This window comes from Macaca nemestrina, unplaced genomic scaffold (assembly GCF_043159975.1).
Source record: "Macaca nemestrina isolate mMacNem1 unplaced genomic scaffold, mMacNem.hap1 Scaffold_141, whole genome shotgun sequence".
Lineage (NCBI taxonomy): Eukaryota > Metazoa > Chordata > Mammalia > Primates > Cercopithecidae > Macaca > Macaca nemestrina.
This window is the reverse complement of record NW_027257624.1, coordinates 1-127,431: the sequence shown is the minus strand read 5'-3', so window position 1 is coordinate 127,431 and position 127,431 is coordinate 1. Positions and strand designations below refer to the sequence as shown.

Genomic DNA, 127,431 nt, shown 5'->3' with positions numbered 1-127,431 from the left:
CTAATGCATTGTATCTGTTCTTCACCTCCAAACCTTTGAAAAGTAACCCTGTTGTATTGGCCTTTTGTGTGCCCTAAATTCTAATGAGATGGTTTGTAGGAAATAATGGACACAAACGATGGCAGAACAAAAAGTTGGACAGAAGCAGTGTCTTCTGTGGTTCTGTAGTTTGGGTCTGGGAAGTTAGATTTCGGTCAGAGTGTGTGGTCTTGTTCAGCGTATACCTGGAGTACTTGTTCAGAGCTCCTGGGGGAGTGGTCTTTAACACTGCTAGGATTAAAACTCCAAGCACATCAGGGCCAGAGTTCCTGAGTCAGTGTTAGGCGACCTTTGAATAAGAGTTGGCATGTAGAGTCTGCCCACTTTACTAGTATGAAGAAGCAAAATCTTTTTTTTATTTTTATTTTTTGAGATGGAGTCTCGTTCTATCACCCAGACTGGAGTACAGTGGCGAGGCCTCGGCTCACTGCAAACTCCGCCGCCTGTGCTCAAGTGAGTCTCCTGCTTCAGCCTCCAAATTGCATGATTTATTTTCCTGTTTTATATACTTAGTATGTGAAAACTCTGCAAACTGTATTAATACAAATGACATGCCAGAACTTAGGAGAATCTGGTATTTTCCCATGCAAATTAGTAGTGATGTGGAATTCCTGGGCTGATTTGGTTTTATAAGACATGGGGCAGATTCTTTGCCTTATTTCTGTGGAACTAACAATTGTTAATCACCCAGCACTCTTACCTCCCCCAACAGCTCAGGTGAGGGGGGTGTTACCCCCACTGTCGTGATGAGAGGCAGGAGACTGAGGCTTAGATGAGCAGGTGACACATTACTGTCCAGCCCCACCCACCCTGTAGTTTCCTGCCATGGCTCAGCTGTCTTCCTGCAAGAAAGGACAGACACCCTGGTGCTGGGTAGAATTCCTTGTGAACCCCTTTCCATCCTCCAGGGAGTTCTTGCTTTACAGTGGTGGCTCATGGGGAGTCCTCTGGCCCACTGAGAAAGTGACTCATGTTGTGACATTACTGTCTCTGTCCGGCTGCTGTCGATTGGGTGATTTGTAAAGAGACATTTACTGCTCACAGCTCTGGAAGCTGGAAAGTCCAAGGTCAAGGCAGTCCAAGGTCAAGGCACCTGCACATCTGGTGCCCCAGGGCCTGTGGCTCACAGACGGCAGCATCTCGCCGGGTCTTGCGTGGCAGCGGTCATCTCGTCAGAACTCACGTGGTGGAGGAGCAGGAGGGCTCCTCTAGGCCTCCCAAGAAGGACACCAACCCTAGTCCTGAGAGCAGGACCTCCCAAAGGCCACACCTCTTAATGTATCCCTTCGGAGATGGTTTCAGCATGAGGTTTTGGGGACATTCAGGCCAGAGCCATTGCTCTGCTGGGGTGTTAGGGCTGCATGGCATCATTACTGCAGCAGAGCCACAGCTTCTTATCTGCATTTGCTGCAGGAGAAGGACGCAGGTGCCTGTGCAAGTTGGGGTTCGGTGCAAGAAGTGGAGACCCTCTGGGAATCTTAGCAGGAGGAACTTAAGGACTTTGAGAACTGACACCTTAGGACTGTAGTTTTCTTCAGACTGTAAAAACCTTGGTGTGTGATAATACTGAACATTGCCTGAGCCCTGTGATCCTTCAAAACAGTGATGGTTAAGACATTCCCCTTCCCCACAACTGCGCCCCCACTTTTACTTCAAGAAGCCCGTTCCCATGTGGCTTAGGCTGGCTGGTGGGATGACCATTTACCGAGGACAAGACCAGGTACAGGCCTTCAAACCCCCCTTCTCTGCCTTATAAGTGATTAGCTAAACTGCCTGTTCCCACTGATCAATCACTTCCCACCTTGAAATGGTTCTTCGTGGTGCATTTGCGCCTAGGGGGATGGACTTGTCTTTGACTGTCGCCTTCCACAGAGGACAGTTAGGGTGGGCAGGAAAGAATTCTCTGCTACAGGTCTGCATTCCTGGCTGTTTCCAGAAGTGGGAATTCTGGTGCCCTGGAGTGTGGGAATGGATTTCTAGTGTCCCAGCTTCAGGTGGAGTTGAAATTGAGTGAGGCAACCCACCACACCCATCTGGAGCCAGGGACTAGAGCCATTTTTAAAGTGGCAGTTTCTCCATAAGATTACCCAAAAAATGCGCTCAGCACGTTTCTTTCTTTCTCATATGCATTTGGCCATCTAAAATGGGAATGGTGGTTTTTTGAAGCATGGATGTAGTTTTAAATTTTGAGTATTGTAAACCTTAATGTAGCTTCTTAAAATGTTTGCCTGATTATCTGGAGATTTACTAAACCTTTGGAGTGGTAATAATGAATTGATCTATATGACTTTGCTTTCTATGATGCAATGATGGGTCAGCACGCGATTGGCCAAAACAAATTCTGCTTTTTGGGTTTCTTTAATCAAACAAGGGAGTAGAGTGTAGGCTGAAGTGGCAAATTCATTTCAGAGCACGCCAGAGCCCTCGTGACACCACAGAGCCACACCTAGGAAGATGTGGTTTCTGTAACAAGCTTTGGAAAACCAAAGTTCAACTTAATTATCCAACTTTGTTACAGAAAAAGCTTAGACCAGATGGCCAAAGACCTGATTGTTTCATGGTTGAGACATGGTTATAAAATTGCCCTTACTTGGTGCCAATCAGTGTTGGTCCACAGTGATACTCCTCCAACCTCACTGAATAGTTTGGAGACTGATATGAGACTGTGAAAATCTCCTCAAGGTGAAAAGGTCTCTGGAGCACCTGGGAATATCTGCAGACCCGTGGCCATTCCCCTATAAGATGGAAAGGACGGCTGGGTCACGCGGGAGCATCCGCACACCAGTGGCCGTCCTCTTTAAGACGGAAAGGGCTGCTGGGGTGCCCCGCAATGTCTGCACACCCGCGGCCATTGTGGCTGTCCCCCTTTCTGCTCAGTCACCTCTGTGTTCCCGCATTCAGGCTTTGGGACACTCATGAACAGCTCGTACCCTGGGCTGGTGAGGAAAGAGTGGGAGGTTGTTCTGAGGCTCTGTCACTGTCTGCCCTGTCACGAGCTGGGCAAGGCAGTGGCAGTGACCCTGGAGGAGTCTGGTCAGTGAGGGCTCCGGCAGGAAGTGCTGAGGCTTGAGGTGGCTCTGCCAGTCGTCACCAAATGTCTTCCCTCTTATTTCCATGATTCCTTCTAGTTCTGCACCTTGCACTGCAGAGTCTCTGTGTGTCTATAAATACACATGAGTTACGATACAGGTGTCTCTTTCCCCTCTTTCAGGGGCTGGGCCCAGGGAGTGAAGTGCAAGACTCCCTTACTGCTGGATGCCCACCAGCACGAGGCACTGCCTGCCCTGCTGACGAATGCCTACAGCGAGTCCTGGAAGCCTCCTTCTGAGCACCTGGCCTGTTGACGGTGTATACGGGAGACAACGGAGCTCCCCTTGCCCCACCCTGAGCAGAGACTGGGGAGGCGGGGGCAGCACTGCCCCCATGGTGCATCCTTGGTGCATGGAGGAAAGTCTGTTTAGCCGGGCGAGGTGGCGGGCGCCTGTAGTCCCAGCTACTCGGGAGGCTGAGGCAGGAGAATGGCGTAAGCCCGGGAGGCGGAGCTTGCAGTGAGCTGAGATCCGGCCACTGCACTCCAGCCTGGGCGACAGAGTGAGACTCTGTCTCAAAAAAAAAAAAGAAAAAAAAAAACACAGCCCATCCTCTCAAAAGCAGGGTGACAACCACATTTACTTCTGGAATCTTAAGAAAGGGCCTGTCTCTTTGAGAGAAGAATGTGGCATGAATGTGTGTACCTCCTTTGTTTTTTTTGAGACAGTTTCCCTCTGTCACCCAGGCTGGAGTGCGGTGGTGCAATCTCAGCTCACTGCAAGCTCTGCCTCCCGGGTTCATGCAATTCTCCAGCCTCAGCCTCCCAAGTAGCTGGGACTACAGGCACCCGCCACCACGCCTGGCTAATTGTTTGTATTTTTAGTAGAGACGGGGTTTCACCGTGTTAGCCAGGATGGTCTCGGTTTCCTGATCTCTTGATCTGTCCACTTCGGCCTCCCAAAGTGCTGGGATCATAGGTGTGAGCCACCGCGCTGGGCCGTATGTGTGTACCTCTTTACAAGTCTTGCCCGATCTTTGCATTGAAAAATTATTGAAAACCTTAAGGATGTAACTGACAAGAACTTTATAGATTTCTCCAAGTAAAAATTTGGAAAAGTGAAGTGAACCCATAATGTGTTTTATTTCTATGAGTCCCACACTTGGATTTTTAAATGTGGGCAAAACATCTGTATGTTCTTCAGCCTGATTTCCGTGGAATCGTGAATGAAACGTGCTGAAGTTGCCGTGCGGATTTTGTTATGTGGCGGTGACAAGTGGGGCTGGTCATTAAACAACTGGAGGGATCCCTATCCTTTCTGTGCTCTTGTTGGACACTAGGCACGTGCTTGGGTGTTTTCTGTGTGTGTGGACAAGATGAGGACAGAATTTCCAGATTCACACGGTGGTATCTTCTCCCTTTTCTGTTAAAACGTGTCTTCTGCTGCTTCTACATAGACCAAGTGTTTCTTTCTCTTGCCTGTCTACAGAAACGCTGTTTAACAAAAACTGCATTGTAAGCATGTGAAGCTGAATTCCACATGATAAAGCAGATAGAGATGACTGAGTATACTGTTTTGTGGAAGGAAGGTTTAAAATGATTTTTAGCTTTTTCCCTGAAATAGGGAATACTTTTAACTTTTTCCCTGAGATAGGGAATAATGAAATGGGAAAATAATTAAATTTTCCCATATAATTGTTAGATTATATTTAATTATTAGATTATTCATGTATTGCAAGGGAAAAAGGAACTAGATCACCCCATGTACCCAAATGAAAATTTAAAGGGTATGGGCGAGTTCATTTGAACTCCTTTAATTTGTTTTTGTTTGTTTGTTTTTGACAGTCTCACTCTGTTTCTCAGGCTGGGTGCAGTAGTACAATGACAGCTCTCTGCAACCCCAACCTTCTAGGCTCAAGTGATTCTCCTGCCTCAGCCTCCCCAACTGCTGGGATTTACAGGCGTTAACCACCACACACAGCTTATCACCTCTTGGAGACTAGCTATGAGTTTGGGCATTCACTGAACTTTATTTTGGTTAATTCTCAAAGTTTGTCACTGTTTATCTTTAATTTGCTAAAAATCTACATATATTGTAAAATGAGTTACATTTCCTTAGCATTCACGGATTCCCTGTTAGTGGGGCAGAGACGCAGAAGGGCAGAAGGCATTCGGACATCATCAGGTTTGCAGTTGAGTGCTTTCCCCGAACACACTGGAGCTCTGGGCTCTGTGGCCCCACGGGGGTCCTCTGTCCACTGAGGGGGCCAGGTTACCTGGGAGGTCCCTCCAGCCTCTGCAATTTTGCCCTTTTCAGGTTAACATCTCATCGTTGTCCTGGACAGCACTGCCTTTCGTTCACTGACCCATGAGTGAACAGCTGGTCAGTGGCCAGTGCTGCTTCCTTCAGCTGGGAGGTGGTGATGTGATAACACTTCCGTGGAAATTGGTTCTTGGTGTATTAAGGGTTCAGTTGTATGTTTATTTTTAATCTGCACCTCTGAATTGGTCTTTTGATTGCAAAGAGATTGCTTACTGGATTTGTTTCTGAATATTTGGTGGATAACAGGAGAACCTTGCTTATCTGTGTGTTCATTTAGTGTGTTTTTGCCAGGCATTTATATGGGTGTGTTAGCCCCTAGCACACTTTCTGTGTGTGGTGGAGTCATTGAAATCATTTATGTGAAGTCTCTCTTCTATCAAGGCTAGAGGACGTGGGGTGGTGTCTCCCTAAACTAGAGGGAAATGGCATTGTTCTGCACTCCTCCCTGGGAACGCTGGTGTTTCCAGGTCTCTGAACTTGGCTCCCACACTGGGAGAGTGGCTGTGGCTTCTGGAGCCCGTTTTGGGCGGGACTGACTCCTTCATTTGCTTTATTCCCCACCGTCTTTGCTGCTTTGTGACGCAGGGATGAGGGAGTTGGGCCCGGGGGCCTTGCCTGTGCCTGAAGGGCCCGATGCAGAAAACTCCTGGTGGGAAGGATGTTCCTTGAGGGCAGCTTTTGGAGTCTCTTCCTACTTTTAACTAAGAAGCAGCTATTCACATGGTTCTATTCTGCTGGTGTGTTTCAAAATAATTGGTGTAGAGTTGCGAAGATGTCCGAGACACCCATGATCCACTCCGGGCCAGTGCCGGGCATTGTGCTCAGATGCCTTCAGACCACATTCACATGCCAAAGATTCTTGCTTGGTTATTCTCAAACTTAAGAGAATCTAAAACGCGAGCCACGGTATGGATTTTCTCTTGAGCCCCCATGACTTTGCCTTGTATTTTGGGCATGAATGACTTCATCAAGGGGAAAGAATTTGAGGAAGGAGCCTCTGAGGCTAGGAGGGGGTGGGAAGGGGTTGGGGGGAAGAGGAGGGAAAAGGAGCTGTAGAGGGAGGAACCAGGCTGGGGCTGGGGCGTCTCCCCATGATGTTCCCCCACCCCTGGCGCGAGGCCCCAGGGACTGACTGATTTTCCCACAAGAAATGTGTATAATTGCGTGTCTGTTTTGTGGGCTGGCCATTTGGATTGAGGGAATGTCTGTGTTGTGATTCCTTATTGATTCGAAGGTTGGAAAGGTTTGTGCTCAATACAGAGGTCTCTTGGTGCTATGGGAAATGTGATCGAAGCTGCCTTCTGGGTGGGGAGAGCCCTCGAGGCCATCAGTGGTGGCCGGTGTCGGCCTTCGCTTCCCTGGGTGAGCTGCCCTCAGGGTGGGAAGGGAGGCCCTCGGTGGTGGCCGCTGTTGGCCTTCGCCTCCCTGGGTGAGGGCTGCTCCATCCCCGGCTCTCCGACTCCTTGCCTGGCACCTTCCTCGTTGGGGGCCGTGATCCATCAACTTTGTCCACGCGTGTCCTGCAGACTAGTGCTGACTGGAGGTTCAGGAGTGGTCAGAGGAGGCCAGAGGAGGCCCTCGTGATGCGAAGCTAAACGTTTAATGATGGCGCTGCTGAGTGCATGAGCCACGTCAGCCCAAGAGTCTGAGTAAGAGGAAACCGCGGGGTGGAGGGAAGACTGGACAGATGGGTGCTTTCCTCGGCCCCTGGGAGCACGGCCATGTCCACGCTCAGACCTCCTGGTTTCTCCCATATTTCCATAAATAGCAAGGGAAGGATATGGGGCACCCAGGGACCTCAGGGGTATAAGCTGTGTCCTCGCGTGGCCCCAGCTGTGGCCAGTGACGTTATTCTCTTTAACCTCAGGCTTATTTTCTATAAAAACACAAAGGGACAGAAGTAGTTCAAGGGCCTGTAAAGACTTACGTAATTGTTAATAGGCCTACTTTTATGCTTTCTTATGTATTAAGAGCAAATCATGAAACAAACTCATTTCTGTTTGAAGAAATCTTTACTGCTCTCATTTTTGTGGCAAGCAGCATTGATTCTTTGCTTAGTGAGCGTTAGTGCCCTCCTGCCCAGTGCTGCTGCCTGGCGTGTCCTCGCACACACCTCTGTCCATTGGTCTCCGTTCACCTTTCCGCCTAGAATTGTAGGAGGGGCGCTGGGATCTTAGGGCTAGAAAGAAACCCTGAAGACCACTTTTAGGGGCGACTTTTAGTCAGGGCTTCCAGAGAGACAGCCAGCCGGGTGTGCGTGTGTCTCCAGGGCGAGGCCTGCTGCAGGGGCTACAGAGTCCAAGAAGCCCCAGGACCCACAGCCTGCAAGCTATAGTCCTGAGAGGGTGTGGCTTGAAGACTTGAGAAGCGGAGGTTGCAGATCCGACCAGGGTCTGAGGAGCTGAGACCCAGGAGCACGGGCTGCAGAAGACAGATGTCACTGGCCCATCAGCCAGAGAGGTGGAGTGAACCCAGTTTTCCCCGCCTTGCTGTTTTACTCGGGCCCTGGGGGGATAGGGTGGTGCCCCCCACACCGGCGAGGATGGGTCTCCACTCAGTCCAGAGGCAAACATGCATCTCACACAGGAATAATGCAGAACCAGCCATCTGGGCACCCCGGGCATGCTCAGGTTGATGCACAAAACCAATGCCGCGCGTGGCCCTGACATCTGCGTGTTCGCATCACTCCACACACATTGCTCAGTCATCGCCTTGGTGAGTTTGTAAGCTCGTTGTGTGGTTCTGGGGCTCTTTGTCCCTGGTGATGAGAGGCTCCCCACTGTCCCAGCTCAGGTATGGAAGGTGATGGCACCAGCGGCTCCTTGTTTCTCAGACACCTGAGTGGGTGCTCTGTGCAGCCAGTTCAACCTGCAGCAGCATCTGTTTCCTATGCCGATTCCATTCGGAGTATGTGCCTCCCTTCTGTTGAGGGTGCAGCCTTCTTTCAGGGAAGAACTGTGTCCTGTTCGCCTATATCGCCTGTGGTGTATCTCATGGCTGAATAAGTAGCTATAGGATACCTCGGTGGCTGAATGATAGGTTCATTGGAAGGAAAACTTTATATTTTTTTTTCTTTTTGGGATGGAGTTTCACACTCAACGCCCAGGCTGACGTGCAATGGCACGATCTTGGCTCATTGCAAACTCTCCCTCCCGGGTTCAAGTGATTCTCCTCCCTCAGCCTCCCAAGTAACTGGGGCTACAGGCTTCCGCCACCATGCCTGGCTAATTTTCGTATTTTCGTTAGAGAAGGGGTTTCACCATGTTGGCCAGGCTGGTCTTAAACTCTTGACCTCAGGTGATGCGCCCACCTCGGCCACCCAAAGTGCTGGGATTACGGCCATGAGCCCCTGCACCCAGGAACTTAATACCGTTTTTTTTTTTCTTTTAAATCGTAATGGGCTTGTTAAATGCTTACGTTTTTTTTTGTTTTTTTTTTTTAATTTATTATTATACTTTAAGTTCTAGGGTACATGTGCATAACGTGCAGGTTTGTTACATATGTATACTTGTGCCTTGTTGGTGTGCTGCACCCATCAACTCGTCAGCACCCATCAACTCGTCATTTACATCGGGTATAACTCCCAATGCAATCCCTCCCCCCTCCCCCCTCCCCACGATAGGCCCCGGTGTGTGATGTTCCCCTTCCCGAGTCCAAGTGATCTCATTGTTCTGTTCCCACCTATGAGTGAGAACATGCGGTGTTTGGTTTTCTCTTCTTGTGATAGTTTGCTAAGAAGGATGGTTTCCAGCTGCATCCATGTCCCTACAAAGGACACAAACTCATCCTTTTTGATGGCTGCATAGTATTCCATGGTGCATATGTGCCACATTTTCTTAATCCAGTCTGTCACTGATGGACATTTGGGTTGATTCCAAGTCTTTGCTATTGTGAATAGTGCCGCAATAAACATACGTGTGCATGTGTCTTTATAGCAGCATAATTTATAATCCTTTGGGTATATACCCAGTAATGGGATGGCTGGGTCATATGGTACTTCTAGTTCTAGATCCTTGAGGAATCGCCATACTGTTTTCCATAATGGTTGAACTGGTTTACAATCCCACCAACAGTATAAAAGTGTTCCTATTTCTCCACATCCTCTCCAGCACCTGTTGTTTCCTGACTTTTTAATGATCGCCATTCTAACTGGTGTGAGATGGTATCTCATTGTGGTTTTGATTTGCATTTCTCTGATGGCCAGTGATGATGAGCATTTTTTCATGTGTCTGTTGGCTGTATGAATGTCTTCTTTTGAGAAATGTCTGTTCATATCCTTTGCCCACTTTTTGATGGGGTTGTTTGTTTTTTTCTTGTAAATTTGAGTTCTTTGTAGGTTCTGGATATTAGCCCTTTGTCAGATGAGTAGATTGCAAAAATTTTCTCCCATTCTGTAGGTTGCCTGTTCACTCTGATGGTAGTTTCTTTTGCTGTGCAGAAGCTCTTTAGTTTAATGAGATCCCATTTGTCAATTTTGGCTTTTGCTGCCGTTGCTTTTGGTGTTTTAGACATGAAATCTTTGCCCATGCCTATGTCCTGAATGGTACTACCTAGGTTTTCCTCTAGGATTTTTATGGTACTAGGTCTAACATTTAAGTCTCTAATCCATCTTGAATTAATTTTCGTATGAAAAAACTGCTTTAAAGTTCATATGGAACCAAAAAAGAGCCCGCATCTCCAAGACAATCCTAAGTCAAAAGAACAAAGCTGGAGGCATCACGCTACCTGACTTCAAACTCTACTACAAGGCTACAGTAACCAAAACAGCATGGTACTGGTACCAAAACAGAGATATAGACCAATGGAACAGAACAGAGTCCTCAGAAATAATACCACACATCTACAGCCATCTGATCTTTGACAAACCTGAGAGAAACAAGAAATGGGGAAAGGATTCCCTATTTAATAAATGGTGCTGGGAAAATTGGCTAGCCATAAGTAGAAAGCTGAAACTGGATCCTTTCCTTACTCCTTATACGAAAATTAAATGCTTACGTTAATGTTTATTTTTAAAAATGTTATCTGTGACCTTTCAGCTTTTCATAGCACTTCTCGTGTGAATATTTTAAAAAGGCCCTTTAGTCGTGGGGGAGAAGGAGGTTATCCCTTTCAGCAGAGGGAGATGGAAGAACAGGCCCTGGTGGGTCTGAGCACAGGCAGTCACCCCAGCCTTGGTGCTTGCTTAGGTCTGTTCTCCGTTCACCGTAGCCGCATCCACTCTCATTGTCAGCTTAAAAATAAGCTTTTTCCTCTTTCTAATCGGAACAGTTAGTTTGTTAACCGTCACATTAAGGTATCGAGAAAGATGGCTTTCAGGCCTCAGATATGACACAAGTAATAAATGCAGCTGACCCTGAACAACATGGGTTTTGAGCTTCGAAGGATCACTTATGTTAATTTTTTTTCCAACCAAACCCTTACTGAAAAAACCTGGCTTTGTGGAGGGCCGACGTTTCCTACATGTGGTTCCATAGGGTGGCCGTGGGTTCCTGTGGATACGTAGATTTGGGTAAACTCGGGGCGTGTTCTGGAATCCATGTCCCTGTGTATACAGAGGGACAATTGCAGCTTTTTAGAAGTTTGTGTCCTGCCTTGTCCTAAAAAGGTTCCAAGGTGGATGCAAAATTATTTCATTCCTTTGGTTTTCTTGGTGGGATATTGATGTTTATTCTTCAGTGTCTAATATCCTGAGTGAACAGAGTTACCGCTTCAGGAACAAAGCCAGTCTGGAAACACAAACACATATTGAGATATCCACCTTTTCTTCATGGTTTCACAAAAGGCCATGATCATATTTTATTCAGTTGAACTGTAGGAAACTGCCAATATTTGCTGTTTTTGGCCTACAAAATGGCAAGTTCGTACGATATTAAAAACAAAGGCTTCCTGGATGGGGAAAATAGGAATCGGTAAGAACCTGAAGTTCTCTGTCATGGCCTCTGAGTCATAGGTAAATAAACCTGCGTGAGGGGGAGTTGACTGTACAGTATTTTCCTTCTGTTTTGATACTGTCAGAAAAAGGTCAGTTCCAATGTGTTGGGTCCCTTTGCCTCAGCTTTGCTGCAGAAGGGACTTGCCATTATACCTCTTGTTCCCAGTGCCCAGGAGGCTGATGCCACATAGAAGACCTGCAGGTCGGTGGATGTGAAACAGGCATCGGACACGCTGTGCACCTTGGGACGCATCTGAGAAGTGTGTGCTTGCAGCAGATCTGAGGTGAGGGCGTGTTCCATCTCCTCTCCCTTCTCTGGCTTTGCAGGCCTTTGAAGTTGGTCCTGGAAGGTGAAATTAGTTAATGCTGATTTAAGCTCCAGGTCAAAGCCTGGGGGCCGAAGAGACCCGCCCTTCACTAGGGGTGTGAAGCATTGGGCCCTCCCATCAGGAGGCAGCAGGGACTCGAGAAAGCCCCACATGCCCTCCAGTTCCCTTATGTTGAAATTTTTTGTACTCGGCCATGCCGGGTCATTTTGGGAGGTGAGTAGGGGATTCACATGGGGGTGTGCAGTATTCTTAGGTGTCAGGTGCGAGAGTTGAATTTGTAGAAGCTGTGCAGATAGGAAAGGGCCTGGCAGGGAGTGCTGTTTACACGGAGCCGATTTAACGCGAGGTCTGTGCTCTACCTGGGTCCGTGTCTGACTGCTGTCTCCCAGTCTGCAACAGGACGTTGACGTGACTTGGCGCCATCGTCCCACTCTGTGTAGATGTCTGAGGATCTGTGCGCAGCTGCTCTGTGAGAATGCGTTGTGATAATGAACTGAGAAACAGTGAACAAACCCTGAATTGGTTAGCACTGGTTCCACGGCCACTTCTGCTGTGGTTGGAGTCATTCATAATAAAGTGTGCTGGACTGCTATGCAGAGCTCTGAATTTCAGAGGCCCTTTAACTTGGCAGCTAACCAGTCGCTTCCTTCAGAAGACATTTGAGTCCCCTTTACCTACCAGGGTGACCCTGGGAGTTTGAAGATGAGTGAGACAAGCCCTCTGTGTCTTGTGGATTTTACTGTCCAGAGGGGAGACAGATGTGGATGGTGAAGGAGGCCCTATCAGAGGTCAGTGCACGTCAGTTTTGTTTCTTCAGCACTTGTTGTGTTCAGGCGGTGCCCCGGGCCATGTGCAGAGCATCTGGGGACCCTGCCCATGGCATCCCAGGCACAGCTAGCATCTGCGCCATCTTCATACTTGGCCTGAGTTTTGGGGAAGTACCGAGGATGGCTTCTGCCTTTGCTGGAGAGAGTTGAAAGTCAGGGCAGCCCTCCACAAGGAGATGATCGCCAGCTGATTCCTCAAGAAAGAGAGGTGGTCCCCACATGCGTAGAGCAGGGCAGCATGTACAGACCTGGGTGTGGGTCTGGGGCATGTGCATCTGAGTGGGTTCTGCTGGGAGACAGCAGGGGTGAGGTGTGAAGGCAGTGGGAATTTACAGGATAAATTATCACTAAGGCGATGCCTGGAAAACATAAAATTGGGACTCTCTGGGGTAAACTTGGACTTAGGGTGACCCTGGGCGTGGGTGTTTTCAGGCTCTGAAGGCAGAGATTTAGGAAATTGGGGCAGAGCTGAGCCCCAGACGAGGATGAAGACCACCCTTGGGATGTTGAATGAGACAGGGGTGGAAACCCAGTGAATGTCCTGGGGGGTCAGTCCAGCAGGCAGGCAGCAGAGGAGACCGGTGTCCTCAAAGGCCCCTTGGGCCTGCCTCTCAAAGTGCTGGGATGACAGGCATGAGCCACTGCTCCCTGCTGATACTTTTAAAATTTCTAAGCTACTCTCTCTCATACCCACTCCCGTATTTTTTTAAAAAAACCAGGTTTATGGCTATATTTTTTCCAAGGGAACCAAACAGTTACCTGTTTGAAGTACAAATAACACCGTGTTTAAAAACCGAAAATGCCACTTTGCATAGAAGTTTCCAAATACCCAGTTGGTTTGAGCCTTGCATTGCAGTGTCACTACCTGCTCTTAAATTTCTACCCGATGTATAGATAGCGAGACAGGGACGGCTCGTACATCTTCAGGTTTCAGTTCTACTACCTTGGGCTATATTTTCATTTATTTTGGCACAACTGTGGGTGTGGCAAGCAATGCCAGGGTATTTATTTTGAAGCGTGTCCAATAACAGTTGGGAAGATTTTCACATTTTTAGAATTTTCGTAGTAATAGTTATAATTTACAAAGAATTTAAAATTGTGTAGTCATTATTTTGCTTTTTTCTAGATGTGCCCCGAAACAGGGTTGCTAACTATCATTCTACATCACAGGATTAATAACAGTACCCTTTTGGAGCAGATGCCTGTAATCAAGGAATTCTGCCTAGTCAGTTCACTTTAAGCGTGTTTAAAAGGTTGTCTTTATCCTAGTTGGCACCTGTGGCTATAGTTTGTTTTCACTGCTGAAGAATATTCCACGATGGAAGCCGTAATTCATCTGTTTTTCATATCGGTGGACATTTGGATTATTTTGGGTGGGTGTGTATGTCTATTCAGCCTTCATTTTTTCAGGATTTTTTGTAGAAGATAATGTAACAGTGTAACATCCTCTGCTAGGGAGCCAACACGAACCCTGATTACAGCCACACAGACTCTCACACAGACTCTCAGGCCTTGTTACCAACACACAGAACCATTTTCTTAAGTTGAAACACAGTAGCAGAACCTGAAGCCATGTGAACGGTTCCTCCGATCTTACACTTGGAATTCACTTTTTATTACTATGTCTGCTAATTAGGAAGCATATCAATTATACAGAAATCTGAGAATGTAAAATTATACGTTTATAACAGAAAAAACCTTATTTAATAGCCCAGAACACATGGCTATGTTTTTCCCTCATGCCCCACCACTGTTTTCTTTGCTTGAAATGGGAAATGACACTTGAATGCGGTTTTCTAGCGACTGTTAGCCTGGCATAGTTCTTCAGAGACAGAGGATGTAAAGCACATGGAGAATTTCTGTTTGTGGAATGTGATTTCCCGGTCGCCTCATTCAGGCTGCCGCCGCCTTCCCCTCTGGCCGCCTGCATCGTGGGACGTCTGAGAAGGTCCCTGTTTCATCCTCTGGAAATTCTGAAAAGGAAGGAGAGGAGGGTGTGCAGGGTGTGGTGCATTTGTGTTGGTCTTCCAGCTTTTATTTGGAATCTCCGCTACCTTGGTTCCTGCCTTTATGTCCCTAGCTCGTGGCTTCATCCTTGTGTCTAACTCACAGGCAGACAGATGGAAAGGGAAGTTGTATTCAGCCAACAGCTTGATCTTATTCTCAAGGCTTAAATCGACTGGGTATTTGGAGACTTCTGTGCAAATGGGCATTTTTGGTTTTTAAACACCGTGTCTTATTTGTACTTGAAATGGGGTAACTGGTTCTCTTGGAAAAAATATAGGCATAAAGCTGGTTCTTAAAAAAAAAAAAAAAAAAAAGGGAGTGGGTGTGAGAGAGTGGCTTAGAAATTACACCAGTAATGGTCGGGAGTGGTGGCTTATGCCTGTAATTCCAGCACTTTGAGAGAAGGAGGCAGGTGGATCCCCTGAGGTTAGGAGTTCGAGACCAGACTGGTGAACATGGTGAAACCCCGTCTGTACTGAAAAGATGAAAATTAGCCGGGCATGGTGGCAGGCACCTGTAATCCCAGCTACTTGGGAGGCTGAGGCAGGAGAATCACTTGTACCCGGGAGGCAGAGGTTGCAGGGAGCCAAGATCGCACCACTGCACTCCACCCTGGGCGACAGAGCAGAAACACCATCTCAAAATAGAAAAAAACCAAAAAACTAAACAAAACAAAAACCCAAGTAATGAAAACCTGATTGCATCATCTGTGATGGAGATGGCGGATTATTTCATTTTTAGTGACAGGATGAATTGGATATGTTTGCAGTATTGATTTGACAAGGGAAATGGTGAGAACCAAATGTGCCGCCCAGCTTGGGCCTCGCCGTTGGCAGAAGACCGTGGCGGGCAACAGACTGGAGACTCGGAGACCGAGGGGAGAATTCTCATGCCTTGACGCTGGTGCAGTGTGTGCTTCTGGACTCCTGCTGGAGGGAGCTGCCCCTTTGCCTTGCAGGCTTTCGTGCAGTGGAGACCTTAGGACCTGCCCCTCCTGGCACACCTGTGGGTGTGGCGAGCAGTGCCAGGGCTGAAGCACAGGTGCTGAGCCCGGAACGTGGGACGGGAGAGGCTGCACACGCCGGCAGGCGTCTTCTCCAGCAGCCGGGGGTTTCCGCAAGGGGGCGGGGCGTTGGTTTTCCTCCTTGAATTTGGGTGGAGAGGGTGTCCTGGGGTGCTGTCTGCACTTGTGTTGCTCTGAGGTCAAGTTGTGGCCCCGAGTCCCTGTCCCTCTGCAAAGTGAGGGTTTGCCCATTTTCAGGTCAGATTTCCCTTGGGTCCGGGTCTCTAGGAGTGGGGCGCATTCCAAGGGGGCGTGAGCACGGTGGACGCGTGTGGGCCTCTTCCTCTCCCCTCAGCTCCTGGGCTGTGTGTGAAGAGCTGCCCAGCGGAATCACCTGTGTGTGAAGAGCTGCCCAGCGGAATCACCCTCCTGCCTGGTGTTTCATTCACCAGAAATCGTTCTCACTGTGGACTCTTGAGTCAAATGTAATCCAGGAATGGAACGTGCTGTTGCTGGATGCCACACACAGCATCAGGAGCTTAGTTGGGGATTATATGATCTTACCCCACACCTTAAAAGTAAAGACTGTAGTTGTCAGGCGTCTGAGCCCAAGCCAAGCCATCGCGTCCCCTGTGACTTGCACGTATATACGCCCAGATGGCCTGAAGTAACTGAAGAATCACAAAAGTGCAAATGCCCTGCCTGGACTTAACTGATAACATTCTACCAGAAATAAGTGAAAATGGCCAGTCCTTGCCTTAAGCGATGGTTTTTTTTTGTGTGTGTGAAATTCTTTTTCCAGGCTCATCCTGGCTCAAAAAGCTCCCCCACTGAGCACCTTGTGACCCCCACTCCTGCCCGCCAGAGAACAACCCCCATTTGACTGTAATATTCCTTTACCTAACCAAATCCTATAAAACGGCCCCACACTTAGCTCCCTTCGCTGACTCTTTGGACTCAGCCCGCCTGCACCCAGGTTAAATAAACAGCCATGTTGCGCTCACAAAGCCTGTTTGGTGGTCTCTTCACATGGATGTGCATGACAATAGTTAAGGGGATATTGAAGTCTTTGGCAGCTCCAAGAGCTTTTTCAGTTTGTGTCGGGCCATTGTAGGCAGAAGGAAATACTTGCTTAGAGACTCTTACAGAAATGTTCGGTGCAGTGCCATTAACTCGTGGAATAAATGTGTAACTTTCCATGGCAGACCTCTGGAAAGAGATGCTCTTTGAGTGCACCCTGGCCTGCTCGCTACAAGAATCGGCCGTGTCACCCCGCTTTCCGTGGGTCTGCAGGTGTGCGTGGTCCATTGCCCTGCACTGTGGCCATGGAAGGGAAGATGATCTGGAATGCTGGCGACAGTTATCGGTGCGTGTTGATGTGTGCTGCTTTCTACAGGGGAGAACATTTCTGTTTAATAAACATCTCATCTCGATGATGACTGCAAGATATTTGAGTCTCATTCAATAGTGTTTCTGGGTTCCTTCTGTTTTTATCTGCTTTCTAGCACTAGGCAAGTGAAGACATGGAAAGTAAAAACCCATCGAACTTGTAGAGACATGGTGTTGTGTAGGAGCAGACTGTAGCCTCTGGCTCTGTTTAAAGATTGTAGTAAACCTCTTACCTGGCACGGTCAGGGTGTAAATTATCTTGTTTAATCGAAATGTGTATGAGTCCAAGCTGGCGCCTGCATTGTTGATGAAATACCAGATTTTAAGGGAACATGTCAATGTGCTCTAAGATACCAACAAAGTTCCTCACTGAGGTTCGGCGCGGGTTCGGAGCAGCTGGGCCTTAGGTCACCAGGGTCGTCTCTGGGAGCAGATGCTCAGTGTGGGCATTAGTCACTTAGCCTTTCCAGAGCCGAGGAGCAGCTCTCTGTGGTGGTTTTTGGAACCTGTATTTTGAGTCAGTTTGTCCCACTTGACTCGAAGTTGCCGCGCGATTTCAGACCTTTGCCTCCACCGTGCGCTCGTTTTCTTGTCCCCTGATAACTGCCTCGGTTGCCCCGGCCTGACATTTGAGCCTCGTCGTTCATGGACACAGGCTCCGTGGTGGGGCAAAGGCCGCGACTCCGGCTTGCACAGTTCTGTGACTCTCACCATGGTTTATCACATCACTCCCGGGATCTCCCATTTAGAGGAAGAGTGTCCCTTTCCTGCAGGCCCTGTGTGGTGTGGAAACCACCCCTACCTACCTTTCTCCTGTTTGAACTGTACCGTGAAGCTATTTCTGTTCTAGTCAACCGTCAGAATTTAAGGAACAGTGATTTATGTAACTTATCACACGCTTCTGAGCAATTCTTTATGAATTTCATTCTGTTGTGAAATTATTGCAGTTTTCATGGCTATGCTGGTCTCATGTTGTGGCCCTTGAAATGAATTCCCTTCCCCATTGTGTGTTAAGGTTGTGCCTGGGAGCTGTTGAGGCCTCACCTCTGCTTTAGGGCAGTGGCTTTGCTCTCCTGACAACAGGAAGAATCTTATTTAGAGCACTTCTAATGTAGTTTTTGCTTCCAGACAGAGTTACTTTTTTTCACAGAGACAGCCACTAAAGTCATAAATTATGCTGAGGATGCACACACACGGGTCAGCTGACAGAGTGGAGTCCAGAACAGATCCAAAGATGCAAAAGCAGTTCAGTGGAATTTGAGTCTTTTCAACAAATGGTGCTGGAATTATGGGACAGCCATATGCAAAAGAGTGAAAACAGGGAGAAATTTCTGTATGAAAATTAAGGTGGATCATAGCCCTGAATGTAAAATACCAAACTACAAAACCTGCAGAAGAAAGGGAAATTGTGGAGACCTAGGGTGAGAGCTCTTAGCCATACCATGATCCATAATCAAGGAAGAAAACAAGTAGGTAAGACTCATCAAAATTAAACTTCTAATATAAAAGACACCCCTAGGGAATTGAAGAGACACATTTTCGATAGATGGGGAGAAGATGTCTACGAACCATGCAGCCGGCAAAGGACTCGTATCCAGAATGCACAGGACTCCCACGGCTCATGACAGAGAACAAACCACCTGACTTAAAAGCGGAAGGGACCTGAACAGATGCTTCGCTGAGAAGGACGGGAGGATGGCCCGAAAGCATCTGAAATGACCTTCAGCGTGACTGGTTGCACCGAGATGTGCACCGAAGCCGCAGTGAATTTGTTCACACCCCTGCTGGAGCGCCTGACTAAGGTCTTCCGACAGCCCCAGGTGCTGGTGAGGACCGGCAGTCGGGACTCCTGTGCGATGCTGGGGTTCAGCACGGTGCAGACAGCTTGGCGGTTTCTTACAAAACTGAACTCACACAAACGTGGGGCCCGGTGACCCCAATCCTGGGTATTTACCCTAGAGAAACAGAATCTGATGTTTAAGAAAAACTGTGCCCAGATGTTAATAGCGCTGTCTATAGTTGTCCAAAACAGGTTACAATGTGCCACAGCCATATGTGGAATAATAAATACCCAGCAGTCCCGAGGCCTGGCTGTTGATCACAGGACACCCTGGGTGCACCTCCAAGCACGATGCCCAGGAAATTGTGATTTTGCGAGTGTTTTGCCACAACGCTCGCAAAAGATAGACCCGAGTCATGGGAGGACACGGAGGGGGTGGTTGCTGAGAATGGGAGGGTATGCTTATGAGGCCCCGTGAGTGGGTTTGGGGCTGTTGGACTGTTCTGCTTGTGTGATGATGATTATGGGAATATTTGTGCCGAAATTCACAGAACTGAACACTGTCCACTTTACAGTAATTTTTAAAAAGTGGTAATATGCTCATTTTCGGTACTGTTTTTAATGGAAGATGGAGTTTGCAGATGATTTGTCAGGGCAAGCCTGTCTCAAGAGTTTGTAGACGATTCGTTAGGGGCCTATCTCAGGGCCCTTGGGTTGGGTTGGGTTGGGTTGGGTTGGGTTGAGTTGGAAAAGCCTTCTCTGTTGTGGGCAGTAGTATGGGGCGTGGAAAGGATATTGCCAAGGAAACATGTAGAATCCTTTGAGGAAACGTGTATTTCTAACTTGCTATAAGATAGAATTGGAAATTGTAATGGTTTTGTTTTCTAGAGTCTTGGTAGAATAGGGAAGACAGTGTAATAAAAGCTAATTTTGAAATGAAGAATTTTAAAGATTTTCAACAGCAATTGCTCTAGGAAGTCACCCTGGAAATGTTTTTAAAGATGTTCAATAGCAATAGCTCTAGGAAGAGTCACCCTGGAGTTGCTTCTTGAGCATTGGTTTCCTGGCTGTATCTTCCGACTTTCATTTTTAAGTTTTGCTGTGAGTTGGGGATGTGTGGGAATAGCCATCCCAGCCCTGCAGGGGGGTGCATGTGCCCCGAGGCCTGAGGCACTGTTTCAACCTAGCTTGCAACATGGGGACTCTTGTCAGTGGCTGGAGTAAGAGTACCAGCCTGGCAGGCTGGGGGGAGCCCCAGGGTGGTCTGGGCACTGTCCTCCCTGCCTGCAGGATGGCAGCTGGAGGAGCTCGAAGGCTGCCTGCCTCGTGGCTGTCAGCGCAGCAACCCCTCCTGGCCCTGGAGCAATCTTTGGGTCCATGAGTCTCTGCACCGGGACTTGCCTCCTGGGACCTCCGCCACTGTCCTGAGGGCCCTGGTGCCACTTTCCCGGTGGGACCCAAGCCTCAGGCAGCTGCGACCCCAGATTCGGTTGCTTTCCCTGCCGTCTCATTGCAGCACGAGTGCTCATCTCACTCAATGTAGAACCTCAGGTTCCTTCAAGATCCCCAGAGATGGAATCTCCCAATTTAACAAGATAGTTGGTGACAAGATTTGAGCGGCACTGATTTAACTCAGCTTCCAGAGTTTAAGTTCCCAAGACACAGTCCTGCTCCTTCCCTGGCCTCATCCTGTGTGGCTGGTGTGGATGCGGGGTTTCCGGAGGGTGGGGCTGTGGCAGGTCAGCAGCCAGGGGGATGGCTCATTATTGATCGCTCAATGCCTTGAGGATAACTAGGATTAATGACCTTTATAGGGCTGTAGGTTTGGAGTATATATATATGTGTGTGTATATATATACATATTTAAACGAGGTGGACACGGTTATCACTGCATTTTTCTGACATGAAACTTGGAGAGCAGAGGGTTTAGGAAACTCCTGAAGCCACACTGTCAGCGGGACTCGGGCGGTCTGGCCTTAGACCCTGCACTGTTTGCCCCTCACCACGCTGTCAGCAGACCCGGGTGGTCTGGCCTTAGAACTCACGCTGGTCGCCCCTCCCTGCCACGTTGTGGGGATTTTCCTGCTTCTGGGCAGCATTTGATAGCTTGTGAAACAAGACCAAGACTTACTATGAGTGGATTTGCCATTATCTGAGATCCAGAACGTTTCCTGGACCTGGCGTTGCCGATGTCATGTAAGGGAAGGTAAAAACATTTTCATTGTGGTCACTGGGGCTCCGGAAATGGTATTTTTCCCAGTGAAAGTTTACTCATAAAAGTCTTTTAACTCAATACTATGTGAACAGGAAGAAATGTGTTGGGCTCTAGTTAAATGTCTCAGAGCCACAGAAGTAAATGAGGGCACCTTCCGAGCACAGCCTCCCGGAAGAGGCCAAGGACCTCTGGAGGGTTTGTCTGGAGGGTTTGCCATGAAGCAGGACTTGGGCAGGGCTGGTCTGCCTAGGGAGGCGTCTGCCATGATGTAGGTTAGTTGAAGTAGTTGACGGGTGGTGGCTTGAGGTCGGTGGTCCCCGAGGAAGCCCCTACCAAGGCCGGTTTCCGTGGGATGGAAAACTGCCGTTCAGTGGCTGTAATCTTGGCTTCACGGGTCTGACATACAATCCTGCCCTCGGATACTTGGATCCCAGCCAGGTCAGATGGCCCTGAAAGGACATTCGGACTGTGATGGCTGCACCCATTCTCAGCATCTGTAGGGTCTCCTATGTATGTGTGTGTTTCCATTTTCTTTCAGCACAATTTCTCCCAGTGAAGTCGTGAGAAATAGAAGGAAAGGTGGAATGAAGATGTGATTGAGGAAAGTGTGGTGTGGTCTTCGACCTTATTTTGCCTTGGTTGGTGCTCAAGAACTCCACCTGACCTCAGAGCTGAGCGTTTCTGCCAGGAAGTCCTGCCTTTTATCCTACCTCGAGGCCTGTTGAGACACTCCAAGAAGCTTCGTTAACAAATTGCCTTTTCCTTTTACAGCAGTTGGATATATTTGCAGCAAAACAAAGGAATAACCCCCCAATATGGTGATGAAATGCATTTAAGTATAGATAGCATTCAGTCTTGAAGGGCCTGGGATTTTAATCATCTTTGGGTCATGTAACAAGTGGTGTTGGTGATTAAAATCTCCTGACAGCTTTGTTCTGCCACGTTCCTCAGTTTTGAATGATGATCTTCCTGGTGTTGTACCTTGGGAGGGGCGTTTGTGTCAGTAGAGAGCAGAGTGGTGGTTCCCAGAGGCTGCGAAAGGACAGAGGTGAGGCCCCTGAAGGACACTGGTCTTCCTGGTTTAGGGGTTTGGGGCTCAGCCACCTTCCTGTGTCCGTGTAAATTATACCCAGGATCATTTTCACTCGCGCCACTTTAGTTGAGTATTGGAGCTTCAGGATATGTGTGCCCACGTCACCTGGGCCGTGATCCTGGAGTTGGGTGAGACTGATTCCCGGGTTTATAGAATTACTCTGGGATTATTGAAAACAGAAGCACTTGAGGCATTCATAATGCTATTTCCTGAACGTAATTTATGTTCAGTTCTTCAGAAACATTTATCTGAGGAAGCATCTATAATTTTTGTTTTCTGCCACTCAGTGCTAGAAAGAATTGTGCAACACTCAAGTGAGTGGCGTTATTCCTCTCCCTCCACCATGCAAGCAAGATTAAAGGTACCTCTGGCTCCCCTCAATCTTCTCATCTGCAGGGTGCCTGGCATGGCAGTGTGCTGCCTTCCGTCTTCTTTTTGGGGAGAATTAGTTGTGTTTGTGTGTACTGCTCAGCTCAGCCTCGTGCAGTTGTGTGGCTGAGGAGCTTGGATGCTAGGTGACCCTCCCAGGCCTGCCTCCCACCTCCCTAGGCCTTGTTCTAAACTGACAGATAAACAGTGTGTTTTGGAAGAGGACAGCAGCAGGGCAGGAGAGAGTTTGTTCAGACTTTCTCCTTGCACTGACGTTTGAGCCTTCATCCAGCCTGGGCACTTTTACAGAGCTGCGTTTGTGTGTTGCAAACCATTCCCTCCCAGTAACCGTGCTTTCAGAGGTTTGGAAATGTGACTTAACTCATCTTCAATTTAAAGCATACTATTAAATTTTAGTGTTGAAACTGATGTATTTTATGGCCTTTATTTGATTTCTCTTGATTTTTTTTCCCATATGAGACAGGGCATCTTAAGGGACACAGCCTGGTGTTGGCCGCCTTTCCTAAGGATGGAAGTGAATTCTGAAAGCCCTTTATGTAGGCAGCGAAGGCCTCTTTTATTTTGGCCTAGTCAGGTATAAAATTCTTTTTCTCTTTGGTTTTTTTGAGACAGGCAAAAAAACCTTTTTGTTGCCCAGGCAGTGGTGTGAGCACAGCTTACTACAGCCTCAACCTCCCAGGCTCAAGTGATCTTCCTGCCTCAGTCTCCTGAGTAGCCAGGACCCACAGGCACATGTTCCATGTGTCCCCATGCCTGACTTAGTTTTGTATTTTTTGTAGAGATGGAGTTTTGCAATGTTGCCCAGGCTGGACTTGAACTCCTGGACTTAAGCAGTCCAGCTGTCTCAGCCACCCAAAGTACTGAGATCACAGGCATGAGCCACCGTGCCTGGCCAAGTGTGTTTCTAATTTCAAAATTAAGAGGACACCCATCCAGTTAATTACATCTCTATTGGAACATGCTGCTTATAGTGCATTAGGAAAAATCATCCAGAACTTGGAAAAGGAGCTGGACAGACACAGCCCTTCGAGGTTGTCCGATGAACCCCTGGGGTCTTTAACTATCTGGAGGGATGTACCATGTCAGACTCACTGTTGACCGGCTGAAGCCTAGGTTTCATGAGGTTATGTGTCAGCTTGTAGTACTTTCTCTGGCAGAGATGCGAGTGACTTCTGCTCAGTGAGAGGCTCATCTCAGGGACTTCATGGCCTGAGGGACGGCAGCCTGTTTGAGCTGATCGAGCAATCTCGCACTACCCTTATTTTCTGAAACGCCTATGAGTGACTTCTCACACGGTCTTTGAAGCGGCTTCATGCCCGCGCTCCTTGGTAATGATCGAATGCTTTTTTTGACCCCTCATCCCTTTCTTTGGGGTGTTCCAGTCTCAGTTCTCATGATGTGTTCTGCTTCTGCAGGAATTTCTGAAGCTGCTGAGTGTAGAAAGCACTGAGGAGGCTGTGCTCCCACCCCTGTGAGCCTTCCAGGCGTCATCCTCTCCCCTTGGTGAGGCAGCGTCCATGACACACCGAGGAGGCTGTGCTCCTGTCCCCCGTGAGCTTTCCAGGCATCCTTGTCTCCCCTCCAGGAGGACAGGAGGAACCTTTCAAACCCTTCTTAAACTTGTTTTCATGTCTTTGTTTTAACAGTTTTCTTTGCATCATCTCCCTTATCCAGAAGTGAGGGTGAACGCTGAGTTATTCACGGGAGTCAAGAAACCACACGCAGCCCAAAGTGACGTTTGTTTCCCTGAAATGATTTGTGTGTGTTCACCTTAAAATGCAACTCAGTAAAACAGGTGTGTTTTGCGGAATGACTTTAAATTACCTAGGTAAAAATGTGACAGTTAAATTTCATCATCTGTGTGGGTGTCCACAACCCCCTTCTGTGATTGCATGTGAGTTTGTGACTTGTGGTTATTTTTGAAGAAAGAAAATCTGTTGCTGAGGACTTCAGATGGTGTGCTGGGATTGTGTAGGGTGGACATCGGGGGCTTCAGTGTGTGGCTTCCTTGAAGAGGTTCAAATTAAGGCTGAGAGTCCCTACTCCAAAATGCTCCAAAACCTGAAACATTCTGAGCTTCCTCATGACACTCGAAGGAAATGCTCTTTAGAGCACTTTGGATTTCAGGCTGGGGATGGTCAACTGGAAAGTGAAATATTGCAAGACCCTTCTGGCCCCAGGAGCTTGGATAAGGACATGGAGGGGGCCTGTGCCGGGTGTCCCTGGAGTGTGAGGCAGCCTGGGCTCTCTGAACTGGTTTTTTGTAGGAGCCACAGAAGGGAAAAGAGGGTCAAAGTGGCCACGCCTGGCTCCTGAGAAGGCTGGACCAGAAGGAGGTGGATGCGGAGGACAGCAGTTGAGTCCCCAGCGTCCGGGACTCCTGTCCCTGGTGGAGTTGAGAGCCTCCTCTAGTTGTGGCCTCTCCGCTGTCAGCAGCCACTGAGGCCTGAAGGGAGAGGGGGCTGATGAGAGGAGGAAGGATAGGCCAGCTTCTGGAGAGGGCCAGCATCGGCCTGTGCTAGCCTCGTTTGTTACTCCTGCGTCCAGTGTGCACGGCCGTGCCTCGTGGTGTAGCGGTTCCCGGGATGCACAGCGCTCTTGTCTGCAGTAACGTCTTTGTCTCCGACCCTTGGAGGCAAGTTACCTTTATCCCCAGTGAAAAGAGGTAGAAAATCTTACAGAAATGCATTTGCTCTAATGTCTGTTTTCCGATAAGACATGGTCGCTTAGGCTAAATCTTTGTGAGGTCAAGACAGGAGGATCACTTGAGGCCAAGGGGTTGAAGACCAGCCTGGACATCATAGCAAGACCCCATCTGTATAACAGAAGTTAGCTGAGTGTGGTGGTGCGTGCCTGTGGTCCCTGGTACTCTGGAGGCTGAGGTGGGAAGATCACTTAAGGCTACAGTGAGCTGCTATTGCTCCACTGTACTCCAATCTTGGCGACAGAGCCAAGACCCTGTCTCAGAAAGAAAAGTTAAAAAAAATCCAGAAATGTCATTTTCTTTTAAAATCATCCCAAAAGAAAAATCGTTTTTTTCTAAGAATGTAAAGGGTAACTGATACGATTCTTTCCTTGCATTGTTTCTCCTTTTCGAATATCTACAGTAGTCCGTCCACATCGTCTCTCATCTCATTACAAAGCAGCAGGTGTCTTTGAGGTTAGTGGTGTTTCTCTGTGTCGCACCTTGGCGAACAGCCAGCATGAAACCTCTTACCACGATCGTGCACATCGTTTGTAGTCCCAATTAAAATCCTCTCCAGAGACGCCTGTGCTGCTTATTATAGCAGAACTTTGGTTGTGCTGAAATGTGCATTCAGCTAATGGTTTTAAGTTCATATCTGAGATGATGCTGTATAATTTCTGAAGCATATGGGATCAGTAATGATTGAAGATAATTCTGGCTGATGTCATTTGGAGGATATTTTTCACTTCAAGTTAAAACTTCCTTCGCGATAGTCATTTTGGGATTCATTTAACTATGTGCTTTATTTCATAGCTCAAATTTTCATTAGTCATTTCATACCATAGGATTTTGAAAGCAGATTTGGCAAAACCTTTCTAACAAAATGTTTGCTTATGATGTCCCAAGGAACAGCACTCAGAATTGCTGGTAACTGTGGTACATTTTAAGGCTGATGATAGAAGTCACTTGAATGGTAAGGGCTGCTTTGTGAGGCAGATGGGGTTTGAATCCCGACCCTCCTGATATGCAAGCCCTGACCGTGGCCTTCTCTCCTCTCCCCTGGGAGATGGGAAGGTGCCAGCATCCACCTCACAGGCCGTCCTGAGAACCTGGGACTAAGGGCTTGTGTTCCTCTTGCAGGTGGCACAGACGTGGGGGCTTGACGATACACACACTGCAGGCTGCCAGTGTCAGGGTAATCCAGTTTTAGTCATAAAGGTGGGATTTGCTTTGCTCCCCTGCAGACCAGGTGCGGTGCTGCTGTTGTAGCAGGTGTGTGGATCCTCTTGGGTGGTCCTCAGGTGGACAAGGAGTCACCGATTCGGATTCCCAGTGTTAGATGTGAGGGGACCATGGACCTCATGTGTTCAGAGGGGAGGAGTAAAAAGCTTCCCTTGTATTTCCAGAACTGTCTATCCCAGGAATGCCAAACCACTGGCTTTCACCTGACGCTGTCGTAGGTGACACTGTCTGGAAATGAGGACTCATGTTCCGCATACTTGAGCCAGTACCCGTCTCCCTCCAGGGCCGTGGCCCAGCCCTCCTCATTTCGCTGGGTTGCCAGCCTGGGGATCTGTAAGCCCAGAGACGTCTCCGGTCTCGGCCCCCGCTCCCCTTGGGGACAGGAGGTGGCTTCAGGAGGCTGGTGATGAATGCCTGAATGAAACCGACTTCTGACTGCAGTTCTGTCTAAGGGCCTCCCCGGGTGTTAGATGTCAGTAAATGACACCTGTGTGTGGATCTCATGTGATGAGAGAAACAGTGGGGGAAACCAAAGCTTGTGGAGTCTACAGGTTCTGAACTTGGAGGTGTGTGCACCTGTGTACTTGGTGAGGGGTGTGACGTCCGGAATGAGTGTGCACGTGTGTCACGTTTGTGCATGTGTGGTTGAGTGTATTTAGCAGGTTTGGGTGGAGTGAGCATGTTCATGTGTGTCGTATGTATTTGAGGGTGTGTGTGGAGTGTGTACACGCATCATATTTGGTGAGTGTATTTGAGGGTGTGTATGGAGTACGTACATGCGTTTGCGTGTATACTATTGGGTGAAGCGGTGGCATGTGTGGAGTAAGCATGCACACGTGTATGCTGTGTGTGGGGTTTCTAAGTGGTCCTCCCCTGAGCCTGCTCCTGGGTCCTGCTGTCCTGGCAGCTTTACAGTTTGGTGCGTCTTTGATTCCGGAAGATCCTGGAACCAAATTCTGAAGCTGTGATCACAAACTTGCAGCCCTGGAGGACGCTGGCCTGTGGAGCCGGCACGAGGGTCTCTGTGCTGGCCTCTCCCTGGGCTCTGTCTACAGAAGAGCATGTCCGATGATTGAGCTGTGCGGGTCTGTGGCTCCCCAGCCTCGAGTCAGCCCTCGGTTCTGTCCCACCTCTGTTTTTCTTGCTGAGGGGCTCCGGGAAGTGGTGCCTGGGATGGCGTTTTCACCCTGGGGTTGCTTCGCCAGCTGCCCAGGTGCTGGCTGCCTGAGACCTGCTGCCGTCCTGGGTGGACGGGGCTGTCGCGGGGACATCCCTGAGCACCCGCGGGAAGGCAGGTTTAGGAAGTGCCAGAGGTGAGTGGCTTCCTCTCACACTTGATTTTCTGGAAAGTTCTGGGTCTCCTGTTTTTCCCTAAGGGAAGTTAGAAACTGAGTTTCTCTTTAGGGGAACGTCTTTGCAGAGTCTGCTGTTTGAATGTTCCCCAGGTGTGGAATACTCGGGGCCATATGTGTTTGGGAACATCCGTGTCCTGAGCGAATTCAGTAAGGAATGGAGAGAGGCCTCCTATCAGCTTGGCCTCTGTTTCCAGCTTGTTGAGGGTTGACGGCTGCTGGTATCCCAGGGAGAGTTAAACACTGGGCGGTGTGGGATGGGAATGTTTGCTCTGACAAGGACAGTGGGAAAGCATCTAAACAAACGTCGCTGTTCTCCGGGCTCCTCGGGGTCGAGCTTGTTTTGTGGTGTTGAGGGAAAGCTACCCTTGTTCCTGTTCCTCACCATTTGAAAGGTGTCCAGGACACGTTCCTCTGGAGAGGCGATGTGCGTGAGTGGGGGTCAGGTCGCAGGCTCCGAGGTTATTTGGGACCTGTCAACTGATTTCCTGAACACACAAGTGCTTGGTAAAGATGTTCCTGATTAGCTAAAACATTTCAAGAGGACGTGATAGCTGGTGGTTGTTTAAAGACTATCACAATTTTCCTGTTACTTTTTAAATGCCTGTTGAATAAGGGAGGATTCACGTATTTTTATTTTCCTGTCTGCATACTTGATATTTTGTTTTTTGTTTTTCATGTGGGTGTGCAGTTAACAGGATTTAGAAACAGTCTCAGTCCTGGGGAGACTTCAGGGCCGCCTCAGTCAGTGCTGAAGGGAGGCAGGGATTTGGGGGCTGCTACCTCCACAGGAAGGGACACCAAGGGCCAGAGGTCAGCAATCTCAGTGAGGTCACAAAGACGGGCACACCCAGCACCCTGGCCCATGTGCCTCTCCTTCACCTTTGTCTCTGCTCAAAGCTGCTCTCCTGGGTCATCACTGGTGATCTCTAGGTGCGTGCTTGCTTCTTGCAGAAGTGGTGTCTGGCTGTGGTCAGTGTGGGCCCTCAGGACTTCCCTGTTTTTGGCTCACATCAATATTGGGCAGTGGTGTATGTTTGCTTTGGAGTGGTAGATCCGGTGGATTTTGGCTTTGCCAACTCATTTAATACCTGTTCTCCTAGGTGCTGGGACCCTCTCCTAAGCCGCCTGTTCTCCTAGGTGCTGGAGCCCTATCATAAGCCGCATGTTCTCCTAGGTGTTGTGACCCTATCATTAGCTGTGTGTTCTGCTAGGCGCTGGGACCCTATCGTAAACTGCTTGTGAGAGATCTCGGAGGTGCTCCTTATGAGGATCCGCTGCCTGACCTGAGGTGGAACAGTTGCAATTCAAAACCACCCCCCAGAAAAATTGTCTTCCATGAAACCCATCCCTGGTGCCAAAAAGGCTGGGGGACAGCTGGCCTAACGCGGGCTAAGATGTCAGTAGATTTTTGGACTTGGGCCTCAGTTGAAGAGGATTAGATTTTGAAAGGTGGGGTTTGAAGGCTTCTAAAGAGCAGGTTTTCATCTCCAGTGGGGCCTGGCCAGAACTGGGTAGAACTGACCCAGAAGCTGACAAATAGTCAGGCTGGCTCACTGCCTGTGTCCTGTGTGTGCAGCCTTGCTGTTTATTCAATTGTCTGGTGGTGGTGTGGATTCCATCCACAGCCTCAGAGTAGTGGAAGCCATTACTTCAAGGCTGACCTTATTTAACTTTATCGAAAAGACATGAAAATCATTTAGTATAAATCTTCCAGATACCTGTATCCTTTCTTTTCCCAGAGGCTTTTAAGTATTGCAACTTAAAAATCTTCAAAAATAACTTGAAAGGAAAACCTCTAAATATATTTTTGATGAGCACCCTTGAGAGCTTTAATATGTGAAGTAAATTCCCTTGACTTTTGTATTCCTAGACACTCGTTCATGTTTGCAGATGACTTTGTATTTTGTCAACAGTGGCCACTGGTTGGTGACCATCAACACCTGCCCTGTATCATTTAGAAAGTTGGATGTGGATGTATTCACTTTTCAGACACACAAACACATGGGCTGTTTGTTTTTGGTTTTGATTTTTTTGGTTTTTTTTCTCCCCCCAGCTGAATTCAAGAAAGAGAAACAAGCAGACAGAGTAAGTACCAGAAAGCGTCTAAGTGGCTGGGTGGGGGATCCTACCATGGTGTTGGATTGTGTTCTGCCAGACATCGCTCCTCGAAAAGCTGACCCTGAAACGGCTGGCATTGCCCTCACCCTGGGACATTCGTCTGTCTCACCAGAAAATGAAGAATCTGCCAGAGTACTGTGAGTCAAATTCAGTCAGAACTCGATTAACTAAGAGGCTTTGTCTCAAAGGCCAAAACATGAGGACACATTTTTAATTTTTAAGGAGTGCTTCATTGTGAGTCAGTTCTGATGTGTACTGCATTAGGAAACCTCTGAACTTCCACGGTCAGGCCCAGAACTCTGAGGGAAAGTGGTTGTGCCCTTCCCACTGTTTTTGTCACTAGCTGTATTGATTTCCTTAAAACCCTTTTTATATGAGTTCTATTATAGTTTGAAAAAAATTCACTTAGGTAGAACTGGAAGCGTTTGCGCCGTGTTAATACTCATGACCCGTTCTGGGTCTCGGTGTATGTGTACTGTATAAATGTACATGTGTGTATGTGGTGTACACATACTACGTGTATTTCCACTGCATGTATTTACAGTGTATAGTTATGTACACTACATTTGTGTCCTACACACGTGCATGCTGTAGGCATGCATGTACATGTGTATATGTGTGTATCTACGGGGATGATTATATGCACACTAGTTGGACACCTATCTGTTCTACATGTGCACATACATGCATGTATTTAATGCCACATACATACCTGTGTACGTGCACCATGTGGGTATGTGCACATTATTTCTGCAGATGTATATATACATATGTGCACACAAGCATGCATGTACACTATGCACACTGAATGAACTTCTGGATATGTACACAATAATACGTATACATGCTGCATATGTACGTACACTATTGCATATGTGTATACGTTTTATACGTTAGTGTACTGATGTACATTGTATACATGTGCATATGTGTACACTGCACATGTGTATGCATGCTGTAGTGCACCTACGTACATTGGATAAGAATGTATGTTATATGCATGTGTATACATATAGCAAATAGCATACCTGTGTACATACGGATGTGCATGTGTATGCCATATGCATGTACATACAGGTTATAGTATACCTGTGTACACTGTATGCATATAGACGAGTGTGCATGCTCTGCATGTACATACATGTTAGCATACCTATGTACATTTGCTATATGGATGTGTGTATGCTCTATGCTTGTACACACGTAGTGAACTTGTTTGTACACTATATATATTTGGATGTGTGTACACTCTATGCATGTACCCTGCATGGCTCTGGATGTGTGTGCACTCTGTACGCACGTAGTGCACTTATGTACACTCCACGTATTCGGATGTGTGTACGCTCTATGCAGGTACACGTGTTACAGTGTGCCATATACGTACATTATGTGGATGTAAATGTGTGTGTGCGCTCTATGGCACCAGGAATAGGGCTCCCGCAGGCATCCAAGAACGCACCATCTCGCTGGCACCGGAGCGTGTAGGATGAAAACAGTTGTTTGTTACAACCTAGTTGAAATTTGGCAGGTTACTCTACCCTTTGCAACGATTTAGGAACAGTCACTTCATTGATGTGTGTGTTCCTGAAATCATAAACAGCTCTGTGAGGTGTGTCTCATCCCCAGACGAGAGAGGGAACCGAAACAACAATGACTCGGTCACTTAAGTGAGGTAGAACTAACAGAGCAGCTGTCTAGCTTTCTGTATTATAACTTTGTCAGCAGCTCAATGAGAAATCGGCACTCATCAGGAAATGTGTCCACTTTCTACTGTTCTTTATTCGTGGCGTATTAACTGCCTCGTGTTATTCCTCACGATGTAGCAAAATCCCTCCTAGAGCTGTGAATATAAACAGTTCATGACAAATGTAGTATCTTCTTTGTAACATTGAAAACGATATGTAAGTTCATCTTCAGATATTGTTTGGAAGGATGAGAAGGAAGATGTTTAGGACAAAAGAATAGAGAGCTTTCAAGTAAACAGGGAAAATAAGGACTTTGTGCAAAATATTTCCAAATTTGGAATTTGAGAATATTAAATCTCACATCTAAGATCGTAGGTAGTTTTTTTTTTGGGGGGGGGGTGGTTAAAATTAGTACTTGGTTTTCCATGCCTTTGGGAATTTCAGTCCTGATGGAGGATTGCAAGAATAATCTGATTTTTCAGAACAGAAGGGCAGTCTGTCTCAAAGGTAAATTCCAGGTTGTACCATAGAGAAATAGAAATTGCTGTCAACTTTCTGTAAGGTTCTTCAGTTCTTTCCTCTTCTGTGGTTAAAAAACCATCTCTGGGTTTAGTCTCAGCCAAGTTCCTCTTATGAGGTTGCCTTACATTTCGCACAGCTGTTGAGAGTCTTCATCATTCGTAGTTAACTTGTTAAAAGCAAAACTTTGTACTAGTTAGATCTGGGCACCTTGAAGGCAGGGGTTTGTTTTATATTTTTAATAAGCAGCAGGGTGATGGCAGGGCTAGGGCCCTTCATCCCATCATGCGTTCCTCTGAGCTTTCAGAGCTCTCACTGCATGCTGAGTGGTGTTGGCTGTTTAGGGTTTAAATAGGAAGACGAGGCTCTGCGACTTGGGACGCTCTTACTACCTTCATAGAGAGCTTGGTGACAGTTTAGCATGACAGTTTGTGCCCCTGCTGTGTATATTTTGTTACGGCCTCACAGAAAGGGTATTGATTTAAACGTGACTAATTTCTTCATGTTTATTTTTGCCTTTATTCCTAGTTACAGTCCTGATAATTTTTCTTCCTTTAAAATCTTGCTAATGGCTAGTGAATTAGTGATAAACTATATTCACGTGTTCTCTAAATCTAGCGATTTAATTGGAGGTCATTCTTCTTGCACCATGTGTCAGTGCTATGTCAGGATGGCTCAGTTTTACATTGTCAAAGGATTAACTAGAGCAGGATGCAGCCTTACTGGAAATTGCTCGTTTGTGAAATACAGGCACTTTATTTTTTGTTATACTCGAGGTGTGTTCAAATGTAAACATTTTGAGCCGTGTTAGAAGGATATACAAGATTGTAATGAAGAAAGCAGCAACTTGATCAAGTACTAGCTAATGAATTTTATGTTTTAAGTATATGGACTGTGGACCTTGGCAATCAGTTCTCATCTTGACCTTTTATTGTTTTATTAGAATCTTGCTCTGTCACCCAGGCTGGAAGGGTGGAGCCCAGGAGTACAATCTCCATTCACTGCAACCTCTACGTCACAGGTTCAAGCGATTCTTATGCCTCAGCCTCCCTAGTAGCTGGGGTTACAGGGTGTGTGCCACCATGTCTGGATAAATTATTTTTAGTAGAGATGGGGTTTTGCCATGTTGGCCAAGCTGGTCTGCAACTCCTGACCTCAAGTGATCCACCCACCTCAGCTTCCCAAAGTGCTGGGATTACAGGTCTGAGCCACCATCGCTGGCCTGACCTGTTCTAATATTGGTTATTCAGTCTCGATGATAGCACCTGGTTGTATTAACTTGGGGTAGAAAGCACAATTGCAATGAATCTGGTTGTGTATATACGTGCTGACTTAGCGTTCATGGCAGCACTGTGAGGTGGGCATTGTTCCTGAAGGAAAGCCGATGGGCAAGTCGGGGCTTAGATACGGGACTTGTGGGCAATCACTGCTGTCCCAAGGCTGAGATCAGGCCTGTCTGTCGCCTGTACCCTGAACTCTGAACACACAAACGAGCAACTGTCAAGAGTCGGTGCTCGAGTGTGATGTGGCCTGTGGTGTTTGCCTCGCAGCGCTGCTTTGGCTCGGGGCAACAGGGCAACAGCTCCCTCCCTCGTTCGGCTGCCTGGGAGTCCCAGGAGAACCCACTGATACCGTTTATAAATGCCGGACATCGAGCGTTCTCCTTGGTACCAGCACATCTGGAATTGGACAGCTCGGTTAGATTCTCGGCCAGCAAACCTGTACAAGAGTGTGTGAACTCTGCGTTTGCTTCGCCCGGACAAAGGTGAATTCGTGGTCACTACTGGATGGCAACAGGTGTGGCCTCAGGAGCCGCACGGAGACAGGCACCCGGGTGCAGGAAGAACATCTGCAAGAGGGGGTGGGGAAGGTGACAGACGCACGTGCGAGTTTAGCTGTTACCGTGGATGGGGGGTGGTTGGGTAAGACCAGATTTTCTCATTGTTGCCCCTTTCTGAAAAAGACCCTGAATTGACTTCTCTGTGGCTCCTCGCGCCTCCTTGTCAGGTTGGAGGAGACTGCTCTCCTGGCTCAGGCCCTGCTTGCGGCATCACGGAAGCTGCTGTTGCTTGCCCTGCCCTCCCTGTGACGTCCTCTGTGCTGTTGTCCGGGAACAGTTCTGCCGAGCAAGCTTGGACTCTGCTCCCTTCTGCTCTTGGATTTCGTGTCTGGAAAGCTTGTGTTCTTTCCTGATTTTTGATGATGCTGAGCTATGTTTTTGCAAGGATCACGCGTGCCTATAGCAGGGAGAAGCCCCTTTGCAATTTTAACATCTTGACGCTCTCAAGCAGAGCTTGCTATCGAAGTTGACAGCCTCCTGTGTTTTTGTTTTGGCAGAAACTGAATTTCAGTCCTAGGACAGCTTCAGCACACTTGATCCTAGCTCTTCTCTCTCACTGCTCCCCTCGTGTGTGGCAGAAATCATATGCCCTGAAGTTTACCAGTCCCTTCATTTGAAAATCAGTTAGTGTATGTGATCCTCATGAGAATTTTACTTTTTATAAAAGCAATCGCAAAGACTAGGTTTTGCGAAACCAGCGTTTTATGTGTATATTAATTGCACTCACAATAAGCTTTGTCTTCTAAATATTTCATGTTTCAGATTAGCCCTGGAATCATGCCCTGGAGTAGTTTTGCTATTCCGCTTTTATTTTTGGCTAAGGTAAAGTTGAGAACATTGTGATATTAGATGTAGTGAGTCCTTTTAGTTTCTTCTATGTCTGTTTTCCTTTAAGCCAGAACCAGCAGACTGATACCAGTTTGTGAGCACCTGGCATCTCCCAGGCCTTTCCTGGGTCTTCCCTCCGCTGTCTTGTGGACAGGGCAGTCATTGGTGGAAGATGAACTTGAGAATCTGTGTGTGGAATTAAGTAAATGTCATAGCTCTCTTCTGTGACAAACTGAATGACATTAAGCCCAGTAAATTGTAACAGCAGACTTTGCACATACAAAGCATTGAACACCAGGAAGGTAACCAGGCTGCGATGCTTCTGGTCCTGCACAAGACCTCCGGTATCACAGCGCATTTAACATACTGGCAGCATTGAGCGTTTGAAAATGTTGTGTATGTACCATGTCCGTGATTTTCGAGGGCCTGGATAAACACCTCTGGTTATCGCAATCTTTATCAATGGGAGCTTAAGGTTAGTACTGGGGCAGACTGTGTTTTAAAGAATTAAGGTGTCTCGAGTATGTTTCAGTTTTCCCATGAAGAAGAAACATGTCAGCTGTTCTTTCCTGGACTGTGGCTATCACAGTGCCCCACCACGGTCGGTCACATGTTTACTTCCCCTCCATTTAACCGGGCTGGGCTTGGGCCAGAGTACTTCGGTTGTCAAATGTCATATGAGGCTGAGGAACTGTCTTCTGCTTCATCATTAGCTTATGGAAACACTGTTTTCCAAAGCATACTCTCCTTTATCATTTGTGTTTATATAAAATAATGGAATGGTTATTTTAACTGTGCAGTTTCCTATGTTTGGTTATTTAATTGCAGAAAGATAATGGTTTTATTTTGCTAAAATCTGTGCTAGGAATTGTGCAAAATCTTTGTGAAATGCCCAGTTTACTAGCTTAAGTTATAGATCTTTGTATAGAAAAGAAAAAGCCTATTGCTACAAGGAGCATTGTCTTTATCGATGCAAAAAGCTTGAAACTTATTGGCCGTGTAGTAGGTAAAAATGCATCAGAATGTGACGAAAATTGAGAAAAGCATTGAAGTTTTAAAATCTGCTCTGCAGTTTTCTTCAACTCCCTTGCAAGATACTTAATTTGAATAAAAGACAGAATAAAGTGTTCCCACTGAGGAAAGTGGCAGGAGGACTGTTTAGACTGTGTTCTGAATCTAAGCAGTCCTGCCACACTCGTCTGTGATGTGGTGGTGTCCATGGTGTCACTTTTACAGAACTTTAAGAATGCCTCTGTGAATAAAATACATTTTATTCATAGTATTTCTGTTTTGAGTTTTGAGGTGTGTAAAACATGTTAATGGTTTCTTTCCCTTACAGAATTTGCTTGTTCTTTTTTTTTTTTTTTTAAATGCCTACAAGACTCTGAAGCACATTAATCGCTTAAAAAGGAAAGAAAAAAAAAAAGGGCCAGGCGTGATGGCTCACGCCTGTAATCCCAGCGCTTTGGGAGGCCGAGGCGGGCGGATTGCTTGAGGCTCGGAACTCGAGACCCAGGGAACCAGCCTGGGCAACCTGGTGAAATCCCATCTCTACGGAAAACACACAAATTAGCTGGGCATGATGGCTGCACACCTGTAGTCCCGGCTACTCCAGAGGCTGAAGAGAATCGCTTGAGCCTGGGAGGCGGACCTTGCAGTGAGTGGAGATCACGCCCCTGATGTCAAGCCTTGACAGAGTTGGGACCCTGTCTGAAAAACAGCAACGTTCATAACGTATGGGTGAACTGCCCGGCTGCTCTGTCTAGAGTAGAATAAATCTAATTATGTTTTTGCCTTTTATTAGCATTGAAATTTTCTTAATTATCCCTTTGTTTTCATTACATTGTAGCAATATATTGCCGCTTAGAGTCTGGAACAAGTAGGCTTCTCTGGATCAGGTTCTTACTGGATGGCTAAAACTTAGAATGATTTTTCCCTTCCTTGGATGTGACTTATAGAACTTTGCCTTTTGAGGTGATGTGCTGCATTTGATAGCGGACACAGGAATGCCCGAAGAATTCACTTACAGGGCTAAAATATACGTGCTTTGTAGTGTTTCCCTCCTAGAATGAAAACGGTACCTCTCATTTGTGGGTCGATGATGCTATTTGCTGAAAACTTTTAAAATTTTATTTATTTTATTTTTTTCAGACGGAGTCTTGCTCTGTCGCCGAGGCTGGAGTGCAGTGGTGTGATCTTACTCTCTGCAAACTCCGCCTCCTGGCTTCACGCCATTCTCCTGCCTCAGCCTGCCGAGTACGTGGGACTACAGGTGCCCGCCAGCACGCCTGGCTAATTTTTTGTATTTTTGGTAAAGACGGGGGTTTCATCGTGTTAGCCAGGATGGTCTCGATCGCCTGACCTTGTGATCTGCCTGCCTCCTTCTCCCAAAGTTCTGGGATTACAAGCATAAGCCGCCGCCCCCGGCCAAATACATGTTTGTTTACTGCCTCAGTCCTCCGTTGGGTAGCCCTGTTCTTCGTCGGATATTCAGGGAGCCGGGGGCATCTTGAGTCTTGAAAGGTGTGCTCTGCGAGATGGGAATCTTCCGGCTGCTTATTTAGGGAATCCTGCCGGCTGTCATTTACTGGAGAGCGCAGTTTCCTGGCTGCCCTGGTCTTTGAGGGGAGGGAGACTGAGGGGTCATTTTCCCACCTGGACCAATGTGTTTATTAAACCTGGTTTGTGTATCATTTGGATCTTTTTATGAAGGAAAAGCTACATCTGTGACTTTCAGATGAGTGGAAGTCATGTTAAAAAAATATATATATATAAATATATATATATTGGCTACTATGGAGAAATTTTGTCCTTGTGACCTGTGAATACAGTCACAGGAGAGCAGAATGTTCACGGTGTGGGTGCTTACAGTGTACATGCACAGTCACATTCTTCACTAGTATTACGTTAAAAAGTGACAAATAAGAGAGAAATATTTTGCTCATTACAACGTCGGTAAGAAGCTGGCAGCACTCTTGTTTTTGGAGGGGTGTGAAGGGAATATTGAGAAAGTGTCATCAACATTAGACTCGCCCACTCTGCAAATCCTGTGCCAGCTGGAGTGAGGACCCCGTGATGGAAAGATGCACCCCTCTTCCCGGAAGGAGTTGAATCTTTGTAGCGCTCAGGACGCATGGTTCATCTCTATATAAAGGCAGAGTGTGAAACGCCGTGGAGGCTGAGAGAAGCGATGTGGTTAGCAAGTATGAGTGAGACGTTTGGGGCTTGTTAGCACCTGGCGTGTGTGCAGCAAGCTTTGCTATCTGCACATGTGTGATCCTTAGAACACTGGCGTCTGGAGCCATGGGGGCTGTCGAGGGCCCCAGCTCCTGGCGGGCTGAGGAGTTCCCTGTTACCACCAGGATAACCGTGATTTTGAAGGCTGTCACTCAATCCCAAGTCCTGGAAGGGGGCTCCTTTCAGAGAGGAAAACACCCCTAGAGCCTCGGGCAGAATTCAGTGATTTTTCTTATAATGTTGCTTAGATTTCGCAACACATGAAACCAAGAACATATTTCAGAATGCTTATGGTTCTTTTGTAACCATGGAAACAAAATAAGTTGCAGTCGATGGACAGTTTGCGGAAGCTGAACTGCCTACATCGTGAGCACGGCGCTCTCCCTACCGCCCTGGGCCTTGCTCCGGTTTGCCGGGGAGGCTTTGCAGGGCCTCTTGGCTGGGATACCTCTCTCATGTCCCATGTTGCTACCCCTGGTCACAGCCATACTGTTGGGCACCTGCGCCGTGAGGTCACTGAGTGGACACGGAGCCGCGGGGCAGCAGTTGGTCAGGAGGTGGCATCCACATGGTCCGAAACAGGTTTCTGTTCATTAAGAATGATCATTGCAATAAAAACAGAGTGAAAGAAAACTCTACTGACCTGAGAATGCGTCCGCTGAGTTGCATAGGGAAGTGCAGTGAGGAAGGTGAGGGCTGAAAGGACATGAGGGAGGGAGAGGAAAGGAGAGAAGGGAAGCGAAAGGGGGAGGGCGGATGGGAGTGAAGAGGGAGATGGAGGAGGAAGAAGAGAGAGGGCGGTGGGCAGGAGCCTGGGAAATGTGTCCCAGAGCCGGTTCCTGACCGTCGTGGGTGCGTCAGAGCTGATCTTCCAGGAGAGGTGGCCTGGGAGGGCTGACCCTTAGGAAGTGAGGGCCAGGGGGAGCTGATTTTTTGGCCCTCAGCGGGGCTGTTGTTGACCTGAGATACAGTCGATAGTTTTCCTGAAGAGATCGTCTGCACAGCCACCGTTTGCTGCCAGGTTGGAGACAGAAGTGCTCCTCCCCATGGATTCTTTCTAGTTTGTGGATTTTTCCCAGTTTACCTGAGCAACTTGTCAGTGGAAATGTCGGGGATTACTAACATGTCTCCATCCTACAGAGCAGTCGACCAGCTTCCAATCCTGTAGTTGTTGGGGGCACCATTCCGGTCCTGTCAGTGCCGGCCCAGCGTGGAAGCCGCAGCCCGAGGCGCTGGGAAACCTGCGGGGCTCTCACTGCCAGGAAAGATGTCCTTAGGGCAGAGCCTGGCGAGGAGGGGGTGCTGCTGTTGCAGCAGTACATGGAATTTCAAGTGACAAATGAAACAAGCTTTTAATTATGACCAGAGCCCTATGCTCTGCGTTTCTTCAAATGGAAATGTTGTGCTGAAATGAAGTTGCTGTTAATCGGTTGCCTCATGCAAGACGCAAGACGGAGGGCTGGGAGCAAAGTAGAACGTGGATTTATCTACAAAGCTTCCTCCTCTCAGACTATCATCAGTTGGATGGTGCTACACAGGAATATGTGAGAATTCGTGTGAGAAAGGTGATGGGTGCAGACCTGTGTGACCGGCAGGTGTGGGGGGAGGTTTGAGAGAAGCTTTTGGCTGAAGTGATGTCAGATGCAGGTGCTGAAGTGTGATGTCTGTCTGGATGGAAGAGCACACACGCCTCTGGGCTGCGGGAAACAGATAAAGGAGGAGGTGGACAGACGTGAGTCGTGTCTTAGGAATGGTAGCAATTCAGGCAGACCCAGGATCAGGCTCCCACGGGGGAGGAGTGGATATCAGGATCCAGGGAGCGTGGGACGGGGGTCATGCCCAGGCCTCTGCGGGTCTTGCTCTTGTGTCAGCAGGGCCCTGTGCTTGCCCTCCTTAAAACTTTCCTGATCCATAAAACGGGCACGACAAAATCCACCTTGTGACACTGAAGCTTAAATGAGATGATGTACGTGGTGTCTTCCTTCCCTTCCTGACACATCCTAGACTCACAGCTATGGTAGCAGCGACAGACTGGATGGAATGCTGGAGCCGCTTTGCGCCTGGTGAAGCCACATGGATTTGTGCAGTGCTGGCGACTGTCTCTGAAAGCCTTTGGTCATGGTGGTGGCAGCCTGGAGTGGCTCTTGGCATCCTTGAGTCTGTGGAGTGCAAGGTTGACTGGAGCTCCGAGGCCATTGATACTATCCAGGGGTGAGCTGATGAGGCCCGAAAACATGGGGGGAAGGCCGAGAGGACTTGGCTGCCAGAAGCATTGTAGATTTCTGGCTTCGAGAACTGGCTGACTTATGGACATAGGAAGGTAAACCCAGATGGCTCCAAAATTGTAAGTCCAGAAGAAAGGTGGGAGGATACAATTGCTGACTAGGTCATGGTTGCCCTGTCCCTTTGTTTCTGGCCATCGTTTCTCCTCCCTCCCCCTGCCTTTGTGGGCTGGAGGGCCTGAGCCTGCACAGCGGTCTATTTCATGATGACAATGGCCGATTATTACCCTGCAGTAAGAAGTCTCTCCATTTTATTTGGCAGCAGTAGTTAAATAAATTTAAGGAGTGATGGTGTAGTAGTATTTGTTTTGTTTGTGCTTTTTTTTTTTTTTTTTTAGTGTCATTTAACTGAATGTTATTTCCAATTTCACTGATTGAGAGGCCAAAACATGCTTTGATTTGTTATTTTGTGTTTGAGCTAGTTTATTGCCTCACAGGAATGCCAAGTATTCTGTTGTCACACATCATTAAGTATCTCAAATTGTGTTACTATAATACTTAGCTGAATTACCTCCCTTATTTTGGCTTTTAAAAATCTAAAATCTGTGTGAAACACAGGATGGTGCATCTCCATTGAGGATTGTTGAGAAGTGTGACTTTTGCTGGCATGCTTGAGAATCAGTGACATTATTTTATAGAAACACTTTGTAACTGACAGCAAAGCTAGAAGCTCCTGTAAAGGGCAGAGTAGGCAACGTGTTATGCTTTGAGGGCCACAGAAGTCTCTGCATATATTTCTTTTGTGAAAACTTCAACGTGTAAAAATCCCTGGCCAAGGCTCGGTCGGGGATCATGGTTTGCAGACCCTTAACAGCAGCTTAGCTGAAAGCTGGTCTCCCATGCGGTGAGCAGGAGCCTACCTCATGGCTTCAGCCAGGAAGATGCTGCCCTGATGCTGGAATTTACTTCAAACAAACTTGAAAGCTCTGGCACCGCTGCTCATTTCCATACTGTTGCAGGCTATCTAAAATACGGAGGATGCCGTGGCGTTTTGATTTTGTTACTCCTCTTGAACGGCTCTGAGATGGCTCATCGCGAGTTAGACATTTGCAGAAATGATCAAGCAGAGCTGCAGTCATCTTGCAGATCAAGTGAAGTTTTTTCTGAAAACTCGTTACAGGCTTAAATTTCTGATCCCATTCCATCCACTGATCTTGTATGATTGGTTTCTTTTTGTAACCCATTTGGGTCTATGAAGCGTCTCCCCACCGTGGTAGAAATTTAGCTCTGATTTTGTGCATGAGTCGGTATCCTCACTCTTCATCTGCGAGCAGAAAGCGCTGCAGGTCCTGTGTGGTTTCCATCCCCTCCCTGCACGCGGATGGATTGGGAGGTATTTGTGGTGTGTGAACTTGCTACCCCCAGAGCCTTCTGCTTCATTCCCTGGACCGCTTTCCTCCCTCCTCCCTCCTGACTCACTCCCCTGGACCACACTTCTCCCTCCTGGTTCACTCCCTGGGCCGAGCTCCACCCACCTCCCTCCTGGTTCACTCCCTGGGCCGAACTCCACCCTCCTCCCTCCTGGTTCACTCCCCTGAGCCCCCACGCCTCCCTCATAGTTCACTCCCCAGAGCCCCCACTCCTCTCTACTCTCCTGGGCCACATTCCTCCCTCCTGGTTCACTCCCCTGGGTCCCGAATCCTCCCTCTTGGGGGCTTGGTAGTTTCTGATGTGCTTGTGCCAGCACGATAAGGCTGAGTGGCAGCTCCAGGGCTGCGGCTGCTCACGCAGCTGTGGCATGAGTGCAGAGAACTGCGGGGATGCAGCTGCCCTTGCTGTGATGCTTCGAGTGTCATAGTCGATATGGGAAACTGGGTGGGATGTGGATGTCCCAGGAAGGGACAGGAGCCTCCCCTCAGCCTCTGTCAAACAGTTCTCAGCCAGGCGTGGTGGCTCACGCCTGTAATCCCAGCACTTTGGGAGGCCGGGGCGGGCAGATCCCCTGAGGTCAGGAGTTGGAGACCAGCTTGGCCAATGTGGTAATTTTTGACGCATTAAGGATTAAGGAAAATGACTCACACTAGTTTGCCTTGCTTTTTAATTGATAATTGGTGTACCCCAGTAGTCTGAACTTGTTAAGCAACCATTCTTACCGAAAGACTAATCTTTAAAAGTCTCTTCCTCTTGACACGTCTTTGGCTGCTGTAATCAAATGCAATGTAATCAGCACTGGTTAATGGCTTTCCTTGCTTGGCTAACAATTGCTCCTCAAAAACTTTGATTTCTTGTTATTTTCATTTATAATTATGTTTTAAGCCTTCTAAATTTTCTAGCTTTCCTGCGAGTTGGGAATAACTGTGATGGGTGCTTAGTTTGGGATGTTGACGTACACTCTATGCCCAGCTACTATGCCATTGTGTGAACACTGATTTCTCACTTTCTCATGAAGACTGATTTCACCTAGTTTGGTAAATTCTATTAATTTTAAGGAAGGGGGTGGAATGCAACTGCTGTTAGGAGGCTTTTCTAAGGATCGAGGAAATGTTGCCATGATTATTACCATTACAGAAGGCACATAAAAATGCGTGCTGCCTTCAGTCATGATGAATATGTAAGTCCGCATCTGTGACTGCAGAAAACGGCAGCCCCAAATCCTAAAATCGTGTGGATGCACCAAGCCCATCTGCAGGGCACTGTGGAGCAGCCTGCATTAGCCGAAGTTAGCCCACAAGCCCTGAGGGATGGTGTCTGAGTTATGATAAGGCTCTGACTTGGGATTAAACAGGCCTCCAAATAGTGTGATATTCTAAACAAAAACATGATACTGCCCAGGGAGCCCAGTGGGCACCTGTAGGCAGTGTAGGTGAGAAAAGGTTCCAAAGAAGATTCCTGCAGCTCAGCTAGGAGGATTCTGTAAGGCAGTAGACACATCAATGTTCACATAGGAGTGTTGAGCTATATTCATTCCTTTTAAGCAGCCAGGCTTGTGTGTGTTTTTAGGGGCACTCACATGGCGCCCTTTCCACCCTCACTGCTGGTTGTGCCTGTTTGATGTTGCGGACTTCTGTGTTAAGTGTGTCCACTCTCCAAATGTATCTCTGTCTCTAGAATATTTTAGAGTAGACCATTTATTGTTTAAACGCTTGTTTTTAGTGAGGAAGAAATCTTTAAAATGGGCCATACCGACCCTGCTATAAATGTTGAACAATGGCACGTGTAATGTTTAACACGTAGTGTTTAAAGTAGAAGACAGTTTAATTTAGAAATCCTGTTGGAATGCCAACTTAAATTACGACCATCTGTACACATATGGAAAAGAATGAGAGTGAAGGTACAGAATTGGAATTTTGTCTATTTTGTAGAGATTCTGTAATGTATCAGGTACAAGTCTCACTTCATGATTTAAATGCATGAAGCTGAAATTAGAAAACTTGACAAAAACATGCCTTTGAATAGTGAGCCTTTATCCTCCTTGAAATAGTGACTCATTCACTAAAACGTCCACCTGCAACTTTGTCAAATACATTTGTTGCATTAGTCCTCAAGTGAGCTCAGTTTTCCAGACAGGCAGATTATTACTGTTTAAAGTTTGTCCTGATGATGTTGGTGAACAGGGAAAATCCTTTGACGTGGATCCTCTGTGTGTGTTACACATCAGACGCGGCCTGCCCAACCCTCTGCCTGTAACTGGGAACCTTGACTGTCAGGATCATTGTAGAGAACCTTGAGGAAAGCAAAACAAGCCTCTGGAGTAGCAAAAGATGTAGCTGATTTCATGCAATAAAACTTACACATTTTTCTTTAAAATGCTTCCTTCGGAACGTCAGCTTGCTGACTATCTTAGAATCGCTGTAGTCCGCTGACAGCAGTCGTGGGAACAGGTGCATGGCCTGGCTGATGCAGGAGGGTCTCAGAGTGGAGCCACACTCCTGACACTGAAGGAGGGGCTGGAGCCATCACGCTCGTGACTCGTGCAGATGGCCTTGGCTGACCTCCAGAAGAGAAAACGTCAGTATCCAAGGAGGAAAAAGTCTATTAATTTCATGAGTGTTTGCCTTCGCAATGGCTAATACCCTGAGTTTGTGGCACCTGCTGTCTCTGGAATGAGGAGTCTTCCCTTCCTGGCAGACAAGCTCTAGATGGGAACAGGAGCTGTGATTGCTGGATTGAAGAGATTTCCTTCTTGGGGAGGTGGCCTTCGAGCCTGACATGAAGGAAGCTGTGACTGGCGGGAAAGGGCCTTGGAGACAGTGTATTTACCAGGAGGGTCGGTGACTGAGAACCATCCTGTTCCGAGTGTTGCCATTCTGGTTCTAGAGTAAACTTGGGGAGAAACAACAGCCAAAAGCCCCGAGGAATATTCTGTGATGTTGATCACGTTTGGTAGATTTGTTGCTGAGGCTCTGAAATGAGAAGCCCGGGAGGTGCAGGTCTATCAGGCCATGCGACGTGAGACAGCTGCTGCTTCAGGGGTTGGAGTCCCCGTGCCAGAGGCTCAGTCCTGCAGAGACTTCTGCACAGTGGGCAACTGATGCCTCCGGTTGATTGTGAGTCCCCCAGATGAATACCCATGAAAGGTACCGTGTCAGCAAAGAGTCAAACTCTGTGAAGCATTTGGAGATTTATTCTGAGCCAAATGAGTTACCATGGCCCTTGATACTGCCCTCAGGAGATCCTAAGAACGTATTCCCAAGGTGGTCAGAGCCCAGCCTGGTTTTATAGCTTTTAGGGAGGCATAAGACAATCAATCAAATAAATGTAAGATGTACATGGGTTTGGTCTGGAAAGGTGGGACAACTGGAAGCAGGGGTGTCCAGGTCATAGGTAGATTCGAAAATTTCCTGATTGACAGTTGGTTAAGAGAGTTGTCAGATAAGGGGTTGTGGAGACCAAGGCTTTGTCATGTGGAGGAAATCCTCCAGGTAGCTTTGGAGAGAATAGATTGTAAATGTTTCCCATCAGACTAAGCGTCTAAGTTCTGTCTAATTCCAGAAGGGAGGTGGGGTGATGAGGCAAGTCCGACCCCCCAGCGATCATGGCCTGGACTAGTTTTTCAGATTAGCTTTGGAATGCCCTTGTCAAAAGCAGGGGCTGTTCAGATGGGCAAAGGGGCTTCGAATTCTAATGTTTTTAAAACCAGAAAGTGATTGTGTTTTTTTCTGTGGATGACAGCCAGTGTAGTAATTAATATTTTATTAGCAGATTAATTTGGAAGTCAATGTGTTTTCAAGTATGTTAATTATTAAGTCATCAACAAACAGAGAAGGGCTTACTTTGAAACCAGCCTGAGACTCAAGAGGCTCATCAAAGAAAACGATGGACTTGGGAGAACTGATTCACGTGTTTACTGTGCCAAGTTTCAGGCATTATGAGAAGTCTGTGCTGATACATTGTGACTTGAGAACTTAAATCTTGATGGACTCTTAAGAGTGAGGCTTTTCTTTTCTTTTCTTTTTAAATGGTCAGTGTTTCTGTCTCCTGTGTTTTGTCTTCCAGCCGCTGAGCACTTTAGCTTTGTGTTCACGTGGCCTTGTTCTCCGAACCACCTGCTTTGTGGCTCCTCTGTCCTGCCCACCTTGATCGCGTCTTCCCTGCCCCGTGGGTTTTATCTCGAGGACTGTTCTCCGCTGTGGGGAGGGGGGAGGATCAGTGGACACTGGCTTTACCGACTCATTTTCTGTGTAGCTCCCAGTTTCTCAAAATCTTAATTGTCTTGGATTCCCTGTGAAACTGGGAGTCAGGCCTTGGGCGCAGTGCTGGGTGGCCTTGGGCGCAGTACTGGGGCAGGAGGGAGAGATGAGAACAGGAAGGATGGGTTTGTCAGGGGAAGGAACCCCTTGCCAAATTCCTGTGTCTGTTTTAGGTTAAAGATGAATGGCCGGATGGTGGATGTCTCACCTGCTGTGGCTGGACCTCGCTGTGCTGAACCCTGAGCAGGGGCCCCAGCAGCTGCCTCCTGCCAGGCCGGGGCCACAGGGCTGGGCTGCTGCCTCTGGGAGGGCTCGTGCCAAGGTGCAAGGGTCTGCACCGCTCGTGTGTGACCTGAGGGGCATGTGGGAAGCTTTTCTGTGCTCCTCACCTGGGAGAAGTTGAGCTCATCTGGGCTAGAGCCTCTGGGGAGGTAGGAAGGCAGAGGCCTGGAATTCCTGCTTTCCCCAGACAGCAAGAAAGCTCAGCGTTGCACCTGCTCTGAGATGCCCTCAGCAGCCATATATAGTTGATTTTAACATGACGGAAGGTGCCAATTAACCCGGCTCTGTGGAGAGCTTTGAGGAGTCCAGGCCCTGGGCCCCGGGCTTTTTAATATGTTCCTTCCTGAACAAAAAACAACAAAAGATCCCTGTGGCTGATGTCGACTGCGTGGGGTAGGACATGCCGAGCTTGGGTGGGGCTTGCCCCTGAGTTTCCTTGGTGCTCCTCCCAGCCCCCACGGACACCAGCCTCTCCAGGCCGAGGCTTGTCCTGTTTAGACCCTCGTTGGTGGGGTCTGTGGTCCTGGATCGAGGGCCCAAGCACTTCTTTCCTATTATTATAAATGATTCACCAGAGATGCACGGCTGTGCCCAAACATCTCACGAGCATGAGATACAGCCAGTGTCGCCGCCGCAAGCTCATAATTCTAGTGGAAAGAGGAAATTTTACTTTTAATGTGCTCGTGTGACTCAGATGCAAATATTCAATTCCCATTAAACTTTCAAGACCTTGAGATCCTCTGAGATTCCTTGGAAAGCCGTTCCTTGGCCCCACGACTAACTCTCCTGTGGAAGGAGGCTGGGGTGGTCCGCGGGGTCTGGGATCCTGCTGCGTTCTCCAGGATTCCTTAGGTTTCATCATTAGTCCCAGCTCTTCAGCAGGTGGAGCTGATTGACTCTGACATTTCCATTATGTTGTTCTTGTGTTGCCTCAGTTAACTTAGAATAACCAGTATTTACCAGAAATAATTGATGGCGAGATGGGAATTATTGGTGATTCCCTGACATAGGCAGCCTGTATAGATAAGCGTGTTACACGGTGTCTAATTTCTGAGATGTTGGTCCACACCTTCTCAGGAACACACTTTCAGGGGTAGATTCCTGTGCAGGAGAAGCTGCTTTTCCCCGAGACGCGGTGGCGGCTCCTGCACTGGCATGGCAGGGTGGCTGTGTGACTGGGCAGGGCTGGACATGCTCCTGCGCTGGGCGCCCACCTCCGCCCTACATCTGTGTCGAGGGTGCCTGCCTTTGTTCCCCCAGGTCGAACTCATAGAATTGTATACCTTCCTGACACATTCCTGCATAGAGATGATTAGATCTGGGGGCTGAATCTCAATCGGACATGCATGTAGGTAAATTATTGACGTGAATGACTTGGGTCCTCCACCTTCAGGGTCAGGAGGCACGAGGTGGGTTTGGAGACAGCTGCCTGGCCTCAGGAAGTTTCTCTCAGAGCCTGTTTCTTTCTCTAGCAAAGTAAATGATGCCTTCCTCACCGGGCTTAACACATGCTCAGTACTCAGATACTGTCTGATCTTTGTTATAGTTAGTATTTGGGGAACAGCGTGGCTGGTAAGAAAATGTGTTATCTTTACAATTTATACAATGTCATACAAGGCAAGCGTGAAACGGGGACACTACCTTAATCTGAAGATGCTGGTGCTTAGTCTTCTCCTCAAGCATTTTGTTGTCATTCTGGCGTGTGTCAGCCAAGTCATATGACGGTACCGCGTGCGTGATGCCAGCTCAGTTACCTTGGAATGGGGAACCTGAGGCTGCCAGGGAGCATCCCTCCTGCCTCCAGTCCTCGGGGGTTTCTCTCTCTCTCTCCTTCCCTCTGTCCCTCCCTATCCCCCAATCCTCCTCACCACTCCTGCTCCCCTCCCTACCCTCCTCACTTACTCTACAACAGAGGTCCAGACTTTGACAAATCCCAGCTGGGCCTATTTATCGCTTGGCTGGGAAAGCAGAGGGAAAGGGGCCCAGTTACTACAAAAATAGAGAATTGAAATAGAATGTGAGCTACTTTTGCGTCTTGTTTTTTATTTTAATCTGAATATAAAAGGCAAGTGTCAAACAAAATCGGTGCTAACTGCACCACTCAGCTCCGAGTCTGCTTTGTCGGGGCTCCATGGGTTCCCACGCCCTGGCCTTCTCCATGAGCGTCTGGACACGCCGTGGCTGTGAAAGGAGCATTCAGTTATGGTCCTTTGAATGTTCCAGAGTCATGTTTAATAAAAATCTTCACGTTTACCCACAGCCAAGTCTTGATTTAATAACAGGTACTTCAGGTCTCTGGGTGGGGCTGAGCCTCTGTTTTAGAAGCAGCTGCACCATCTGAGGGGCAGGTCCGTATGGGCTGGCAGGCGGCCTGGTCCTTGGAGCACAGGGTGTACCTGACTCAGTCCTGGCAGTGGGGGGCCTTGCAGTTCTAGGATGTAGTGATGCAACCTGTGGCATAAATAAAAAGCCTCATGTGCCCCCATGAGAAGCTGGGGCTTCCCCTCAGTAGTGTGGTGTGCTGTGTTTGTGATCGTGCAGATGTAAAAGGGTGAGGGAGATGTCTAAAAACCAGGCTCCCAAAGACAGCCCTTCATGTCTGGTGCTTTCATGTGTATATGCACACGTGTTTGACGCGTGTACACCTTCACACGTTCACCTCTTTCATGCATGTACACCTGTTCCTGTGTTCATACACCTGTTTCGCGCATGCGCCTGTTTCGCCTGTGTATGTGCCTGCGCGTTCACCCTGTATTGCGTCATACGTTGTATTTTACATATTGGGTATTTTCAGTTTGTATCGTGAGCTTGTAACGACGTCGTGAAGAAAAGAGGGGGCCCTGGCAGCCTTTGGCTCTGAGAAACGTGATGTCACGGGAACAGATGAGACAGCCCGGGTGAGGCCGGCAGAGGCCATCGTGGCCTTGGGAGTCCGTGCACATCCACTGTCTGTCGCTGTGTGACAAGTGACCCCAAAACCTAGGGGCTTAAGGCAACATACACGTACGACTGTACAGCTTTTTCAGGTTGGAAATTCAGGGCAGCCCTGCTGAGCGGCTCTGGCCCAGTCCCCCGGGTCACTGTGAAGATGCTGTCCAGGGCTGCAGCCATCTGTAGGCTCAGCTGGGCTGGAAGTTCTGCTCCAGGATGCCGTGCTGACGTGTCTGCGGGCAGAGGCCTGGTCGTCCACACCTGGCCACTCCCCGGGGCTGCCAAGTGCATTCCTGCCCAGGGCCGCTCCTTTCCCCAGAGACGTAGCAGTGCTGGTCTTATGCCCAGCGTCAAGGTGGCCAGGTCAGGAGCAAAGACTTGTTTCCCCTACTCGGCGGCTACTCCTGCAGGGCTGGGAGACAGTGGAGGTCGCGCAGGAAGGTGTTCGCTGAAGACTGTGCTCTGTGACTTGACGGGTGTTCCTCCCAGGAGGGTGAAATGGAGACTGGACGCCGGAAGCAGCATCCTGCGTGACCCCATGTGTAGTGGGGTCACAGCAGAGCTAAGTCCTTCCTTTACAGATACTTTTCAGAGTCTACCCGCCTTTAGATTCTCTGATTAACGTGTCTGAGGAGGGTCCCAGGAGTCTGCCACCTGCCAGGCCAAGGAGGTTCCCTGCATGTGGCTCTCCCCTGACACCTTGAGAAACGTGACTCGAGAGAATCACCGAAGTTTCCTAAATGAGTCACCTGCTTTCTCTTCTCTTTGCTTTCATGCCCCCCCAGGGTAGGTCAGTCCTGTCCGCCACAGCGATACCTGCATGCTGGAGTTCCAAGGAGATTGGGGGTGTGTCGGGTCCCCCAGGGAGATTCGGTGACTGAGGATGCTGTCATAGCAGCCAACATGTCCTTATTGTTTTCACTTTTAATGAAGTTCAGTTACTAGGTTTTCTGAGGCACAATGATGTCCTTGTGAAAAATTGGTGATCAGGGAAGCAAGCAAGTGTGGGAAAATGATCCTGCCCTTAAATCTAAAAAACGATGAAACAGCAAACAGCCCTGAAGAGCCCATGAACCTCCTCATGGGGCGGTGAGGAGACACCTCAGTAATGGCTTAAAAAAAAAAGTGATAATACTGAAGAAAAGGTAAACTAAATTTTGGGTCTCCTATGGGTAAAGAGATTGTGGTTTACATTTTGGATGTATGCGTTTATATACTTATTTATTTTTCTTTGTTGGATTTAGAATTAGTTGAAATAATTGTGTTTTTTTAATTTAAAAAATTGGGGTATACGAAGTCTAATCCCTTTGTGATATTTCTGTACTGTGAGACTCCACATACAAAAGTGAAGCCCAGACTGTCTGTTTCTAATGAGCCAGAGAGAGGTGGTCATCTCCTACAGGCCGGTCTGGTCTCCAGGCATCTGGCCATCCTCCCAGTCTTGGGCACACCTGCATCACTGGTGCTTCCTGCCAGACTGTGACTCTGCCCAGGTTTCAGGAGCACCCGGAACTGTTTTCCTAGGGGCTCCTGCTTTGTCCTGGCTCCTGGAAGCACAGGCTTTTGACGAAGGACTCTCCCCACTGCCAGGTAAATTGGTGATTGCCCCACAGTCTGTATTTGTCACATGGGGCACAGAGAGTCTGGGCGTGCTGTCCTGGCCCTGGAGCCAGCTCTAGGACTGCCCGGCGGCATTGCCTCCACCCCTCATCTGGGAACAGGGCGGTGGGGAGGAGAAGGGAAGCAGGGTCTTGACCCTTCTGCGTCTCGAGAACACGGGAACACATCGTCCCATTGCCTCACACCATTCACAGCCCAAGCTTGTGTGAAGTATTATTTTATAACCTCCCCTGACAATGATGTATTTTATATAAGCAGCACATAAAGTGGTAATTTAATACCCTATCGAGCAGGATTAAACAATAAGGAGCAGATATCACTGTAGAAAAGTTACTTTATCCGGGAAACATTTATCTACTGCAGGTGGATGTGAATCATGGCTTCCTCCTCGGTGGCTCCTGATGAGCCTGTGAAATTCTGTCCTGTTCACCACTGTTAGTTATAAGCTACACCTTTCCTTCTATGACGTTACTTACAAGCTCTACCTTTCCTTCTATGATGTTTATTTCTTGCCTGTTCAGCACTGTTAGTTACAAGCTATACCTTTTCTTCTGTGATGTATATTTCTTGAAGGCATGGACTAAATCCTAATTCCACAGTATTCGATGCACATACTCAAGAGATACTTGTTTGAATGAATGGATTAATAGAAAATAGAAATGGTGACTTCACTTTATTTCATTATGTCAAACTTTGTCTACACGGAAAATTTTATGGTCCTTTGGAAAAACAGGGCCTCTGTGCAGGGTTGTTAGAGATTGTGAGAATGCCGCAAATGGCTCTGTGGCTCTAGGCTCACAAAGGGCTTGAGGGACTTGGTGGCGCACCTGTGTTGAAAACTGAGTTCTGCAAATCCATTGGAGTGACCTGCCAGCACCAGCACACACAGCCCTCCTTCCCAGTTGATTTCTGCACAGAGGCTTCTTCTGAATGCCCCAGGTGAACGTGGGTTCAGCCAGCACTGCTGGGCTTCCACAGCAAGCCAGGGTGCTGCAGGGACGAGAGAGAAGAGGGGCAGGACCAGGATCTTCCTGGGCCCCAGTGCCCGTGTGGGGACGCTGCCTGGCCTGGCTTTTCTGGGGGAGGTCAGGGAAATGATGGCATGGAGGGACTGTTGGTATGAGTCGCTTGCTCAAACATAGATCCCAGGTCTGTGTGGGAGGCAAATAGAAATTTATGTGGGTATCATCAGTAACATAGCAAACATGGGCTTCTTCACTAGGGTGGCTGACCCTCTTGCTCATCTGCTGAGCAAAGGCCCGGCCCGGCCCGGCCCGGCCTGGCCTTCTACGCCTCCACAGTGAGCTTTTCTCAAGCTCTGTCCACTCCATGGAGATGGCCGGAGCCAGGGCAGATATGGGGTGTTTTCCACTTTTTATTTATTTTTTCTTTTTTGAGATGGAGTCTTGCTCTGTCGCCCAGGCTGGAGTGCAGTGGTGTGATCTCGGCTCAGTGCAAGCTCCACCTCCCAGGTTCACGCCATTCTCCTGCCTCAGTCTCTCGAGTAGCTGGGGCCACAGGTGTCCGCCAACACACCAGGCTAATTTTTTGCGTTTTTAGTAGAGTCAGGGCTTCACCGTGTTAGCCAGGATGGTCTCAATCTCCTGACCTCGTGATCCACCAGCCTCGGCCTCCCAAAGTGCTGGGATTACAGGCGTGAGCCACTGCACCCGGCCAGGTATTTGTCAGTTTTTGAAAGCTACATTTAAAGAATGAAATAGACCGAACAGAATTACTTCCTTTTGAATATTTAATACTCAGTCTACCAGAACACTTAAATATAGTTAATGTATTCAAATAATAAGAAAGAACTTTCCCTCTGTTCCAAAGAAAAAATATAAACAACCTTTTACTTGTCAGGGATTTCACTATGTTTCTAAAAAGCCAGCAAGCACTTTTCCTGAAATAGACCCATCTCTTCCTCTGCATAGACCCTATGAACATTTTAGCTACATTTCTGCTGTATCTTAATGTGATAGATTGTAGAAAATTCCTTGCTACTGGAACTTCACGATGCTTTCCTTTGAAACATCAAATAGAAAGTATGGATAGTAAATCTCAGACTAGTTGCAATTATCAGTCTTGGTAGAGCTGCAACCCACAGCCTCTGTCAATTACAACAGAGTGTGTCTCCCCAGCAACCCGGATTAGATTGCGGACCAAGCCAGGCTCACCCAGGATTCAGTGCAACGTCTTTCAAAGCTGTAGTCACTGCCCCTGGAGGAGACTTGAGAATTCCTCCCTTTGATGCCTGTGCATGGCTGTTCTCAGATCACAGCAGCTGCAGCAGCATCTCAGAGGATGCCAGCAGGGGTGTCCTGGGTAGTGACACCACGGTAGGGGCCTGCAGTGTCTGAATGAAATGGGCCGTGAAAGTGAGCACCCTAGAGGAGTCCACAGCCACGTTTCAAAGGTGCAGTGGCCCGAGGTGAACCCCAGAGCACTGAGGAGCCTGGAGTTGACCTGTCACGACTTCATTGAGAGAGCTGACTGAATTCCGTACCTGTGCGGGCAAAATATGGCTGTTTGCGCTTGGCCCCTTCTCAGTCCAGGGCTAGGGAGGTTGTCTGCACAGCTAGTGGGAGCTTAACTTTGTGCACACTCGAGGTTGGGTCCCACTCCTTTCTGTGAGCCCAGGGAAGATAGACATGCCGAGCTCTCCTGGAAGAGGGCCCTGACGAGCGGAAGCTGAGCTTCAAGATGGTCGGCCTTGTGGTGTGCGTGGCGGGTTCGGAGTCGGTGTGTGCTGAGTGGGGGCCCGGCTGCTGCTGTCGCTATTGGGCTCAGCAGACGCTGCGGGGGACGTGGCTCCTGTTGTACTTGGTGGTTTTCTCCTCACAGGAGTGGGTTTCCCTGCTGTGAAGGTGTCGGGGCTGTGACAGGCAGCCTGGCAGGAGGAAGACGCTCGTGGGGTTGTGCCCCGAAGCCCCCTTCCTCTTGAGGAGCATGAAGGGGGTTTGGGACCCTGCTTCCGGCTGCGCTCCCTTGCTAGGTTCTTGGCCTCGGGGGCCAGGAGAAGCTGAGTACAGGCCTGAAACCTGGACCCCTTCCACAGCCTCCGTGGCGTTTGTGGTGTTATGCAGGACGAGGCCCTTGGAACTCCAAGCCCTACCCTGGCATGCCCGCCCACTGGGGCGTCTTGGGCACCTGCTGTGTGCTAGGCTCCGTGGTGGGGTGGGCGGTAGCAAGGGCTGTGGGGTAGAGTGGACACGGTACGCGGATGATGAGAAGCGTCAGGGAGGCAGTGAGAGCACAGCTGAGACCTGCAAGGAGGGGACTGGCTGTGGGTGTTGGGGCTCAGGGAGCTGCCTCTACCCAGAGCCACAGTGGCCAGTGAGGGCAGAGCAGGGGACCGAGGCCCAGGGAAGCCGTGTGTATGGTTCGCATCAGGTGTGCAGGTCTGCTGGGCTGTGCGGCCCTTCTCAGTCCTGGCTGGGCCTGGGGTCCCAGAGGGAACGGAGGGTCTTTGCATCTCCCTTCTCTTGCTTCCCTGCTGCTTCCTGGTCAACGGATGCTTCTTTTTTTTTTTTTTTTGTTTTTTTTTTTTTTGTTTTTTTTTTTTTTGAGACGGAGTCATGCTCTGTCGCCCAGGCTGGAGTGCAGTGGCCGGATCTCAGCTCACTGCAAGCTCCGCCTCCCGGGTACACGCCATTCTCCTGCCTCAGCCTCCCAAGTAGCTGGGACTACAGGCACCCGCCACTTCGCCCGGCTAGTTTTTTTTTTGTATTTTTTAGTAGAGACAGGGTTTCACCGTGTTAGCCAGGATGGTCTCGATCTCCTGACCTCATGATCCGCCCGTCTCGGCTTCTTTATTGCAACTCTGGCAGTTATTCTGCATATTAAGAGGAGTTTCACAAAATCATAGGGGGAGAGGCGGACTAGGGATTCATTTTTTTTTCTCCCCCTGATTTTACACGGAGCCTTCTACTACCCCTTAGTGTGGAGGCAGAGTGCAGATGCTCTACAGTTCTCTGTCCAGGAAGAGAAGAGCTGATGGGAAGTCACAGATCTGATCATTGCAATAGCACTGACATTTTTAAGTGGGAGAATGCTGATGTCTATAATAATCAGAGTAAAACTTCAGTAGCTTCAACATAAAGATTCTGAGATGATCTTAGAGCCATTTCGTCCCTAGATCCTTCTGCAGTGTGGAGTGTGACATCTCTACCAGCCTCTGGTCAGTGGCCGCCTGGGGGTAACTGAATGCTTGAAGTGTAAATGAGAACTTCTAATTTTATTTAATTTTAGTCAAATTTAAATAGCTATATGGCCCGGGCACCGTGGCTCATGCGTGTATTCCCAGCAGTTTGGGAGGTCGAGGCGGGTGGATCATGTGAGGTCAGGTGTTCAAGACCAGCCTGGCCAACAAGGTGAAATCCCATCTGTACTTAAAAATATAAATAAAATAGTCAGGCGCGGTGACAGGCGCCTGTAATTCCAGCTACTCGGGAGGCCGAGGCAGAAGAATCACTTGAACTCGAGAGGCAGAGGTTGCAGCAAGCCGAGATCGAGCCACTGCACTCCAGCCTGGGTGACAGAGGGAGACTCTGTCTTAAGAAAAAAAAAAGATTTTAAAAAACCCTACATGCCCCTAGTTGCCTCTGTAGGAGACGGCATGGTTCCAGAAGGTAGACTTTGTGTTGAGGACTCTGCAGCGTCAGGCTGGAGACAGTCTCCCTTCCTAGCAGCGTGGGCCCCTGGGCTGTTCTTCTACCAGAAGGGATGGTGGCGTCTCTGGGAGGTATCTGTAGACTCAGATCTGTGTGGATTAGTGACTTGTGTTACTCACAGATACTTAATTTTATGGGTAAATAAATACCTGGACTGGCTGCAACTTCAGGGCGAGATTCGGGAGTAGGGAGTGAAAAGTGACGACGGAACCCTGGGCTTGTCCTGCTGCCCCCAGGACCCGGTCGGGGTGCCTTCTCGTCTGAAGTCCCAGCACGTGGTCAGGGTACCCCTTGCCTCAAGCCCCCAGGAAGTGATCGGGGCACCAATCCCCTCTGAAGCCCCAGCACCTGGTCGGGGCACCCCTCCCTTCTGAATCCCCCAGCCACCTGGTCGGGGAGCCCCTCCCTTCTGAATCCCCCAGTACCTGGTCGGGGCGCCCCTCCCTTCTTAAGCCCCCAGACCCTCCTGGCCTGCGGTGCTGCTTCTCCAAATGCTGTCCTTGGCTGTTTTCCAGGAGTCACCTGCACCAGAGCAGGCTGCGTGTGTCATTTCTTGTCGGATCTGGGGTGACGGTGAAGCTCATTTATCTTGTCTTCCTCCTCACGTGCCGTATCTCACCTGTTGACTGTCTGAGTTTGTGTGAGTGCGTGTTGTGCGTTCTCAGGCTGTACTCGGTGCTTAGGTGTCAAGAACGTCTTAGAGCAACGGACTGTCTGCTCCAAAGGACGCTGGGCATGAATCGAGACACAGTTTACTTGTGGGGTTTAAATTTCCTGGGTGTTGGAGGCAATTAAGGGGAAACAAGGTCTAAAAAAGCCCCTGCAGATGAGGAAGGCAATAATGAAAAAAATTACTCTATACACACTTAGCAGATGATTGACTTTGTAGGTGAATTTTGCATTTCGGGAACTACTAAAGCTACTGTTTGTAGGGATTCCTTGATGAGCTTCTTGTTTTCTGTCTAGAAAGTAAAGTGGATCGGTTTTGCCTTTAATGCTGACTGACTAGAATCTACTTCCTTTTCCCCCCATTCACGTTAGGGTGGGGATTGGACTGGAAGAGCTGTAGGATCTCTTTATTTCTGATCTTAAATGAATTTTTTCTTCAATGCCCGGTTCTTTGGTTTGGGAAATGTGCTCAATTTGTACCGTGCTTTAAATGTACACAATGGTCGAAATTGCTACTTTTCTTTAAAGTTAGATATAACATCTTAAGTAAAATGTCATCTATAAATCAGGCACAGTCTGGGGCCTGGAGACCCCTCTTGTCACTTCCTTCCAGCTGTGTCTTCTTCCCTGGCCACATTGCCCCTGGCCACATCTCCTCCCCAAACCACGCCGTGTCATCCGCCCACCACCTCACCTCTGGTCACAACACCTCCCTCCCGGCCACATCACCTGTGGCCTCACTGCCTGCCTCCCTCCTTCCTGGTGGCCTCCGTGGCTCCCACTGTCTGCCCTCCCGAGGGTCTGTTCAAGGCTCCTTCCCCGTTTTCCACTCCTGAGTGGGTCTCGGGGCCTAGATGTTTCACAGGATGCAACTTTCTTCCCTTCCAGCCGTGGGTCTCTGAGCGACAACTCCAGAGAGGGCACTAAGCTCTCCTTACCTACCTGGGGGGCCCTGAGCCCTGACCACCGACCACCAGGGCTTTTCTGCAGTGTGTGGGGCAGACTCATGCATGAATTGGACTAAAAAGATGCTTCCAGGAATCCTTGTTTTAAGTGCACTGGAGCAGAGATGGGGAGAGGGGACCACCTGGTTTGCTCAGAATTTGGTCCTGATCACAGCCAACATAAGCACCTCCTAAATGAAGCATTCCACACACTGATTTTACACATGACGGTTGAGATGGCTGGAAAGGCTTCACACAATGAGTGAGTTTGAGCTGCATTTGAAGGAAGAACAGGTCCCTGTAGGTGGAAATGAAAGGTAAGCGTGACCCAAGCCATCAGCAGCAGCGGGGGTGGGGTGGTGCAGACTCCCCATGGATGGTGGGCATGGCTGAAATGCAGGAGAGGGCAGGGGTGCGAAGGAACGGCAGGGCGGCAGTTAAATCCCCCTGCAGAGAGGGGACGTGACTGAGATATTATCACATGTATACAACTGAGAGATGATTTGAGGAGGATTTCTGGGAGCCTGTGGGAAGAGCACGTGGTCATCATCAGTTCTCGGGATCTCTTTTTATGAAGTGAAAATAGTCTTGCCTCTGCCTATCTTGTGAGCTGTTGTGACGATCAAATCAGATAATCTTCAGCGAGCCTTGTAAATGCTAAAGCTTATGACAGACTGTTCCAGCCCCCTTGTCTCTATCCTCCTTTCCTCCTGAGTAACGTGAACCCTGCTGGGTACCTCACTATCTGCCTGGTTTCCTCCTCCATAACGTGAGCCTTGAGTACTTGCTGGGTACCTCGCTGTGCACCTTCCTTAGTAACGTGAGCCCTGAGTATTTGCTGGGTACCTCGCTACCTGCCGTACAGCTGGCTGTAGAATTGTCAAACGCACTTGGCTGGCACATAAGCAGAAGTGCTCGCTGGGCCTTGGGAGGGCTTTCTGACATGTGGGTGCCTTCTGTTCCCTGTTAGGCTGGAGCTGCAGGAGCCCCCCTAGACCAGATAGAGGACCAAGGCTGTGGCCTCGGGGTGGGGGCTGGGGGAGCTCCCTGGGTTTATTGTGTGGGTGAGAGCAAACTTCAGTCCCGCTGTGGCATTGGGATTCAGGGTTCCTTCTGGAATGTTCTGAGTAAGAAACAGGAAGTGTGCACAGGTGCGTCTTCTGTGGATTTTATGGTTATCTCTTGGGAGAGCACTGGTGCCTCTGAACTATGAACCTGCAGAACCACTTCTTCCACTAACGGCCGCCTTTATATAAAGAATGACTTACAAAAGATGCCACTTCAGATGGAGGTATTTGCAGGTGTGGCCTGAAAAATGAACAAAATGACTTTCATCTCAAGGAAAGTACCTTACATTTTTCCCAATGATAGACATTTGAGCTTTCCAGTGAATATTAAAACATAAAAATCTTGTGTCCACCACTTTCTCATGTGACCAATGGTGATACTGATGTGGGGTTTTTTTTTTTGTTTTTTTTGTTTTGTTTTGTTTTGTTTTGTTTTTTGGACATATAATGAAATGTGGAAGCCGCTCATAACTCTGAACCAGTATTTTCTAACCAATGTGTGATTACAAAATCGTGTGCTGGTAAAAGCCATTCAAGTGCAAGACGGACCAGTCGACTTAGAAGGAATTGGGGCAGAAAGGCCCGTCGACCAGAGCACAGACTCTGTGTTGCAGACAGCCTGTACGGAAGTGCCACTTGTTACATTTGGCAGCAGAGAATACCTAAAATGATCTGAAAACACAATGAAAATACTGCTTCCTAATTGTATATCAGTATGGGGTCGGACTTTCTTCATAAACTTCAGCCATGGCTCTGCAGCCCACTGAACGCAGATGCAGGCATGAGAATCCTGCTGTCTGAGGTGCAGAGATGTTAGGTGTTTTCACAGTAGCACAAACTGTTGCCACGCTGCTGCTTATTTTGGAAAATGGTTTCTTCTTTAAGACTGTGTTAAGATGTAATGACTTTATCCTTGTAAAAGAAACTAAATTATGTTCTTTTTTTTTTTTTTTTTTTTTTTTTGAGACGGAGTCTTGCTCTGCCACGCAGGCCGGAGTGCGGTGGTGTGACCTCAGCTCACTTCAACCTCTGCCTCCTGAGTTCAAGCGATTCTCCTGCCTCAGCCTCCCTAGTAGCTGGTACTACAGGTGTTCAGCACCATGCCAGGCTAATTTTTGTATTTTAGTAGAGACGGTGTTTCACCATGTTGGCCAGGCCGGTCTCGAACTCCTGACCTCAAGTGATCCACCTGTCTCTGCCTCCCAAAGTGCTGGGATTACAGGCATGAGCAGCCACCACTCCCGGCCTGATGAGAAAGCTTTTTTGTGCTCTTTAATAAAGTGCAAAGGGTTCCTGAGACCCAAAAGTTTGAAAACCACTGGCTTAAACCGACAAAATTGTCCATGATTCTTCAGTGTATCTTCTAATCTGTTGATGGAGAGAGGACAGCAAGGGTTGCTTTACTTTTTTCCTTTCACAACTCAATGGTGCTGGGACAACTGGGGTATCCACATAGAAAAGGATGGACTGGACCCTTCCTCACCCTACACGCAAAGCTCAACATGGTTCCAATGTAAGGAGCTGACTGAGACCCATTCTGTCAGTCTGCTGGGTACCATAACGGACACCACAGACCGTGCGACTTAGACAATAGCATCTTATTTCCTTTTTTCTGGAGACTGGAAGCCTGGGATCAAGGTGCGGGCAGGGTTGGATTCTCTGGGGCCTCACCCCATGCTGTGTAGACAGCTTCTTCTCTGTGTCCTCACAGGTTTCTCTTACGTGTATGCAGCACTGAGGACTGTGTCTAAATTCTCTTAAAAGAACACCAGTCATACTGGATCAGGCCCTACTTTTAAGATCTTATGGGACCTAAATTGCCAAGTTAAAGGCCCTGTATGTAAATACAGTGACATTTTGGGTTTCCGGGGTTGTGACTTTAACATGGAATCTTGGGGGAGGGGGACAGTTCAGCTCATAACACCTTTAGGGGAGAATCCTGGAGAAACTGTTAGGTTGGATTAGGCAATGTTTCCTTGGCTGAGACGTCTAAAGCTATAACAAGCAACTGAAGGGAAAAAGACGGTATCAAAATTAAAAACGTTCAATTCAGAGGATACTATTAAAGTAAAATGACAACCCACAGAACAGGATACATTATCACGATAAGGACCTGATATCAAGAATATAGTCAAAAACTCTTAATAAAAATCCAATTTAAAAATGGACAAAGGATTTGAATAGACACTCTCCAAAGAAAGACATATAAATGCCTTAAAAAGCACATGAGATGTTTAGCAGAATTCGTCATCTTAGAAATGGAAATCAAAACCACCGTGAAATAACACTTCACAACCACCGTGATGGGTGGGTAAAACCCCAGTATTGGACAGTGACATGTTGGTGAATTGGGGAAAACTGAAATCTTGATATATTGCTAGTGGGAGGGGAAGTAAAATGGTGCAGTTGATTTGGAAAAGTCCGACAGTTCCTCAGAAAAGCATGAAATCACCGTACGACCCAGCAATTTCACTCCTAGCCATATGCTCAAGAAAACTGAAAACATTTTTCCAAAAAGTATGTCATGCCTGAATCTTCACAGCAGCATTATTCATAGTAGTAGAAACAGTCCAGGTGTCTGTCAACCGGTCACTCACTGAGATTCCACTCACCTTAGACGTGAAAGATGTCAGCACCGAAGGTCACACCAAAGGTCATGCACTGTACGATTCTCCTCACAACAGGTGTCCAGAATGTGCAAATCCAGAGAAAAGGAAGTTGGCTGGTGATTGCCAGGCGCTGGTAGAAGGAAGGAGCCAGGTGCTGACTCTTAATGGGTTCAAGGTTTCTTTGGCCTGTGGTGAAAAAGTCCCGGAATTACATACTAGTGGTTGATGTGCAGCTTTTAGAATACGCTAAAAAGACTGAATTGTATTCTTTAATATTGGGGCTTTTGTGCTTTGTAAATTGCTTTTCAATTTAAAAAGGAATTCAAGAAGTTATTTGGTGTTGATATGATAGTATCCAAAACAAGTTACTATGTAACTCACGTCCCCAGCGTTAAACTTCATTTTCTGAGGATCTTGAAGTGTTTGAGGCTAGGAGACACAACGATCCTATACTGTATGTTACACCCCATCTTACTGATTTCTATCTCACATAACCATATTCAGGAAAAACCGACATGTAAATGTGAGCTGAATGCTATGCAGAGGCACATTCCTCTTACCCGGATGATCTTTAGTGGTACAGTAAGAGATGAGATCATAGCAACGTTAGTTTAGTTAGTTTAATTTCCATGGCAACAGGAATTTGGCACATGGGATGAGTTAGATCTCCCTGCACAGCTCCTAACGGGGTTGCCCATTTCTGTGTGGTGTCTGTGTATATTCTCGCTGTGGAAATAAGTGATAGCACCTGCACAAACACTTGTCCAGAAGCGCACACGAAGCTGGTGAAGGCAGAGGACAGGCGAGAGGGAAGCATGGCTCAGCCCTGGCAAAGAAGACCGTTATTCCAAACGCAAAATATTCAGGAACACAATCCTTGGGAAGACTGGTGATGTCTTTAGACCTCACCACTATCGGGTTGTATCTGTGCAGCCAGTTACCAGAGCCGCAGAACGGCGTGTGTTGGTATTGGTGTCATCACTCAACGATTCTGACTTTTCCTGGTGCTGAGGATGACTGCATATGGCAGAAGCAAAGTGCTAATCTAGCACAGGTCATCATATCCAAGTTCTTTTCTATGAAGGCGGGCAGGGTTAGGAACCACCCCACCCCACCCCACTCCCCAATCCTATAAGAACTGGGATCTGATGATCTGTGCTGTCGAGAGAGGCAGGGTTAGAACACCTCATTCCTCAATCCCATTGTTGAAAATAATAGTTGGATTGGGAGGGTTTTTACTCCTAAGGTTGAAGCCGTGCATTTCTGGAGCCTGGGCTGTCAGTCATGGTGGCTGGGGAATGCTGGGGCTGCGGTTGTCTGGCTGCCGGTAGCCCTGCTGGTGGGTCCTCCCTCTTTGACACCGTTCATTTCTGAAGCTTGCTTTCCCCGGTGTTGGAAGTAGCAGCACTGGAAGAATGGCCGCCTTCCTACAGTGAAGCTCTGGCAGGAGAGGAGAAGATACGGAGCGTCTGTTCAAGGACGTGACGTTCTGGGCACCGCACCATGCGTTCTGCTTCTCAGCTGTGCCTCCTGGTTGATGTTACCATCACCTGGCATTTCCCAGGAGGTAACTCGCGAATGCCACACTGATGGAACAGTGCGGCTCGAGTCCAGGGCCGCTGGAGCACATCAGCAAGGTCAGGCTGGACGCATGTGCTTGCTGACAGGAAAATGACAGGAAATGTCATGTCAGTTCAGGAAAATGACAGGAAATGTCATGTCAGTTCAGGAAAATGACAGGAAATGTCATGTCAGTTCAGGAAAATGACAGGAAATGTGTTTGCTGACAGAAAAATGACAGGAAGACGACAGGAAAGAGGCCCATGAGGAGAGGAACCAGTAGATTCAAGGCAGTTAACCGAAGGAGCGAGCCATCACAGGCTGGGAGGACACCCCAGCCACAGTGGATGTCAGCGGTGGTGGCTGGACTCGGGGTCCGTGAATGTTGCATGATCGAACGTGTTTGGTACATTCTCAGCTCCTGCCCAGGTGCCTCCCAAGCATCGGGTGTTGTGGCTCCCCACACCCTTCCCATCTGTGTGTAGCATGACCACCACCTTCCTACCGTGTGTTTGTCCTATCACGGCTGCTGTGCCTAACGGATGCTTTGCTTTCCAGCTACTTTCCTATAACCAAAGCCCTTGAACGACTTTGCGTTTCAGAGACGACAGGGTATTAGTTTTTCATGATTGCTCTGAGGATTTCCGAAAGCAAATGTAACTTACAGGATGGAAGATATTGGAGACAGTAATTATAGATGACTTTTCTCAGTTTTTTGATTGTGGTAAAGTTACACAGCACTCTATTTTTAACTGTATGGTTTTGTGGCATTAAGTGTGTTCACACTGTCGTGCTGCGATCACCGCCATCCATCTCCAGAACTTTCTGGTCTCCCCACGCTTGAAACTCGGTCTACCAAACACTAGCTCTCCTCCCGCCCCAGCTCTGGTAAGCACTACAGGTTGCTTACAAAATAAGCTTTTTCAGTAAGAGAAGGGGCAAGGAAAAGAGCTCTAAAGACTGTCTTGAGATTTGAGGAAGTGTTTTAGGTTTTGTTGTGTGGTTCCCGGTGTAAAGGAACTATTGAAGACGTGGGAAGGCGAAGGTCTGTGATCTCAGGAAGTGCTGGGCTGGGCAGCTTTCCCACTGTGACGGGGGCACTTGCCCTCAAACCTGCCTGAGATAATCGCGTGAGGATGGTGCTGCATTGTGACAGCTCTGAACTTGGTCTCCTTGAACGTTGCCAGGTACATAAGCTTTGGCGGTTACCGTCTAGTGTCTGTGGGAGACCTAGAATTTGAACATTGTTGACTTTAGGACACACTCATTTTATAACACTCTACCTGTTCTCATCAGTAGGAAATATGCTGTGTCCTTTTTTTTTTTTTTTTTTTTTTGAGAGGGAGTCTCGCTCTGTCGCCCAGGCTGGGGTGCAGTGGCCGGATCTCAGCTCACTGCAAGCTCCGCCTCCTGGGTTTACGCCATTCTCCTGCCTCAGCCTCCCGAGTAGCTGGGACTACAGGCGCCCGCCACCTCGCCCGGTTAGGTTTTTTTTTTTTTTTTTTTTTTTTTTTTTTTTTTAGTAGAGATGGGGTTTCACCGTGTTAGCCAGGATGGTCTCGATCTCCTGACCTCGTGATCCGCCCGTCGTGGCCCCCCAAAGTGCTGGGATTACAGGCTTGAGCCACCGCGCGCGGCCTTTTTTTTTTTTTTTTTTGCCTTAATATTCTGTGTTGCTGTAACAGTAGTTGCAGCGGACGCTACTTCTGGTTCATGGTCATCACCAAACACAAGCTTCAGGAAACCGTGTGAAAAATGAAGGGGAAAGTGCTTTTCTGCAAAGGGCTTTTTTGAACATCCTGTTTTTTTCTGGAATATCTGTTTTGGTGTAAAACGTTTTCATATTTAGGGATTTGTAACGTGTTTTATACTGGTTAGCTTTGAAACCCCATGTTTTTGCATGCCATGGGGCTGCTTTATCCTGTTATTCTATGATATAGCAGGTTGGCAAAACTATTGGTTATTTCACTTTAAAAACCAAAGCAGCTTACAGATTGAGTGTGATTCTTGTAAGAATTTAATTGTAAAATTGATTTGTGTTCAACAAGCTTACTGGAATGGCTAGATCCGTGGACAAAAAGATAAGAACATGTCAAGTCTCTGGGCCAGGAAGGACTTCCAAATAATACAAGTGATACACATTAATTTCTTAACAAAAGATTAGATTTAGTACATAACTGTTTAAAACCTCCATATTTTCTATTATAGCCATTCCACAGTGCCCATGGGGGTGGGCTGCAGGACTGCCTATGGAATCCAAGGTCTTTGGGCGTTGAGGTCCCTGCAATAAAATGGCATCGTGTTTGCATATGACATATGCAGTCATGTCAGGGTTGCTCGTAACAGCTATACCATGGACATACCATGCGAGTAGTTGTTTAATGAATAATAAAGTCTGAATGCTTAGTACAAACACATTAAAAAATATGTTGATCTATGGTTGGTTGAATCCACAGGCCTGGAACCCGGGGAGAGAATACAAACTCTAGAAGCAAAACGAACAAAGCACTTGAGGTCAGCAGTGACGGGTGTGGGATCACACTGAATCTCATGTGTTTTGCTGTCTGTGTCACTGTGTCCCGTGTAAACGGGAATCATTTGTAGCTTAAGGTAAAATAGGTAACAGGAAACACTACAGAGTGGGCACGAAGGCGCGCCCCTCATTACCCCGTGTTACAGCCAAGCGTCTGCCTCCTGGGGAAGGATCTGTTCTGTGGGGAGACTAGATGTTGATGATTTCCGGATGTGTGAAGGGAAACTCCCTCCGAGAAGCGTGGCTTTGGCCGGAGCACATCAGACGAGAGTTAGCGTGGCATGGAGTTTCCACAGTGGCCCTCAGGCCTGCTGCTTCTCTCCTCTCCCCACCCCTGGCCCTGACTCTTACCAAGGGAGGCAAGTTCAGCTCCAGCTGAGCCCCGCACAGGGCTGTGGGTCTCTAGGGCAGGTGCCCACCTTCGCCTGAACAGGCTGTGTCAGAGGAGGGTCTGGCTGTACTTGAGCTGTGAGAGATGCTCTCAGAGATCCAGCATCCTGAAAACCCAGGTGCTGAAGGTTCCTCCTCTTCCACCATCCTGCGGGGAAGGGGGTCTTATCCTGCTTCCCCTCAACCCGAGCTGACTTCTTGTCTGTTCTGTACACCTAGGTTTTCAGAACAGTTTTGTTAATCATCTAGCAGACAAACAACCATAAGGTGACAGCCTGGGAGGGTAGACGGCGCTGGAAGGTAGTTTCCTGAATAACAGCGTTCAGTTTCCTGTTTTGCCATCATTTGACCCAAGGCCCCAAGATAATTGAAATATTGTCAGCCAAACACCGATTTTTTATCTGAGTTTTTTTTTTTTCTTTTTAAGTTATGGGTGCAAACTTATAACCAGGGACCTGACAAAAGAGAAGGATTTATTTGCAAAGTGAATGTCGGGGATGGTTGGCATTTGCCAACTCTGACTAGCAGGGACCCAGGCTGCTTCGGTTCTGCCGCCCGACTCCTGACCCTCCAGCTCCTGCCCCTGTTCCCACCAGCAGGAAGAGGAGCGGGAAGGTGCCTTTTCCCCTTTAAGGGGGTGAGGTGAGAGTTGCACCTGCCACTTAGCTAGTCCCTGGGGTGATTCTCCAGCATGGGTGGGAGTTGGGTTTGGAGGCCTGAGCCCCGTGAAGCTGGGGTTGCTGTTCCCTGAGCAGCAGGAAACTGGACTCTGGGAAGTGGGGTCAGAGGGTAGCATCCGCAGGAGGGGCCTCTCGTCCCATTTGACATCTTCACTGCAAAAGGGGGTGTGGGCTTCATGGTCCATTGACAAATAGAACGTTACTTTTTTTTTTTTTTGAAGCACATAGAACCCTAATTCCTTTGGCTTTTACTAAAGTGGCATTTTGTAATTCCACATGATTTCATTGATATACTCGCAGGAGAGAATGCTTCCTGTAAACCAGAAGGATCTCTGCGACAGTCCTTGATCCATAGAGAGTTCATTTTCCCAAGGTTATAGACACAGCCTTAGGAGGGGTTGAGGACACACTGCGGCAGCTTCAGGAGGTCCTGAACATGTGTCCAAGGTGTTTGGGGCACAACTTGGTCTTACACATTTTAGGGAGACGTGAGACATCAATACATGTGAGACGTACGTTGGTTCAGTCTAGAAAGGATGGACGGCTCGAAGCGGGGAGGGATTTCCAGGTCACAGGTAGATCAGACAAATGCATTTCTGGTGCATCTTTCCAGAGGAAGCAGTCAGATCCGCATTTATCTCCGTGTGCAGATGGTGACTTTGAGTTCTGTCCTCTGTCCATGAGGAATTTCCTTGTGGATCGGTTGTGAGGGAGGTACGTGGCTTTTCCCTCCACCCCCAGTAGCTGTCTCTGTTAGGAAGAGCATGGGAGGCAGGTTTGCTCTAAGCTCTTCCTCACCTTGATGTCCCTTTAGCGTAGTGATTTTGGGGTCCTGAGATGTATTTTCAACTTCATGTTTCTGAACACACTGGCACTCTAAACAGTGTTGTAGGAGGCATCTAACTTACTTAGAAGAAGAAGAATATTTGGAAACACTTGAGCACCTTCGTCCTTGAGAGAACCAAGCCTTTGTTTAGTTTGCTTTGCCCTGAGGCTGTTACGCTGTCCCGGGCTGTGCGGCCTTAGAAAGCTGTGCCCCTGTGAGCTACTGCCTGTGGAATCTGGTGACTTTGAAGTTAATCCAGCAGCTACATATTTTGGAAAGCAGATTCCCTCTTAAAGTGTTGGTGATTATGATTCTAGCACTAGAATTTCAGTGTGTATTTTCCACCCTTCTTACTTTGTCTCCTCATACACTGAGATGCTGCTGCATTTGCCCTTAGGCTTCACGGAGGGAGGGTCAGTTCTGACCCTTTCTTAGATATTGACCTTGAACGGACAGAATCGAGATTCAGGAAAACTCTCGAGCTGTGAGAGTGTGCTGATATCTATGTAAGTGGGGTTCATGTGTCAAACTCAGGTTTAAGAAAAACCAATTCTAGGCTGGGCATAGTGGCTCACACCTGTCATCCCAGCACCTTGGGAGGCTGAGTTGGGCAGTTCACTTTTGAGCCCAGGAATTCAAGACCAGCCTGGGCAACATAGCAAGACCCTGACTCTACAAAAAATTAAATAGGACAGGTGATGTACACCTGTGGTCCCAGCTACTCGGGAAGCTAAGGCTGGAGGATGACCCAAGCCTGGCAGGTTGAGGCTGCAGTGAACCATGATAGCACCACTGTACTTATGGTGCACTGTGCCTGAGTGACAGAAGAACAACCACCCCCCCACACACAAAATATCAATTAATGCAGTGGCCAGTTCTGCTGGGACCACCTGTTAAGACTACTCTGGGTCTCATGGTTTGAGAAGCGTCTCTCCGGGGTCGAGAGGGAGTAGCTTGAGGGCCTAGAAGCCAGTTCTTGTGGTTGAGCGTGATTGCGGGTGTGGAGTTGGGGGCAGGGCTCTCCACGGCATGAGTGGGTAAATGGATAGGCTTCCAGGACGAGCCCCTGTGACTTTGCCTGGTTTACATCCGTCCAATACAAATCCACAGGCTCTTACTCTAGAAGCTTCTGCAGGGCCTGATGGACTGGCCTGGGGACAGAGGGTGCCCTCAGAGCCTCATGGTGCCGTCTGGTTTAGGAAGAGCGCTTAGTCACCTAGATCTAGGATTTATGGCACTACAAGGGGACTCCTCACACTCGGAGCAGCATCCATCTGCATTCTAGACTTGGTTCTAGGCAAAGTATTTTGGAGCCTGTTGGTACCCTGTGTTCTGTTTATGTGTAAAACAAGTTAGAGTTATAACTAGTTAAAACCTATTTTTAAAATTTTGTCACAGAATATGGCAGTTGTGGTGGAGCCTGGCCAGAGACCCCCACACTCAGACGCTGTTGCTTGCTGGAGTTGCAGGCGTTGCCTGCATCGGCTGCCCCTCCCGGCGTGTCTGTGTTCTTGACACGGGCGCCCATCGAGGCTCGGCCTGTGAGAATCGTGCCACCGTTTGTCTCCGTGTTCCTCTGAGGTTCCGCAGACTTCACGGTCCCGTGGAAGAGCGTACGGTATCTGTTTGCATCCTGATTTCCCCAAACCCCAGGACAGACCAAGAGTTCCTTACACACAACTGCAGAGGGCCCCGTGGCGTGGATTTGCAGAGACACAGCCTTTCCCCAGCTTGGCCTTCGTCTCCAGAGTTGGCTTTAGGGTGATAGAAGCTTCCTTCAGACTGGGGGGCCCTGAAGCTTTGGTGCTAGGAATTCGGTGACCAGCACGGATAATACCCCGTTTCTCTGCATTTGTAGCAATAGTTGTTAACACGACCACGAGATGTACAGAGGAAGGAAAAAGGAGGTTTTATTTTCAGAGTAACACTCTGTGCTTTGGGAAATGTGGTCTTGGGGGAGCTGTAAGCACACGCCCCTCAGGAGGGGAGGAGGCCGCGGCATTACACGTTCCGGGGTTTGTTGGCTGTGTGTGTTCATCGGGCTCAAGGAATGTCTGAACGTTTACAGGGAAAGTGGGGTTTGTTCATCCGGTTCGTACAATGTCTGAACACTTACAGGGAAAGTCTAGCACACATGCAGTGAGTTAACCTGTAACATCCATGTTCGCCTTGGGGCAAGTGTAACATTTGAAATGAGGTGGACTGGGCGTGTCATGTACAAAGGTGAGCTGTTGGGCGCAGACGTTTATGCGCAGCATCAGTCACAGCCAGGACTGGCTCAGGGTCTGCAGCCTGTGGCAGGAAAGGACACTCATGAGGCCATTCTGTCCAGTCGGGGCTGCCGGCAGGGTCCCAGGGTGGGGCTGTCTGGTCGACCGGCATCTGGAGTCCACCCAGGTCCAGTGGGCAGCGTTCCTCTAAACCAGGCTTCTGATTGTGGAGGAGACTTCATGCTGGTTAACACACTGTACAGGAGTAATGTTGTGGGGCTTTGGGGTCCACCTTCCCTATGATGCCGGTTACATTTCTCTCCGGACCTCACAGCCACAGAGATTGCACCTCGTCTGACAGCTGGGGGTGCCATGTTGACATAGTAATTTATTGTATTAACTTTTTATTACTATTTTAATAACTTTTTTTTTTCTTTTTAAAGAGATAGGGTATTGCTGTGTTACTCAAGCCAGTCTTGAACTCCTGGCCTCAAGCAATCCTCCCACCTCGGCCTCCCAAAGTGCTGGGCTTATAGACGTGAGCCAGTGCGCCCAGCCTACAGCCACGTTTTTAAAACTCAGCAGTTTAAAAATCCTATTCCTTTTACCCCCTCAAGCAGGCTGGTTGGCCTTGTGCAAACTGGGGTGTCACGATCTTAGCCCCCCTTTTATTTTTCCCTTTGGCCTCCAATTCTGATGAGAACAGCAGTTACAAAATGGGCTTTAGGTGATCCTTCCGTTACTAAAGCCAGAATTCTCACCAGTTAGAGGTGTCTGTCCCCAGGATTCCAGAAAGCTGTTTTGAATCAAGCCCGTAGCAAATAAGTAAGGAACTAAACTCTTGGTCCTCTGCTTAGTACCAGGGGAATGGGTTAGTTGCTGATACCCTTTGATCTGTGCTCACGTGCTGCATCTCATCACGGGAAGCAGAGTCGCCCTGTGGAATAAAGCCCGGCTCAAGGTGGCGCGTCGAGACGCTTGGGGCTGTCAGTCCCTTATACAGCGGCAGACTTGGAGACTCAGTATCGCGTGCAGAGCCCAGGCAACCGGAGGGCATCCACCTTAGAGACCACATGGACGGTCGGCAAGGTGGATGTCCGGGCATATGGCCTTGACAGGGCCCACTGCGAGGTGAATTAGGAATTCGTTAGCAAAGAAATCAAACTCGCCTTTGGGTCCCAGCTGCTTGGAAGGCTGAGGCGGGAGGATTGCTTGAGGCAGAAGGTCAAGGCCGCGATGAGCCATGATTGTAATACTGCACTCCGGCCTGGGTGACATAGCGAGACTCCAAGTCAAAAAAAAAAAAAAAAACACAAAAAAACCCCTCAAACCTTACTCTTCATAGCAAGAGGGAGAATTTATCCAAGTAACTGAAACAAAATCTTAGATGATGTAATTTCAGTGGCTAAGTGAGCTGTCCAGCCCACGTGGCTGGCTCACAGCGCAACAGAGCCAGGTGCTGCTGCAACTGCCCCCCAACCCCGATCGCTTGTGAACATTTTCTGTTTTCCCATATCTCCCTTTTGGATACGTAGCTCGCTACTTTATAGCTAAGCATCAGTAAAACAGGTTGTCTATTTTGAAAAGTAACTATTTTGTCTTTTAAGGACAGAAAATGAAGCAGGTGACAATAGCATGGCGATCTGGTGAATAGATTTAGAGGAATATTTAATACTTGGCACCACTCTGATCCCTTCTTCTCTCATGCTTAGTTACAGCTACCGCCTCCTAGGACAGAACACTTTGAGCTCTGTGAGTAGGAATTAAACATGTTCTAAATCAGAAGTTTTAGTTAAGCAGTATTTTATGTGAATGCCCAGATCCTAAGTGTTCACTGTGCTGGTGTGTGGTGTTGAAGAAGGAACGAGGGCTTGGGGCTGCGTTTATGGTGCAGCGTCCGGGTTCCCATATGTGAGATGAGGGCCATGAGACACGGCCTGGAAGGTTCAGACTGTGGGATTGAATGGATCTACCCACTCCTGGAAAGCCTCAAGTCTAACTTGACTTGGGCTGGTTTTAGGGAGATGCTGGCAGCGCTGTCCTCACAGGTTACTGGGAGGGGCTCTGGCACCATCACCGTCAGGTGTCTCATGATCAGTCCAGCTTGCTCATCTCGGAAGCTGCTGGTCGTATTCTCGTTCCTGTTGTTTGTTGCGTGTTATTTAGGGTTCTGTTCATGTGGGGACCTAGGAAGTTTCACAGTGAGAGGAGAGCCGCTGAGCCACCTTCCTGCCTGGACGCCAGCCCCACGGAGGACCGTAACTGCTTGAGGTTGGCTTCTGCCCCCGGCCTCACCTGTGGAGGCATTGATGCAGTGGTACTTTCTAAGCTCCTGGGGCACACAGTGCTGTTGTGTGGATCCACAGGCCACTGTGGCGTCCAAGCACGTGCTCCTGGAGGAGAGGACTCTGCGGGCACTGATAGTGGGAGCTGGCTGAGAGTCCAGCGAGTGAGACTCCCTGTGACGTGCACAGCTGCCACCTGCACAGCCCCTCCTGACGCCAAGATGGTCGTGCGATAAATGCACAAAGCGTGTCTCCAGCAAAAAGCCGCCGAGTGTCCACATCCAGCATATCCACCACGGTGGCTTTTAGGTGTTAATACGATGAATGTGAGCAGCAGGTGGTCTGCGTCGAGTGTGACTGTGCCAATGCAGTTTTGTTCTCATGTCTTGATGAGCATGAACGGTTCCTGACGAGGGTAGGTAACGATGCTGTGACCTGAGACTGCAGTATTGTAGCTTGAGGAACCAAGGAGTTCTCTCTTGCAAACCCATCAAGGAGGATGTTCCAGGCTGGTGACTGCTCCATGAGGTATTCAGGGATCCAGGTTTCTTCCCGACCCCTGCTCTGCGTTCCCAGGGTCACGGCTGTCCTTGCCGTGGTTGGGAATGGATGATTACCATGCTGGCGGGGAGGCTTAAGGTGAGAGTGGCAGTGATTTACCTAATCTACATAATGACAGGGAGCCTGGAAGTAAATTGTAGCCATGGCCTGGAGGATGGATGATGGATGTTGGTGAACGACTGGCTGCACTCACCGCAGCTGGCCCAGGAATGGGGAAGGATGGCTGAGTATGCCATTCAACGGTACCTGGTTCTTTCAGATTTGACTTCCTTATGGATTTTCTGCTGTAAAGAGGAGAGAGCCTGTGGTTCTAGGCCAAGCATCTCACTCATCTCATAACATCTTGTATCCCTCAGCCAACATTTATGTCAAGTTTTAGAAGTCCTATCAAACTGGCAAGCATTTCTCAATTTGGTTTAACCATTGGATTTTATATCTGTGTCTGCATCTCTATTTTACATCTATGTGGTTATTTGACACTCTGTAGTACCTTTGTAATAGGTTCTATCTGGTGGAAGTTACTTTCAACAAACCCTTGCTGCTACTTGAATTTTCAAGGTTGCAAGCAGAAAGGAGAGAATAAAAACCACATCTTCTCTAATTTTAAAATTTGTTGTTTCTCAAATCACACCAGAAGTACAGATATTACAAATTACAAAAGCAGCCAGAATCAAGGTTAAGAGATTTCTGGGTGATTCTGGCTAATCAGCAGTATTTGCTGAGGTGTGTGCAGCAGAGCAAAATGCCAAGAAGTCCGGGACGGGGGAGAGTTGGGAGGCCAGGCTGTGACTTCAGAGGTGCTGTTGCCTCAGGAAGAGGAGCTAGATGTCGAGAGGATAAATGGCCACAGGTGTGACCACCGCCATTCTTGCCGAGGTACAGAGGCCTTTGTACAGGGGCCTTTGTGAGCTGAGTTAAAAATCGAAATTGAGAGAGTGCAATGCATTCTTAGTTTTTAAAATAAAATGCTAATAGAGAACGTTTTGTTTGTAAGAATGTAAAATGTTACATCTTTGTTTAGAATTTAAGAATAATAATTTGCTTCTGAGATCTTTGTGACTGAGATTTGAAATCTTAAGTATGGTTTTTTCTTCCATGTTTTATACATATGCACGTATACACATATATGTAAGGTATATAAAAGGAAAATAAGCGTGTCTGTATTCACATTTATATACACTTCCATAATGTGTATACTTCCAGTCACACATAGGTCTAAGAGACTATGACTTGACTTGATAACCATGAGAGGGTAATCGCGCCTCCCGCGTTCCAGGCCTCACACAGACCGTGCCAGGTTTTGGAAGCAGGAGTTTGTCTGCAGCCACTTCGGGAAGCATGTGGTTGCCAGGATTGCCTAGAGCTCCAGGCTGTCTCCAGTTCCAGCCTCCCTGGGGTAGAAGCTGCCCTACCAGGGGCCTGGACATGGACGTTAGGGCCTGGAGCCAGGGACCGCTCCTGAAGCGGGGGGCTCCCCTCACGGCTGGGCATGAGAACCGAGGATAGGAGGCGGAACCAGCCTAGGGCCAGTGCACGGCTTCCCTGAAGTGCTTGCGGGAAGCCCCAGCTGCATTTTGCTGACCCCATAGACAGCACCTCACTCTGTGAGATCCCCCTGGCCCACCTGTCAGGTTCCTAAAATGATGAAGGTTTCCAAAGCTGTGAATTTTTAGGTCTAGGCTAAAAAGTCCTGGGACAGACTCACAGGGTTCTTTATGTAGAAATGATGAGTGTGCTGGTGACTCAGAGCAGGCACTGTACCCTCACTCCAGGGTCCTTCGTGCCAGGTGGAAACGAGCGTGTGGGTCACCCAGAGTCCCTGCATCCTCACTCCAGTCACTGCTCTTTGGTTTCTTAATTAAAAGCCTAAAAGCCTTGATAATGAAAATGTATTCTCCCCAGAGAGTCGAGTTTCCGGTTATGGAGGCTCACCTGTAAATGCCGTGCCAGGTCAAATATGCTGAGATCTGGGCCAGGTCCTGCTTCCTGCCCACGGCCAAAGCAGGTACTTCATTTGGGATGTGACCCAGGGGGATATCTGAGAGGCCTGCCGGTCCCCGAGGGATGAATCCGCTGGCCTTCACACTCTGCTCCGGCCTCCATCAGCTCCTTTCTACCTGCAAACGGCCTGCTTTGACGTTGCCATCATTGGAGATATGTTAGGGACTCAGTATGGGTTGACACCCATAGGACCAGCAGATGGTGGAAAGGTGGGAACCAGGGCTGGGAGGGTGGTGACCACGGCCAAACTGAGAACAGTGGTGGGCTGGGAGGTCCATCTTCTGTCTAAAGTGTTTTTCAAACTAAAAAACATAGTGTCTCAGGAGCATGAGAGGGCAGGCCACAGACGGGGAGAACGCATCTGTAAAAGACTCATCTGAGAAAGGCTGTTATCCAAACCGTGCAAGGAACTCTCAAAACTCAACAAGAAAATGAACAACCTGATTAAAAATGGACCAAAGACCTGGACAGATACCCCAACAAAGAAGATACACAGATGGCAAATCTACACGTGGAAACATGGCCCGCGTCTTATGTCATAGGGCGAGGCGTTACTGTGCACCCATCGGCCTGGCCAAAACCCGAACTCCGACACCGCCGCGTGCTGGTGGGTGTGTAGGCATCAGGACCCTCACTCATCACTGGAGGAAGTGGGGCAGCTGCTGTAGGAGGCAGCGTGGCGGTTTTCCGTGGAACTAAGCTCTCCGACCACAGGAGCAATCACAGTCCTGGACGTTTACTCGGAGGAGCTGAAAGTTACTTCCATGCGGAAATGTGCACACAGACGTTGACAGCAGCTTTATAATTGCCAAAACTAGAAAGCAACCAAGATGCCCTTCAGCAGGTGAATGGATAAACTGTGGTATGTCAGATACTGGGATATTATTCAGCGCTAAAAAGAACTGGACCCCTAAGCCATGAAGACAAGGAAGGATCTTAAGCGCATGTTGCTAAGTGAGACTCCAATCTGGAAAGGCTGCCTGCTGTCTGAGTCCAACCACAGCACAGTCTGGAAAAGGCAAAGCTGTGGAGACAGTCAAACAATCAGTGGCTGCCAGGGGTTGGGGAAGGGAGAAATGAATGGTAGGAGCATAGGGGATATGGAAGGTGGGAAACAACTCCAGGTGGGGCTTTCATGGGGGATCCATGCCGTTCCACGTCTGTGAAACCCACAGAGTGAGCAGCAGCAGGCCGAGTCCTCGTGTGAGCTGTGGACTGTGGGTGGTGGTTCCGTGTTGATGCGGGTCTGTCGTCATACAGACATGCTGGTCTCATGAGGGCAGGAGAATGATGGAGGCTGTGCCTGTGCTGGGAAAGGAGATAGGTGAGGACTCTCTGTACTTTCCTCTTGATTTTGCTATGAACCAAAAACTGCTTTTAAAAACGTCTATTGAAAAGACAAAAGAGTGCTGGCCAGACAACATCTGTGTGAGGGTGTGGCCTGTGTTCTACATTCAGAATTTCCGTTAGAATACACACATCTAAATTTTTCAAAGTTAAACCTTTGCATTAAGTAACTCACTACAAAGTTACAGTATCAGCTTGAGAGCTGCCAGGATGGCCAGGATCCTGTATCCTGACAGGCTTCTCTCCTTACAGGTGCAGTTGACGTCCATGGCCACATCCCAGTAAGCGGCAGGGCTGGAATCAGGAGTCAGGCTTTGCGGGACAGAGAGGAAGTGAGATCTGCAAGCACGTGGCTGAGGGCCGGCAGGGGGGAGCCCATGGCAGGGGGCCGGCAGGGATGACTTTTTGATCAGTTTTCCTTATCGCTGAGGCCTTCCTAGACTTGGGGAGTTGGAGTCCCCACTCTCGGGTGCCTCAGAAACCAAAGGCTGCTCGTAATCCTCAAGTTCCAGATGCCTCAGGGGAGGTACCTGGGTTGTTGGGTACAGTTCCGTTATTTGCTGCTTGGTGGGATTTGCCCGCAGGATTTCTGGTTGTTTTTAAGAGCTGATGTTTGAGCTGCTTAAAATCACATATGGATGTCGATTTACCTATAAAAGTTAAGAATAGAATTTTAGTTCAAAGAGTTGTGAAAATGCTCAAGGTCATGTACTAATGTATACATTACATTTGTGGAAATATCTAAAAGTCCAGGATTTATATTAAACAATTCTCTTGATTTTTGTAATATCTACCTGTCATTTTTCCATTTGATTAATAGATGTCAGAGGGCTTAAATTTTGAGTGCCTGAATTCACTGAAATTAAAACTTCTTACATCAAATGTAATTGAACTGAATGTAGCCAACAGTGCATGCTTTTATAAGTACTGATTAAAATATATATAAAAACACATATCCATGAACATGCAGGTGTGGGCAACATATTAAACCATGGAAGTAGAATTAGTATTCTTTGTTTTCTGAGAAGACAAATTTTTAAAAAGCCAAGGGGTCTTATAACTTTCTAGTTTCCAACTTATTTGCCCTAAAGTGGAAGATTGACAGCAGCAGAAGAGGAGATCCTGGGCCAGTGCAGGCTCTGGGAGCAGCGGGGTGAGTGCTGGAAGGAGCTGGCTGGAGGCAGAGCCAGGGAGGTGCTCAGACAGGCCAGGACGGCCTCAGGGCACGCGGCTCAGTGAGTGAGAAAAGGTTCACATTTCTTGGAGAGCCCTTGACTCTGCCCACGGAAAACCCAAACTCCTTCCAACGGGGATGTGCATCTCCTGTAAAAGTTGTTACTCCCAGAAAGAAAGCCAGTGGATGTAGAAATTTTACGTATGCAGAAATTATTTCAAATTCGTTTCTAACCTTATCCTTCTCTTCCCCCATCTTAATGTGTGGTGACTTTCTGCAGGTGACGCACACATCTTAGGAGAGCGCTGTATTTCAGTTGTTGTTGGCTCTGTTGTGACTTTGTGGTGTCCGATGTTCTGGTTCTGAGGTTCTGCCCAGAACGGGGCTCCTCCCTGCTGAGCGTTGCTTGTTGAAGGCCCGTGTGGAAACTTTCCCTGTAAGCTCGTTGCTCGCAGCAGTCTTGGTTCAGAAATCTTTGGACCTCCTGAGACTCCACACAACCTTCTAAACTTTCTAGCGTGACCTTTTCATTTTACTGTTCCCCATTAACTCAGATGTTTTCCAGAATGTAAGTAATCTGCTGAATGCAGGGTGGGAAGTGCCCTCCGTTGGCTCTGGGGAGAAGCATGGCTGTTTCTCCGGGTGGAGCTTCCCGCCCACCATGGTGTGCTCCAAGACGCAGCAGGGTTCTTTGGCAGAAGTAACCGTCGAAGGCCCGTGTCTCCGTGGCAGGGTGGCTGTGGGTATGCGGCCTCGCGGCCATACCGGCCCCTCCCCATCAATGGCACCACGGAGAGGCGCAGGGGGAGGCCTGGGATCTGTCTCCAGAGTCACAGCTGTGCTTCCGAGACTGCGTCGTCGGTGTGTAACTAAACATGCAGAGAAAATGTTGGAGATAAGCAGGAGACGGTGTCTGTCCCTAATGAGCTCAGGCGTGCCCTTGAGAGGGTCAGATTTCTGTGCGGCTGATCTGGACTCAGCCTGGCTGTGGCAGTGCAGGTGACTGCTAGGCTTTGGCAAGGCTGCACCCACTGTCCGTCTGAAATGGCCCCCTTCCCTGGCTCGCGGTGCCAACTGGGCCCCCAGGTCTGATTTCCCGCTAGGACGGAGGCCCTGTGTATGTGTCGGGGGAGGGGAGAGGTGGGGGTCCTACTTTATTGCCGTATCCAATGCCACGCGGGGTCAGCACTCAGGAAACACGTGCTGTGTGGGTCAGCGATTGAGTTCAGAAACCTGGAAAATTCAGCAGTGTAGGCTTTGGGCATGACCCGTCCAGCCTTGGGGCTCTTTCTTTCTCTGAATTTCCTTCCATGGCATCCTCCTCATCCCAGGGGCCCCTGTTCCCATATGGCTGTTGGCAGCTTCACAGGTTCCTCTGCCTCCCCTCCCGGGCCCTGGTGTGGCTGGGGCAGCTAGTAGCTGTGCAGACCCCACAGCCAGTAGACCGTTGGTGCCAACGCCTTGGGCCTGGTTTACTTGAGTCAAGGACTGCGGTACATGGCTGAGCCCACCCTAAATGCCTGGATCGGAAGGCCTTGTGTTGCAGAGGGGTGGGGGTTGGATATTGAAGGACAACCTGCAAAGCAGAAGGGGAAATGGCTGTGCTGGATGGGCAGCTAGAGGAGTCTGTGCAGAGCCTGGGACCCATTGCAGACACAGAGCTGACATGGGCAATGCAGTGACACGGCCACCGTGGAAGTGGGCAAAGTTACAGGCTTCAGACCGATATGGAGGGGCTGGTCTAAAACGATCCTTATTTTCCTTTAATCCTAGCAATTGCTGGCTTACAGGGTGGGGGAGTGAGATCTGTGGTGGCCGCGAGGAGAGACAGGGATTTTAATTAAACCCCTCTTTCTGGGAGAGGGGAGTAGCTGTTTCTGTAGGGCGGTAAGCATCGTCATCTCAGGCAGCTCAGGCTGCTGTAACGAAACACCATTGACTGAGTGGCTTATGAAAAACAGGAATTTGTTTCTCACAGTTCTAGCGGCTGGAAGGCAGGATCAGGGTGCCGCACGGGTGGATTCTGGTGTGGGCTCCTTCCTGGTTGGCACACACCTTCTCTCTGGCCCTGACACAATGGGAGGGTGAGGGATTTGCTGGGCCCCTTTCTGAGGCACATATCCCGTTCAAGGGTCTCCAGCCTCGGGAACTCATCACCTCCCAAAGACCACCTGACAGCATCACATTGAGGCTGAGGATTTCAACCTGTGTTTTGAGGGGCAGGCAGGCAGTTCGTAACCTTCACCCTCTTTGTGTATTTCTGACTCAACATTGAGTCTGCGTTCGGCTCTCCAGGGGACAGAGCCTGTGTGGACACTGAGCAAGGTCAGAGCTGCAAGCATGTACACATCGGGGGCAAGGGAGCTGCCAGGGGTGTGAGAACGGGGTTTCAGCGTCAATCGGAGCTGCTTTCCTGGCAAATGTACTCATAAGCTATCCTGGCAACATTTGCTTTTCATGGAGTCGATGACGTAGTGGGGGCAGCAGGCGGTGTTGCCAGAAGCTTGGAACTGATGAGCAGCAGAGAAGGGGCAGAGGCCATGACCTTGGGGTGGTCAGCAGTGCCAGGTGTCTGCCCTCCAGGCCTCACGTCTGTGACTGTGCAGAGACCGAGCCGACCGGGGCTTGCCGGCCGGTGTGGCTCTCATGCAGGTGATTATCGCGGTGTTCTTTCTATGTAATGTTTCCTCAACCCTATGCCCACCCCACCAATTTCTGTGCCTAGCAGAAATCATGCTGCGTTTCCTTGATGAAGCCTTGAGTTTCCTGTGGAGATGTAGGAATAGCATGATTTGGCTCACGTCAAAATACTTTGCAGTGAAGCTGCACGGAAGAGGATTCTAGGCTTCCATTTGACGTTTTCAACAATGCCTGAGTGTTACAGGACCGTCTTGCTTGTTAAAAAGCACCAGATGAAAAAGGCTACTGGTTAATAAAGGAGACTTTTTACATTAGCACAGAGAGGGTGGCTTGAGATAAATTCAGCGTAACGTAGGTGTGTTGGTAAGCCATCAAAAGGACCATCTCTCTGCTGGCGACACGTTTTCCGGTATTGGTTTTGTTCTGTAAAAGGATGACTGGCATTCGGTAGAGTCATTCCAGAAGTCACCTGGAAGGCGTCCACGTGGTGCCTTGTTTTCTCCTGACATTCTGGGCACCACGAGGGATTATTCCTGTCTTCAGCACTAGCAGGAGACTTTTCCTGAACACCTGCTCCTCTTTGGCGTTGTGGGTGTGAAGGGGTCAGAGTGACCCTGTCTTCATGGAGTTTTCAGACACCATGGGGATAGTGTGGCTCGAGTGTCGGGCTCGGGTGGGAGGGAGACTTTCCCCAGAAAACAGCTGCTGATTCCAGGACGGCCCTCGAGCCCTCCTCCCTCTGTTCCTCTGCGTCATGTCTGAATTAAGGCTGTTCTATCGTAGCGGGGGTTTCATGTTAACTGGAAGTGTGCTTTTTTACTGGGCAGTAAGTAAATTAATGGTACATTTGCCAAGGACAGCGAGGTTTGATTTGATGAATCCAGTGGGGGAAAGGAGAAGGGGCTTGGCTGTGTGGGGATGTATGTGATGGGAGCAGAATGGAGTAGCCATGCAGGCTGTTGGGATGGAGGGGCCACGCCCGCATTTCCATGGGATCCGTCGCTGTTTGTGCCACTAGACCTGAACCTCTGTCTCTACTTCTAACACCCGCATAGTGAGGAAGCCCCTGATGGGCCTGGGTTGTTACTTCCCATGGCCATTGCTGGGAAATGCCCCGGACGCCTCTCCTGGCTGGTGACGGCCCTGGGCCTGGACACTGGCTTTGTCCTGAGTTGTTTCTTCTTGTGGCTATCGCTGGGAAGTGCTCCGGACACCTCTCCTGGCTGGTGATGGCCCCAGGCCTGGACACTGGGTTCGTCCTGAGCTCTGCGAGGGGCTTTGGCTCCACGTGCAGCAGGCATCTGTGCATCCCTTTGGATGTGAGATGTTGGCGCTCGGCTTGGAGGCCAGCGCAATCTGGGTGTGGTCAGGATCCAGTTCATCCTTTGGAGAGAGAGCACCTGCCCGGGGACCCCTCCGAGGTACATAGTCATGCAGTGCCCTCACAGGATGCCCGGTCCTCCGAGAACTTCCCGCCATTCCCCTGGACTCTCAGGTATGGGAGTCAAGTTTGGTGTGTGTGTCACAGGCGGGGGTACTGAGGACACCACGTGCCTGCTCGTGCGAAGACCTGAAGTGCTGCGTGAGCTCGTTCCCAAGGGGCCGTTGGCATCTGGGGGCCTGTGGGTGTCTTTCCACTGGCAGGAAATAATGGGTGGCCCATGTTACCTTTTGTGTCTTTTTTTTTTTCTTTGCCGAAAAGCCCTAATGCCAACGTCGCTGTCCTGCTATTGGAACCGCCCACCTCAGGCTCAGTGGCCCTCCTGTTTCTGGGCTGCTGCAGTGTTGTGTTGGGGTAACTGTGTTAACTTCGTTTGAATTTTCTTCCTGTTCTTTTGGAATAAGTGTTGATAGTTTGTGCTGCTTGTTCACCCCAGAGGCGAGGATGTCCTTTAGGCCTGGAGGAGCACAGCCCCTAGAGGGAGGTGCCGGGCCTCTACCTCTCATGTCATCCGCAGCCCTCTCCACATGTCTGCTCTTCCCTCTTCGTGCCCATGGCTGGGGTCACGGGCCGCTCGCTCTGCTGTTTGAGATCCTCGGAAAAGGTGTTTGCCCTGAAGGGAGATTGGGGGTGTGCGGCTGATTTTAAGTAGGAGGAAATGATCGTAACAGAATGAGCAATGCCTAGCACTTAGTCTCAGGCTTGAGAAATTGTGTTTTAGAAGCAAGGTATCCCCAACTCCGGTTTCCTTCAAATTAAATCTTTTAAAGAGTCCACAAATATAAATAGTTAAAGCCTAAAACTATGCAACAGAGGGCCTAGAGCCGAAGCCACTGCCAACTCTGACTCCAAGACACCTCAGAAACTTGGTCCTCCTCCTCCTCAGAGAACCCCCCCTTCTGCTCCTCCTTCCACACTGCTCCTTCCACACTGCTCCCTCCACACTGCTCCCTCCACACTGCTCCCTCCACACTGCTCACTCCACACTCCTCCCTCCACACTCCTCCCTCCACACTCCTCCCTCCACATTCCTCTTCCGCCCCTCCCCTTCTTCCTTCCTTCCTCCCCTTCTTCCTTCCTTCCTCCCCTTCTTCCTTCCTTCCTCCCTTTCCTCCTCCCTCCTCTTCCTTCTCCCTCCTCTTCCTCATCTTCCCCCTCTTCCTCATCTTCCCCCTCTTCCCCCTCTTCCCCCTCCTCCACCTCCTCCCCCTCCCTGTCCTTGGGCAACCTCCATGGAACTCTGGTTCAAAGTCACTGGTCTGTGGGGCCGCCCATTTGATAGACGAGTACGCTGGGGACCAGACACAAGTGACTGACTCAGACCAGCTCGCATGTCGTCTCCTGCCTCCTGTAACACCGGGTTGTCCCTAATGGAAGAGAGTCAATGATGCTGCTTCACTGGTCTCCAGGGAAAACAGGTTGATAACAGGTTATAAACATGGGAACGTTTTGGAAAAAGCGTCGTTCACTTGTCAGCTCCATCTCTCCTGCCCGGAAGATGTAGGGGAAACCTGCCTTCAGCCCACCCTCATCCCATAACAGGACAGAGGACAAAGGGGCAGAGACCCAGGTCCTGTCGGTGCCCTCAGGAAACCCCCCATTTCCTCCTCATGGTGGAAGTGGAAACCATCCCACTGGACTAGATTTTCCCGGGAAGCCCCTTCACCCCGAAAGCAAGGAATCTGGTTTGAGCACACACCATTCTCGGTGCCATGACTTTCTGCTGCTGAACCCTGCATACGTGGCCCATTGATCTTGCTAGTCCAGTGTTACTGGGTCCTGGGAGTTTCTGTGGGCTGATGGCAGGTGTTTACCATTGTGTTCAGAGGGGAGAACAGAACTTTATTTGTCGAAATCAGATGATAACCATTGCCATGTGATTCCTTGGGTTGGTTTGGGTGGGGGGTGCTCAATGCTTTTCCTGAGGGCTAAGTTCTAGTTTGAGACCGTCTGTCTTTGTCGCCCAAGCTGGAGTGCAGTGGTGCGATCTTGGCTCACTGCAACCTCTGCCTCCTGGCTTCAAGCAGTTCTCCCTGCCTCAGCCTCCCAAGTAGCTGGGATTATAGGTGTGTGCCACCACGCTTGGCTAATTACAAAAATGTTTAATATGGCCTGGGTTTTGCCATATTGGTCAGGCTGGTCTCGAACTCCTTGCCTTAAATGATCGGCCCACCTTGCCCTCCTAAAATACTGGGATTACAGGCTTCAGCCACTGTGCCCGGCCTGATCCTGACATCTTTTAAAGCTGCCTTCATGTACCAAAAGCCAGTCTATGTTTGAAAATCAGTCTTGAAGAGCCTAGGAGGAGAGGGATAAGCTTCAACTAGGTAAATAACTGTGCATATGTTAAAAATATGGGCCAAAATCTACCCCAAATGTTAACTCTTCTGCTTTGCGTATTATATCCATTTATAGTTATTTCAGTACTAAGATTTTTAAAGACTCTTTTGATAATTATGGAGAAATTACTATTAAAACTCAGCTGCATTTGTAACACTTCAAAGAACTAATTGGATGACATTTTTCCCAGAGGCATTTTGGATTGTTACATAATTAATGTTTATCTCTTTGCCAGAAATCTTTTTTTTCTTTTCCAGAACAGATACATGAAAAGAAACTTACCTTTGCATTAAGTGTTATTTCACTGTGTGACAATCAATTTTTGAACGTGAGAACAAGATCATCATGTATTTTTGGGATAAATCTTGCTTAATAGTGATAATGCTAAGTGTTAAAATTATGCAACAATTTGTTTCTTTGAAAATTACTATTTGCCTTCTCCCCAGGTGGGAGCTGATGAGAACATGGATGTAAAAATTAAATTGTATTTAGCTTGTATAAAATAAGTTTTAAAAAAAGCTTTTTTTTTTGTTTTGTTTTGTGCTACTACTGAAGTTGCTTCGTTGTGGAAATGAGGTTATTGCAGGCACCTAGAATTTTATCTCCTTCACTTGTACAATGGGAAGAAATTCTCCAACAAGCACAGGAATCTGACTTTCTGATATTGAGACTCCTAGGCGTCAAGCCCCGTGGAAAGGTTGGTGGTTACGTGAGCGTTGGCGTTGATGTGGGCACCCTCCAAGTTGGGTGCAGGGAGCAGGGAAGGGCAGAACAGGCCCCTCAGAAGCCATGAGAAAATCAAGTGTTGGCAGCAGCGGTGAGGGTTGATGTCAGGGGCCAGGAGGAGGTGGTGAAGGGAGCATGTGCCTCAAGGCAGCCCTGGAACCCGCGGTCCCTGCAGTGAGGTCTGATCTGCAGGGGACGTGGACGGCCACGTGGCGAGGCCCACGGACAGCCTGGACTTGGCTGCCTCAGAACTCTGGTGGACGTTGCAAACGGCCCCACAGGGTTGCAGTGCACATTCCTCGGACAGAGAGAAGACGCTTGGAACTGTTTTCGGCACGAAGCCAGCGCCCTGTGAACAGTGGCCACTGCTGTCGTGACTGAGTGCCGTCCAACTGGAGGCATTTGCTCTGCTCAGTTCACTTAATTGGGCTTAAGTGAACTTAATGGGGTTGCCCTGCCTTTAACAAGCTTGATGCATTGAACGAGGACTCAGTCAGTAAAGTACTCTGTAAATATGTTCTCCTGGCTAGAGTGAGCAAAGCCCAGGGAGAGAGTGGTTCCTCAGTATTAGACAGGTGTTTGTGGTGGGGCCAGCTGTGCGGCTGCCAGAGCGAATGTGACTAGGAAGCCTCTGTCCCCCCGGAGGTGGCCAGCGTAACTGTTACACGTGCCGTAGGTAGAAAGTGGGCACTGCTGGGAAACTTGCTCATGTTGCTGTTTTCTGATTGGAAATTCAAGGTTTCTGAGCATCCTACATCGAATTTGTACATTGCTGAGACTGTACACCTTTCAACACTTGTTTTTTCCTGCTTTTCGGATCCATACAACCTGGCATTTGGCCGTGGCTTCCAGGACAGGCTGGATGCAGAGTGAAGTCCTCTCCTCACTGTCAATCTTTGCAGATGTCTTTCTTGAGAGTCTCAGTTAGGTTTTTACTTAACTAGACTTTTAAAGTTGCCATGCACATAACTCTACCAGTTACAATCGTGAGCTAACGTGGGTTTTTGGTTTTACTTTGATGAATGTTTAACATTTGCATGCTGGATGTGGGGGTGGAGGTCATTTATCTGCTTTTCATTTCCTTCTTGGTTATACTTAGTGACTTTTCAGGTAAGGTGTGGAAAGCCTGGTACAGGGTGAATTGCAGGCTGCAGTGTGGCGCGGTGGACGAGAGGCGCGGGCTGCAGTGTGCACAGTGGATGAGAGTGAAGCTATTTCCATCATCGAGGGAAACACACAAGAAACAATTTAAAAAACTGATCATCTAGCTTGAATGAGGTCCAACAAATTCAGTTTGCAAAGTTTAACTTCCAAGTTAACTTAGTAACTTTTCCCCTAAGTCATTAATTTAGTAGCTTATGTTTATTGCCTAAAGCAAGTCATAAATTCTAAAATGAATGACTAAACATGTAATAATTTAGGCATACAGCACCTGAAGGGAAAACTGCCAGTATGCTAAAATATTGGATACAGATGCTCAAAAAATATAATGTAACATTCTTACAATGCATGTGCTTTTAGCATGTAACTTGGTGAGTAGTTTTGAGCTATATTTGTAGGAATGTGTATCTTGAATACCTTAGGACACCACTGGAGATGTGTGCTTGAGAGGTATAAATACTCAATGTTCTTCTCCCTTCCCTTAAATAAAAAACATTAGCTCCCTTCATTTTTATTTTTATTTTTTGAAGTGGACTCTCGCTCTTGTTGCCCAGGCTGGAGTGCAGTGACGCAATCTCGGCCCGCTGCAACTTCCGCCTCCGGGGTTGAAATGATTCTCCTGCCTCAGCCTCCCCAGTAGTTGGGATTACAGGTACCCACCATCATGCCCCGCTAATTTTTGTATTTTTATTAGAGATGGGGTTTTGCCATAGTGTCCAGGCTGGTCTCAAACTCCTGACCTCAGGTGATCTGCCCACCTCGACCTCCCAAATTGCTGGGATTACAGGCGTGAGCCACTGCGCCTGGCCAGCTCCCTTCTATAATGATTTATACAGTTGTTTTTGCTTTTTGTATTTTTGAGACGGTGTCTCACTCTGTCGCCCAAGCTGGAGTGCAGTGATGCAAATCTTGGCTGACTGCAGCCTTCACCTCCTGGGCTCAGGTGATCCTCCCACCTCAGCTTCCTGAGTTGCTGTGACTAGACACACGTCACCACGCCCAGCTTTATTATTATTATTATTATTATTTTTATTTTTGGTATTTTTAAAGAGACAGGGTTTTGCCATGTTTTCCAGGCTGGTCTCGAGCTCCTGGGCTCAAGCAATCTCCTGGCCTCAACCTCCGAAACTGCTGGGATTACAGGCGTGAGCACCACATTTGGCCCATTTTTTTTTTTCTTCCAGGATTAGGAGTCGACTTTCAGAAAATCCTTCAACCTTGCAAGCTTAATTTTCCATAAAAGTATTCCTCTAGGATAAAAACAAGACACAAAGAAGTACGTGTGGACTGCAGTTAAAAATTTTCAACACAACTTAGCTTAGGAAAGTTGACATTTACAAAGAGCAGGAGGCCCGTTCAGTGCCTTCTGGGCACTGGGAATGGCGGTCTGTGGGCGACCCTAACATGTGCGGCGTCCTGAGACGTGATCGTGGTGTTCACGCTTTTACCGAGGGCTTCCCGGGAGTACCAGAGGCTGTTCTTCTGCGGTCGGCCAGCCAGGCAGCAGCTGCTGGAGAAGGAACAAATAGCAAAAGACAGATGTACACGGTGTTATTGTGGCAGAGAGGTTAAAACCAGGGTCACTTTGTTCTTACAGTTTTAAAAAACTAATAATGAAGTCCTTAAATATGTTCAGGATTTCAAAGCAGTTGTTGGTGTGTCTGTGTCTCTAGCTCCCGTTCGGGTGCTTCCTGCGAAGAGAGCTCAGAGACGCCACCTTTCCTTGATGAGGTGACAGTGTCTGGAGAGGTGTGAACCCTGTGGTAGGGGGGGTGAGTGACCTGGGGGGAGGCTGGGTCAGCGTGGGGATCCACCTCCACTCCACGTTCCTGTAGGGAATCCACAGTTCTAAGTCTTTATGATAGGGGTAAAATGAACCTGGAAGAGGTGTTATTTTTTAAGAAGTAAGTGCCATGCTCTTTTTTCCTCATACTTTTCCGTGTTTAAGCAGCATTGAAGGATAAGGCACTAGTAGCATGTTGTTTTGGAAACAATGTTGTTGGTTATTTTACATTGAATATGGTACTAAGGTTGCCTGGTAACAGAAGTTTTTCTTTAACAACATGGGACTCTGTTGAATCTGTTGCCCCATTGGCTGAGCCGTCTGAAATCAGTGCAGTAGCAGCTGAAGAGGCCTCTTCCCCTTGGAGGAAGCCGCTGGATTGGCAGGAGGCACCGCCCTTGATTGAGGGAGTGAGGCTGGTTTGCACGGACCCCACGTGGCCCCTGCGGCTCTCTCCTGCCCCCTGCTGGTTGGCCAAGCAGCTTCGCGACAGTGTGCTCAGTGTGAATGTTCACTGGGACAGGCCAAGGCTTTTGTTCCAGAAACACTGACTTCAGAAATGGCCGGCCGTGTGTGTTGAGTATGGCAAGAAAGACTTAAGTGTGGCTTAAACCTCTTGAACAAAGCAAGTTGATGTTTCAAATGCATCTCGAAGGCTAATGACTTTGCTATGGTCAATATTCAGGAGAAAAGAGGGTTTGATGAAATAGAAAGACAGGAGTGGCAAGGGACGTGCTTGTGCCCCGTATGGCTAAGCGATGTCCTGGCCGTTCCACACCACGGCCTCTGAGCAGCCAGCCTGCAGATAGTGGCTCAATTTAGATATCCCTGATCTCTGCAGAGCTTTGATCAGGTAGCCCAGGAGCAGATAGACACAAACGCTGACTGGAAACCCTGGCACACGGAGGCACTGGAAACAGCAAGCTGCTATTAACATCATAGTGAGAGGCAATCGCCTGATCTCTTAGAGGTTCAGCTTCTTTTGCTTCTAGACGTTCATCTGCGTTACAATACAGTTTTGCTCAGTTTATCCCCATTACTCCGCTGTCTTCGCTGTTAAAGTCTCAGCCAGCACTTAGCTCTGACACTCCAGGAATTTGACTGTGCGGCTGACCAGGGCTACCTGGCATGGCTGTAAAGCAGGCGAGAGCTTTCCGGAAGGCAGTGACGAGAACCCGAGGCAGGAAAGAGCATTGCTGGTCCACATACGGCAGTGCACCTGCAGCAGAGCATGTACGTGCACGTTCAGGCTAAACCGGTGTAGGAGAGAAGAAAACCACCTATGATTAGTCACTTAAAATGCCACACACCCAACCCTTGAGACCCTAGCACATAGAGCAGTAGTGGTATTGGAGACTTCAGGTGTGCTGAAGTCTGATTTTCTCACTTAACTTTTCCAGCAGCGTTTTCCTCATCTCTAAGCTGGGGCTAACAACTGCCCTGCATAGATTTGTGCATGGAACCGTGCGTGTAAATTGGAGTAGCCCCCAGGACCTAGGAAGGACTCGTGGTCAGTGTCGGTGGTCATGCGTGCTGTACGGGTCCCCCAGGAGGACCATTGCTACAGATAACTCCCTCCGTTCAATGTCACTGAATGTAAAAGGTGGGAGCTTGGCTTCTGATGTGTCTGGTTTGCTGCAGGCCGCGCTGCACCCCGTGGTTTCTGAGCCCTGGGCTGAAGTACGCCCTGCTGCATCGCCTGTGCCGCTTTTGCTGTGCAACGAGAGCTCCTGCCCCGGGAAACTTCCTCGCGCCTGACGAGCACCACAGGCTGCAGCAAGACCTGTCGGAAGCGTGGGCTGGGAGGAGCCCGCCGTGGCCCTGTCCTCTCCAGGCTAGGAGCGACTTTGTGGGGTTTGTCGGCCCTTCTCTCAGGTGTCCTGTATCTCATGGATTAGCTGGCGAGCCCTGTCAGATGCCTCTCTCCTGTCTGGTGGCGCACTCTCTAAAACGCTGCCTGCCACCCGGATCTCCTGGCGCAGAGTGAGGCCACATCTGCAGACCTTACCGCACAGAGTCCGAAGGCATTCGGCAAGAAGGGGAGTGGGCTGCATGTGAGTTCTCACTGGAGAAACCGGTTCTGCTCCCTACTCTGCTTTTGGGGTGCCAGATGTTCAGACCTGCTGTGTCTATCGGGCGCCATGGCAGGGTGGTGGGAGTGGGGGCGGGGAGAAGCGCGGATGGATCCAGGAAAGGACTTAGTTGAATGCCAGCTGTCCACATATTTGTTGCTGGTCTTGGGCAAGCTCCATAGTTTCTCTGGGCTTCCGTTTGATTGTGAGACTAGGACGCCGCCCGAGTCTGAAGATGTCGGTGTGTGCGGGAATGCCTGGCGCAGTCACCATGGGTTTTCCTTCAGCCTCCTCCGTGCCCCTCCCTGGGTCAATCAGTATCCATGCGTGCCACAAGTAAATTACAGTCCCTCCGAAAAACCAGTTGACCCGAGTTTTATGGTCAAGCATGGTGAGTGTCCTTGCCAGGAAATGCCACTAGATGTCTCGGGCCTGCTCCTCTATGTCCACAGCAATCCCCGGAACAGGCTGGTTCAGGACGTGGGAGGTGGGAGTCGGTGTTGCACCTAGGACAGGCTGAAGTCAAAGGCTCATTTCCTCTGTGAGGGGTGATCAGGATGACACATCAAGAGGAGCCCCATGGCTGACCCTGGAGGTGGACGGTCGGGTCGGATTGGCCGCCTTCCAGCAGGTATTTCGAGTGATGCCTTCCCTGGGTCACGCAGCCCTGATCTGTAGGGCACAACTTCCCAGCTCCAGCCAATCTGGTCTTGCCGTCTCCTTCCAAGAAGGTAGGTGTGGCGCAGTTGCCTTTAAGCGGCTCCTTCTGGACGCCGCAGGGCGGCAGCAAGCAAGCATGGGCTCCTTTTTTATTAGGTTGACCAAAATACGCGGGGCCAGCTTTGCACGATCCCATTCAGCATCACACGTGTGCATCGGCCACTCACCTGTCCATCTGCCACAGACAGGCTTGGACAGGACCATTGAGTGGCCTTTACGGCAAAGAGCCTAAAGGGCTCACAGGAAACCTGGACCCAGCGCAATGGTAACAGCGCAGCAATACCTGTCATTGATCAAGGGGTATTCTGGGCCGGTCGCGGTGTTAAGTGATCGAGTTCGGTTAGCACTCTTAGAATTAACCCTCTTTTGCCTATCAGGAAATAGAGGATGGAGGGCATTAACGCCAGGGAGCAGGGAGTAAGGGGACACACAGAGGGGCTGAGGGGCTGGGTGCTCTGAGCCCACGGATCCGCCCCCAGGCCCCGGCTGCACGGGCACCAGGGCTGCTGCTCTGGAGGGGGTGAGGAGCTCTGGGGAAAAGATGGAGCCTGACGTGGGTAAGATTTGGATATTTTCAGAAGAGATTTTCAGCCTGGAATGAGGGTGTAAGTGACTGAATCGGAGTGATGAGCCAGATAGCCCGGCTGCGGGAGCTCCCCTGTGAGGTGAGGGAGGAAGGTCTTGGGGGCGCCTGGCTGAGCAGAGGCGCTGGGTCGCCAGGAGCCGCCGCGGGTTTGGAAAGGGGGAGAAACGCAGCGCCCTGCACTGCAAGGGCACCGAGACGTGGTTGTGGTTCTTCCTGACTGTGACAGGCACAAATGGTGCTGATGGTGGAATGCACGGAGTCTGCCTTCAGAGAACTCCTTGTGTCTTTTAAAACCTGGGCCTCTCATTTAAACTTGGTGGCCTCAGGTGAATGATCAGAAACAGTTTCTGTTGAGGTTGCAGAGATTGTGCGTGGCGTCTGCTTGTGCACAGCCTCTGACTGTGTATAGTCTCTGATTGTGGCCTCTGGCCTCTTTGTGGCCTCTGATTGTGTGGGTCTCTGTGTGTGGTCTCTGTGTGTGGTCTCAGTGCAGCCTCTGATTGTGTGTGGTCTCTGATTGTGCGCGACCTCTGATTGTGAACGGCCTCTGATTGTGGGTTGTGTGTTTCCCGGGATTAAGTAGATGAGCCTCGTGCTGGGGCAGATGTACCTTGTGTTGGGCATGTGGAGGAGGAAGAAGTTTAACCCATCCCCTCTTTGAGAATGGCAGGGCAGTAACAAAGGTGGTTGATTTATACATGGCCATCCTCGTGAGGTGAGGACCTGAAAGGTTTACTGCTTTCCTGGAAAACTGCTCTGGGCATCACCATCACTGATCATGGACAGCAGCTCAGAAGCCCGTTTAAGGTGCAGGGAGGGACTGGCGCTGGTCCTGTCTGTGCCCAGGCTGCTGGTCACACCGACGGCCAGGGGATGGCTGCCTTTGCACGAAGTTGGGGTCAGAGTTAATTTGGGCAGTGTCGGCTTTGATTTAGGTCAAGATTGGTCAGTCGTCCTAAAATACTAGCCATGAAAGCTTTCATAGATTGTAGTTCTTTGGGAGGTTTCTATGCGGTTTTTAAAGCATAGGGCCCATGGCCAGTGTTGAATTACATTTTGTTCAGTGTAACTGACAGGACACTGGACCTTGAGTCCCAGGCCTGCCACCGGGTTCAGGGAGCTTCAGAGAGGGAGATGTTTGTGCTCAAGTTTTCACCGATGGGATGGGACATGGGCATGGGGCTGGAATGCTCTAACCTTCAATCTTCAGTCATCGGTATCACCTGTGCACACGCATATCGTTTTCAAAGATGGACAAGCTTTTGGGAAATATCTGAAGACTTTTCCAGTTTTGAAAGAAGCCGGGATGACACTGGAAACGTCAGGTGTCTTGGCTGCTGATCAGGTCTATCACTACGCACATGGTCCCTAACCTGGCACACCTCTGATCCCACACAGTGGGTGACCAGGTCCGTAACCTCAAAAGCTTCTGATTGGGCGCAGGTGGTGACTAGGTCTGTAACCTTGCCTGGCTCTGATTGGACACAGCAGGTAACCAGGTCCCTAACCCTCGCACACCTCTGATCATGCACAGCGGGTGACGAGGTCCATAACCTCACACTTCTGTGCACAGCAGGTGACCAGGTCCCTAATCTCAAAAGCTTCTGATTGGGTGCAGCTGGTGACTAGGTCTGTAACCTCGCGTGGCTCTGATTGTGCAGAGCTGGTGACCAGGTCACTAACCACACACACCTCTATTCGTACACAGCGGGTGACCGGGTCCATCACCTCACACCTCTGATTGTGCATAGTGGGTGACCAGGTCTGGAACCTTGCATACCTCTGATCGTGCACAACGGATGACCAGGTCCATGACCTGACGCCTCTCTGCACAGTTGGTGACCAGGTCCGTAACCTCACACCTCTGATCGTGCACAGCTGGTGGGCACAGGACCCACTTCAGTGAGGGGCTGACTTCCCAGGTGTGAAGGGGGAATGCTGTGTGGCTCGCTAAGCTCCTCCATGCTTTGGGGTCTCCAGGCTGTGGGCAGCAAGTAGGAGGTTGTCCCAGGAGGCTGCTGTGTGTTGGGGATGGGAGGCAGCTGCAGGGTGGAAGTAGGATGATGTTGTAGGGGGCCACTGTGGGGGGGTGGCACGGGAGGCAACTGCAAGTTGGAAGTAGGATGTTGTCCCAGGAGGCTGCTGTGTGTGGGGGAGGGAGGAGGCAACTGCAGGGTGGTGTGGTGGTCCCCGTGCCACTGATTTCAGGTTAAAATAGAATGTGGACCTCTTTTTACAATAGTTAATTACTCCGCTAGTTTGTGTTGCTGTCTCTTGCTGTGCAGTCCACAGTCTGACAACTCTGTGGTCCCCATGTTTCCCTCCTGCTCGTGTTACCCAATCCTGTGGGTCAGATGTGAGGAAACCACTCTCCACTCCTCATCTGGAGTGGTCTCGAGCTGGGTGTGCTGGTCTCCTTGTGGGCTAAAGTGTTCTTCTGTTACTGTTTTCTCTGTTTTTTGACTAAATTTAGCAGACTTGTGTATGGTGCAAACATTTTTAAGAATGTCTTTTGCCTTTATGGAAAAAACGCCTGCATTGCTTTAAAATGAACCTTTCCTGTGTCTCTATCCTTCCTCAGATTGCTCTGTGTTAGAAACTCGGTGGTGTGTGTGCTTCATGGCCTCATTCCATCAAGCACTGTAACCTCTGATGGCAAAAGTGACTGCACTCAAGGCAAAAAACTTTGCAAATGTTGAAAAGAATGAGCAAAAACAATATATTGTTCTCTTGTCATCCTGAAATGGCTACTCTTAATATTTTGATGTAGTTCTTTCCATTCTTTTTAAGTAAAGTTGCTTCTAACACAAGCACTTTGATTATATTGATCAAATTATATTCAGGAAATAAGGAGAAAGTAAAAAGAATATCCAGTTTGGGGCAAAAAGGAAGACGACATAGAAAGAGACTGTAAAACTCCCTGCAACTTGAAAAGCTGGGTTGTGGTGGTTGTGGTTTTGTTTTTACCGTGAGAGACCACAGGATTCTTCTTGGCACTGAAGGGCAATAAGATAATACCCTGTGTGTGTTCTGGTGGCTGTATAAACCGAGCCGCATGTCCTCTTTCGAAGCAGAGAAAGCATGAGGTTTGAGGTAGTGGTTTGGTAACTCTTTGAAAGTCTGTTTGTAGGACTGCACTGCAGAGATTAGGTCAGTCTGAATTAGAATCGAATGATCTGTTCAGGCCTTGGGAGCTTTCTACACCGGGTGTACGCCTGTTCTGGATGTGGTGTAGAAGGAACAGGACTGGGAGGGTTTCTTGCTTCCCAGTCATAGAAATGCCTGCAATTATCACTGTTTGTTGTGTTTCGGGAAGCTATTTCAGGAGGGAAGTGTCCGTTCCAAGGCTGCTGGTTGGCCTTTCATCACCCTGGGGGTCTTGGTGTGGGTCACTGGAGCCGTGACTGCTCATGAGTGGAGCTCTGTCTCTCTCGCTGCCGCGCTGGTAGACAGCTAGTCACCAACACAGTGTGTGTCCCAGTGGCCTTTGAGAAGAATTCTCTACATCATTTTTATACAAGGTCCTTTTTCCTTTCAATGTCAACATCGTGTCTTCTAGCCAAGCGATATGTTCTTGCAGAAACAGGAAGTGTGGCCCAAGTGAGAAATGAGGGAATTGATCCATAACTGCTATCAGTTTTTATAGAGTTGAGCCATTGTAATTTATACACAAACATGTTAAATCTGTAGAAGTGAGTCACGGTGCCAGACCCTCACAAATGCCGAATGTCTACGTGGGACCTCTCTTCTATCGGGTCCACATCACAAGAAGAAAAGTCGCTCAAATGCAGGACGGAGTGGACGTGAATCTCTGAAAACTCCATGAATCAGAGTGACTGCTTTCCCAATTGCTGGTCTCCCCATTTGAGGTTGTGAGATTCCCGTTCTGAAGCTCCTTCAATTTCCCAGCATCCATTTCACTCCTTCATGGAGATAACAGACTCACACTGATACCTTGTTCTCAGATTTTCTAATTAGAAAAAGCACATATTTCACAAGAATTGTCCAACTAACTCACTCCTTAGCCTGGGGTAAGCCACATACCTCTTTTCTCTTTAAAATACTCACGTTTCAGAACTCTTGGTAAATTATTTAAGAATAGGAAGGTACCATGACTTTGGCCACAAGCAGTGTTATGTATAATGTGCAAGTGAGTGCCTTGAGAGCCATGGTTGCTAAAAACAAATTTTCTCAGAAGAGAAAAATGTAAGCAGTTCTTTACATGATCGTTAATTTTGTTTTGCCTAAATAACATCTTGTCGTTGTACAGGGATACAGGACGTTGCTGAGTGTTGACGGGGGCGAGTGGGTCCCGCTGCCCCATTGTGTGATCCTGAATATCGACAGGGGTGAGTGGGTCCTGCTGCCCCACTGTGTGTGACAAGCCCTTTGTTTCTGGCCCGGAAATGTGCCGGCTCCGTCAGTGCATTGGGCTGGTGTTGGCTCCCTTTGTTAGTTGGCATGCGAGGCAAAATCTCACACCTTTCACTCTTATTGACATACAGATGCCAAAGCTTTGAACAAATTCTTACTAAATCAAACCCAGAAATATGTAAAAGGGATAAGAATACCATGAACACTTAGAGTTTGTTCTCATGATCTGTAGTTTTGCATTGCACATTTGGCTCATCATTCAAAAATCAATGTAATTCACCACATTAACAAAAAATAAAGCAGAAAACCCATTTATTTTATCCTCTCGGTAGACACTGGAAAACATCTGTTGAAATTTAATAGTCCTTATACGAATTTCCTATCACATCAGGAACAGAAGGGAACTTTCTCCGTTTGATAAAGGCCACTCTTGAGAAACAAGAGCTGTACCCCCTCCTCGGTGGTGGCAGCCGGGAAGCTCTGCCCACAGTCAGGGGTGTCGGGAGCATGGCCATTCTCCGTGCTTCAGGTTCGCATGGTGCGCACGGGGTCCCTCGTCTGTGAAGTGAGTCAGGAGAACTAAGAGGCATAAAGACTTGGAAGCAGGGAGATGCTTGATGTACAGAAGATACAGGGCCTTATTTAGAACATTTTAGGAAATGTACAACCAACCAGAAATGATGTGAATTTTGCAAGCATGCAAGATGGACTCTTCGCAACAGATGTATACAGATGCCCAGTGGCCCATGAGAGGTGCTCACCCAGGGAGTCATTGGGTAAGTACAACTTAAACCCACGAGGTTCCCCTTCACAAGAGTGGAGAAGGGAGGACAGTAGCAGGTGTTGGTGAAGATATGACAGACTGGATCTCAGACGGAAGGATACTTAAAACGGCACAGCCACTTCTGCAAACTGTGGCAGTTTCTTTAAAATGTGTACACTTACCATATGGCCCAGCAGGTATGCTGTAGACGTTCACCAAGGAGAGCAGAAAATGTGTGTCCTTGTAAAAGAATGCACATTATCTCCAGAGTAAATTGTCATAGCCAAGAACGGGAAACAACATAAATCTCTCTCATCTGGAGAAACATGAGCAAATTCTGATATATTCATACATTGTCCTAGTTCCCATCAGGAAAAACGTACAAAATGCTGAAACCAAAACAGACAACGGGGATGAGTTCCAGGAGCCTTGAACTGAGCAGAGAGTGAACACCACGCCGTGGAGTCCATGTGACAATGGAGAATCTATGCGAGTCTCGGGTGACGGAAGAGCGCCAAGAACACTCCTCGAGAATGAACAGTGGCTGTCTCTTGAGGGCTGGGATTGACTGGGAGGGGACTTGTGGGAACTTTGATGCAAAAGATTTGATTAGGGTAATAGATTTCCATTTATCGAAATGCGCCAAGTGAACTCAAGATCTGAACATTTCACTGTGTATACTGTGTACTCCCTACCTTCCAAAAAAACAATGAAAAAATAATTACAAATGAGCACTGAACTCGATAGATTTTTCACCGTGGTATTAGATAGCAATTCTGAAAGCATTTCTTTATCTCCAGGCTTAAGCAAATAAGCTTAATAAATCAGTGAATATATTGAGTGCTGCAGGTGCCAGGTTTCTTTCTTGGTAAGAGGTAGAAATAAGAAAAGGCCAAAGCCTGGAATGGATCACGTGGGATTAGGTTGCAGCAGGGGGTGCAAGTATAAGCTGGTGGCTCCCGACAGATGTAGACAGGGACAGAAGTGCCTGTGGATGGGTGTGGGTGCACATGCGTGTACATGCGTGTGTGTGTTCTACTTGCCGGCAATGCCCAGCAGCACCCGGTGCCCACTCTTAGCTTCTAAACACCGTTCTTCACTAGAAGGAGCCCTGGCCTAAGGGCTGGGGAATCCGGTGTCAAATCTGGGACCAGTTGAGCAACAGAACAAACCATTGTAACTATGAATCATAACCCACGAAGCCAGACTCCATGAGTACATATGGACATATGTAAATCAATGCTGAAAGATAAAATAATTATTTTTCAGTGAATATGGAAGATCTAATGATTTAGAAGGAATGACAGGAAATCTGTGGCTGCTAAAACTAGTAGTGGAGAATTCATGGAAAACAGAATATGCACATAGTGTCAGGGTGTCTCCTCCCAAATCTTAATTTCAACGCGAGAAGTAGCATCTTTGCTTTGGAGGCACTTAGGCACCACCTTCACTGAGTTGCCGATGTTAACATTGTCACACAGGACAGACTTCTGCGGTGTCCCGGCTAAAATGCATACTCCTGAGTCTAGTCCGGAAGATACCAAAATAAAGGACAAGCTGTAAAATAACTGACCTGTATTCTTTCACATTTCCAATTTCAAGAAACACAAAACCTGAGAAACTTGGATGCTGGACGGGTAAAAATCACATGACAAATCAATTCATGATCCTGGATTGGATCGTAAAAGAGGAAGACAAAGTAAGAAAATTATGGAGACAGTTGACAGCATTTGAAAGTGAACTTTGTATATGACAGTTAAATTTCCGGATCTTGAGGAAAGTGAATGTGAGAGCATATCCTTGTGTTTAGGAAATACATTGAAACATTTAGGTATGGAGGGACATAGTATCTGAAATTTATTTTCATTTGACTTAGAAAATTCATGGGGGAGGGGGGAAAGCAGTGATGTAAGATAGGAGCAGTTGGGCCTAAGTTGAGCCTGGTAAGTTATGTGGGAATTCACTACGCTGGTCTTGCAGATTTTCTGTGTCTTTGAAATTACATCCAAAAAGTTTAAAACGGAGAATATGCAAAACAAAAAGCGATTTGTGCAAGTGAGTGGACTGTCACCTCACTGATCCCTTCAGTTTTCGGCCATGAGCCAAGTCAGTCACATAGTGGTTTTTGACCTGGGAATTAGAAATAGTGGCCAGATGACCAGGCTCTTTATCTAGTTAGGGAGAGAAGTGTGCACAAAGGCTGACCAAGACCAAGCAGTGTGATGAGTTGCTCGTGGGCATGATGCTGAGGGTCTGGGTCCTGTCTCAGGTGGCAGCTTGGGGGGTTTAAGCCAGAAAGCCACGTCCGATTCCCTTTCAGTGGGATCATTCTCGCAGCTTCAGAGAAAACTGCCCCAACCCGTCTTCACTCACGCTGGCCATTTTTGGTGGTGGTGGTTTTATTCTGCTAACACCGTTCTCACTGACAGTTTAGGGCCTTTGAGCGGATTTTTGCCTGTGTCTCGAAGATTCTCGTCTTGACAGCTGGTATGTTTCATTCCTGTTGTTCTGATTCTGTGTTAAGAGGGTTCTTCCCTGGCTTCACAGTTTGGAGTTGCTGCTGCATCTGTCTCTGCTTTAATTCTCTAGTCCATCTATCCACTTGTCTCATCCCTTAACAAGTGGCCTGCGTGAGATGCCATGAGACTGTCTGCCTTATCACCGCTGCGACCCCAACCCGTAGGGACTTACAGAGAAGGCATTCAGTGAATGTGTGGAATTAATGTAATGGGTTAATAGCCACAAAAATGTCTTAATGGTTGTTTTAGTCCATTTCCATGCTGCTGATAAAGACATACCCGAAACTGGGAAGAAAAAGATTTAGTTGGCGTTGCAGTTCCGCATGGCTGGGGAGGCCTGAGAATCATGGTGGGAGGCGAAAGGCACTTCTTACATGTCAGCAGCAAGAGAAAACGAGGTAGAAGCAAAAGCGGAAACCCCGATAAGCCATCAGATCTCATGAGACTTATTCACTATCACGAGAATAGCACAGGAAAGACGGGACCCAGTGATTCAGTTACCTCTCCCTAAGTCCCTCCCACGACACATGGGGATTCTGGGATGTAGAATTCAAGTTGAGATTTGGGTGGGGACACAGCCAAACCATATCCATAGCCAACACAGTCCTGGCCCATGGCCGGTGTTGAGCTGAGCTGCGACCGTGGCTGTGTGAGTTGGGGTGCGAGGCGTGCACACGCCTCTCAGCGGTACAGTGAAAAGATTTGGAGGCTCAAACGTGTGACCTACAAAGAATCTCCAAAGATCAAGGTTCATTCACCCTAAAAAGAAAAATCTCAGTGCAGTTTACACCCAGTGTTTGCTTGCGGATATGGATTCTAAAGTATTAAAATGAAAAAAGTCTGTGAATAAATTTTAATGTCTTTACTGGAACTGTAAACACTGATTTTCTTTCCTCACCCACCCATCTGTTGGTGAGTTTCAGAAGGTGGATGAACCGTGCTGCGGGGACAGAGAGGAGGGTGCAGCTTGGCCTCTGGGACCTCAGCTGAGCACTGACTGAGCTCTCTGCGTTTCAGACGTCCACACGGAAGCTGTCCAGGCGGCTCTGGCCAGACACAAAGAGCAGAAGATGGCGGTGCCTATGCCTTCCAAACGCAGGTCCCTGGTCGTGCAGACCTCCATGGACGCATACACCCCTCCAGGTAAGGGACACGCTCCCCGACGCTGCCTCCTGAACATGCTGGGCACCTCAGAATTGACCACTAGCCCAGTAGTCGGGTTTCTGCCTTCAAAGTCATGGTGCAGAAATGCAGATTTTGTGAACCAGAAGTCCGAAAACAGTGTATGAAAAGTAACATTATGTATCTGTATAAATACACATTTTTAAGTTTTCATCAAGATTCATACATACGATACATACCAGTAAAATCTCACACAGTTTTATTCATTTAATTCCTTGTAGGGAAAAGGGAAGAGTTCGTAACCCTCCGGGTGGAATTGGACTTTTCTTCTGATTAGGCTGGTGCATGCGTGTTCTCAAATCTTCAGATAAGTGTGCTGTATTGTTGGATTGTTTTAGAACAAGCGAATTGGACAGTTTAGGCAGCTACCCGAATCAGGTCATAAACTTTGCCTGCAAGGTGCCAGCTAGTATTTTAGTTCCTGCAGGCCATAAGGTCTCTCACAACCACTCAACTCTGCCCTCTGCCATGGGCGATAGCAAATGCGTATGGCTGTGTACCCAGAAAACTTTATTTACAAGAACAACGGACCAGATTTGGTGCACGGACCTGCCAACCCCTGATCTAAATTACTGAAGGTAATAGCCAATTTATATTTCTGCTATATAATACTGCTTTTCTTTAATCTTGAATTTTACATAGCTACCCTAATTCTCCATTTTCTCTGCCCAAATAATTATAAACTACATTACATGATCTTCACACCCAAGTAAAGCAGAAAGTTTAGTTATCCAGATACTTGTTAGACACGGATTGAACCTATGCTATTTGGTGTTTAGTTTCTATGATTTTGATTCCAACATTATTCATGCCGTTGTTGCAAGCTTGTCTTCTCAAAGGACCTGAATCGCCTTACATCCCACGTTGAAGCTACATATACAACATTTGGGGGAGTATTTTTACTTCTGAAGTTTAGCTTAGTCTTGGCAAGCAGTGAGACAGAAGAACGTGCCTCAGATTGGAGCTGAGGTCAAGTGTACGTCCACATGACTGCAAGCAGCTCCTGAGTTTCACCTTTACATACCTTTACAAACGAAAGTACTGGAATTTAAAGGACAGAACTTAGAGTGCATCACTTTGGGTTTTCGTTGCTTTTTGTTTTGAGACAAGGTCTTGCTCTGTCACCAAGGTTGGAATTCAGCATCATGATGGCAGCTCTTGGCTCACTGCAGCTGTGACCACCTGGGCTCATGCGGTCCTTCCACTTCAACCTCAGGCAGCTGGGACCCCAGGTGCTCGCCACCACACCCAACTAATTTTTAAGTGTTTGTAGAGACAGGGTGTTCCTATGTTGTTTTTGTTTTTCATTGACACATGACGTGTTCTTCATGTAAAGAACGCAGTGCCAGCCAGGCAAGGGAGTGAATGCCGTGCTAGCAAGTTGTTGACAAGGGAGCCCTTTCTGCCAACGTGCTCCCTTGGGCTCCTCCCTTTCCTTATTTTAATATTAAGCCACAGCACATAATGAAGGGCTGGGCACGATAGCTCATGCCTATAACTCCAGTAATTTGGGAACCCAGGGCAGGTGTATGGCTTGAGCCCAAGGGTTCAAGGTCAGCCTGGACAACATGGCAAAATGTACAGAAATGCCTTTTGTACATCTTGTCTTCACCAAAAGTACAAAAAATTAGCTGAGCCTGGTGGTGTGCACCTGTAGTCCCAGCTACTTGGGAGGCTGAGGTGGGAGAATCACTTGAGCCCAGGAGACAGAGGTTGCTGTCAGCTGAGATGGCACCACTGCACTCCAGCTGGGGCAACAGAACAAGACCCCCATCTCGATAATAAATACAGACTCTTTAGAAATGATTAGGCCAGGCATGGTGGCTCATGCCTCTAACCTCAGCAGTTTGGGAAGCCAAGGCAGGCAGATTGCTTGAGTTCCCAGCATTTGAGACTAGCCTGGGCAACATTCCAAAGCCCATCCCTACAAAACATACAGAAATCAGCCAGGAATGGTGGTGTGTGCCTGTGGTCCCAGCTGCTTGGGAGGCTGGGATGGGAGAATCACCTGGGCTGGGGGAGGTTGAGGCTGCAGGGAGCCATGATCGTGCCACTGCACTCCAGCCTGGGCAACAGAGCTAGACCCTATCTCAAAAAATAAAATGCTTAATCCTGTTTCTTTAGTTTATAATTTGCAAAAACTTATGGAAAAAAATTGCATTTGTATGTGTTCTTTGTGTAACTAACAACATGGACGTAAAAGGATAACCCACTTGAAATATTTTAAACCAAATTTTTGGCATTAACCAGTATGTAAGGCAACAGGCATTTTTCTTGACCACTTGTTATAAGAGAAATGACTTTGAAATGAAAGAAGCATTGCGGTTATTTGCTTATTTCTCGTATTGAATCTAACCGCTGAGAAATGTTACTGGGTCATGCATGATGGATAACTTAATTGTCTGCAAAATATAAAAGAATATTTGAAATGTTATTATTGTGAAATGTTTGGATTTATTTGACTAACATTTTTATATAAACCATAAAGCATCCTTTGTAAATTTTCATCAGGAGTCCTCTTGGTATCACATGGGGCAGTTTTGTAAAATCATAAATGTCAATATCATAAAATTTTTTTACTCCCAGCCTATTTTGTGCTTAGCGATAGTTTGCATGTTTATTACCGTAGTTACTAGGTCCAAATCTTAGCTGCATTTTCTTACCTAGTTTTCTTGGTTGCTGGTAACAGTGTTTAGATCTTACTCAGTTTCATTGCCCTTCAGAGAATGTTCTTGAAGTTTATCTTCTATGAAATGACTGGCTGCTGACCTGGCTCGTAGTTTCTGGAGAAACTCTCATTAGGATTGTGGCAACACTAATATTCTATGGCTGAAACTTTCCTTTAGTTTTCACATGTAAAGATATAGGAATAATTTGCCAAAACTTGTTCTAGCCATGATGAGGGAACAGGGACTGAAGTCACACATCTGCCACAAACAACTGTAAAGCTGCACAAAACGAATGAGGTGGCTGTTTTTAGTCTGTGACCACAGCTGTGCCAGCCAGAACCTGAGGGCAAGGGCAGGAGAATGAATGAGACGCACCCACAGTACACTTGTCCTCTGGAGTTCACCTGCAGATCGTGGCACCGAGAGCTCAGGTGTGGGCGGAGCATGGCCCTCCTACCAGGTCCAGGAGGGGGAGATTGGAGTGGGTGCAGGATTGGAGCTCTCCACAGATTCACACCAACAGCGAATCCAACCAAGCCTGCCCATGTCACGATGACCCAGCAGTGCCTGTGCTAGCTGCTAAAACAGGAGCTGCAAAGCTTCAGAGGAAGGTTAGGGATCCTGAGTGTGCTCAACAAGTTACCCACAATGTGTAATATTCAGCAAATCATCACTGCATACACAGAGAAACAGGAGGTAGAATCTGTGGTCAAGAAAAAGGCAGTAAAATAGCGCACACACATGCAGGGTGGTCTCTGTCACTCACCACATGCGGCAGCTGAGCACATGAAGTGCGCCCGGTCTGAAGTGGATTTGCTGCGTGAAAGACATGCTAGTTACTATAGAAAATACTGTATTTGTGTATATATGTATATTTTATATATATATATATATATATATATATATTTTTTTTTTTTTTTTTGAGACAGAGTCTTGCTCTGTCGCCCAGGCTGGAGTGCAGTGGCGTGATCTTGGCTCACTGCAAACTCCGCCTCCCGCGTTCATGTTATTCTCCTGCCTCAGCTTCCCAAGTAGCTGGGATTACATGCACCCGCCACAACGCCTGGCTAACTTTTTGTATTTTTAGTAGAGATGGGGTTTCACCGTGTTACCCAGGATGGTCTCGATCTCCTGATCTCGTGATCCACCCGCCTCGGCCTCCCAAAGTGCTGGGATTACAGACTTGAGCCACCGCATCTGGCCTATTTGTATTTCTTATTGAAAGTATAGTATGAGCATTTTGAGTTAAAAATATACTAGTTTATATATTTATATGAGGCTACAAGGAAGGTTTCAAGTTCTATAACAGGACTCTCAATTCTGTTGGAAAGTGCCAGTCTAGATGTCTGATACAGCAGAAAACTGAGTTTTTAAATCTATAATTATAAATATTTAGGGAATCAAAGTACAACGTGTCAGAGAATGAAAACGTTTTAATTCTTGAGCCAGAGGAAGGGCAAACACTTTTCACTATAATGGAGTTGGGGAATTTCAGGTTCCGTACATGATAATCTTGAGAATTGTCACTCCTTCCTCACAGGTAAAAATCTGAGCAACCTGAAAAATCAGCAGTTCTTAAACCTGCAAGAGAAGTGAGGTTACCGGCAAGCCACTGTCTGTAGATTGGCTGGACAGGTAAAGCAGATGAATCACCATACACTGGAGCACAATGCTCCAAGGAACCAAAGCTGGGATTGGAAAGCCTGAACTGGAATTGACAAATTGCTGCAGTGAGCTGTGGCCACGTCTGAGAGTTAAAACCTCCAGGAGGCCTGTGCCTATGGGTCTCATGCTTTTTGTGAATTGTATCATCAGAAGCTCAACCAGGTTCTCGAAGTGTAAATATGAGAGAAAAATCCCCTCATACATACTACAGGGGAAAGAGAATAAGAATCATTTTTCAATATGTGGGTGCACTCTTCACTAGGTCTACCTTCCAGAGAAGCTAGTTAAGTGGAGACTCACCTGGTGGGATTTTATCAGAGCCTTCTGACCTGGGGGAAAGGGAAATACTCAACTCCAACCTCCAGAACTGAAAAGCAAAAAAGAACAGAGTATCCAAGCACTATGGGACTTCCACAGAGGCATAAAATATGCATAACGGTAATACAAGGGGGAAGAAAGAGGAACAGAAGAACTATTTGTAACAGTAATAGCTGAATTTCCTCAGATTAATGCCAGACACCAAACCAGAGATCCAGGAAGCTCAAACACCTAGATTCTCTTAAATATTGTAATATGTAATATTTAAAATAGTTATAATTACAATGTAATAATACATTTGTGATATTAAATATTACAATTACTTAAAATGCAAACTAGAAACAAATTGTTTCTAAAAACCAAGAAGTGTGGATTCTATAAAGCTGATTTCTTTTATTCTATTCTTAATTCTAAGCCTTTCAAAGAATAAAGTACTCTCACATTAATAAACGACAGGCGAAACAAATACAAATGAGGCCGCCCTCTGTGACACGGAAGGCCCTATGACCTATTCCACCTCTTCTAACACCAAGTGTGCGGTTTCTCTCACCCTCTCTGGACACCAACTGTGTATTCTACAACTGAATTCAGGTCTGAAATTAGGGCAGACCGCACAGGTCAAGGTCTCAGACCCATGAGACAGCCCCCACTTCACTAATGGCAAGTTTCAGGTCTCCCTTGTTTCTGACCGACCACCTAAAAATCAGGCTTGCCATGTCCTCCTACTTAAGGTCAATAACTTGCCAGACTGGCTCATGGCACCCAGGGCAACACCTTTACCTACTGTCACCAGTTCACTATGAAGGACCTGTGAACAGCCAGATGAAGAGGTGCATTGCTCCAGGCCTGGGGGGCGGGGGCGGGTTGCAAGTGCAAGTGCTTCTGTCCCTGGGGAGTGGGAATACTGCCCTCCCAGAATGTCAAGGTTTTCCCCAACCTGCAAGCTCTCCAACCCCCACCATTTAGGGTTTTCTAGAGGGGTCACTATAGACATGGTTGATGACATCTTTGGCTATTGGGGATTGACTCAGCTCCAGCCCTCTCCCTCCAGGTGAGAGATTGGGTTGGAGACTGACAGATCCAGCCCTCTAGTCTGAACCCCAGACCCACCCTGAGGCTGCCTAAGGGTCCCCCGCTCGCAGGCCTGTCCTGAGTAAACAAAGGCACTCTGACACTCTGAAGATTCCAAGGGTCTTAGACCCTCTGTGCCCAGAACCAGCTGAAGACCAAATAGCTACGTCTCCTTGGATGGTACAATCACAAGCTCTCATCAGCTGACGGTCCGGGACAGGTGTGCTGAGAGAGCTTTGCTGTGGCCCTGTTGCTGGGAATCTTTGTTTTCAATCCTTGCTGGGGCAACAGACGCTTTCTGGTCATTCCCCAAGCTGGCTGAATTTACAGTCTTTTCCGTTTGATTCCGCTGTTCTGGCCCAGTTCTTCTGAAGCCTCTTTCAACATCGTTGCCTCCCCTGGGTGCTGAGATCCTGTGGCCCTCACCCAGCAGGAGACATGGATGCCGGGATCCGGCTACCCTACTTCCAGTTGGATTGTGAAGAAGCCGGCCCTAAGCCTGCCCTTCCTAGGTCTCTTTCATGCCAGAAATGAGACGTTTTATTTGTATTTCATTTTAGGTCGATACGATGACACACACATTGGAGTTGGCCAGTTCACTGGCCAGGCACCTGACTCTTCTGGATAAGAAACAGGCCCCACACTGCCAGGACACAGAAGGGCAGCCTCGGTCCCCACGGGGTCTTGACAGAAAACCACAGCTCCCGCAACTGCAGGAATTCTACAGATTTTCACTTGGAAGAAAATGCCACCCAGGAGTACCCACCCCGATTACTTTTCTCAAAAGTGGTTTTGCAAAGGCTCAGAAGAAAAGTCAGGACACAGGGCGCCAGCCAGCCCCACCTTCCCAAAATCACTGGCCCCGGGGCCACCCACCTGCAATCAAACTGTTAGAGATGGGCTTTTCTTCTCAGCTGTTACCAGAGCAAATATACCTGGAGAAGCATGCATTCGAGTAGGGTGCCTCTCTCCAGAGGTCCTGGAGAGTGAGGCTTCAGCAAGTCACTGGCCAGGGACCCCGGGAACTTCACAGTTGGGGGGCTGGAGGGTAGAGGGGGCAGAACCCTAACGGTGGGTGAGTTGAAAATGGAAGAGCATTCTTCACCTCAGAGTCTCCTGGGGCCTTTCCCTTCAGGAACTGAAGGGGTGAGGAGGGCTGTGCAGTCTCAGACAGGTGATACCTGGGCTTTGAGAGCCGACGCATCTGTCCCCAGAGCTGGGCAGCCGCCTGCCCAACCCACCCTGTAATAACTGGAGTCCTTTGTCCCCACCCAGCGCCAGTCTGGGGGTCTGGTGCACACTGTACTTGATCGACCCATCCCATACATGAAGTGCTGATGTCACTTTCGTACTTCAACTGCCCCCCCCAAAGTATACCTTCCGGACACTGGAAAAAAGACAGCCCTTGATGTAGCCCCAAGTCCTCTGCTCTCCATGAAGCTCCTGAGGGCGACTGCAGCATGGCGAGCAGGGAGCCCCGGGCTTCTTGATAAAAGTGTAAAATGAAGCTCTGTCTGAAAGGACCCCCATCTGTTAGATTTGGAAAACATCTAAAGGCCGTTTGCTTTTCACAATGACTAGACTCTTAGGAATGTATTCTAAGGAAAGGCAGAAGATATGGAGAAACAAATTCAAGAATATTCTTTGCAGCAATAGCCAGGGAGGAAGGGAGGGAGGGAGAAAGAAAGAAAGAGAGGAAAAGGGGAACAGAGAAACAGGCAGACGAGACAGACAAGAGAAACAGAGACAGAGAGCGCATCTAGCTCGTTTTCAACTTCACCTCCTGGGAGAATCTAGCAGGATAATAGAATCCTCAGCACACTCTTGTACTGGGGCAGCAAAGTTTCCCAAACTACAAGGTAACAAATGCTAAGACTGGAGAAGCTGTGCACGTTCTTTTCCAGCTCCTTTTTGCAGCATCAGCAGAATGGGGCAGGTTGCTGCGTTCATTCTAAAAATCAAAACTGCAAAGGAACCAGCTGCAGAGATGGGGGTGGGAAGGCAGATGTTCTCTTGCTGACTGAGCTCACGCCCCGGAGAGCGCCAGCGCCTAACGCCCCCTCCACAGGTTCCACGGAGGACACAGGAGAGAGTGCGGCCATGTGAAGAGCAGCCTCACATTTCTAAGGCTCCCTCTCTCTATGAGCTGTATCCCATGAGTCCTGCTCGCTCCCCTCGGTCCCGATGCCCTAGCCGTCAGCATCTCTGCCAATCTTCATGAAAGAGCCTGTTGCACCGCAGTCCAGCAGGGCCACAATATTCAGAATGAAAATTGTAATGATCACTCTTCTGACTGCAAAATCCCAAGAGTCAGAGAACTTCTCTCACTAAAGGAAAGGGGCAGGGCGGGGCGGGGCGGGGCGGGGCGGGGCGGGGCGGGGCGAGCTGGACAGAGAGAAGCTGCCCTGGCTGTTGGGTGCTGAAAACTGTGACACCGCCTGGCACCAGCGATGAGGGACTCACGCTCGACCCCAGAGGCGGCTCGTCCACGAATAACAAGGGGCCACCGTGGGTCTCCCTCAAGCTTCCAGCTGTCGGGAAATCTTATCTAATCACCCACCTTGCCATGCTACCTGCTCACCTGCATTCTGTAGAAGTAGTAACGCATCATTCACGTCCCAGCAGGCCAAGTGCGCAGGAAAATGAGGCCAACAAGTAGAAAACCATGACCGTAGAAGGCAATGGCACGTGAACTGAGCTTTCTGGGTTGTGTGTCCTTGTGGTGATAAACACAGTCCTAACTGAGCTGAACACCAGAATGAAAACGAACCGTCCTCCGTGCTGAAGGCGGAAGAGGTGTGCTTGGCTATCCGCAGTGCCTGCCTGTTTGGGCGGTGATTACTGCAGGTCACACGTGCTGTACAGGAGGAGGGCAGTGAACTCTGGAGCCAGGCTGGCCGGGTGCAAGTCCCAGCTCCATGGCCAGCTCTGTGATCTGGGACAATTCACCTATGTCCTCTGCCTCTCGGTTTCCTCCTCTGTAAAAGGGGGGTAATAGTCGCATCTATCTGAAAGGGCTTTGTGAGAATTAAACGACCTTGTAAATGTAAGGGGCTGAGAACAGTATCTGTTCTTGGTGAGCAGAAGGATGACCAGGAGGTGACCAGCAAAATACCCCTTTCGAAGCCTCAATACTGTTCCGTAGTGAGCAAAGACACAGCTCCTCTACGGACGAAGCCATTAATAGTCGATCCTGGCAGGCAGAGTGCAGATTCCTTCGAATCAGAAATTTGAACTCTGGCCAACGACTGCTGTACTGCTTGAGTAAATCTTAGGATTTGTTAATGGTAAAGTAGTCTACAAAAACAGAAACAGTCTGAAGGAGTTTGAGAGGGTGTGGGCTCAGCTGCAACCTCTCCTCCCAAGGCTGTTGGTCAACAACATCTCCAGCCCTGTGGAAAGACAGCGGCAGTGAAGAAAATGTCGGACAAACATTTGGTGTGTTTGTACACTTCTGCCAGAAATCCTAAATGCTTTGCATGTTTCAGCTAATAATTCATTAAAATGGATTATGCTGACCATTTTATAACCTACTTCACTGCTCTCCTGTCTAAATCCATCCCTTTGTGACACATTTTTTACACTTGGCTCATTTTTTCAATTGTGTTTGCTGTCTTACCCCCATGTAAAGGATAAACGTGCATGTTTATGTTGATTTGACTGAGACAGCTAATGCTACATATGTCTCTGTTCCTTGAAAGTTGACTTGTGATGGTGTCATTTAAGTCTCTTCTTTTTCCCCTTGAGTCAGCAAAATATTCCATGTTCCTTTGAGCAAAACTTGCTCACTAGTGTTATGGAGGGTATAAAAGCAAATGGAATAAGTTTCCTGCCTTCAGGAGGATTGAAATCTCAAAGTCGGTATGACAGCATGGATGGGAGTCAGCTCAGTTTGCAGCTTTTAAAACATGTTGGAATCTTTCCTGACATGGAAGTAAAAATAGCAATCTTGACAAAATTGTGATGACTACAGACGTGTACCTAACCTCTTATTTACCGCCTCCCGATAGAAGATATTGTAACTCATCCCATTTGAGAGCAGGTGGTGATCACCCCATCCTGTGAGATTCAAGTATAATAATTATCTGGAATCCCCCATCTGCAGGCGAGGAAGACCCAGCAGCCCTCACAATGTCTTCTGGAAACTGGATTTTGTTTGAAGGGTGAACTGACTCCAAGTTTCTTCTGTTTTCACGTATTGTCCTTCCTACGTGTCTCCTGGGGTTTTTCCCTACCTCCCAATCTACATTAACCTGATGGTAACAGCCAGCTATGTTTTCTAGAATTCCCCTAAATGGACTCATGCCAAATACTGAATACAGTAGATTGGGAGGGTTCATTAAATCACGATAGAGCATCCTAAAGAAGGAAAGTAGACACCTTTGTTCTTAAAGGGTCTTCAGCCATCCCACCCTGGAAAAGGTTGCTGATTGTCTCTTCTCCTCAGGCAGTCTTGTTACTATGCATCTTTTTTTTTTTTTTTTTTTTTTGAGATGAAGTCTCGCTCTGTCACTCAGGCTGGAGTGCAGTGTCATGATCTTGGCTCACTGCAACCTCCATCTCCCAGGTTCAAGTGATTCTCCTGCCTCAGCCTCCCGAGTAGCTGGACTACAGGTATGTGCCACCACACCCAGCTAATTTTTGTATTTTTGGTAGAGACAGGGGTTCACAATATTGGTCAGACTGGTCTTGAACTCTTGACCTCGTGATTCATCCACGTTGGCTTCCCAATGTGCTGGGATTACAGGCGTGAGTCACCGCACCCGGCCTCCATCACTTTTTATGCCTCGTCTTCATCCTTACAGCTTCTCCTTCCTAGGGGCCTCAACTCCCAACCCCGGAGTTAGGGTCACAACTGTCCATCTTCATGCAACACAGCTTAGTTCCCCTTCTTCTCCTCCCCACCGTGCCCTATGGGCTGCTTTTCTACAACCAGAATGGAGACCCAGGGAGAGCTGCTAAACTAAGACAGTTCTCACCCCTGGGAGAAAAAATCTACTTCCCAGTTCTCAGTCCTGCTAAACTATTGTTGAGATAAAGAAGGACCATGATAAATCCTATTGGCTAAGAGAAGAACGTTCTCCAGGTTGCCGTAGGATAAGAGAGGAGGTGACAGAATCTGCAGCCATTTGGTCGAATATGTGATATGTGAGTCATTCTGAGGAATACGTTAAAATTCTGTAGTCAGATCTTTCAAAATGGTATTTCCAGTAGAGGGAATAATGTAACAAAAAACCCAGGCAGAAAACAAATAAGTGTGTGTGGAGAAGAACAATAATGTGATGTGAACGAAGGGTTCGGTGTCATGAGTGAGAAATGGCTGACCGAAAGTAGGCAGATGCAGAGAGGAAAATACCACGGGAAAGCTGAACATCACATTAAGTGATTTCGGTGATTCTGCCTGCAGTGCAAATATTTTGGGCTCTGAAGTGAAGTCATCAAAAGGTTTACGTCTGTAATGGAGGATTGGTCTAGATAGCCTTTCAGATCCCACTCGGCTTTGAGATCCTTGATTCCGGGTCACACCTGCGGGTCTGGAGGGCAGTTCTGCAGGGTCATGAAGGAAGGATTCCAGGAGGCTGGAACACGAAGGACATTCAGGTGACCACATCAAGAGATCAAGTGGGGTAACAAGAGCCTGAACTAAAAGGAATGCAGTGTAAATATGAAGAAGAAAGAGGAAATGGGAAACTGATTAGAAACGATAAGTAGAGAAAAAGGGGAACGTGTGATTCCAAGGTTTAGAACAGTATTTGTAAGTTACAGTCCCACAACTTCTTGCATAAACAGGATCTAAGAGAGTCATTTTAAGAAGAATAGCAAACTTCCAAGTTCCACTGAAAGACACCAGCATCTCTGTGGAGTGAATTGGGGAAAGAGAATGAAGAAGTCTGTTCAACTTTTAGACCCACAAAATGTGAATTGAATTGCATGAGTGACACCAACAATGTGAAGATATTTAACAGGAGCTCTTTTTTCTCTTTTTGGCCTACGGTATTTAATCCTTCTATCATCATTATCGTCCTGTCTCTAATTTAATGTCTCTGAACCTTTATTCAAAAATCCACTATGTATATGTAACGTGTTTGTGAGATTATTACTAGACCCTCTAGGAGGTTTCATTAACCCAGTTTTCTCTTATTATAGCAATACCACACTATCTTTATAGTTCAGGTAAGTCCTCCACCGTTTTTTTCCAAGTTGCCTTAGCTCTTTTGGGTTCTTTAAATTTCCGGACATATTTTGGAATCCGCTAGTTCATTTCTACTGAAAATAAAAATAAAAATAAAATCATGCTGGGATTTTGATTGGAATTGCATTAAACCTCTGATCCACAAGCGCAGAACTGACATCTTAACAATATTGAGCCTGCTGATCCATGAACAGAGTATATCACTTCATTTATTTAGTTCTTTAATTTATCTCAGCATCACTGCCTGCTTTTCAGTGTATAGATCTTACACATCTTTTGTCAGATTTAGTCTGAAGGATTTCATGTTTTGATGTGCTATAAATAAGATTGCTTTGTAAATTTCCATTTCCAATTATTTCTTTGCCAGTGTATGAAGAAATAAATATTGCTTATGTGTTTAGCTTGTATCTTGCAAACTTTCCAAACTCACTTATTAGTAAGTAATTTATTATTATTAGTTTTAGTGGCTTTTTGTGATTTCAGCAGATTTTCCACACAGGTGATCATGTCACCTGCAGATACAGATAGTTTTAAATCTTATTTTCTAATAAGGGTGCATTTTATATATTTCAACTTGCCTTATTGCACTGACTAGACTCCAAAAATAATGCTGAAAAGCAGTGAGAAAAAAGTCATCAGGTGGGATGGTAAATACAGCCCTTGTTCTTCCATTTTGACCTGAAGCACCCAGTGTGATCATTTTCTCCTTTGATTTTTCTGAGGACTTTTTGTTTCCTTTTTTTCCTTTATTTTTTAAAAACACACTTTATCTTTTAGGCAGTTTCACGTTCACAGAAAAATTGAGGGAAAGGTGCAGAGAGTCCTTCTATATGCCTTCCCTTCCCCCACGTGCACAGCCTCCCCCACTAACAACACTCCTGCCCAGAAGGAGCATTTGTAATAATGGAAGGACCTACATTGACATATTGTCACCCAGAGTCCACAGGTTACATGAGGGCTCTGTCTTGGTGCTGGTTCTATGGGTTTGAACAAATATGTCATGACATGTGTCCACCGTGATAGCATCGTACAGAGCAGTTGCACTAAAATCCTAAAAATCTCCGTGTTCACCTTATCATCTCTCCCTCTTCCCAACACCTGAGAACCACGAATATTTTCACTCCATAGTCTGGCCTTTTTCGGAATGTCCTTTAGTTGGAAGCTTACAGTATTTCAGAATGTCCTTTAGTTGGAAGCTTACGGTATTTAGTCTTTTCCGATGGGCCTCTTTTGTGTAGCCGTGCATGTTTAAAGTTCCTACGTGTCTTTTCATGGCTTGACAGCTCACTTCCTTTCAGTGCTAAAGAATATTCCATTGTTTGGATATATCACAGGTTATTTATCCACTCACCTAGTGAAGAACATTTTGGTTTCTTCGTTGCCTCCAAGTTTGAGCAATTATGAATAAAGCTGGAATAAAATTAGCAATTATGATTAAAGCTTCTATAAATGTCCACGTGCAGGTTTTTCTGTGAACACAAGTTTTCAACTCCTTTGGATAAATACCGAAGAGTGCAATTGCTGGATCACATGTTAAGAGGATATCTCGTGCCCATCAATGATACACTGGATATACAAAATGTGGCACGTATATACCACGGAATACTATGCAACCATAAAAAAGAATGGGTTCCTGTCCTTTACAGGGACATGGATGAAGCTGGAAGCCATCATTCTCAGCAAACTAAAAGAGGAACAGAAAACCAACCACCACATGTTCTCATAAGTGGGAGTTGTACAATGAGATCACATGGACACAGGGAGGGGAACGACACACACGGGGGCCTCTTGGGGGGTGGGGGCAAGAGGAGGGAGAGCATTAGGACAAATACTTCATGCATGCAGGGCTTAAAACTTAGATGGGTTGACAGGTGCAGCAAACCACCATGGCACATGTATACCTATGTAACAGACCTGCACATGTATCCAAGAACTTAAAGTAAAATTTAAAAATAAAAAATAGGGAGTATAGTTTGGTAAGACAATGTGATAATTTTACAAACACAAAACATGTCATACCCACTTCCCCACCTCCCTCAAGTGCTTTCAACAGCATCCTATTGCTGTTATTAAAAGAATAAAGCATCTACCATCATCTCCCAGCCCCTGCCTGCCTGCCTTCATTCTTGTCTTGTGCCACTTTCTCCCGTGTTTACTTCCTTGAACGTGCCTGATTCCTGCTGCAAGAGGCATTCTGCACGCACCCCCATCTCTGTTCAGACCGTGGTGTCCCTACACTCCACCCCCCTCAACAATCAACCTCTACTTCTCTCCAGACTGCAAGGGGATCATACTTTCCAGAATGCATCGGTTTTCTACCTCTCATCCCAAGATACGCCAGATTCTTTTACAGCATAAATTTAGAGAATCCCGCTTCCCTTTCTTTGGTGCGCTTTCCTCAATTCTTCATCAGAAACCCATTAGAGTGATTGTCATATTAGTGCCCATTCTCCCCATCAGGCCGCAGGTTCGTGAGAGCAGGGGCCACGGCCATGTTGGTGAACCACGGTATTCTCAGTGACTATCCATGTGTTTAGAAAGTATTTGCTGAATGAGTAAATGGGTCTGCAGTTCCAACCAAAGCTAGAAGCTTGACTTTGGAAGAATGAAAGTAGATAACATTTCCAAAGCAGACCCCATAGCATGAGAAAAGAAGGGAAGAATGGAGGCAGAGCTGAAGGATGAATATCGGCACAGGAGTAGGTGAGAGTTCCAGAAATGCTGGGTTTTCACGTGTTTTTATTTACCTCATATCTGTGTTTCCATCTCTGTGTAGCGTGACTGTCACATCCCTCTCTATTACTACATTTCTTTACTGACAAGGACAGAGGTGGTGCATTGGACACACTACTAACCAGCATACTCTCTCGGACTTGCAAGGAAATGTAGAGAAAACAATCTAGAAATGGTATCTCAGAAGAAAAAAATATCAAAAATATGAGAATAAATGTGGGAAAAAAATCAATGTTTAAAGACAACTTCTCAACATATTTAGGTATCTCTGGGACTTAAAATTTCATCAGGACTCCCCACACTTCTTTCTTTTTACATTGCTCTGTGTGTGTGTGTGTGTGTGTGTGTGTATTCAACAGAAATCTACAAAAAAAAAAAAAAAGAATGCTATTGCTAGAATAATGCTACTACAGCGGAGAAAAATGTAATCTTTTCTTCCACCCATCTTAGCTTCATTGGTTGGGGTTCCTATAACAAAAGACAGATGAACCCCCCAAAAAGCAAACGGAGGCTTATTAGCATGTATATTTCATATACACATGGGAGATACACAGGGAATGAGGGAATCTCAGAGAGACAGCTCAGACCTTTCTTTTATGTAACATCTTCAACAAGGATAATCAATGTTTCTAGAAGTGCCAAGACAAAGTAAAAGGACTTTGGGTCATTGGGGGCAACAAATTGTGGGAAGGCCAATAAATGATAGATTTTTGTGTAAATTCCTCTGGTGCTGTTTCCTGAATAAGGGTCTGAAGTTGTCTACAGAGATTGACCTGCGTCCTTTCTGGCAGAGAGGGGAGAAAGGGCACTTTTGTCTTTGTATAATATGATTATGTTGTGTGCTTTTCAGAAAATGGAGGGAAGGCCAGAGCGCTTCTTAATTGCCTTCAGCTCAAAATATTTTAGCATAGCGTGTTTTATTCTCTGGACTGTTCCTGCTGCAGCTATCTCTAAAGGCATCAGTCGCACCAACAGCACTACTTGTGGGGAAATATTGAGCAGAACTGGAATCAAATGTATAATTCAGCCCCACAGAGTCTCTGAGCCACAGGACAGAGAACTGCCCGGGAGTCAAAGCAGACACTGAGCAGTTGACATTCTAAGAGTCTCCTTCCAGTAGATCGGCACATAAACTCAAGTTCTTTTCACAGATTTGTCTGTGTTTCTTTTGTGGAAAAAAACATAACCCTGTAGCTAAAATGTCTACTTCACAGTGCACGAAAACATCTGGAGCCTTAGCCAGAAGCAGCACAGACGCAGGCAGCCTGGTGATGTCCGACGGGGACAGCCCACAAGATCCATCAGCATGTGGCCCTGCGAGCCGCCACCAGTAACATATGTTTACATGCTAATGAATGTCAGGCTCATTTAGAACAAATTTGCATCCATCAAAGCCAAACAGCGAGCAGAGCAGCACATTTTCCTGTGTGTCAGTGGCCCCTGAGATACTGGGGAGAACTTGAATTGCCTGACCCCTTCAACTTCCAAGCATCCCAGAGGGAAAATGCAGACCCCAGGAAAGGACTGTGCTGGAAACCATTTGTTCTTACAGATGTCCGGAGTAGTCTTCTGACTGACCCAAAGACTCCCCTCTGAGGGTGGGGGAGACCTAGGTTAGGGGAAGGTGAACCGTGCTGCCTTCTAAGACCTTCCTTCTAAGGGAGGGTGGGGGAAACCCAGAGTAGGTGGAGGTGAGCCATGCTGGCAGGACCTTCCTTCTAAGGGAGGGTGGGGAGACCTAGGGTACGTGGAGGTGAGCCATGCCAGCAAGACCTTCCTGCTAAGGAAAGGTGGGGGAGACCTAGGGTAGGTGGAGGTGAGCCATACTGGCAGGACCTTCCTTCTAAGGGAGGGTGGGGGAGACCTAGAGTAGGTGGAGGTGAGCCACGCTGGCAGGAGCTTCCCTCTAAGGGAGGGTGGGGGAGACCTAGGGTAGGTGGAGGTGAGCCGTGCGGGCAGGATCTTCCTTCTAAGGGAGGACGAAGTGTGCTTTGCTAGACTCCGCGATTGAGTCTCAGCGTGGCCGACGCAGATGGGAGCAAGTCACTTCTATCCTATGATTCTGGGTGTACTCATCTGTCATGGAAGGTTTGGTTAGATGAGCTTAAAGTCACTCCAGTTGCAAAGCTGTGTGACTTGTAGATACATGTCAGTGTGAATGACTCACTTCACTTTTACAAGTTGCACAGATAGCCAGGCTTCCCCTTGTATCAGTCAGGAGGTCCCAGAAGACTTTGTCACAGGCAAAGAGGTGATTAAAAGGAGTCACTGACGGGATTCTTTGGAGATCGGTGGGCAGGGCCCAAGGGAAGTGAGAATAGCACTCCCCAGATCATGGGCAAGGGATGCCTGGGGAGGGGCTGCTAACGTGGACAGGCATGAGTAAGAGAGGAGTGAGGACAGCTCCTCTCCCTCCTCCACCTTCCACTTGCTGCCAGCAATGAATCCAACCAGCAGCCCTAGGCCAGGCCAGGCTCCCAGAGTCAGAGCCAGGAAGAAGCCAGGCACATGGAGAAGCCACTGGTCCCCACCAACACCAAGGGTGCAGTAAGAATTTTGATGGAAATATTTAAAAACTCATTCGACAACTTCCTATCTCCCCAACCAGCCTCTACATATGATTCCACCTTTTCCGACTCCTGAGCCATCGTCAGGGGTGTCACAGGGGTGGGGCTGCCTGCTCTGCCCAGGGCCTGGGACCCTCCAAACTTCGGAGGTCTGGGGTCCCCTCTCTCCTCCCTGGGAGCAATTGTCTTCTCTGCTGTCAAATTGTCACTTCCATCCTCCCACAACACACGAGAATGTAAGACAGGATTTTGTTGGGGACACAGCTAAACCATATCAAAGGGGGGACCTGGGGCTACCTCATGGGGCTCTGGCATGAGCTTGGGTGACACAGGTTATAAGACCCCATCTGCTTCAGGTTTAATTGCATACACCAAGATTCCCAGGTTGTAGTCCTAATCAAGGACCTCAGAATGTGTCTGTATGTGGAGATAGGCCTTTTAAAGAGGTGATTAAGGTAACGAAGTCATTAGAACTGATGCCCTTGTAAGAAGAGATCAGGACACAGACATCTATAGAGGGACAACCGCACGAGAACACAAGAGAAGATGCCATCTGACAGTCAAGGAGAGATGCCTTAGGAGGAGCCAGTCCTGAACTCACCTTGACCTTGGACCTCCAGACTCCAGGACTATGAGAAATACATCTGTCTTTTCACAAAACTGCCTGTGGCAGCCCAACCAGAGCCATGTACCATCTTTGGTTCTCAGAAATTCCACTTGGTTTTATGCTCCTGGATTTTAGGAGGCCCCTGGATGACCAGCATGTGGCTAAAGTTAGAGAAGGAGTTACCTGTGTAAGAGAGCCCCACACATCTCTGAGCGGACACTGTACAGCCCATGAAATATTGGGTGTAGTATCATCGTCTCTTCCCTAGGATATTAAGAACAATGTCACAGGAGGGGTGTACAGCCACAGCCCCTGCGTTACTGGGAGCAATAGCATCTTCTCCCTCTCTCAATACAAGGAACAATATCCCAGGGTGGGTGTACATCCCCTGTGATATTGGGCGTAATGTCATCGTCTCCCAATGTGGATATTGGGCATAGTGTCACAGGGGAGTGTATACCTTCTTCGTTATCGGGAATAATATCCTCTCCCCTCGGGATTGTAGGCAAAATATCGAAGGGGTTTTACAACTCGTGAGATATGGGCAGTAATATCATCCTCTCCCCACCTAGATGTTAGGAACTCTATCACAGGCAGCTGTACATTTCTTGCGATATTGGGAGTCATATCATCCTCTCCCATCACGGATATTAAGAACAATATTACAAAAGAAGTATACACCCCTTGCCATATTGAGAGTAATATGCTCTCCCCTTCAGGATATTAGGAACAATATCGCAGGAGGTGTGTACAACCCCTGTGATATTGGGAGTAATATCATCCTCTCTCCCTGAATGTAAGAAACAATATCACAGGAGGATGTACACCCCCTGTGATATTGGGAGTCATATCATTTTCTCTGCCTCTGGATATTCGAAACAGTATCACAGTGGGTGTGTACACCCTCTGCGATATTGCCACTAGTATCATCGTCTCCCTCCCAGGATATAGGGAACCTGCGATATTGGGAGTGATATCATCCTCTCCCTCCCTGGATATTAGGAACAATATCACTAGGGAGTGTACACCTCCTGCAATATGGAGACTAATATCATCCTCTCACCCCCTGGATATTAGGAACCATATCATAGGGGTGGTGTACACCCCCTGTGAAATCAGAAGAAATATCATCCTCTCCACCTTTGGATGTTAGGGACAATATCACGGGGGAGGTCTATGCCCCCTGCCATATTGGGAGTCGTATCATCCTCTCCCACCCAGGATATAAGGAACAAGACGACCGAAGGGATGTACACCCACTGCCATAGTTTCAATAATGTCATCCTCTACCCCCTGGCTGTTAGGAATAACATCATAGTGGGGTGTACACTTTCTTCGATATTGGGAGTGATATCATCCTCTCCCCGCCGGATATCACGAACAAGTCTATTAATTATTAATAAGTATAAGAAAAATTAAGAGTAATCATCAATATTAATAATCACAATAAAGATAGTAATATACTAGTTAAAAATGTTAATGATTAGCATTAATAATCAATAGTAATATCACCATTAATAAAATAATGATATCAGCAATTAATGTTACTTAATACTAAGTGATGGTAATAAAACAATATTAACAATTATTTTAAGCATGCATAATCATATATTTAAAATAATTATCCATAATAACGGTATCCTATTAATAGTATCATTGATAATTGTTAATATCAATCATGGATGTTCAATAATCATATTATTACTCCTAATACCACAGGGGGTGTACACCTACCTGTGATGTTGTTCCTAATATCCAGGGACAGAGAGCATGGGATGTTGTTCCTAATTATCAAGGAGGGGAGAGTGTAATATTACTCCCAATATGACAGGGTGTGTACATCCCCCCCAAGGCATTGTTCTTGCCATTCAAGACAAGAGAGGATGACATGACTCCAGATATCGAAGAAAGTGCAAACCCACGTGTGATCTTCTTTCTAATATCCAGAAAGGAAGAAGAGGATAGTAATCCTTATATGGCAGGAGGGGTACACTCACTCTGATATTTTTCCAAATATGCCGGGAAAAGGATAATTGCATTCCCAATATCGCACCAAGGGTTGTACACCCCGTGTGAGATGGTCCTTCATAATGTTTCAAGGTGGGAGGGATGATATTATGACCTATATGGCAGAAAGTGTACACCCCCCAGGATATTGTTCCCATGATCCTGGAGGGAAGGGGATGATATTACTTTAAATGTTACAGAAGGTGTACACGCCCCCAGTGATATTGTTTCTCATTTCCACGTGGGAGAGGAGGATATGACACCCAATAATGCAGGGAGTAGAAACAATCCTGGGATATTCTTCTTAACATTCAGGGAGGAAGAGGATGATATTACTCCCAATACAGACGGGTGTACACCCTCTGACGGTGTACACACAGAGTATACACCCATCTGTGAAAGAGTTCATAATTTCCAGAGGGGGAGATGATATTACTCACAATATCAAACAGGCTGTGAGTCCACCATGGCCCCTAATAGCCAGCGGGAGGAGAAGGGGTGGCTATTAGTCCCCACCTTGTGGGGGGTGCCTCACCCCCCTGCGAGGTGACTTCTAATAGCCAGAGGGGGAGAGGGGGTGGCGATTAGTCCCCACCTCGCGGGGGGTGCCTCACTGCCCTGCGATGTGGCTCTTAATATCCGGGGGGGGAGAGGGAGTGGCTATTAGTCTTCACATCATGGGGGAGGTCCTAAAATAAAATATATGTTAACTATTTAAAGGTGTGAATTTTATTACATATAGAAAAATATGTGTTTAGTGTACGAATGTGTGCATTTATGTCAAATACATGAAAACACATAATCCAGGTGTTTCAGTTCATACCACTGTAGAGACTTTTCGGTTTCTTTTCATACAACTGCCCAACTGGGGCCCAGAACCAACACCCACCAGCTGTGTCACTGCATCTATTGTTTTACTGTCACACACCGGCCCTACCCCACCAAAAAAAAAAAAAAAAAAAAAGCCATGGCACTTAATAAAAAATTAATTTTACAACATTATTAGAGATGACTTGTAGTCCTCTTTGAAGAGACTGCAGCATGTGAAGGATTTCAAATACAACTGTGTTCTGAGTCTCCTGATCTAAGGACCTGTCCGCACTGGTGGCTTTAGCAGTGCTTCATGCAAACTTCCAGAAGGCATGTGTGTCATGTCTAAGAGCAAACTAGAGTTCACGCCTCAGCACTGTGTGCCTCTTCTTTCTTCCGTCCCACAGGCACCGTCTTCGCCCAGGGAGCTGGTGCTGTGCTCTGAGGCTCTGTCCCACCAGTCCCTGCCAAGTCCCTGGTGCCACTGTGGAGAACCAGCCTCCGTCTGTCAAAGTGTGTTGTGCAGAAAACAACTCATCCAAATCTGTTTAAAAACCACACATTTGCGACGCCTATAGGACTCAGAAGGTGGAGGCAGACAGGTAGAGGCAGCTGCCATGGGGGCTGAAGATCAAGCCGGTCTGTCTGGTGACTGATGGGCACTGTCTGCAGTGACCCACTGCACATTTAGCGAGGCTGTCTGGCCCCTCACCTCTGCCAAGCCTCCACCCATCGAGTCTGGCCTGGATTCTCACACGCCTGCACAGCCTTCATCTGGTTCATAACTCAGCTCACAAAGGGCCCCATACAAAGGGCCCCATACAAAGGCCCCCGGACCGCGGCAAGGACGGCGGTGGTCACACCTGTGGCCATTTATCCTCTCTACATCTAGCTCCTCTTCCTGAGGCAACAGCACCTCCGAAGTCACAGCCTGGCCTTCCAACTCTCCCCCGTGCCGGGCTTCTTGGCATGTTGCTCTGCTGCACACACCTCAGCAAATACTGCTGATCAGCCAGAATCACCCAGAAATCTCTTAACCTTGATTCTGACTGCTTTTATAATTTGTAGTATCTGTACTTCTGGTGTGATTTGAGGAACAACAAATTTTAAAATTAGAGAAGATGTGGTTTTTATTCCCTCCTTTCTACTTGCAACCTTGAAAATTCAAGTAGCAGCAAGGTTTGTTGAGAGTAACTTCCACCAAATAGAACCTATTACAAAGGTACTACAGAGTGTCAAATAACCACATAGATGTAAAATAGACATGCAGACACAGATATAAAATCCAATGATTAAACCAAACTGAGAAATGCTTGCCAGTTTGATAGGACTTCTGAAACTTGACAAAAATGTTGGCTAAGGGATACAAGATGCTACGAGATGAGTGAAATGTTTGGCCTAGAACCACAGGCTCTCTCCTCTTTACAGCAGAAAATCCATAAGGAAGCCAAATCTGAAAGAACCAGGTACCATTGAATGGCATAATCAGTCGTCCTTCCCATCCCTGGGGCCATCTGCGGTGAGTGCAGCCAGCCCGTTCACCAACATCCATCATCCATCCTCCAGGCCATGGCTACACTTTACTCCCAGGCTCCCTGTCATTATGTAGATTAGGTAAATCATGGCCACTCTCGCCTTAACCCTCCCCCGCCAGCATGGCAATCACCCAGTCCCAACCACAGCAAGGACAGCCGTGTCCGTGGGAACACAGAGCAGGAGTCTGAAAGGAACCTGGATCTCTGAATACCTCATGGAGCAGTCACCAGCCTGGAACATCCTCCCTGACAGGTTTGCAAGACAGAAAAACTCCTTGGTTCCTCAAGCTACAATACTGCAGAGTCTCAGGTCACAGCATCCTTACCTACCCTCGTCAGGAACCGTTCATGCTCATCAAGACATGAGAACAAAACTGCAGTGGCACAGTCACACATACCCAGAAAGCAGACCACCTGCTGCTCACATTCATCGTATTAACACTAAAAAGCCACCTCGGTGGATATCCTGGATGTGGACACTCGGCGGCTTTTTGCTGGAGATGTGCTTTGTGCATTTATCGCACGACCATCTTGGCATCAGGAGCTGCTGCGCAGATGGCAGCTGTGCACGTCACAGGGAGTCTTACTCGCTGGAATCTCAGCCTGCTCCCAGCATCAGCTCCCACAGGGTCCTCTCCTCTGGGAGCGCGTGCTTGGACGCCACAGTGTCCTGTGGATCCACACAACCACGCTGTCCTCCCTGGCCACTGTGCCTGTCCACTGTGTCCACACAGGCCTCCCTGTCCACTGTGCTTGTCGCGGCTCCGATAGTCCTCCCTGTCTACCTGTTGGGGTTCGGAGAGGCCTCCTTGTCCGCCTGCGAGTCCCGTGCACTGCAAGAGTATGCCATTCCAAGGCTGCTCGATGAGGCTTCACACGGGGGCATTGTATTTCATTCACTGCTAGGTTCTACACTGACTTTTATGACTCCGGGGAAGGACTAAGACTTAAATAGAACAGCGGCTAGGTGATACAAACCGCCGCTGTAATCAGAACATAACAAGACCAGGCCACAGGAAGGAAGAAGCAGCCCTCGGCCACAGCCTGTTACCAAGTCGCTGACATCTCTGTCCAACATGGATAAAAAGACCCTCTTTCCTCCGAAGTCTAAAGCAACATACCGGCCCATCTGACAGTAATTCTGTTGTACATTTAACTTCTTCTTGCTTTTCTAAGTGACTGTTCACGGTCTTAACACCTGTGCAAGAATTTCTCAGCTGCTGAACCACTGTTAGTTATTCAGCAGATAAAATGGCAGCAGATTGTACCCCAGGAAGAAACACACCCAGTCACGGGCACAGAACGGGACATCAGCACAAACCGTTTCCCAGAAAAAAAACACATCTCTGCTTTGGGACGTACCATTCCCGGTCTCCATGAGCTCGGCGTTGCAGTACTTGGGCGCTGTCCGGGACCCCGTGGAACCCTGTGGTCGCTCCATCTGTATGGAGTGCTCTGAGGTGTACGTGGTTACATCAGGAGGTGCAGAATGATTATCTGTAAAGAAGCACATCATGAGTGTTTCTGGTGGTTGTGGCGTTTGTTCTGCAGGTTGAGCAAGCCATAGCTCAGGAAGAGACCGGAGCGCGGTCTGGGGGTGCCGTGAGAAGCCAAAGCCGATCTCAGCCACGTCTGCCACACACATCCGGCACAAAGGGGGACCCCAGCATAACTCATGTTGCCGAAAATGGAGCAGAGTTTAGTGAAACCTCAATTTCCTAATAGGAGCCACGTCAGCGGCGTTTTAACTAGAATAACGTTAGACCGGCAATGGCAGGGTGCCAGGAAGCGTGTGTGTGTTCATGGAAGGGTCCCGTTTCCTGTCGGCCACCGTCCACACAGCCCAGGGCTTTACTCGCGCTTTGGAGCCCAGGGCCTGGAAATGGAAACCCAGCTCTGGAAACTTCTGGGGATTTGGGGATGTCCCTTAAGCTCTCCATGCCTCAGTTTCTTCATCAAATGGGAATAGTAATGGCTATGACCATGTAGGGTCTGGGGGGGGGGGTTGGCCAGTGTGACTATGTTGTGACTGGACTCCTTAGAACACTCACACGCACACGTGGTCACAGATGCTAAGTTCTCATTCACAGGCTTCTGATTATCTCAGAAGGTCAAATGCACATCTGACTTTTTACTTCTCTTCTTTTGCCACACAAAATATTTCTCCTCTTCAAGTTTCATTATTTTGTCACGGCTTTTCCAAAAAATTCCCAAACTTATAGAAAATTTCCAGATAGTCTAGGAGGATTATCTTTGTGCCCAATTAGAAATTACCGGAACGCGATCACCCTAGAGTTACATTTGGGTCACACTGAGCCCTGATGTACGTGAGTTAGGAGCCCCTCATAGTTTGGATACATTAATTCTTTGTACTAAAACTTCCTCCAGTATTGAAAGGGTAAACCCACAAAGGGAGGCCCAAGTGCAGTGATTCATTTATTCAAAAATATGTGTTTTCCTTGGTAAGATTCTGTGCATTTTCTTAAAATTGAATAAGATCTGAGGATACAAATGCTTCCACCAAGTGGCAGAGGTGGTGTCTGGCCTCCCCGTTCTCGTCTGGCAGAGCCTCGGCCACTATCCTGCGATCCAATATACACATGGAATTTTATTATGGAAAAATATGTAACAGTCACACATTTCTGTTCAATGTTTAGCCTACTGTGATTTCAAGTAGGGCTATTAATTCACATAAACGAGTGTACATGTTCCTGAAACTGTGTCAAACTGAAGTTTAATACTGCTTTTCATTTGAGTACTACTTCGCAAACTTTTAAAGAGTATTTCTGTTTTCTCCTTTATACTCACAACAGTTGAGAGAGAAAAATTATTTTTTTCAATTTTTTTCCCCTCACTCAAAGCCTAAAGCAGGAGAAGGGACTTCAAGATCCCAGCAGCAGTTATTGGGAAAAGTGAGACAGACCCAGCTCTCCTGACAGCAAACTCCTGTTCCAGACAGAAAACAGCTGACGCTTTCAGTGTCAGTGAGCACCGAAGGGGCTGGGACCCAAGTCAATCCTAAACGCCTCTGGGTGTCAAGGAGTCAGTGATCTAGAAGTGAACATTCTGGGGTTCTGGGGTGTCTGTGGGCTATCTGATCACACATGACGTCCACCTGCTTCCCACTGAGGGTTTTGCAGAGATCAGGCTTTCCTGTGGTAGCTGGTGCCGGGAGGGTCTGAGCCTGTGGCTCGTGCTCCGTTATCGGCGACGTGGTACACAGTCGTCTCCGGTTACTGCTTTAATAGAGACACACACCAAATCCTATTCAACCCAAGTCCCATACTTGATGGAAAACATTTACTCCTGAACCATTCAAAGGCAGAGCGACGCGAGGCTCATCGTGGCTCCCCCACGCGTCGACTCTACCTCTATTAATTCTCACTTCACTCCTTTTCCACGACATCTTCAAACGTTGTGGGGCAGTGATCCTAACTTCGTTCTTTTTCTAATACAGAGGATCTCCCTTGTCATAGAACCTACACAAAACAGTGCGCCACGCCCAAGAAATCTGAACACCTGTGGCAGACAGCAGCGTAAAGCGGCCGTGCTTAAAGCCCTCATTTCCTTAAATGACTCCCGTGGTCAGGAGAAGCACACTTTAAAACCCTGTCCTGTTGACTGGGACTGTTAAGGTTTCACGCAGAAGCATAAGTGAGAAGAAAAGTTGGAAGCGGATATGGCTGCAGGATTCCCCAGGAACACAAAAGGACTTATAAGCAGAAGGCCCCTGGAATTCGGATATGGCTGCGGGATTCCCCAGTAATAAGGCCCCTGGAATTCCAGCTGTGGGAGGGACCTGGGCATGAGAAGCAGTAAAGCATCTTCCGGAAACAATCCAACCAAAGCACCCCAGGGGCCAGAGGGGCTCTGCGCTCTTTCCACTAAGGGATTCCACAGCCACGATGCAAACAGAGAAAAACGTGCACACGCAAAGGCATTTAGACAACAGGCACAGAAAGACACTGTGAAGCGTGCTCACCCATGTGGGTCTGGGCCATGACATCCGCCACCCTGTTGGCAGCTCTGCTGTCCCCGCTCTGCGTAGAGGACGAGGAGGTGGTGGACGTGGTGGAGCCGTGGATGGCCTGACTGATCCAGTGCTCCATGTTGATGCTGCCCTGGCTGGAGGTCGGGGTGCCCTGGGAGTCCCCCTGCAATGAGCCTTCATCTTCGGAGCCAGAAGAGGTATCTGTGTAAGAAGAAAGGCGATTTGCTGCATATTGCAGCAAAAACATGCACCACAATCTCAGTCCCTCCAACACAGATCTACTTCACCCAAGTCTGAACAGTTGTTTAATGACTTTTTGCCGTAGACACTCTTGAGAATTTAAACCACTTTTCAGATAATGAGCCATTTATTTTAGCATAATGAATTTTTCTTCTAAAGCACCTTATACAAACATGCTATAAGATGTTTGATACTGTCATCTCAAAGATGCACTGACACATTTCCTCTACACAGCAGTTTGGGAAGAAACCAAGTGTTTTCTTGTGTCAGTCAGAAAGAGAGAGGGCAAGGGGAGGCGGAGGGCCTGTGCGGCTCTCAGGAGTCTCAGTGTGACTATGTTTAGCCCTGGTTAGTCCTGAGATGCTCTTCTGGGCTCTGATTTATTTCTACGTTGGTGTTTGTGTTATATACCCTTGCAGGTGATTTTTGCATCTGTGTGTTAGTTACCCATACCGCTGATTTATTTCTACATCGGTGTATTAGATACCCATGCAGGTGATTTCTGCGTCTGTGTGTTAGTTACCCATACAACTGATTTCTTTCTATGTCAGTGTGTTAGATACCCATACAGCTGATTTATTTCTACGTTGGTGTGTTAGATACCCATGCAGCTGATTTATTTCTACATCAGTGTGTCAGATACCCATGCAGGTGATTTCTGTGTCGGTGTGTTCGATACCCATGAGGGTGATGGATTTCTACCTCGGTGTGTTCGATACCCATGCAGCTCTCTAAGGATCAAGACGCTGGTGATGGTAACAGGAGAGAAAGCAGAATGTGCCTCACATGGAGCGGCCTCTCCACCTCCCCGTTTTCCTCCGGGACACACGACAAACCCTCATGTCACATTTTGCACACAAATCTAATCACCTTTACAGTATTCGTTTCTTATACATTCTCATTATTGATTTTTCTATCTGTACAAATTGGATATCTTGGATTATGATAAAATACATCCATTTTTTCACTATAATTCAGGAGAACATTTTTCATTTAATAACTTTTCATGCAGTACCAAGGTTTTTGAGAATACATTGCTGGTGTATTTGTTAAACTTCAACGTAAGAATGACACTCAGAATCCTACCTACAGGTGAGTGATGGGAGGCGCCGGCTCAGGTGAGCAGCTCCAGATCATTGGGTGAGAGGAGGAGTCACAGCAAATAATCTTAAGACACAGGATTGCTTCTTAAAAGACAATAATAGCAAACAATATTCACACTTATTACCACTGTCACACGACTTATGCTGTCTGGGAATTTTTTTAAAAGTTTACTTGTTAGACAAGCAACAATATTAGGAGCCTGAAAATTCTCTATCATCTTGCTTTTTTTTTCTTTTGAGACAGAGTCTTGCTCTGTTGCCCAGGGTGGGGTGCAGTGGCATGATCTCAGCTCACAGTAACCTCTCACTCCCAAGCTCAAGCGATTCTCCTGCCTCAGCCTCCCAAATAGCTGAGATTACAGGCACGTGCCACCATGCCTGGCTCATTTTTGTGTTTTTAGGAGAAATGGGGTTTCAGCATGTTGGCCAGGCTGGTCTCGATCTCCTGACCTTGTGACCTCATGATCGGCCTGCCTCGCCCTCCCAAAGTGCTGGGATTACAGGCGTGAGCCACTGCGCCTGGCCCACCCTGCCTTTTAAGAAAACTTACACAATTTATATAAAAGAAAAAGTAAAACTGACACAGCCTTGAGACTTTTGAGAAAGGTACACAACCAGGTGTCCATATGCAGCACAACCATCTCCCCAGAACGTCTTCTCACAACCCTTTCCAATCTTTCATTCCTCACTCCCACCTACCTTTTCCAAGAAACCTGCAGAATAATGTGATATAGACACTCGACAGAATAGCAGCAAACCAAGCAAGCAGCATATGAAATGGATGATACAGCATGACCAGTGGTGACTAGAATTACACACCATGGGGACAGGAAGTCAGGTTGATTTAACATTCAAAACTGAATTAATGTCATACACCATATAGAATTACGGAGTAGAACCGCATGTTAACCTTAGGAGACATAGAGAAGTACTGACAAATTCAAGAGAATGAAACTGAACAAACCAGGAATAGAAGGCAATTTCCTCAACCTGCTAAAGTACATTCGTGAAAAGCCACAGCTAACATTGTATTTAATGGTAAACACTAGAATGCGTTTTCCCTAAGATGGAGAACAAGACAAAGATGTCCCCTCTTGCCACTTTTATTCAACGTTATCTGGCAGGTTCTAGCTGGTGAAATAAATTAACAAGTTTAGTAATGAAGACATCCAGATTAGAAAGGAAGGAATAAAAGTGTCTTTATTCATAGATGACATCACCTTGGGATGTAGAAAATGGCAAGAAGTACACCAAACATGTTTTGCATTACTAAAACAAAGTTTGATGGGATCATAGGACACAAGATAAAGATATACATATACTAGAAATAACCTGAAAATAAAGAAAATCGTTCCATTCACAATAGCCTCAAAAGCAGAAGACACTCAGCTGAACTTCTAACAAAAAGGTGCAGAATGTGTACAATGGCAACTATAAAACATTACTGAGAGACATTAAGGATCCAAATAAATGGAAACT

At 47.9% G+C, this 127,431-nt stretch overlaps 1 protein-coding gene and 1 long non-coding RNA gene across 4 annotated transcripts; one reads left to right on the top strand and one right to left on the bottom strand.

Moving 5' to 3' along the window:
* The first annotated feature begins 11,440 nt into the window (after positions 1-11,440).
* LOC139361295 (uncharacterized) lies at positions 11,441-103,718 on the top strand. Of its 3 annotated transcripts, none has more exons than XR_011618840.1 (4): positions 11,441-11,606; positions 98,279-98,404; positions 98,665-99,021; positions 102,653-103,718. It is a non-coding gene; the product is annotated as an uncharacterized lncRNA (long non-coding RNA). The 3 variants fall into 3 exon arrangements; XR_011618839.1 differs by lacking the exon at positions 11,441-11,606 and adding an exon at positions 95,444-97,229; XR_011618838.1 differs by lacking the exon at positions 11,441-11,606 and having other exon boundaries at positions 97,609-98,404.
* A 2,816-nt stretch (positions 103,719-106,534) lies between these two features.
* Positions 106,535-125,300, bottom strand: LOC139361294 (disco-interacting protein 2 homolog C-like). Its single transcript, XM_071089906.1, has 4 exons — positions 125,297-125,300; positions 124,601-124,810; positions 121,981-122,115; positions 106,535-111,769 (listed from the first exon to the last, which is right to left on the bottom strand). The coding sequence occupies exons 1-4, from the start codon at positions 125,298-125,300 to the stop codon at positions 111,711-111,713; spliced, it is 408 nt and encodes a 135-aa protein (XP_070946007.1). The 3' UTR covers positions 106,535-111,710.
* Between the last annotated feature and the right edge of the window lie 2,131 nt (positions 125,301-127,431).

Bases quoted from the DNA above. Each gene is read 5' to 3' on its own strand.
- LOC139361294 (XM_071089906.1), bottom strand. The intron at 122,116-124,600 runs GTGAGCACGCTT...GCTTCTTTACAG, and splicing joins CATGGCCCAGACCCACATGG to ATAATCATTCTGCACCTCCT. The intron at 111,770-121,980 runs GTACGTCCCAAA...ATTTTATTCCAG, and splicing joins GCTCATGGAGACCGGGAATG to CTTTATTCATAATTGCTCAA.